The following is a 144,179-nucleotide window of genomic DNA, read 5'->3' as shown; positions in this document are numbered from 1 at the left end:
ATCAGATCTCCTGCATTGCAGGTGGGTTCTGACTGCATTAAATTTTCCATTCTCCTCCACTTTCCACTGCATGAGACCTACTCATTACGAGTGGACAAACATGAACTTTACATTTTCCTCTGCTTTATTTTCTTCATGTATTAAACTACTCTTGTGTCTTCAATGTCCTTCCCTTCTGTCTCTCTTGCTATGAATCTTATTCTAAACCATCTCCTCTTCATTCTTTGGCTTTCTTCATCCATTTTCTCCCCTCAGGATACAAAAATATTCAAGTCACCTCAATCTAAAAAAGTTCCTATAATTATGAAATTGAATCACCTCTCTGACCCTCTCTCCAAGCTGTCTGAAAGGACTGACTATCTTCTTCACTTCCTCACCTCCCATTCATTTCTCAAAACTTTCTGTCTCTACTCTGTTGAAACTGTTCCTGTCAGAGTTGCCAGTAACTTCCTTATGGTCGTTGCTGTTTAGTTGCTAAGTCATGTTTGACTCTTTTGGGACCCCATGAACTCTAGCCTGCCAGGCTCCTCTGTCCATGGGATTTCCCAGGCAAGAAGACTGGAGTGGATTGCCATTTCCTTCTTCAAGAGAACTTCCCAACCCAGGGATCAGACCGTGTCTCCTGTATTGGCAGGCGGATTCTCTACCATTGAACCACCAGGGAAGCCCAACTTCCTAATTAGAAATTTTAATTACAGATTATTTTACACTTTAATATATTTAAACTTGGCACCATTTTAAATTGTTCACCACTCTCTCATCAGTAATAATAGCTGTAATTTATTGAACATTTAAGGCAGGACACCGGGCAATGTACTATGTGATTCATGTGGTTATCTAATTTATTCCTAATACCCTGAGGAAAGTTATTAATACTCCCAATTTACAGTTGTGGAAACAGGCTCAAAGAGCTGAGTTAATTAATTTTAGGTTATCCAAGAGGATGCAGTTAGGATGCACACCCAGGTCTCCTGACTGAAGCCAGTGTTTCTTTCCACTACACTCAGTTGCTGAAGGAACTCCTTGCAATGCTCGTGAACCAATCCTGAGCAGTTGCTTTTGCCTGGAGGATCAGGCCTACCTCAGTTGTCTAATAAAAGCCCATTTTGCCTACTAAGAGTCAGTTCAGGAATCACTTTCTAGGACAGTTCAGTCAGTGGTGTTCGTTAGATCACCACACTTACTCCAGGCAGAGCTTAGGTGGAGAGAACACTAGTTCTTGATTCCGTTGAAAGTGAAAATTAAGGTTGCTCAGTCGTGTCCAACTCTTTGTGATCCCATGGACTATCCAGTCCATGGAATTCTCCAAGCCAGAATCTTGGAGTGAGTAGCTGTTCCCTTCTGCAGGGGATCTTCCCAACCCAGGGATCGAACCCAGTTCTCCTGCATTGCAGGAGGATTCTTTACCAGCTGAGCTACCAGGGAAGCCTTGATTCCACTATTCACGCTTTTACACTACACTTACCGTATTGTTTTGTTGACATGATTTTCAAAAAGTTAAAAATATGATTCTCTTTGATATGAATAGACATATGTCAAAGATCTTTGTCTAACTAACTGAGAAAGCCAATAAGATGGTGAAGCTGGTTTAAAGAGCATTTTGATGAACTGGGTATTTATAGGCATTTTGAGAAAAAAAGTTAAAATGAGATTTCTAGGTTAGATACAAAAGTAGTTAATAGTCTATGGAGCAATAAAATCTTGACATTTTCTTTTCTAAAGGACGTAGAAACATTCCTCTAGTGTTGGTTATTTACATTTGTATTTTAACTAATTAAAATTAAAGTTAAACATTTAGTTTCTCAGTCAGGCTAGTGACATTTCAAGTATTCAATGGTCATATGTAACTAATGACAAATATATTGGACTGCATAGATATAGAATATTTCCATCATCACAAAAAGTCCTTTTGAAAAACAGTTGGGCCTCTTAAATATTGCTATGGCATGATATTGACAGGACATGCCATATTCTCTTTTGCCTTATTTCAAAAGGTAATATAATTTTTTTCGAAAGAGTTTTCTCCACATGACCACTGGCTTTCAAGTATTTCTGAGGCCCACATTAAGAAATACATCTTCGGTCAACTAATATTTGACAAGGAAGCCAAGAATACTCAGTGAGGAAAGGATAGTCTCTTCAATAAATGATGTTGGTAAAATGATATTCTTATGCAAAAAAAATGAAATTGGATTCCTATCTTGCATCATTTGCATTCCATTTTTGCATCACGAAAACTAACTTGAACTAAGGACTTAAGTGTAAGACCTGAAACCATAAAACTCTCAGAAGAAAACATAAGAGGAAAGCTCCTTAACATTGGTCTTGACAATGATTTTTTTTCTATATGACACCCAAAGCACAAATGACCAAAGTAAAAATCAACATGTGGGATTCAGTTCAGCTCAGTTCAGTCGCTTAGTCGCGTCTGACTCCTTGTGACCCCATGAACCACAGCATGCCAGGCTTCCTTGTCCATCACCAACTCTCAAAGTTTACTCAAACTCATGCCCATCCAGTTGGTGATGCCATCCAACCATCTCATCCTCTGTCATCCTTTTCTCCTCCTGCCCTCAATCTTTCCCAGCATCAGGGTCTTTTCAAATGAGTCAGTTCTTGGCATCAGGTGGCCAAAGGATTGGAGTTTCAGCTTCAACATCAGTCCTTCCAGTGAACACCCAGGACTGATCTCCTTTAGGACGGACTGGTTGGATCTCCTTGCAGTCCAAGGGACTCTCAAGAGTCTTCACCAACACCACAGTTCAAAAGCATCAATTCTTCGGCGCTCAGCTTTCCTCACAGTCCAACTCTCACATCCATACATGACTACTGGAAAAACAATAGCCTTGATTAGACAGACCTTTGTTGACAAAGTAATGTCTCTGCTTTTTAATATGCTGTCTAGGTTAGTCATAGCTTTTCTTCTAAGGAGCAAGCGTCTTTTAATTTCATGGCTGCAGTCACCATCTGCAGTGATTTTGGAGCCCCCCAAAATAAAGTCTGCCACCGTTTCCACTGTTTCCTCATCTATTTGCCACGAAGTGATGATACCGGATGCCATGTTCTTAGTTTTCTGAATGTTGAGTTTTAAACCAACTTTTTCAATCTCCTCTTTCACTTTCATCAAGAGCCTCTTTAGTTCTTCACTTTCTGCCATAAGGGTGGTGTCAACTGCATATCTGAGGTTATTGATATTTCTCCTGGCAATCCTATATCAAACTAAAAAGATTTTGCACAACAAAGGAAATGATCCAACCTACAGAATGAAAGAAAATATTTGCCATCTTTCTGATAAGGGGTTAATATACAAAAACATATAAGGAACTCATGCAATACAATAACAAAAAATACCCTAAACAATCTGATTTTAAAATTGCCAGTGGACTTGAAATAGACATTTTTCTAAAGAACATATGCAAATGGGCGATAAGTACATAGAAAGGTGTTCAACCTCATTAATCATAAAGGAAATGCAAATAAAAACCACAGTATCACATCTCACACCTATTAGCATGACTATTATTAAAAATACAACAGGTGAGGCTGTGGAGAAAAGGCAATAGCACTCTCGGTGAGAATGTAAACTAGTATGACTACTCTGGAAAACATTATGGGGGGTTTACAGAAAAATTAAAAATAGAACTATCATATGATATGACAATTCCATTTCTGGATACATACCCAAAGGAAATGAAATGACTTACTTGAAGAGATATCTGCACACCCATGTTCACTGCACCATTATTTACAATGGCAAAGACACAGAAACAACCTAGGAGTCCAGATGATTATAGAAACACATCTCTAAAGTGCTGAAAGAAAACAAAATGCTGTCAACTTGATTCTATATCCAGTGAAAATATTCTCCAGAAATTAGTGACTTTGAAAAAGTGACCCTTAGCCTCATATAGGACTTGAACCCAAACAGCAATAGACATCTTGGAGGAAGAGAGTGACACTCCAACCTCCCTTTCTTTTGCAACTCCAGGGACTGCTAAGGCATCAGGTGATCTGTCCGCACTGCTGCTGCTGCTGCTGCTAAGTCTCTTCAGTAGTGTCCGACTCTGTGCGACCCTATAGACAGCAGCCCACCAGGCTCCCCCATCCCTGGGATTCTCCGGGCAAGAACACGGGAGTGAGTTGCCATTCCCTTCTCCAGCCCGCACTGCTAGAACCATTTTAAAAAATATATCCATTAATTGCTTCCTAAATTGTAGTGTTGGAGAAGACTCTTGAGAGTCCCCTTGGACTGCAAGGAGATCCAACCAGTCCATCCTAAAGGAGATCAGTCCTGGGTGTTCATTGGAAGGACTGATGCTGAACCGGAAACCCCAATACTTGGCCACCTCATGGGAAGAGTTGACTCATTGGAAAAGGCCCTGATGCTGGGAGGGATTGGGGGCAGGAGGAGAAGGGGACAACAGAAGATGAGATGGTCGGATGGCATCACCGACTTGATGCACATGAGTTTGAGTAAACTCCGGAAGTTGGTGATGGACAGGGAGGCCTGGCGTGCTGCGATTCATGGCGTCACAAAGAATCGGACACGACTGAGCAACTGAACTGACTGACTGACTGAAACTGTTCATACCTACAGAGAAAAGAAAAACTGTCCTCTTTCTAAGGAAATTTTATTTTCCTCTCCTTTTATAAAACATTCAATAAATTGCCAATCCTTGAGTTTTGAAACATTGTTTCAGTAATCATCAAAGTATTAAAATTGTTTCAGGTGTGCACATTAGTTCATGGGGCTCTCACAAAGGTTGGTAGGTGCCCAATATGCTACTGGAGATGAGTGGAGAAATAACTTGAGAAAGAATGAAGAGATGAAGACAAAGCAAAAACAACACCCAGTTGTGGATGAGACTGGTGATGGAAGGAAGGTCTGATGCTGTAAAGTGCAATATTGCATACGAATCTGGAATGAGATGGCAAGAGTGAACGTAGACATTTTAGGAATCAGCAAACTAAAATGGACTGGAATGGGTGCATTTAACTCAGATGACCATTATAACACTGTGGACAAGAATCCCTTAGAAGAAATGGAGTAGCCCTCATAGTCAACAAAAGAGTCCGAAATGCAGTACTTGGATGCAGTCTCAAAAACGACAGAATGATGTCTGTTCGTTTTCAAGGAAAACCATTCAATATCAGAGTAATCCAAGTCTAAGCCCCAACCAGTAATGCTGAAGAAGCTGAAGTTGAACGGATCTATGAAGGCCTACAAGAGATTCTAGAACTAACACCCAAAAAGATGTTGTCTTCATTATAGGGGACTGGAATGCAAAAGTGGGAAGTCAAGAAACACCTGGAGTAACAGGCAAATTTGACCTTGGAGTACAGAATGAAGCAGGTCAAAGGCTAATAAAGAGTTTTGCCAAGGGAACACACTGATCATAGCAAACACTCTCTTCCAACAACACAAGAGAAAACTCTACACATGGACATCACCAGATGGTCAACACCAAAATCAGATTGATTATATTCTTTGCAGTCAAAGATGGAGAACTTCTATACAGTCAGCAAAAGCAAAACTGGGAGCTGACTGTGGCTCAGATCATGAACTCCTTATTGCCAAATTCAGATTTAAATTGAAGAAAGTAGGGAAAACCACTAGACCATTTAGATATGACCTAAATCAAATCCCTAACAATTATACAGTGGAAGTGACAAATAGATTTAAGGGACTAGATCTTATAGACAGAGTGTCTGATGAACTATGGATTGAGGTTCTTGACACTGTACAGGAGACAGGGATCAAGACCATCCCCAAGAAAAAGAAATGCAAAAAAGCAAAATGATTGTCTGAGGAGGCCTTACAAGTAGCTGTGAAGATAAGCAAAAAGCACAGGAGAAAAAGGAAGATATACCCATCTGAATGCAGAGTTCCAAGGAATAGCAAGGAGAGATAAGAAAGCTGATCCTCAGCGATCAGTGCAAAGAAACAGAAGAAAACAACAGAATGGGAAAGACTAGAGATCTCTTCAAGAAAACTAGAAAGAAAAAAAAGAGAGAGAGAAAATAAAAGGGAAAAAATGGGAAAGACTAGAGATCTCTTCAAGAAAACTAGAAAAGAAAAAAGAGAGAGAGAGAAAAAAAAGAAAACAAAAAAAGAAAACTAGAGATACCAAGGGAACATTTCTTGCGAAGATGGTCTCAGTAAAGGACAGAAATATTTTGGACTTAACAGAAGCAGAAGATATTAAGAAGAGGTGGCAAGAATATACAGAAGAACTGTACAAAAAAGATCTTAATGACCCAGATAATCACGATGGTTGATCACTCACCTAGAGCCAGACATCCTGGAAGTCAAGTGGTCCTTAGGAAGCATCACTGCAGACAAATCTAGTGGAGGTGATGATGCTCGCTTCGGCAGCACATATACTAAAACTGGAACAATACAGAGAAGATTAGCATGGCCCCTGTGCAAGGATGACACACAAATTAGTGGAGGTGATGGAATTACAGTTGAGCTATTTCAAATCCTGAAAGATGATGCTGAGAAAGTGCTGCACTCAATATGCCAGCAAATTTGGAAAACAGCAGTGGCCACAGGACTGGAAAAGGTCAGTTTTCATTCCAATCCCAAAGAAAGGCAATGCCAAAGAATGCTCAAACTACAGCACAATTGCACTCATCTCACATGCTAGCAAAGTAATGCTCAAAATTCTCCAAGCCAGGCTTCAACAGTATGTGAACTGTGAACTTCCAGTTGTTCAAGCTTGTTTTAGAAAAGGCAGAGGAACCAGAGATCAAATTGCCAACATCCAATGGATTATCAAAAAAGCAAGAAAGTTCCAGAAAAACAACTATTTCTGCTTTATTGGCTATGCCAAAGCCTCTGACTGTGTGGATCACAGTAAACTGTGGAAAATTCTGAAAGAGATGTGAATACCAGACCACCTGATCTGCCTCTTGAGAAACCTGTATGCAGCTCAGGAAACAACAGTTAGAACTGGACATGGAACAACAGACTGGTTCCAAATTGGGAAAGGAGTACGTCAAGGCTGTATATGGTCACCCTGCTTATTTAACTTATATTCAGAGTACATCATGAGAAACGCTGGGCTGGATGAAGCACAAGCCGGAATCAAGATTGCCAGCAGAAATATCAATAACCTCAGATATGCAGATGACACCACCCTTATGGCAGAAAGTGAAAAACTAAAGAGGCTCTTGATGAATGTGAAAGAGGAGAGTGAAAAAGTTGGCTTAAAGGTCAACATTCAGTGAACTAAGATCATGGCATCCGGTCCCATCATTTCATGGCAATAGATGGGGAAACAGTGGAAACAGTGGCAGACTTTATTTTTTCAGGCTCCAAAATCACTGCAGATGGTGACTGCAGCCATGAAATTAAAAGACGCTTGCTCCTTGGAAGAAAAGTTATGACCAACCTAGACAGCATATTAAAAAGCAGAGACAATAGCACTGAAACAAGTACACTATCATGTGTGAAACAGATTGCCAGCCCAGGTTGGATGCATGAGACAAGTGCTCAGGGCTGGTGCACTGGGAAGACCCAGAGAATGGGATGGGGAGAGAAGGGGGAGGGGGGATCAGGATGGGGGACACATGTAAATCCATGGCTGATTCATGTCAATCTATGGCAAAAACCATTACAATATTGTAAAGTAATTAGCCTCCAACTAATAAAAATAAATGAAAATAAATAAATAAATAAAATCCTAAAGTGAAAGGAGCTAAAAAAAAAATAAAAAAAAAAAAGCAGAGACATTACTTTGCCAACAAAGGTCCATCTAATCAAGGCTATGGTTTTTCCAGTAGTTATGTATGGATGTGAGATTTGGACTATAAAGAAAGCTGAGTGCCGAAGGATTGATGCTTTTGAACTGTGCTGTTGGAGAAGGCTCTTGAGAGTCCCTTGGACTGCAAGGAGATCCAATCAGTCCGTCCTGAAGGAGATCAGTCCTGGGTGTTCACTGGAAGGACTGATGTTGAAGCTGAAACTCCAATCCTTTGGCCACCTGATGCCAAGAACTGACTCATTTGAAAAGACCCTGATGCTGGGAAAGATTGAGGGCAGGAGGAGAAAAGGATGACAGAGGATGAGATGGTTGGATGGCATCACCAACTGGATGGGCATGAGTTTGAGTAAACTTTGGGAGTTGGTGATGGACAGGGAGGCCTGGCATGCTGCAGTCCATGGGGTCGCAAACAGTCGGACATGACTGAGCAACTGAACTGAACTGAACTGTGCACATTAGTGACGTTTCCAAGTTTTGTCCTTTGATGTATACAAAACAGAATCAAAGCTTACCGCTCATTTCTCAAGGGATATTAGTTCTTTTCTTTAAAGTCATATTATTTCTAAAATATTGAAAACAGTCCAACTTCAGTTGGAGAAAAGTATTCCACTTCTTTCTCTTACAGCTTAAGATGTTCTATAGGGCGAATTGTGAGTGTATTTTATTCATAAACCTTTTTGTTTTAATTGACTATGTTCTTCAAAGTGTGTGTGAATCCAACAAGGCCTCTCCCCTTCTCTCCACTAGCCCCTCCCCACACAAACACCTTGGAACCTGTATTCACAACCTCACTTACATCAAACTGCCTTCCACAGAGCTTCTAACTGGGCAGGCAAGGATGAAGGAGAGTTTTCAAGAATGACAAGAAAGATGCCTGCCTAACAGATAACTCATCTCTAAATATATATTGTTAAAACTCCATTTTTCCCTTTCAGCAAGGGTTTATTGGGGCCCATGCTGCAGGAGGGGGAGCGAGAAGTAACAGGTTCCCTTGCTTGATGTCTCCCTGAGGCAGGTCAAGCTTGTTCCTTATATGGGGTGAAGGTAGCTGTGTGTCTGGGGTTCTGGCTGGGCGGGTGGCTTAGGTGGTTTGCCCACCCCTCTGGTGGTGTTGCGTTCAGGGGGGCATGCTTAGTACCCTGCTTTTGTTCCCGACACCCTATTTTTGTTCCAGGCTCTTCGAAAGTGGCAGTTGGGATTTTTGGTCTCTTTTTATCTTTTGTCCAGCATTTGCTCCAAGTGTCTATGCATGCATTGATTTTTAGTCCTATATAGTTTCTTTCTTTGGCTGCTCACATGGTGTTATTTTTAGTCCTATATAGTTTCTTTTTGTTGCTCACATGCAGTTATTTTTAGTCCTATATAGTTTCTTTGTATTTTGTTGCTGGAGGAGAGGTGTGTCCAGGTGCAAGCATTATAGCACTGCAGCAAACATCCCAGGCCCTCGCCTGTCCCATTCCCCTCTGAGAGACTCCACACCCTGAGTTTTAAGGGGTAAGGGGCCAAAGGCTCTTCTGAAACTTTTTCCTGTTGGACAGGGGCCACAGACTGTAGCCTATCCTAGAGGTGTAGAAGTCCTTCGCTGACTGAATTGTCCCTACTGAATTGTAGGGACCTGGGCCACTCTCCGTTGGAATGGGCTGAATTCCTTGAGCCATCATGCGTCTTACTTCAAAATATTTGGGTCTAAAAAACACAAACTTAACCAAAAGGTTAAGCTAACAAGGGCTAAAAAGGAGGTAAACTACAATAACCATGAAAAGGTCTAGAAAGAGAAGGAACCAGGTGAACTTTGGGAGGCCTTCCTTGGCTGTTGGCCAGACAGGGAGTGATATTGCCCCTGCCAAGAAGCCATTCTGCTTGGGTGTATATTTTTGTTAATCTCCAGGTTAAAGTTTACCATGTTTCTCTAATTTTAGAATAGAATGTTTCAACCTGTTGGTCCCAGGTCTCCTTCTTGGACCAAAAGGTATTAGACACAGGTTTACAACAGTAAAGAAGACAAAGGAACCCTAGACGAAACATAGCATCAATCAGTATGACTGGAAAGAAAAGGGTTATAAGAAAGTGAAAACCTGTTAGAAAATCTTTTATATCTTGTAGGATCCAAGAGAACAGACTAGAGTCAATTTTCAATTTCCCCACCCATATTGCATAGCAAGGATTGGTTGTTCATTGTTTGCTAAAGTCAAGTGGCCTGTTGTCGAATTTTCTCAATATCGGGTTCTCCCTGGTATGGGCATCAGGGCTACTTTCTTTGCCTCCCAATCTGCCCTGTTGTTCCTGTGGGTAATTTTAGAATTACCTTTTGGTGCCCATGGCAGTGAATGATTGCTACTCGTTTCGGTTTTTGAGTCACTTCTATGAGATGTAAAATCTCAGCCCCATATTTTTTTTTAACTTATTTTGAATTGGAGGATAGTTGCTTTACAATATTGTGTTGGTTTCTGCCATACAACAACGTGAATCCACCATAAGTATATATATGTCCCCTCATTTTTTAACTTCCTCCCACTCCCCCCCAGTTCATCCCACCCTTCTAGGTTGCCACAGAGCACCAGGTTGAACTCCCTGTGTTATACAAGAACTTCTCATTAGCTATCTATTTTTATGTATGGTAATGTATATGTTTCAGTGCTACTCTCTCAATTCATCCCATCCTCTTCTTCCCCTGCTGTGTCCAAAGTCTGTTCTCTACGTCTGGGTCTCTATTCCTTCCCTCCAAATAGGTTCATCAGTACCATTTTTCTAGACTTCATACATACGTGTGTGTTAATATACAAAATCTGTTTTTCTCTTTCTAACTTCACTCTGTATAATAGGCTCTAGGTTCATCCACCTTACTAGAACTGACTCAAACATGTCCCTTTTATGGTTGAGTAATATTGTATATACATAGCACAACTTTTTTATCCATTCATCTATCAACGGACACCTAGGTTGCTTCCATGTCCAAACTATTGTAAATAGTTCAGCCCCATGTTTAACAGGGGAATTTTGCACATTTAAATTTTTTGCATTTAAGGATTGGGATGTATAGGGACCCTGCCTCATTTACTGCTCTATGTCTTATACCATTCAATATTCCCCGTTTGGCCTAATATAATAATTGGCAGAATAGAGGTATTGCATGGAAACTGACAGGGCACTAAGAGGCCATGTTTTAAAAATTTATCTTTGAGGAATTGCAAACCTATTTTTGCTTCCAGCTTTATGGGGTACTGTCTTTTGTTAGGATAAGCAACTTCTGGCTTAAGGCTAATTTTTACAGGTTGGACATTTATAGCCTTCTCAAGGATTCCTTTGTCCCAAACTGCAGGGTTTGCTGTGTGTAGAATATGGCAGGGAATAGGCGCTTGTTCCTCTGGCTGATTTGTTTTTGTCAGAGTCAAGAAAAGAGGCTGCTCAGGGTCTCCTAATCATAGTATGTCTCCAAGGGAGCTCAGAGGGCCTCTTCCCAGTAGTGGGGTAGAACACTCAGGCACACCCGAAAAAGCATGTGAGACTAAATGCTATTCAAGTTGGCAAATGAGAGGCCCAGTGAAGCAACTGATGTGTATGGAGATTCCATCAACACCAGTCACAGTTCAGTTTTTGGAGGAAACAGGCCCAGGGTGAGAGATCAGGATAAAATTAAATGGCTCCTGTATCAGTTTAAAAGTTGATTTTTCTTTCCTGCCATGTCAAGGATCACCCAGGGCTCCTCAACAGAGATAGAAGTCTCTTGCGGGGAGAGCTGCCAGAATCCCCAGGCCGCCCCAGTCATCCAGTGTGGCCATCTCCAGAGTGGGAGCTGTCCCCTCCCCTTCAGGATTGAGGGCAGTCCCACTTCCAATGACCTGTTTGCTTGCAGACTGGACATGGACCAGGGGGTTGCTTTTGACATTCTCAGGCCCAGTGACTGGTTGACTTACATTTGAAGCATTCCTGCTTGCTGGTTTTACCTCCAGGCAGATAGCTCAACTTCCTCGGGATCCCTTGGGTTGTCCTGAGGTTGCAAGGCATGGCTGACATCTGTGGCCTCAGTTTAGCTTGAGCCCTAGGCTGCCTGTTTTCACGTCAGCTTCTCTCTTCCTCCTCAGCTTGATCTCAGTTATCAAGCATCCCAAAGGCCACCTCTAGGAGCTGGGGGATCAGGCTTTGTGGCCCAATTGTGCCTCTACTGGGGAGGACTGACAGAGAAAATGTTGTCCCAGTAGGGACTGGCCCTCGGGAATGGAAGGTTCAATGTTAGTAAATGTTCTAAAAACCCTCACAAGCTGTCCCTCAAAGAGGGCTGGATTTTCTTTTTCTTCTTGGATCACTCCTTTAATGTTTTCATAAAGCCAGTTAACTGGTTTTTTTATATACTTCCTCATCCCTTCTACTCCACGTTGGATCATGTGCTATCTGGCTTCTGTTCCCTCCTGGGAATTATAACTCTAGCAGGGCTCCTGATTTGGGAGAGGCAGTCATATCTCCACCCATAACAAAACATTCAGGTTGGTCCCTGGCAAGGTAGTCAGTACACCCCCTCAGTTCAGTTCAGTTGAGTTGCTCAGTCATGTCCGACTATTTGTGACCCCATGGACTGCAGCACACCAGGCCTCCCTGTCCATCACCAACTGCCGGAGTTTACTCAAACTCATGTCCACTGAATCGGTGATGCCATCCAACCATCTCATCCTCTGTCATCCCCTTCTCCTCCTGCCTTCAATTTTTCCCAGCATCAGGGTCTTTTCAAATGAGTCAGCTCTTTGCATCAGGTGACCAAAGTATTGGAGTTTCATCTTTAACATCAGTCCTTCCAATGAATATTCAGGACTGATTTTCTTTAGGATAGACTGGTTGGATCTCTTTGCAGTCCAAGGGACTCTCAAGAGCCTTTTCTAACACCACAGTTCGAAAGCATCAGTCCTTCAGTGCTCAGCTTTCTTTATAGTTCAATTCTCACATCCATACATGACTACTGGAAAAACCATAGCCTTGACTGGACGGAACTTTGTTGGCAAAGTAATGTCTCTGCTTCTTAATATGCCATCTATGTTGGTCATAACTTTTCTTCCAAGGAGTAAGTGTCTTTTAATTTCATGGCTGCAGTCACCATCTGCAGTGATTTTGGAGCTCAAACAATCAGAGCACCCCTTTCCTGCTGCCCAAATTCTCTGCTTTTCCTCAGGGGTACACAAGTACATAGGACTATTTGGATATCCCTCCAAGTTAAATGAAAGGTCAGAGTCAGGGTCTAAAACCCTGCAACCAACTTATTGGGTTCTTAAGAAAACCATCTCAGTCTCTGTTTGTGGTGGTGTAGTCACTAAGTCGCGTTTGACTCTTGCAATCCAATGGACTGTAACCTGCCAAGCTCCTCTGTCCATGGGATCCTCCAGGCAAGAATACTGGAGTGGGTTGTCATTTCCTTCTCCAGAGAATCTTCCCGACCCAGGAATCGAACCCTGGTCTTCTGAATTGCAGGCGGATTCTTTACCTACTGAGCTATGAGGGAAGCCCTCTGTCTGCATTGGTCCAAGTTGGTTAAAGAGAAGAGCACATGTTCTCTGATTGTCCCTTCACCATTTGCCTCTTCCCTAAAGGGGGCATACTTTTCCTGATCTTAGGTGATAGCAATTTCCACTGCAGGTTACCCCAAAGGGATTAGCCTCTCCTTCCTAGGGTAATGGGATATAAATGAACATAGGGAGGTGGAGTGTGGGATTGGTCAGAGGTATCTGGTAGGTGCCTCTGAGGCAGTAGGGGGCTCTGGAGAAGAACGGGAAATTTGGTTTCACCCTGAGAATTGAGGAAGGTTAAAAGAGAATCATCTAAAATGTCGGGAGTGTTTTCTGATTGCCCAGGCCACATGGAGCAGGGTTTTGGTAAAGGACCATGAAGACTTGACCATGTGGAACTTCAGTCCATTTTCCCGTCTTGTGACGGTAAAGATCCAATTGCAAGGTAGTATTGTAATTTAGAGACCCATTTTCAGGTTGTATTTCTCCATCCCACCAACTTATATAAAGACCAGGCAGTGTTATGGCAGAGTTTAAGTTTTCCCCTCTTCAGCACATTTATTTATTTTTTTTTAACTTCCAGTTTTTTAAGGATATATTCCAGAGGTGTTTCTTCTGGCTTAGAAGAGGATTCTCCCATGCTGAGTAACCTGCAACTGAGAGCACTCCTGGAAATGACATGCAGAGACATTTACTAGGACCTTTCTGTCGAAGGGGGATCAGAGTGTCCTCTGAATTTCCCTCTTACCCAGTGGGATTCTGGGCGTCCTCTGCTCTCCCGCTGATTCCTGTCCAGACGCCTCTGGTTGATCCAGTCCCTCATGCCAAGTGTCCTCACTAGGGGATGTTTGAACCAGTGCCAGAGTGTTGCCAGGGCTTTCCTTGAGGGAGATCTGTTGTCTATAAAGCTTATGTCCGATAACAATTTTCCCTATGTTGGGCTATTTTCCTTGACATTGAGCACTATAAGGCAAAGGACATGCACTGCTTAGAAGTGGCCAGCCCAATAGGTAGTCTGTAACAAAGTATGAGGCTGCCAAGGCGTGGAGTGAAGGGGGTCTTAGAGCTGCAAGACGGAACTCCTGGAGGAGCTGGAGTTGGATGCAATGGAAAATGCCTTGGGGGTCAGGACCTGAGGCCCTAGAGTTGGGAGTATTCCCATAGGGGATTTTTCTGGACATAGAGTAAGGTGAGAGACTAGAGAGCAGAAAATCCCCAAACCCTCTCCCCTATCCGTTTGGTGACTGTGATAGAACTGGGGAGAGCCTGATGATTCTTTCTGACATAGGCAACAGTTTGGACAATGTTCCCATGTCATTTAACATACCAACACACTTAGTTTAGAATCTCTCTTTGGGATGCTCTAGCAGCACTTTGAAGGACCGCCTCAAAATAGCTGGAGATTAAAGGAACTTTAAGTAGAATCTGCTCTTTGGGAAGTCTGTCAAAACTTTCAAAAAGCTTTAAAACACCCAGTCTGATAGACTCAAAGGCCACTGTGGAACAATTATCCCTTGAGTTAGGTGGGAAAAAAAAAAGATTTCAAAAACAATTACAGGACTTCCCTGGTCCAGGGGTTAAGAATCTGCCTGCCAGTGCAGGGAACATGGGTTTGATCCCTGGTTCAGGAAGATCCCACATGCCGTGGAGCAACTGAACCCATGTGCTGCAACTACTGAGCCCATGTGCCTGGAGCCCATGCTACACAAGAGAAGCCATCACAATAAGAAACTTGTGCAGGGCAGCAAAGAGTAGCTCCCACTCACTGCAACTAGAAAAAACCCATGCAGCAGTGAAGATTCAGTGCAGCCAAAAATAAATAAATAAAATTGGGGGAAAAAAAAAAAACAGATCACTTAAAGGCACAGAAACTCACATAATCTGATATCAAAGGCAGCATTCCAGGAAAACTTTGTTCTCTTATGAAAGAGAGAAACCAAATCCAGTCTTGCATCAGCTTGCTCTTAACAAAATCCATTCACCTAATTAAATTTAATCCAAGCTTAGAAAATCCTGAACACATACAAAATTCTTTTCTCAGTGTTTCTCTTCTGCAGACCTTATGCAACTTTCTGTAGTCATACTTTGTCCCTTATTCTTCCCATTTAGAAATAACTGGCTTTAGGACAAAAATCACCGTTTTTCCTTTAACAAAATACATTTCCATTCCTCATACCTTCTTTTCTGAAAACACACATCCTACTTTACTTAAGCAACCATGAACTGTCTTTACATTAGCATTCTATAGATTGGGAGAGAACATCTCATAGTGGCACCAAAGAGCTTTAGTTTCTCTCTCAAAAGAAGACAAAAGTAGGTAAATTTTAGACCTGTTTAGAAACGTAACCTTCCCAATAGTTTATATTTTTTGAAATGGCCTGGATACTCAATTTATTCTTATCATTTAACTTAATTTTAATTTAGCAAGATTTGGAGAGACGGTTTCCGATGGATGTTTCTAAAACATAATTATTTCTGTAGAGTTTGCCAAAAATTTCTTATCCCGGTTATATTTACTTGAAAATTCAATCATATCAGGTTATTTTTCCTGTTGACAAATTTCATAATAAAAACAAATGTACTTATTGACTTCCAGGAACCCTAGGGAAAATTAATGTATTATACTTAATTCTGATGATTCTAAAGACAGGTTTGTATTAATTAAATCCATAAGCTTAAGCTAGTTCCAAAAAAAAAAAAAAGAGCTAGTTCCAAGATCAGATATTAATTAAATATTGAATATTTCCCAGATCACATGAACACAAGTTGTATTCTGGTGAGTCTCCTTTATATTTCCAAGAATGTATGTAAGAACTCAATTTCCTTTAAGCCATTAAATACAGTTCATTTACAAGTTAATTTTTACATAAAGACAGACAGAACCAGAGAGTTCATAGTTTTCCCACTTGATTTTAAAATGGTCCCTTGGGACTTCCCTGGTGGTCCAGTGGCTAAGATTCCATGCTCCGAGAGCAGGGGCTGCCTAGGTTCAATCCCTGTTCAGGAAACTAGATCCCACATGCTGTAACTAAGACCCGGTGCAGCTAAGCAAATAAATATTAAAAAAATAAAATAAAATGGTCCCTCCCCGCCCCCCTCAGTCTGGGGCACCTCAGAAGAGTCAGATAATTCCTGAGAGCCCAGGCAGAATAGTTACATTGCAAAGCCTAGAACAGAGATGCAAGCCCCATTGAGCTCAGGCAAAAAGAATAGTTACATTGCAAAGGCAGAGAGGAGAGAAATGCAAGCTCCTCAGAGCCCACGTAGAACAGTTACATTGCAAAAGCAGAAGAGGGAAAAATACAAACTCCTTTCTTTTCCTTTTGCTCTTTAAAATCCCACAAAGTAACTCAAGGCTGGAGTCTCAGGCAATGAGGCCTGCAGTTATATTTCAAGATTTAAATGCTTCACCATGCCCACAATTTTGGCAGAGACTTGCAGGGGCAGTTGGGCAGACAAAACTACATAAACAGACCAATGACAAAAACTTAAAGATACAAGAAGTTTTCAGGATAGAGGGGATGGGAGTGCAGATATAAGGATCAAGAAAGAGGAAAAGGAAGGAGGGACAGAAAAGACTGAAAAAAGAAAAAGAGACAACAGCAAAATAAAGACGAGACTACTAGAAAGATAGGACTACACAATATGAGATCTAAACCTCTATCACTGCTGTCAGGGAGAGCCTGCTGAACCACGGTCTGTGTAAGACACCCTTCTCCCACTTCTGCTCGTCACCAGTCAAGGTGAGCCATTGCCAGCCAGAAGGGGCAGGTCTCACAAGCTGAAAGTGATGCTGTAGCTGCCCTAAGTCTACTCTCTCAAAAGGATGCAACAGAGAGAGCAGAGGCAGAGAGAAGTAACAGAGGTTCAGAGGTTTCAGAAGAAGGAAAAGGACAAGTTGGAGGGGAAAGCATTGCCTCAATGAGGTTACTAAAGCCCCCAAAGGCCAGGAAGGCAGACTTCCCAACCTTGATGACGCTGAAACAAGATGGTCAGGTGGCCACTTGTCACCCACGGGGAAGCTGCATCCAGTGGTCCAGGAGGTGCCAAGAACCTCTCCCCAGAAGGGGACAACTGTCTTACATTGGGAGCCCTGAAGCTGATAATGGTCAGTGTTCCTGGCCTTCCTCAATCAATAGAAATTGACTAGAGGTCAGACAAGAAATTCAGGCAAGGCTTTATTGGGGCCCTTGCTGCAGCAGGTGGGAAGGAGATAAAACAACAATTTCCCTTGCCCATTTGCTCCCCCAAAACTATTTTTGATGTTGCTTAAAAAGAATGTATCCTTAAAAAAGTGCATCTTGTCATTCTTTTAAAACTGTCAACTCTGTCGGTGGAAAGAGAAAAAGTTTTAATCATACAGACATTCTGTGTTGGTGTAAATGTCTCTTTGCCAACAGTTGTTGAAATATAAGAATAGAGAGGTTATACTGGATCTTATCCAAAAATAGAATGAAATCTGGTTTTTACTCCGTCTCTGTTATCAATGCCACTTTCTAATTTACCCTAAATGATATCAAAATGTTTGCCCCGTCTTCCTAACTTGATCTGTGAACAGGTTTCCTGCTTCCATTCCTGCAGGCACATTCAGCCACATAGACCAGGATAGGACTCTTGCCCCATTCTTTACTGCTCTGTGATTTTAGGAAAGGTATCGGACATGTTCAAGCCTCATCTCCTCATCTGTAAAGTGGGAACAGTAATACCTTCTCAGAATGAAATGAGACCATGTGTGGGAAAGACTGCCCTAGTCAAGTTTCCTTGATTAAGAAATTGTTAGTTTTGTTTGTTTCTAAGAGAATGAATAATTAACAAAACAAAGTAACCTACCCCTATTAATTTTAAAAATGAAGGCAGTGGATTTTTCTGGAAGAATAGTGGGTAATTTATGTCATTAAGCCAAAGAAACACTGAACAACAAGGTTCAGAAAGGATAGATATCGGTGCAGCTTCAGGGACCTCAGCAGCTGTTCCTTTCGCTCAAAAATGTCCTGCCATTAACATGACTCATCTTTAAACTTTTTTAGCCTACACATCACTCAGCACAGATTTTCAAGAAAAAGAAAGCGATCACTTCCCTCTAGCTAACAGATGGGTTTTTCTCAGTCCCCTCTCCTCCAGATCCAATCAGCTGTGGCTAGGGAGGAGGTTCCCGTATCTCAAATAGGTTCGCAGGGCCTAGGAGGAAAGCAAGGTTCATATGTACCCCACAGTGTATGTGGTTCCAGTGCTTGGAAATGCACATAATGAGTGCTTAATGAGTATTGGCAATTTTTGTTGCTACTGAGAGTGCAACCTGTCATTTTCAGACTCCATGTGTTTCATTATATCATTTTTAAGCACTGAAGTATTATTCTTCCTCTATTTGAATGAAAATGAAATCATTTATTTTTTCCTCCAGAAAATATTTATTTCATGCTTCATATGAATCAAATGATGCTCTTGGCAATGGGGATGCAGTGAAGAACAAAGTCCCTGCCTTCAAGGAACTTATATTCTAGTGGGGGTGGGAACTCTGGGAAGAACTATACCTGTAAACCATGAATTAATATAATGTGAGGTAGTGAGAAGTCCCACAGTTTGAGGGAATAAATAATGACAGTGGAGGAAGAAGAAGGGCTAAATGTGAGAGATAAATAGGGTCTGTGGTAAGGAGTTTAATTTTCATTTCTAGAGTGCTGTAAACCTGCTAAAAGGTTGTGAACAGGGAGGTGATTAGATCAGAGTTATATTTATAAAAAGCCATCCTGGCTATTATATGAAGAATGATTGAAGTGGAACAAGATAAAAAGCAAGATAGACAGTAGGCAACTGTGGTCATCCAGGACAACGGGGGCAGAAGCCGTGAAGTAGTTAAGAATGATCAGATTTAGGATGTATTATGTGTTTTGCTTCATTATGAAATATCTCAAGCATGCAAGTATAGAGGATAATAGATTGATATACTTACTTTCCAATTCTATCATATCTTAACATTTTGCCATATTTGCTTCAGATCTTTTTTAAGAGAGAAAGCCTTACAAATATAGTAAAACCCCCAAGACTAGCCTCCAGATCCTAGTCCCTTCTTCTCAGAGGTATCCACTTTCCTGGTTTTGATACTCATCATTCGCATGTATGTTTTTGAACTTCTAGCATGTATTTACATATCCATAACTATACAGCATTATTTTCCCCTTTTGCAGAACTTATATAAAAGGTATATAACTTTTCCAACTTGATTTTTTCACTTAGCATTTTTTAGGGGGCTGTCCATATTCTTATATGCAGTTCTGGCTTATTCATTTCTTTCGTACTCTAAACATAGCATTCTTTTACAGGAAAACACTACAATACATATAGTCACCCTGTCCTTGACGGACAAGTTATTTTTAATTTTTTGCTGTTACAAACAGTGAAGTAATAAATATTCTTGTACATATCTCCTGGTGCACATGTGCATGTATAAAAGTTTCTCTAAGTTAGTGCCTCCTAACCTTTTTCAGGTCATGCACACAAAGATAATAATAATATTTCTGAGGCATGTTCATAAACTGGAGGGGATCTAGGAATGCCTACATGGAGCTTGGTGAAAAAGCTCATTACTTTTTTCTTATTATAAGAAAAATGGAATACTAAAGTATTACAGAAAATGTAAATCTTAAATTTGTTTAAAACTTCCAAATAGAAAACTTCAAGAGTTTTAATGAAAAGCTTGAGAGGACTTCTAAGGTCAGATTTAATGTTTGAATTGTCTGTATTTCCTGGTCAAGACATTTTAATGACAATATCTTCAAATTTTTGCAGACATAATTGATAAGATATTTTGTATTTTTCAATCATTCAAAAGTTGAAATTATATTTAAAAAATCCAGTAGCCAGTCTCTTTCTCTCATTGACAAATTTAATTTTGGAAATTTTTTATGATAAATAAAATAGGTTTTAGATTCCAGTAGTGTAGATAGAACACAATTCCCTCCTATATACTCCAGTTTCCTTTATTATTAACATCTTTTAAAAATTTTAACGTTTATCTTATATTGGAGAATAGTTGGTTTACAATGTTGTGTTAGTTCAGGTGTACACCAAAGTTGATTCAGTTATACACATGCAAATACCCATTCTTTTTCAGATTCTTTGCCCATATAGCTTATTACAGAGTATTGAGTAGCATTTCCTGTACTATACAGTGGTTAACATCTTGATTAATATATGACACAACTGGGCTTCCTGGGTGGTGCTAGTGGTAAATAACCCACCTGCTAATGCAGGAGGCTTAAGAGATAGGCTTTCAACCCCTGGATCGGGAATCCCTTGGAGGAGAGCATGGCAACCCACTCCAGTATTCTTGCCTAGAGAATCCCATGGGCAGAAGAGCCTGGCGGGCTACAGTCCATAGGGTTGCAAAGAATTGGACATGACTGAAACAACTTGGCACACACACATGCATGTCACAACTAATGAACAAATATTGAATCATTATTACTAACTAAAGTTCACACTTTATTCAGATTTCCTTAGCTCTTGTGCTTATCCTTTTTCTATACCAGGATCCAGCCAGAATACCGTATTACAAGGGTCCCCAACACCTGGGACATGGACCAGATGGGCCCATGGCCTGCTAGAAACCAGGCTGCACAGCAGATGAATAGTGGGCAAAGCTCTTTCTTTTGCATTTACAGCCACTTCCCATTGCTCACATTACTGCCTGAGCTCTGCTTCATGTCAGAGCATCATAAAAGTAATGCACTTAAATCATCCCCAAACTACCTCCCCCATCCTATTCATGGAAAAATTATTTTCCATGAAACCAGTCCCTGGTGCCAAAAGGGTTATGGACTGCTTCCACGTCATACTTAGTTGTTGTGTCTCCTCAGACTCTTCTTTGCTGTGACAGTTTCTCTCGCTTCCTTATTTTCAATGACCTTGACACTTTTAAAGAATATGGTCAGATGGTTTGTAGAATGCTCCTTCATTGAGATTTGCCTGATAACTTTTCCCATGATTAAACTGGGGTTGTGTGTGTGTGTGTGTGTTTTATGTGTGGGGGGCTTCCCAGGTGGTGCTACTGGTCAAGAACCCACTTGCCAATACAGGAGACCTAATAGATGTGGGTTCTATCCCTGGGTTGGGAAGATCCCCTGGAGCAGGGCATGGCAACCCACTCCAGTATTCTTGCCTGGAAAATCCCATGGACAGAGGAGCCTGTTGGGCTATAGTTCATAGGGTTGCAAAGAGTTGGACATGACTGAAGTGACTTAGCACTCACACACGTGGGTGTTTTGAGAGGAAGATCATAGAGGTAAACTGCCATTCTCATCACATCCTATCAAGGGTACATACAGTCATTACGGCTTTTTTAAAAAACTATTTATTTGGCTGTGTCCAGCCTTAACTGGGGCACTCAGGATCTTCCTTGAATCATGTGGGATCTCTTGCTGCAGCCCATGGACTCTCTAGTTAAGACCTGCAAGCTCAGTTCTTGTGGCACGTGGGCTCTCCAGTTGTGGTGCTCAGGCTCCAGAGTGCTGGGGCTTAGTTGCTCCATGACATGTGGGCTCTTAGTCCCCCGAACAGGGATCAAATCTGAGTCCCCTGCATTGCAAGGAGGATTCTTAACCCACTAAACCACGAGGTAAGTCCCCATCATGGCTTATTATATCTCATCAGAGCCTGAGAGATGATAAAACACTGTTTCAAGACAATCTCTGCCATAGGGAAGTTAAATGAAAGAGACTTGTAGTAGCTTCCAGTCCTTTAAAATTTTGTTGAAACTCAGAAACAAAAAACCCAAATAACCTGATTTAAAAATGAGTACAGGAATGACTGGCTTCCCAGGTGACGCTAGTAGTAAAGAACACGCCTGCCAATGCAGGAGATGTAAGAGACTGGGTTTGATCCCTGGGTCGGGAAGATCCCCCGGAGGAGGGCATGGCAACTCACTCCAGTATTCTTGCCTGGAGCATCCCATGGACAGAGGAGCCTGGCGGGCTACAGTCCATAGGTCACAAAGAGTTGTACACGACTAAAGCGACTTGGCTTCCACGCACAAAGGACTGAATAGACATTTCTCCAAAGAAGTTATACTGAAGGCTAATAAGCGCATGAAAAGATGCTCAGTATCACTAACCATTAGAGAATTGCAATAAAAACAAGGAGATATCATCTGACACCTATTATTATGGGTACTATTAAACACCAGAAAATAACAAGGGTGGATGAGGATGTGGAGAAGTTGGAACCACTGCACACTGCTGGCAAGAATGTAAAATGGGCATAGCTGCTTTGGAAAATGTGACAGCTCCTCAAAAAATAAAAATAGAATTACCATATGAGCCAGTAATTTCACTTCTGGGTACATACCCCCAATATTGAAAGCAGGATCTAGGAGAGATATTTATTCACACTAGTCACAATAAAAGGTGGAAGCAACCTACTATTGACTCAATGTCTGTGTCCCTCAAAAACCCACTTGTTGATGCTTCAATCCCCATTGTGATGCTATTTGGAGGTGGGGCCTCTGGGAAGTAATTAGGCTTGGTTGAAGTCATGAGGGTGGAAGCCCTAGGATTGGATTAATGCCCTTATAAGATCAAGAAACCAGAGATCTCTCTCCCCATCATGTATGGAAATAGTAAGAAAGTGGTCAAATGGAAACCAGGAAAGGGAGCCTCATCAGACACCAGATGCTAGCACCTTGATCTTATATGTCTCAGCCTGCAGAACTATGAGAAATAAATGTTAACTGTTTGAGCCACACAGTCTGTGGTATGTTGTTTCAGTAACCCAACCTGATTAAGACACAGCCTAATTGTTCATGGACAGATAAACAGATAAACAAACTATGGTATATACATACAATGGAATATTATTCAGCCTTAAAAGAGAAGAAAATTTTGCCATATGCTACATTATGGATGAGCCAGTCACAAAAAGACACATACCATGTAATTCCGTTTATATGAGGTACCTAGAGTAAAGTTACGGAGAAAGCAGAATGGTGGTTGTCAGGGGCTGGGGAGAAGAAGAGAATAGGGAGTTACTATTTAACGAGCATAGAGCTTCAGTTTAGCAAGGTGAAAAGAGTTCAGGAGATGAACTGTGGTGATGGTTGTACAAAATGTGACTATACTTAATGGCACTGTATTGTACACTTGAAAGGGTTTAAGATGGTAAATTTTATGTTGTGCATATTTTATCACAATATTTTAAATTGCTGAGGCTTGCCCTGTCATGATCAACTTTGGTAAATGTTCCATATGTACTTAAAATAATGCATTTTCTGCAAGTCCCATTCTGGGTCTTCTCACAGCTCTACCTCAGACAAACGTGGTTGAGTCTGATCAGAACTGGGACCCGGGGACAAATCAGGGCACCCCACCTGGCAGGGAGCTACTGCAGTATTTGGACAAGGATTTCTCCTGGTGACTTTACAAAAAAAACAGTCACCCGTCTTTTAATCACGTGAAATTCTTCCGATAAAGCTGCACACAAGGCATCTGGCTTACTTGACAGCAAGAAATGCACATTCTTCTCTGAATCCTTCTTCTCTGAAGAGGGAAAGAAGGGTCTCAGTGTGTGTGCTTTAGTCTTGCCTGGAGAATCCCATGGCCAGAGGAGCCGGCGGGTGGGGCGGGGGGCTACAGTCCATGGGGTCGCAGAGACTCAGACACGACTGAAGCGACTGAGCATGCACGCACGTTATTTGTGGTCACTGAGTCAGATTTGCTAATCATGCAGTTCCAAAAATCTGTATCTTTAATGATTTTGTTTGCTTTTTGTATCAATTACTGAGATAGTATGGTAAAATGCTTGACTATACGTGTGGGTTTTGTTTACTTCTCACTGTAGTTCTGAATGATACATTAAGGACATGTCATTTAAGTGATACACATTTACAATTGGTGTATTTTGCTGGTGAACCGAACTCATTAAGTCCCTAATATGGTATCTCCATCAGGTCTATAAATGTAGACCATTTATAGTTCTTCCTGGTCCAGAGGCAATTTACTAATCAGAGGTCATTTTTATCATAATCCTCTATTATGTTTCCAGGTGAAAAGAGCTAGAAAATTAACTTAAGGTCAAGTTTTCATGCGGAAAGGAAAAGGGTTTTATTAACCCTTTACCCACAGTGGTTTTTTTTTTTCACTCAGTGTGAAAATCTCCAATTTTATCTTGTCATATATTGCTTCCGCCTTATTTTGGTTTTTTGCTCTTTGAGGACTCCAATCAAACATTTGGTAGACTTTTTCAACATTATCTTCTCTGCCTCAAATTTATGTCTAACATTTTCTTACACATTTTCCATCTTTTTGTTTCCCTTACTTTCATTCTAGCATTCTAACATGTTCCAGTTATTCTCTTAAATTGTGTGTAATATACTATTAAACCTATCCATTGAGTTTTCAAACGTCTCAATTCTAGAGTATCTATAATATTTTTCAAGGTTTGCTTGTTAATTTACTTACTTGTGTAAGCATGTTTTTATTGCAGTCTTTTTCTGATTTTTGATTACGTGTTGGTCATTTAACTTGGAAAATTATCTGTAGGTTAATTTGAGGTTTGGAGTGATATGCTCTTTACCTGGAGAGAATTTTTGTTTCTGCCCAGTGTCTGTAGAGTACCATTCTGGACCTGTTTTTCAATATTCAAGGAGTGAGATTTCCTGATTAGTATAAAAACTGAATGTAATTTGTGGACATGCTGACATTTCTGGTTTATCTTTACTCCGTGGGGTCTTGTATTAAATATCGGGGTTGTTTATTGGACTTTGCAAATGTTATATTTTAGTTTGTCATTGTTTAGTTGCTAAGTCCTATCTGACTCTGTAATCCCACAGACTGCAGCCCGCCAGGCTCCTCTGTCCATGGGATTTCCCAGGCAAGAAGACAGGAGTGGGAGTTGCCATTTCCGTCTCCGAGGGATCTTCCTGACACAGGGATTTAACCCACTATTCTTGTCTCCTGCATTGGCAGGTGGATTCACCACTGAGCCACCAGGGAAGTCCCAGTTTATAGATTTTACTTTTGATTGTCAAATTCCTCAGGATAAATGTTCAGTTTAAATGCCTGAAATATTGCCTTCTACGATTTTGACCATATAACTCTTTACTCTTGGCACTTGTTAATGATTTTCTAAATCCAGAATTTTGTTCTGTTGTTGAGTTGTACCAAGTTACCAAGTCTCTAACATATATGCTAGGGTAAAACCATCCTTGCATTACTGGGGTAAAATCTACTTATATTTAGATAGGAGAATTAATTTTTGTCTGGTTTTGGCACTGAGGTTATAACAGCATTTTAAAATAAATAAAGAAGTTTGCCTCATTTTAAAATTCTCTCTACAGTATTAGAAATCAGATCATTGATTATTTCTGGTGGGAGGTTTGACTGAGAAGGAGCAGAAGGGAATTTTCTGGGGTGATGAAAGTGCTGTGTTTTGATAAACATTTTTCAAAACTAGATGAAGAGTTCACTTAAGATACAAGGGTTTACCTGTTATTTATACCTTAATAAAAATTGTTCAAATATTACTAATTGCTGAATCTAGTTGGAAAGTATATTTATTGTGTTATGCTTTCAAATTTTGTGTTAAAAATGGGAATATAAAAGATAAATTCATTGTTCATTTTCTTTTGATATTATTCGGTAAAGGCTAAGGCAAAGTGCAAAAGATGTGAAGAAATCTGATTAAAATAGATGTGCACTTGGCAAAGCAACAAAGGTGTCTTGGAACTATCTAGGAGCCTTGAATACGGATACAGAGAAAAAGGAAGAAATCAGTGGAAATAAAATGAGAGATACTGAGATCAAGAGACTGATGGGTCTACAGATAGGCAGGGAAAGGACTAAGAAGACAGGTGCTTGGAAAGTAAATTCAGTATCTCATGCATCATCCAATTAGAAAAGAGAATATTCTTTTCTAAAGTACTGGAATATATCATATAGATATTTAAGTGCTTAATATTTTTTTTGGTGTATGCTTATCAGCTGTTTAAATACAAAAACAATCACCTATCAAAGGTAAGTTTATAAAGTATACTAAAATTCCTGATCTCATTTAATTCTTCAACATCCTGAGATCTGGAATAGATTAGAAAAACTGAGTTGAGACTTTGCCATAGTTAAGACAGCTAATATGTGGAAAAACTACTTGTGAGACTTTTGAGTCTGTGTAGTATAAACTTGAAATGAAGTCGCTCAGTCATGTCTGACTCTTTGCGACCCCATGGACAGTAGCCTACCAGGCTCCGCGGTCCATGGGATTTTCCAGGCAAGAATACTGGAGTGGGCTGCCATTTCCTTCTCCAGGGGATCTTCCCAACCCAGGGATCGAACCCGGGTCTCCTGCATTGCAGACAGATGCTTTACCATCTGAGCCACAGGAAACTTTAATTACAATACTTATGTTTTTAATTGGAGCTAGATAAAGGGGGTGGTTCAGCCAGGTAACTGCCTAGAAGCTCAATCCATAAAGTGTTATCATATTTAATCACTTAAAAATGTAATGAGGAGAAAATTGTTAAATGGAATTCCTCTAGGGGAACAGTTCTACACGTGGCAGGCGTGGTAGTTAGGTATGTGGTCTACAGTAACGGTGAGAGTTTGGTACTTACCTCCTTCCTCAAATCTCATCCAAGGATGTATTATACCACACTATAAAGAAGTTATATCCAACTAAGTGCAGAGATTTCTTTTTGATGAGTAGGATTTACAAACTTGGATCAGAGCTAAATTGTTTATGACAGTAAAAAGACACTTGCTTTTTACCCATTACCATTCAGCCTTTCCTTTATTTTATTTTAATTTTTTTTTTTCAGCCTTTCCTTTAAACAAATATTGAATTAATATTAGGGAGTATAGTTTAGGAAAGATGCCCAATTAGTAATTTGGCCTGCTAAGACCAAGTAGTGGTTTAGGCCAGTCTAAGACAGCATCTAGACTTTGCAGGCAAAGCTACCCAACCCTACAATGAACACTTCAGTAATTGTAGCATGGCTTTTCTTGGTTTTGCGTGTCAGTGCCTCTTGTGGGTTGTAAGTGCCTTGGAGGAAGGGCTGTATTATATTCTACTCATATATTCCCCTAAAACTCCTAGCCCACATAGGCCTTCACTTAAATGTCTGTTGAACAATGTTAAACTCTGAGGTGGAAGTCAAGGCCTAAGACTAATAAGCCAATGTCAAAACTAAGTCAAACTGAGACCACGAAATCAATGGTGGAAAGCCAGAATAAGAAGGTACTCTAGCCTGATACTATTCATTCTTTTACTCACTAAACAAATAGGAGGCCAACACTTTTTCAGGCATCTGTCAGTCATTACAGTCTAGTGGGTTTAAAAACATTTTTAAGGAAAAAAGGTAAACATGAATTATTTATATAATAATTACACAAAGACCTACATAATTACCCTGTAAAAACACCAGGAAGGAAAGGTTCCGGTTCTGTGAGCGGTCAGAGACGGATCTGAAAGAAAATGGCGCCGGCGGCTCAGATGATAAAGAACCCGCCTGCAATGCGCGAGACCAGGGTTCAATCCCTGGGTTGGGAAGATCTCTTGGAGGAGCCCACGGCAAACCACTCTAGTATTTTGGCCTGGAGAATCCCTATGGATAGAGGAGCCTGGCGGGCTACCGTCCATGGGGGTCACAGAATCGGGCACGATTGAACGACTAAACACAGCACAGGCGCCATGTGGGTTTAAGAAGTCTTTCTGAAAGACTGATACTTAAACTGAGATCTGAAGGAGGAACAGGAATTAGGTGAAAAGTCAGACTGGAAAACTATTTTTGGTCCAGGGGTCAACATTAGGTGTCTGAAATGGGCTCCATCCACTTCTTCAAGGAAACCTGAATCCCAGACTTGGTCCAGCTAATTTCTGACCAGCTTGACTCAGCACCTTGTCTCATCCTTGGTCAGCACTTCAGGGGTGAGGTGAAACTTCCATCGTCTCTGCCTCTGGCATTTCATCTTTCCCACCTATCTGATTTCCCTGACCCCTCTATCAGGGCCCTTCTGGGCGCGCTCCTATTGCACTTCTCCAACTTCCCTCCCCCAACCCGCTCAACTCTGCAATCCTTGACATTCAGTCGCCCTTCAAAGTCAGAAAGAACTAACCAGGTTAGCACTTTGAGGCTGTTGGCAACCCAAAGAGGTCTTACCAACCCTGCGTCACGAGATGGGAACAATAGCTTATCCAACATCCACGTTTAGGTTGCTCCGCCGCAACTAACCCAGGGGATGCCTTTATTTTGGGTGGACCCCTCTGTCCACAGCCACCGTGGGGATGGGCCCCGTAAGAATTTTCCCTAAATGTTCCAGTCACGAGTCCCAGGCCACCTCTTCTCCGTCACTCCCTCCGCCCAGGCCCTCCGGTAACGCTGCAGTCGCCCCGGCGCTTCAGGAACTGAGGCCTGGCATCCAGGCCGGGGACCGGAGGCAGAGGGCTGCACGGCTACCGACCCGGGTTGGCCCCAAGGCGTGCGAGAAGGCGGGCAGGCCGCGGGAGAGGGCGGGGACCCGCGGTCGAGGACAGCGCGCGCGGGGAGGGCCGGCGCGCGGGCGGAAGACGCGGGCGGAAGGCTGTGGGCTGGGTGGGCGGGGCCGTGCTCGCCGGGGGGCGGGGCTCCAGCGCCTATCACGTGACAGGCCCGGCGGCGGCGGCAGCGGCGGCGGCGGCCGCGGCGTCTTTAGCGGCCCCCAGTGCAGGATGGTGCTGGAGGCGGCGGCGGCGGCCGTGGTGGCGGCGGCGTTGTTGGCGGCAGCGGGCGGGGGTGCTGTGGCGGCAGCGGCGGCGGCGCCCGCGGGTGGTATAAAATGGCGGATTTCGAGGAGTTGAGGGTAAGCGGGGGCGCGGGAGTGGAGAGCGGAGGCCGCGGGGGAGGGGAGGGGAGGGGAGGCGGGGAAACCGCAACGTCGCCGGCCGCCACCTTCTTGTTTCGCGGGGAGCGGTTGGCGGAGCCCCGAGCTCCGAGCCTGGCCGGCGTCCGAGCAGGCGTCCGCGCGGCCGCGGGGGCAGCGCTCGGCGGCGGAGGACGCCCGGGCCACGCAGGGGTGGCGGGCCCTGGGGCCCAGGGTGAGCCGACCCGTGGGGTCCGTCGGGGGTACGCACACCTGGCGCGAGGGGCCGCGGCCGCTCTCGCCAGGGGCTCCTGGGGACCCAACTTCCTCCATTTATTTTAAGGGATGAAGTCGGGAGTAGGGTTTGCTTTTCCACGTTCGCGAGGGGTGTACGTGTCTGGCGATTCCTCAGTCTCCGGGCCACTGACTTGAGTGGGAGGCTGTTTTCGGAAAACGTGAAGTTGCTTTTAGAATTCTCTCTCCTTGGGGTGATGCTACTACTCTTCAGGACGATCTGTCACGAGGAAGGCCCCTTCCTCCCACCAGTGCTCCCTGCACGTCTTGGAGAGGAGCGTAGTCTTTTGGGAATCCTGCTTTTCATCATCGGCCTTAAACCTTGGTGTTTTTCTTAGTACTATGGGTAAGAACTCCGCAAAGTCCGTGTTGTCATGAGAACAAGGTCATAACTTTATTGTTGATACGCTTGTATTGTAGAGTAGAGGTTTGAAATGGGCTGTGTTGAGGTTAGAACGGAAAAGATATATATTTTTTTTCCCCGGAGCTGGTAACCTTCAAAGCCCTAACTGAGACAGAATTGTGATAAACGAGCCAGATTTTTTTTTTTTTTAATGGACCGCTGAGTTACTGACGGCATAAATAAGATACTTAAGGAGGGAAATCCTGATTAAAAAGTAAATAGTCTTCGAAGAACGGGTGAATAGAAACTTTTAACTGCAATCAGTTTGCACAACATAGACGTATGTTGTTAGCGTTACTTTTTCAGAATAAGAAGAAAGTGGAATCTGGTAAAAGATTCAGTGTGTATGTTTATTACGGATTTTTGGAGTGGGGTGTATTGGGGGGAGGGATGTTGGCTGGTTACCTGGCTGCTTTGGTGAACATCGGCAAAAGAAAGGTAAATTGTTTTGTTTTGAGTAGTGCCTGCCATTTTCTCTCCAGCTGTTTCAAAAATTACTTAATTCCCAGTGAAAACTATATTAATACGTTTTATGCACTATGTTAGTTTATACAGAGAACCTGCTAGTAGGTAAATGATGTTCATATGGTTAAGTGTAAGGGTGAGTCTCAGCTGTAGAGCTAATAACACCTGTAGAGCTTTTGAAACAACAAGGCCTGAGCCTTACCTGTGTAAATTAATGCATCAGATGTAGGGTGGATTGAGGATATGAAGTTTGTGGTTATTTGGTTCTGCAATATTGTCTTAGTTTTTGTGTACTAATGGGTATATGTAACTTGACCTCTTCTAAGCTTTTTTTGTTGTTGATGAAAACTTTCCCAAGACTTGCGTTAGACTTTTTACAAATGTTGGTCACAGCTTAATAAAAAATGGAGAATTTATTGGTGAAAGGTAAAAAAGGGCTTCCCTGTTGGCTCAGTGGTAAAGAACCCATCTTCAATGCAGGAGATGCAGGTTCAATCCCTGGGTCAGGAAGATCCCTTGGAGATGGAAATGGCAACCCACTCCAGTATTCTTGCCTGGGAAATCCCATGAACACAGGAGCCTGGCAGACTCCAGTCCATGGAATCGCAAAAGAGTAGGACAAGACTTATCGACTGAACAACCACGGAGGGCAGAAAAGGCAGTCAGTGCTTATAGGTTGGAGTGGAACCAGGAACTGGAAAGTGGTTGAAAACCAAGATTTTTCTCTCTTTCTGTCTTTGTCTCCCTCTCCCTCCTTCCACTCTCGTCTCTGGCCCTCAGCCCTCTCTTCTCTCCCATTTTATTTTGTGGGTCAGCTTCATCATTTTTTTCTGTAAATTAGCTGTGTTTGCTTCTCCCTGCACTTGCTAGAAGATGGCCCCTCCCCCACAGGTTGCCTTAGGAAACAGGAGAATTTTCAGAAGTGAGGAGGGTATGAGCTATGCAAATGCTGAGTTATCACCCCAGATTTTGCCATACTGCTTAATAGCATCGTTTGCACTTAAAGATGTGCTGTAGCTCTCCCCACTCCTCATTGCAAACCTTGATGATAATGGTGGCAGATATCCATTATAATAAAGTGCTTATTATGTGCCTGGCTCTGGGTTCAGAACTTTACATACATACTTATTTAAATAGTTCTCACAAAAAGTGAGGCCCAGAGTGGTTGAATGACCAGACGGAAGTCACACAGCTTGATACTGGAAGACCTGAGATTTTTAACTCAGAGGTCTAACTTCAGAGTCAGCGCTCCTCAGAGCCTAAGCTATACTGTTCTGCCCGGTTTCCTTCAGGTCCACGAGGTGTCCCCTGCCTGTCCTCCTGCACTCCGTGAACTAAATTGAATGATAAACAATACCCTGCTTATATGACATGATATTGAGGGGAAAACCAGACAACTGGCTAAACATCTAATTAGAAAGGAGGCAAAGAGGAGGACACATTAAGTGTTTTCTAAATGGTTTCTGATTCAGAGTATATTCTGATGATCAGAGGGAGAGTGAAGTAAGTTAAAGGACTGGGAAAAGTCACGGGCATTGGTTTGTTGCCTAAATTCTTGGCTGTAGAGGAAATGGCCAGCAGGTCTGAATGTTACATGTTTGGCTCATAATGCCGCTCCGAGGATTTCCTTTATCTTTGTCCATTATGACTCAGGACCACTTCCTAGGAGCCCATGTCACCAGAGCAGATCACTGCTGGCTAATGCTGGTGTCCCCTGTGCAGAAGGTCTGGAATTGGGGAATGTAGGCCTCACTGCCTCAGTGACTCCTGTGCCTGTGCTTCTCCTGGGGGAGGGGCCTTATTTGATGAGGCCCGTCTGGTAGACCCTGAAGAGGCTGCCTGACCATTTCTGTTTCTGAGACTGCCTTGGGGGCCAGTACTAGGACTCTTGTCCAGTCATAGCAGAGTGCGACATCCCTACATTTTGCCACTCGCAGTTCAGGTGACCAGCAGAATACCAGCACACTCCCTTCAGTTCTTAGGGGAGACAGGATCTGATTGGCCGAGCATTTAAGCCAGGAGATGAGGGTCACATTGGGCTTTCCAGGTGACTCAGTGGTAAAGAAGCCTGCCAATGCATGAGATGCCAGGTCAGTCCCTGGGTTGGGAAGATCCCCTGGAGCAGGAAATGGCTACCCATTCCAGTATTCTTGCCTGGCGAATCTCATGGACAGAGGTGCTTGGCGGGCTATGGTCTCTGTTCACAAGGAGTCAGACAGGACTGAGCAGCTAAACAACAATAACAAATAGTCAGAGATGATTACAATAATGCATCGTGTGTTAGAAGCTTTCAGGGTGCGATTGTTCAGTCGCTCACTGATGTCCGACTCTTTCAACCCCATGGGTTGCAGCACGCCAGGCTTCCCTGTCCTTCATCATCTCCCAGAGTTTGCTCAGATTCATGTTGGTGATGAATTGTTGATGCCATCCAACCATCCACTCCTCTCTTGTCCCCTTGTCCTGCCTTCAGTCTTTCCCAGCAGCAAGATCTTTTCCAATGAGTTGGCTCTTTGCATCAGGTGGCCAGAGTATTGGAGCTTCAGCTTCAGCATCAATCCTTCCAATGAAAATTTAGGATTGATTTTCTTTAGAATTGACTGGTTTGATCTCCTTGCAGTCCAAGGGACGTTCGAGTCTTTCAACATCACAGTTCAAAAGCATCAATTCTTCGGCACTCAGCCTTCTTTCTGGTCCAACTCTCACATCCATACGTGACTATTGGAAAAACTAGCTTTGACTATATGGGCCTTGGTTGGCAAGGTAATGCCTCTGCTATTTAATATGCTGTCTGGGTTTGTTATAGCTTTTCTTCCAAGGAGCAAGAGTCTTTTTAATTTCATGGCTGCAGTCACCATCTGCAGTGATTTTGGAGCCCAGTAAAATAAAGTCTGTCACTTTTTACATTATTTTCCCATCTATTTGCCATGATGTGATGGGACCGGATGCCATGATCTTCATTTTTTGAATGTTGAGTTTTAAGCCAGCTTTTTCACTCTCCTCTTTCACCTTCATGAAGAGGCTCTTTAGTTCCTCTTTGCTTTCTGCCATAAGGGTGGTGTCATCTGCACATCTGAGGTTTTTGATATTTCTTAATTCCAGCTTGTGCTTCATCCAGCCCGGCATTTCGCATGATATACTCTGTATGTAAGTTAAATAAGCAGGGTGACAGTATACAGCCTTGATGTACTCCTTTCCCAATTTGGAACCAGTCTGTTGTTCCATGTCTCGTTCTCACTGTTGCTTCTCAACCTGCATACTGGTTTCGCAGGAGGCAGTAGGTGGTCTGGTAATACTGTCTTTTAAGAGTTTTCCACAATTTCCGTGATCCACACAAAGACTTTAGTGTACTCAATGAAGCAGACATAGATGTGCTTCTGGAATTCGCTTGTATTTCCCATGATCCAATGGACATTGTCAATTTGTTCTCTGGTTCCTCTGCTTTTTCTTAATCCAGTTTGAACATGTGGAAGTTCTCGGTTCACATACTGTTGAAGCCTAGCTTGGAGAATTTTGAGTGTTACTTTGCTAGCGTGTGAAATTGTGTGGTAGTTTGAACATTCTTTGGTGTTGCCCTTCTTTGGGATTGGAATGAACACTGACCTTTTCCAGTCCTGTGGCCACTGCTGAGTTTTCTGAATTTGCTGGCATAATGAGTGCAGCACTTTCACAGCATCATCTTTTAGGATTTGAAATAGCTCAAGTGGAATTCCATCACCTTCACTAGCTTTGTTTGTAGTGATGCTTCCTAAGGCCCACTTGACTTCACACTCCAGGGTGTCTGGCTGTAGGTGAGTGATCACACCATTGTGATTATCTGGGTCATTAAGGTCAGTTCTGTGTATTCTTGTCACCTCTTCTTAATCTCTTTGGCTTTTGTTAGGTCCATACCATTTCTGTCCTTTATTGTGCCCATCTTTGCATGAAATGTTCCCTTGGTATCTCTAATTTTCTTGAAGAGAGCTCTAGTCTTTCCCATTTTATTTTTTTCCTCTATTTCTGTGCATTGATTGCTGAGGAAGGCTTACTTATCTCTCCTTGTTATTCTTTGGAACTCTGCATTTAGATGGGTACATTTTTCCTTTTTTCCTTTGCTTTTCACTTTTCTTCTTTTCTCAGCTATTTGTAAGGCTTCCTCAGACAAACATTTTGCCTTTTTGCATTTCTTTTTTCTTGGGGATGGTTTTGATCACCGCCTCCTCTACAGTATCACGAACTTCCGTCCATAGTTCTTCTGGCACTCTATCAGATCTAATCCCTTGAATCTATTTGTCACTTCCACTGTATAATTGTAAGGGATTTGATTTAGGTCATACCTGAATGGCCTAGTGGTTTTCTGTACTTTCTTCAATTTAAGTCTGAATTTTGCAATAAGGAGTTCATGATGTGAACCACAGTCAGCTCCCGGTCTTGTTTTTGCTGACTGTATAGAGCTTCTCCATTTTGGGCTGCAAAGAATATAATCAGTCTGATTTCGATGTTGACCATCTGGTGATGTCCATGGTAGAGTCTTCTCTTGTGTTGTTGGAAGAGGGTGTTTGCTATGACCAGTGTCTTCTCTTGGCAAAACTCTGTTAACCCTTGCCCTTCATTTTGTACTCCAAAGCCAAACTTGCCTGTTACACCAGGTATCTCCTGACTTCCTACTTTTGCATTCCATTCGCCTGTGATGAAAAGGATATCTTTTTTGGGTGTTTTAGGTCTTGCAGGTCTTCGTAGAACCTTTCAACTTCAGCTTCTTCGGCATTAGTGGTTGGGGCATAGTCTTGGATTACTGTGATGTTGAATGGTTTGCCTTGGAAACAAACAGAGATCGTTCTGTCGTTTTTGAGGTTGCTCCCAAGTACTGCATTTCGTACTCTTTTGTTGACTATGAGGGCTACTTCATTTCTTCTAAGGGATTCTTGAATACAGTAGTAGGTATGATGGTCATCTGAATTAAAATCGCCAATTACAGTCCATTTTAGTTCACCGATTACTATAATGTTATGTTCACTCTTGCCATCTCCTGCTTGACCACTTACAATTTGCCTTGCCAACAAAGGTCAATCTAGTCAAAGCTATGGTTTTGCAGTAGTCATGTACAGATGTGAGAGTTGGACTGTAAAGAAAGCTGAGCGCTGAAGAATTGATGCTTTTGAACTGTGATGTTGGAGAAGACTCTTCAGAGTCTCTTGGATAGCAGGGAGGTCCAATCAGTCCATCCTAAAGGAGATCAGTCCTGAATATTCATTGGAAGGACTGATGGTGCAGCTGAAACTCCCAATACTTTGGCCACCTGATGCAAAGAACTGACTCATTTGAAAAGACCTTGATGCTGGGAAAGATTGAAGGTGGGAGGAAAAGGGGACTACCAAGGATGAGATGGTTGGATGGCATCACTGACTCGATGGACATGAGTTTGAGTAAGCTCTGGGAGTTGGTGATGGACAGGGAAGACTGCCTGCTGCAGTCCATGGTGTTGCAAAGAGTTGGATGCAACTGAGCGACTGAACTGAGTTTACCTTGATCATCGACCTAACATTCCATGTTCCTATGCAATGATGTTCTTTACAGCATTGGACTTTCCTTTCACCACCAGACACAGCCACAACTGGGCGTTGTTTCCACTTTGGCTCAGCCTCTTCATTCCTTCTGGAGCTGTTTCTTTGCTCTTCTCCAGTGGTATACTGGGCACCTACCAACCTGGGGAGTTCATCTTTCAGTGTCCTACTATCTTTTTGCCTTTTTATACTGTTCATGGGGTTCTCAAGGCAAGAATGCTGAAGTAGTTTACTGTTCCCTTCTCCAGCAGAGCACGTTTTGTCAGAACTCTCCATCGTGACCTGCCCATCTTGGGTGGCCCTAATGGCATGGTTTATAGTTTCATGTGATCAGTTTGATTCGTTTTCTGTGATTGTGGTTTTCATTCTGCCCCCTGATGGATGAGAATAAAAGGCTTGTGCAAGCTTCTGATGGAAAGGACTGGCTGTCGGGGAAATTGGGTCTTGCTCTGGTGGGCAAGGCCATGCTCAGTATATCTTTAATCCAATTTTCTGTTAATGGGTGGGGCTGTGTTCCCTCCCTATAGTTTGGCCTGAGGCCAAACTATGGTAGGGATAATGGTGATAATGGCCACCTCCTTCAAAAAAACCTATGCCAGCACAGGCTGTGGCTCCCAGGACTGTTGTAGTCGGTGCCCCTGCCCCTATGGCAGGTCGCTGTCGACCCACGACTCTGCTGGAGACTCCCGGACACTCATAGGGAAGTCTGGCTCAGTCTCTTGTGGGGTCACTGCTCCTTTCTCCTGGGTCCTGGTGGGCATGAGGTTTTATTGTGTCATCCAGGAATCTGTTTCCCCAGTCCTGTGGAAATTCTGCAATCAAATCCCACTGGCTTTCAGATTCAAATTCCCTGGGGATTCTCAGTCCTTTTGCCTGATCCCCAGGCTGGGAAATCTGTTGTGGGCCCTAGAACTTTTGCAACAGTGCGAGGACTTCCTTGTTATCATGGTTCTCCAGTTTGTGGGTTGTCTGCGGCTGGGCTCTTGGTGACCTCCTCCAAGAGGACTTACGCCACTTGCCGCGCCTCCCAGGTCTGCAGTCAGAGCCCCTGTCCCTGCGGCAGGTCGCTGCGGGCCCGGGCCTCCACGGGAGACACTCACACTCAGGCAGGTCTGGCCCAGTCTCCTGTCGGGGTCACTGCTCCTTCCCCTCCGTTCCCGTGTGCACAGGGTTTTGTTAGCACCCTCCCAGCATCTCTGGTGGGTCTGAGATTTTATTTTAAATGTGTCAGAGAAGAATGTATTCAGTTCAACTTGTTCCAGTTGCTTGTGATTTATTAGGTTGGTGCAAAAGTAATTGTGGTTTTTCTTTGTTGAACTTTGACGTTTGATACTGGAATACGTTCTTGAATGTGGTTGTGTTATACATCATTTAAATGTGTGTTTCTTGCTGTATTTTTTTTGCTAATGATTTATTACTTGCTGTTTATTTTGACTATACAAATCATTGATGTTAGACAAAAAGCAAATTCGAGCAGTTTTTGTTATTTGAGTTCAAAATGCGTCATAAAGCGTCAGAGGCCACTTGCAACATCAGCAGCACGTTGGGTCTAGCAATGCCCAGTGAGCGTACAGTGCAGTGCTGGTTTCAAGAAGTTTTGCAAAGGAGAGCCTTGAAAATGAGGAGGGCGGTGGTCAGCCGCCAGAGTTGATGGCGACCAACTGAGAGCAATCCTCTAAGCTGATCCTCCTACAAGTATGCAAGAAGTTGCTGAAGAACTCAGCATCGACCACTCTATGGTCGTTCAGCATTTGAAGCAAATTGGAGAGGTGATAAAGCTCCATTAGCGGGTGCCACATGAGCTGACCACAAATAAAAAAAAATCATTGTTTTGAAAAATGTTGTCATCTGTTATTCTACTCAAGAGCAACAAACCATTTCTTGATTGGATTGTGATGTGCAATGACAAGTGGATTTTATACAACAGTTGGCAACCAACGCAGTGGTTGGACCGAAAAGAAGCTCCACAGCACTTCCTAAAGTCAAACTTGCACCAAAAGAAGGTCAGGGTCTGTGTCTGGAGGTCTGCTGCCTGTCTGATCGACTGCAGCTTTCTCGGTCCCAGCGAAACCATTACATCTGAGAAGTATGCTCAGCAGATCAATGAGATGCACTGAAAACTGCAGCGTCTGCAGCCGGCATTGGTCAACAGAATGGGCCCAGTTCTCCACGACGACGCCCAACTGCGTGTCGTACAACCAACGTTTCAAAAGTTGAACGGATTGGGCTACAAAGTTTTGCCTTATCTGCCGTATTCACCTGACCACCTCTTGCCAACCGACTACCACTTCTTCAAGCATCTTGACAACTTTTTGCAGGGAGAATGGTTCCACAACCAGCAGGAGGCAGAAAATGCTTTCCAAGAGTTCATCAAATCCTGGAGCATGGATATTTATGGTGCAGGAATAAACAGACTTATTTCTCATTGGCAAAAATGTGTTGTTGTGACGATTCCTCTGGTGAATAATAAAGCTGTGTTTGAGCCTAGTTAAAATGATTTAAAATTCACGGTCCAAAACCAAAGCTACTTTTGTGCCAGCCTAATAGTTTGTGAATTAACTAACTAGTTGTGAATTAATCTGGAACAAGCTCATACAGTCTGGTGGCCTGGACTTTCGTCACTGCTGCTGCCCTGCTTTCTTCCTCCAGAATAGCCTCTGGCAGGGCAAGCACAGCGGTGGAGGAGAGGCAGAGTAGTTGTCATCTGAAGTCCCTCCTCTTCTTCAGCCAGAGCACCTTTCTACCCTTATCTTCTCCAGTTGTGTAATTTCAATACGCTACTGGTGCGTTCCATAAAAAGGTCCCTGCTACAATTTAACCTGGTTAACCCACTCTTCCTACTTCTCCCAAGGGTGCGGGTGGAGGGGGATCTATTGTAACTTTTTTTTTTTAAGGTTGTTTCGTGTATTCCTCACCCCCTTCCTTTTGTGCACTGAGAGTTATCTTTTGTGTTCAGAGAAGGAGAGTGAATGTGTTTGCAAGAATCTAGTGTAAGAGCCAGTGATTATAACCTAATAGATTCTAGTACACCAGACACAGAAGATCTACTCAGAGGCTTAAGTAATTCTGTAACAGAAGATTTTCTACCTAAAAGATTTTGAGTATTTGGTTTCTTACTTGCCATCCTGGTACCTTTGGGTGCTGTTGGGATACAGAGGGAAAATGGGAAGTTAGTGGGGAAGGAGGGTGTTGAGCTTAGAGGTCCTCATCCCTCCAAGTTCCCATCTATTGGGCCAAGAAGTAGACTAATACATATGATAGATGTAACAGAATCCACCATGTAACTCAAAGCTGTTATTAGTGGACATAACTCAATTTCCAGGAGGGCTTCCGTTTGAGATCATGTCTATGAAAGCAGATTCAAAACCAGGTATTTAATTTAAAGTGAAATAGATAATTTTTCATAGTAAACCAAGGTATTCTTAGCTGTAGTAGACCATTTTGTGTGTGTTTGCTCCTTAGGTCCGCACCATCCCTCTGGTTTACAAGAATATTTATTCTGATAAAGGTGACATTTTTCTAACCATTAGATCCTCCAGATGTTTGTCTTTTGTCAATATTTGTGCCTTTGTTTTTCTGAATTGGATCTTAGCTATTTAAAACATTTTTTTCTTGCAATATAATTCTTTTTTTTTTTTTTTATGACTCCTGCTTTCTTTTGTGTGTGTGTGTGTGTAATAAAGTTTTATTAAAGTATAAAGGAGATAGAGAAAGCTTCTGACATAGGCATCAGAAGGGGGCAAAAGAGTACCCCCGCAATATAATTCTCATACCATAAAATTCAGCCTTTTAATGGTTGTGGTCAATTTAGAGTTGTGCAGCCATCACCACTATTGAATTTCAGGACATTTTCATCACCCACAAATAACCCATGTCATTGTCAGTCCCTTCCTATGTTCTCTTTCTCCCAGCCCTCAGCATCTACTGGTCTGCTTTGGCTCTATGGATTGGCCTATTCTGGACATTTCATAGTAACACAATGTCACATGTGGCCTTTCTTGGAAAGAATCGTGTGATTTCTTTGATTTAACATATAATCTTTCCAGGTTTGTTATTGTAGCATGTATCAGTACTTCTTTCTTCTTTATGGTCGAATAATATTCCATTGTATAAAATACACCACATTTTGTTTATCCTTTCATGAGTTTATGTACATTTGGGTGATTTCCACATTTTGATTAGTGTGAGCATTCATCTCTAAGTGTATAAGTCTTGTGTGGACATATGTTTTTGATTTTCTTGGATAGACACCTAGGAACATAATTTCCGGGTCATGTGGTAACTCTTAAGTTCTTAAGAAACAGCCCAACTCTTTTTCCAACTGCTACACCAGTTTTCATTCCTCCCAGAAATGTATGTGTTATGACTTCTCCACATACTTGACCTCATGGATGTGAAGTGGTATCTTCTTGTGGCTTTGGTTAGCATTTTCCTGGTGACTCGATGTTGAGCGTGTTTTCATGTGCTTATTGGCTATTTGTATATCTTCTTTGGAAAAATGTCTATCCAAGCCTTTTGCCCATTTTTTAAATTGGTTTTTTTTTTAAATTATTGTTTATATTCTTTATATATTTGAGACATAAATTCTTTGTCAGATACATGGTTTTCAAGTATCTTTTTCCTTTTTGTGGACTGTACTTCATTTTCTTTGCTCTGTACTTTGATGCACAAATGTTTTGAATTTTATCTGTGTTTTCTTTGTGGCTTGTGCTTTTGATGTCAAATCTAAGAAACCATTGCCATACGGAGTGTCAAAGATTTATTCCTGTTTTCATCTAGAGTTTATACTTTTAATTTTTACATTTAGATTGTTTATCCATTTTGAGGTAATTTTTGTTTATGGTGTGAGGTGGAGATAAAATTTCCTTTGCATGTGGATATCCAGTTTTCCCAGGACGATTTGTTAAAGATTCTTTCCCTATTGAGTTATCATGACAGCTAGACTTTTTATTCAGGAATCTGAATTTAAGAAATTCACAGTTGAAGTAAAAGTGATATGAAATCAATTGATGTCATAGTCTAAACTATTGTATATGAATGTTCATTTTAAATCCACTAGTGGCATGCCAATTTCCCTTTGAAACAAAGGTTTTTTTTGTGTGTGACTTTTCAGAGAACAATATAAACAACATAGACATTCAGAGCTCTCCATATGATTATTCATACAAGTTGGTAAAAAGCAGATCTAGATTAAGAGCTTTTTTTTTTGGGGGATCATGAATTTCAACTGTATGACCTTAGACATTGTTTGACTTTCTCCCCCCAATTGGAAATGGTTTTAATATTTTAAGATTTCTTATTTCTTTTCTTCATCTTTTTATTTCATTCTTTTTTTAAGTGAAAGGGCAGAAGATTTTTTTTGTTAAATTTCTTTCATAAATCCTGATATTACTGCCTTTAATAAAGGTAGTTCTCTTTATTTTTTTAGGTTAATTCCAAAAGTCAAAAATAAAGCATATCTATGTTTTGACTTTTCTTTCAACTCTATAAACAGTATCTGTTGCTTGACTCAGTAGGTAAGAGATTCAGGTCATTGTATTTTCTACCTGCCTCAGCACTTTGATTAGAAATGAGGTACATTTTTGTTCCTAAAATATACTGTTGATTCTTTTATTATTATTATTTTAAATTTTCCATAATAAATTCCTGTTTCTTTTGTTCTTTGCTTTTTTTAAAACTAATTTTATTTATTTATTTATTTTTTGGTTGTCAAATGATCCTTTATTTTTCTTTTTCCTTTGCAGTTCTTAACTATCTGGGCACTCCACTGCACCACTGTTGATATCATCTATGATGTCATGAGGGTGGCAGCCATCAACATTGCAGCCCACAGACTGGGCGGTCCCCAGGATCTCTTTAATGGTTCCAGAAAGTTCTCTAGCTAGAGACCGGTGCCGCATCTGCTGGGCAATGTTGACGATCTCATCAAAAGTGATGTTTCCACTGTGCTTAATGTTTTTCTGCTTCTTTCTGTCCCTTGGTGGTTCCTTGAGGGCTTTGATGATCAGGGCAGAAGCAGAAGGTACCACCTCAATCTGGGCTTGTCTGTTCTGAATGGTCAGTTTCACTGTAATCCTCAGACCCTTCCAATCACCAGTTGCCTTGGCTATGTCATCACTGACCTTTTTTGGAGACAGGCCCAAGGGGCTGATCTTGGGGGCCAGGGCAGACGTGGCACCGACTTCCCCACCGGTGCACCTCAGGTACACGACTTTGATCTCGTTGGGGTCGAGCTTAGGTGGCATGGTGGAGGCGGCTGGTATCGGATGAACCCGGATTCGGGACGACTGAAGAAAGTTGCACCTTCGCCGCCGCCTAGCCGAAAGCCGAAAGTAAAACTAATTTTAATCATGCGAATGAAGTTTGCATTTCTTTAGTTGCATTTGTTTTGTTACTGTTTTTGGCTAAGCTGGGTCCTAGTTGCTGTGCACGAGCTTTCCCTTGTTGCAGGGAGTGGGGGCACTCTTGTTGCGGTGCCTGCTCTTCTCCTTGCAGTGGCTTCTTGTGGATCACAGGCCCTAGAGCGTGGGCTTCAGTAGTAACAACCTGTGGGCTCAGGAGTTGTGGCATTCGGGCTTAGTTGTGTGGGATCTTCCTGGACCAGGGATTGAACTGGTGCCCCTGCATTGGATGGAGGGTTCTGAGCGACTAGACCACCAGGGAAGTCCCAGATTTCTGTTTTATGACCCGTCAGTTTTAGACACCGCTTTCATTTCCAGTCTTAGAGAGGATTTCGCACCCACCATTTTCCTTTTGTTCTCCTTGCTTCCACCCTTCTTGTCATGTATGGATGTGAGAGTTGGACCATAAAGAAGGCTGAGCGCAGAACAATTGATGCTTTCGAACTGTGGTGTTGGAGAAGACTCTTGAGAGTCCCTTGGACAGCAGAGATCCAACCAGTCCATCCTAGGGGAGATCAGTCCTGAATGTTTGTTGGAAGGACTGATGTTGAAGCTGAAACTCCAATACTTTGGCCACCTGATGCAAAGAACCGACTCATTAGAAAAGACCCTGAAGCTGGGAAATATTGAAGGCGGGAGGAGAAGGGGACCATAGAGGATAAGACGGCATGGCATCACTGACTCAATAGACATGAGTTTGAGCCAGTTACGGGAGATGGTGAAGGACAGGGAAGCCTGGCGTGTTGCAGTCTATGGGGTCACAAAGAGTTGGACACGACTGTGTGACTGTACAACAACTATCCTTCTTTCCCATTCTAGCCTTCATTTTCTAATACGTTGTCAAGATTTGTAACTTTTATATTATGGCTTATAACTTTTCTAAACTTCTCTGTGCTTCTACAGAAAGACTCTACAAATTGAATACTAATAACCAGCCTTTGTGGTATGTGTGCGGATGTAAGTAAGAAGTTACTGTAGAACCAAGTAGTGTGGAGCTGTAGAGGAGCTCTTCTGTGTTGTTAAACCCTGGCTCCTTAAATTAGCAATATTACAAAGCCCTGCTTTATTGTGGATAGCTCCTAGAAATCATTGTTAAAACTTTAATATTGCAGTGTGTTTTCATCCTGTAACCATTCAACTTTTCTTGAAGATGGGTTTTCTGGAGCTCTCAGCCTTTTATAATTTGGGCAGCTTGCTTTCTAGATCTGCTATACATCTGTTATCCTGAGATTACATTGCACTCCTGGGTTTGGTTTGTTGTTTGGATCTCATGTCTTTCTCTTTTTTTTTTTAAACTCCTTTTTGATTTTACTGGAATATAATCTTGAATAGTTGTTTTATTTTTTTAATTTTATTGACGTATAGTTGGTTTATAATGTGTTAGCTTCTGCTCTACAGCAAGTGACTCAGTTACACCTGTTTATATTTTCATGTTCTTTTCCATTTGGGTTTATCATAGGGTATTGAATATAGTTCCCTGGGCTATACAGTAGGACCTAATTGTCCATGCTGTATATACTGCTAATCCCACGATCCCAATCCCTATCCCTGACCCAAGTATTTGTTTTAGAAATGATATGCTGGTGATAAACTTTCTGATTTCTTGAACATTTAAAAAATGACTTGCTTTTGTTCCTAGTTGAAATTTAGATACAGAATTATAAGTTGGTAATACAGTTTTTCCTTCTGAATTTTGAAAGCTTTGTTTTTGGAATTTAAAACACCCAGCTGATAGAGATCTGTTGCAAATCTGATGGTTATCCTTTCATGGAAACCTTGTTTACAGTCTTTATGGTTATCTCCTTATCTTTGGATTGTGAACTGTGTCTAGTTGTGGGCCTTTTTCATTCCTTCTGGTGGAACCTTTTCAGTGGTAAGGCTCTTCAGGTCTGGGGAATTATTTTTTGTTTTTTTGATAATTTCTTTCCTATTTTCTCTGAGACTCTTGACAGGTGAATGCTAGATTTCCTAAATTGACATTTTGTTTGTTTATATTCTGGAAGATTTCCTTGACTTGTCTTGAGAACTAACTTGTCCATAAAATTTATTTTAGTGATTATATTTTTGATTTAGAAGAGCTTTATCCTGTCCCCCCCCCCCCTTTTTTTAAAATAGCAACCTGTCCTTGATTTATGGGGGGAAAATATCTTGAACTCTCTTAGGATACTAATTCCTTTAAAAAAGTCCTCTTGATTGTTTTCTGAATTGATAATGGTTATTAGTGATGTATGTATTGGTGTATGTCATGCTAATTAATAAACTTAAATATTTAAGTTATTTAATAGATACAAAAAATTGTTTATACCAGGTAAAGTGAAGTTGCTCAGTCCCGACTCTTTGTGACCCCATGGACTGTAGCCCACCAGGCTCCTCCGTCCATGGGATTCTCCAGGCAAGAATACTGGAGTGGGTTGCCATTTCCTTCTCCAGAGGATCTTCCTGACCAAGGGATTGAACCCAGGTCTCCCGCATTGTAAGGTATAGGTAAATAAACATTTGTGTGCCCACCATCCTAGTTAAGAAATTGTTCATTAGATCAGCAGTGCCCTTCTCTGATTACATCCACATTATATAGATATAAAATTATATATATATATATACAAATCACAAATTTTATATATGCAAATTTTTTTGTAATTGTGTGTGTGTTTAAAAATTTTATACAAATTGAATAATGCTGTATGTATTTGGGATGTTTCGGTTTATCATTGTCTTTGAGTTTTCATTGTGTAAATGTAAATGCTAGTTTATTGATTCTTGTTGGAAGAATTTCCTTTTTTCCCCTCCTACAACAGGTCTCTCTTCTGTATGTCTGAAATCCAAAAAGCTCTGAAAATGCGTGTGCGCACGCATGCACACGCAAACACAAGTAACTTACTTTGGTAACAGAGTTACTTGCGTGATACAGCGCTGTCTGTAATCTTTATTGATCTCATTTGATGTGAATATTTAACACAGTGTGTTTTACTGTAGAAATTCTAACAGTAGCATTGCTGGGAATTAAAGATGCATCTTCAACAATACTGGATAATGGTAGATTATTTTCCAAAGAGGATTGTATCAGTATTTGCTCCCTCTAGTAATGCAGAGGTTTTCATTACTTAGCACTTTTTTTTTTTTTTTAACTTAGCACTTTTATCAGACAAACAATTTTATCAGATATAAAATATCCCCTTTTAATTTTCAATTTTTTGATTTTTGCTAATGAGTTTGAGCATCTTTTACTGTGCTGATATACATGTTCTTCCCTCATCTGAGATTCTGTTCTTGTCTTTTGCCCATGTTTGTACTAGGTTTTTTTTTAATATATATTTTTTTATTGGGGTATAGTTGTTTTACAGTGTCGTGTTGGTTTCTGCTGTATAGCGCTATGAATTGGCTGTGGGTACACATATATTCCCTCCCTCTTCAGCCTCCCTCTCAGTCCCCCATCCCACCCCTCTAAGTTGTCACAGACACAGGACCGAGTTCCTTGTGTTATAGAACTTCCTACAAGTTACCTATTTTACACATGCTAATGTGTATTTTTCAATGCCACTCTCTCAATTTGTCCCACCCTCTCCTTCCTCTGTTGTGACCACAAGTCCGTTCTCTACATTGGTAGTGTGTATTTTTCAATGCTACGCTCTCAGTTCATCAGACCCTCTCCTTTCCAGACTGTGTCCACAAGTCTTTTCTATACGTCTGTGTCTCTCTTTCTGCCCTGGAAATAGGTTCATCCATATCGTTTTTTTTAGATCCCATTTATATGCATTGATATACAGTGTTTGTTTTTCTCCTTCTGACTTTCTTCATTCTGTATAATAGGCTCAAGGTTCATCCACATCAGTTCAGCTGACTCAAGTTCGTTCGCTTTTATGGCTCAGTTTTTTAAAAAAATTTCCTCCTGATTTGTAGTGGTTCCCCAATTGAACCTATTTATATTTCCTAGACTAGTTTCTAAGTCTGATAGCACCATCACGTAGTTTTAATTACTGTAACTTTTTAACAGCTTCCATAAAAACAAACTTCTACTGCTGTAGGGCATATGTAAGTAAGCAGACCATGAGAGTACAGCAAGAAATAGAACATGACTGGCATCCATTCCCGTGAGTCCTTTCCCAGTGACTAACCTCCTCCTCCTTAGAAGATACCTACTGGCCAGACTTGAACATCTTACATTAGTTTTGCCTGCTTTTTGAATCTTATTTAAATGGACCTATATACTATAGTGTATATTTTTTGTGTCTGATTTTTTTTTATCAGTTTTGTTTGCGAGATTCATCCATGTTGTTGTATGTAGTTGTGGTTTTTTGTTAATTCCCTTCCACTAAAGTAATAGAGTTCTAGTTGCTTCTTCTCCTTTCTCATCCATCCTTTTAATTTTAGACATTTTGGTGGATGTTAAGTGGTTTTCATTTGAATTCTGTAATGATTAATGATGTTAAGCCCTTTTTAGTATACTTATTGGTCTTTTGTGAGGTGGCTTGCTAAGTCTTTTTCCAATTTTGTATTGGGCCATCTGTCTTTTTCATACTGATTTGTAGGAGTTTATTAACGTATCCCAGATACCAGGGCTTGTATGTTGTATTTTGCAAATATCTTTTCAGTTTTCCCAGCCCTGTAAGTATATGCAAAGTTCTGTTTGATTTCTTAACTTCTCCATTGCCCCCTTTCCATTGGCAGGTATCTCCAGGGGAAAGGCATCAAATATTAGATACCATATTCTAGGCTTACCTTCTTTCCACAGTCTTGGCCTTCCAGGTTCTTACTGCCTTTGTTGTGCTTCTTGCCTTTCAACAATTTTTTTTTCTTAAATTATGTTCAGTTTTAAAGTTTTCATAGAGTTGGTGCGAAACCATCTAGTCAGTCATTGAGGGACACAGAAATAGGCCAAGTCCTCCTGCCTTGTAGCTCCTCAAGGAACTTCTTGGTGGCTTTCTCCTCCATATAATTTTAGAGTCAGTTTTTAAAGTTCTGTAGATACATGCCCAGCTGTTGGGATTTTGATGGGAAATGCATTGAATTTGTAAACCAATTTGAAGGGAACTGACGTTTTGTTATTGTTTCTTAAGCATGAACATGGCAACATTCATTCACTTAGATCTTTTACAATCTCTTTCAAATGAAGTTTTTATAATTTTCTTCTAATAGTTTCAAAAAACTTTTGCAAGTATTTTGTTAGATATATTTCTAGGTACCTTATTTTTGTGTCAAATCAGTAACGGTATCTTTAAAAATTATGTTTTCTACCTTGCTGGTGTAAAGAGGTACAATTTGACCTTGTATAATGGCCTTGGTATTATTCTAATTGTGATAAATTATATGTAGAATTCTTCTGGATTTTCTGCATAGACAGATCTGTGAATAATGACCTCTTTGTTTCCTCCTTTCCAATTCTTATGCTTTTTTTTTCTTTCTTTTTCTTGTCTTAATGTGCTGGCTAGGATCTCCAGTACAATGTTGAATAGAAGCGGTGATGGGGGCATCCTGATCTTGTTCCTGATTTTAAAGGGAATGCTTTCAGAGTTTCACAGTTAAGTATGATGCTTGCTGTAGGTTTATTGTAGATAATCTTTTCAGGTTAAGGATGTTCCTTTCTATTGCTAGTTTGCTAATTGAAAAGAGAAATGAATGGATGTTGAAGTTTATCAAAAACTTTTTCTGCATCTTTTGAGAGGGTCGTATGTTTTTCTTCTGTTAACTTAACGTGATGAAATACACTGATTTGTTTTCTAATGTTTAAACCAACCTTGTGTTTCGAATATTAAGTCAACCCTGTCTGTCCCTTTTTTCCATTATTGGACTCAGTTTAAATATAGTTAATGTACAATTTTGTCTTTAATAATGAGTAATATTTCCTTATAATTTGGAGGAGTTTATGTGAGATTAGAAAGATTTGTTTCTTGAGTGGTTGGTAGAACTTCCTTGTAGAATTGGGACACATCTTAATCACTGATTCAATTGCTTTGGTTATAGGATTGCTCATATTTTCAATTTTCAAACTGATTTTGGTAGGTTATACTTTAATAGGAAGTTGTCCATTTCATCCACATTCTTGAGTTTATGGCAATAAATTGTTAGTTTCTTATTTTGTAGTTAATGTCCTTTTAATCTTTTTTTTAGTGCTGCCTTTTTCTTGCTTAGTTTTAAAAGCTAAAAATGCCAATTTTTTTTTTTCAAAAAAACCTTTTCAAATAATCAAGTTTCTGTCTTTTATATGCTCTTTAACGTATCCTTTCCCTACTTAATTTCTGTTCTTTTTTCTGTTTCTTTTCTTTATACTTCCTTTGGGTTTATTTCTATTTTTCTAATTTCTTTAGTTGGATGACTTGCTTATTCATTTTCGGCATTTTAAGACATTTAAGGTCATGAATGTCTATGTATTTGCTTTCCCTGAATCACACACGGGATGAATTCTTAATTTATGAGTTCTTTAAAAGTTTTACTTCCAGAGGACTTCCCTGGTGGTCCTGTGGCTAAGACTCCAAGCTCCCAATGCGGAGGGCCCTGGGTCTCCCCCTGGTCAGGTCACTAGATCCTGCGTGCCACAGGTAAAGATCCCAGGTCCTGCAGCTAAGACTTGGTGCAAATAAATAAATAAAAATATTTTAAAAGTTTTATTTCTAAACAGCTGGCATTCTCTTAGTTAATTTGGTTGTTGATTTGTAATTGTGGTTGGGCAACGTGATCTATGTGGATACAGTCCTTGGAAATCTGTTGAGACTTTTTGTATTTGGAGAATTTTTTTGTATTTGAAAAGAGTGTATTTTCTAGTTGTTGGTGCAAAATTTTGTATGTCTACTATTAGTCTTGTTAATTCTGTTGTTAGAATCTTGTATCTTTGTTTTTTAAGAGTAGATATTGTTCTTCTGCTAGAATTATTTTTTCAATTTTCTTTGTAGTTTATATCAGCTTTTAAAATTGTTACTAGTACATAAAAGTTTAAATTTATATTGCTGTTGAATTGAAACTTTTACTCTCTGTAGTTCCTCTTTATATCTAATGATGCTTTTTGTGTTACATACTGTTGTTTGATATTAACATACCTATTATTTATTTATTTATTTTTGGGTCAGCTGATTCTGCCTGACTTTGAAAATTTCCCCTCCCCCTACATTTTTGTTCTTTTATTTTAGTTTTATCTCTTATGAGTGTCATGGTATTGGATTAAAAAATGACTCTGCTGTAATAATGTTGGTCTTTGTACTTTATAATTAATTTTTTTATTAAGATAATTGTTAATTCACTGACAGTTGTCAGAAGGAATACAGGGGCATCAGAGACATCCATGTCCTCTTTATCCAGGTACCCCGTTGATAATGTCTTGCAAAACTGTAGTACAATATCACAGTCAGGCTGTTGACATTGACACAAGGTATAGACCATTTCCATCACCACAAGCATCCTTCATATTATTGTCTTTATAGCCACACCTATTTCCTTTACATCCCCTTAATCTCTGGGATCCACTCATTTTTTTCTTCATTTCTGTGATTTTGTCTTTTCAAGAATGTTATATAAATGGACTCATACACAAAGGTGGACCATCTTTTGAATTTTTTTTTTTTTTTTCACTTAACGTATTGTCTGGAAGCTAATCTATGTTGTTAAGTGTATCAGTAGGTTATCCTTTTTTCTTGCTGAATTATAGTCTGTGGTATGGATTTGTTTAACCATGTACCTGTAGAAAAAGTTCTGGGTTGTTTATACAGTTTTTGCCAATATGAATGAAAGTGCAATGAAGATTTATGCATAGTTTTTTTCTTTTTTTGATGTAAGTTTTCATTTCTCTGGGGTAAATGCCCAGGAGTGCAGTTGTTGAGTTGTGTGATTGTTGTGTATATGGGTTTTTTTAAGAACTTACCAAGCTGTTTTCCAGAGGGGCTGTTCCATTTTACATCCCTTCAAGCAATGTATGGAATGATCCAGCTTCTCGAGAGCCTCCTTGCCAGCATTTGGTATATCACTGCTTTTGATTTTGGCCATTCTGGTGTGTATCTTAGGTGGTACCTTAGGTTTTAATTTGCACTCCCCTAATGGCTTGCCTGGAGAATCCCACAGACAGAGGAGCCTGGTTGGCTGCAGTCCACGGGGTCACACAGAGTTGGACACGACTGAGCGACTTCACTTGGTGGCTAATGATACTGATAGTTTCGTTCGCTTATTTTCCATCTCTGTATCCTGTTGGTGCAATGTCTCTTCATGTCTTTTGTCCTTTTTTCTAATTGGATTTTTTTAAATTAATTAATTTGTTATTTATTTATTTTTGGCCATGCTGGATCATTGTCATTGCACTCGGGCTTTCTCTGATTGCTGTGAGGGGGCTCCTCTCTAGCTGTGCCGCTGCGGGCTTCTCAAACTGCAGTGGCCTCTCTCATTGTGGAGCAAGGGCTCTAGAGCGCGGGCTCAGGAGTTGTGGTGCCTCGGCTTAGTTACCCTCTGGCATGTGGAATCTTCTTGGACCAGGGATTGAACTTGTGTCACATGCAATTGGCAGGTGAATTCTCAACCACTGGACCACCAGGGAATCCCTCCTATTGGGTTTTGAGAGTTCTAGATATATTCTAGATACTAGTTCTTTTTGGATACAGATATTTTCTCCAAGCCTGTTGGTTGTTTTCATCCTTTTAACAGGATCGTGGAAGAGCACAAGTTTTTAATTTTGATGAAGTTCAGTATATTATTTTTATTCCTTTTGTGATTCTTCCTCAGTGTCAAGTCTAAGAACTGTTTGCTTATCTCTAGATCTTGATTATTTTCTTCTAAGTTTTTTCCCCCATAAGTTTTATAGCTGTGTCCTAATACTTATGTGTATGACCCATTTGGAGTTTTTTTTTGTATAAAATGTGAGACTTAGGTAGAAGTTCATTTTTTGGTCTATGGTGATGCAGTTGCTCCAGCATCATTTGTTGAGAGGCTGTCTTTTCTCCATTGAGTTACTTTTGCACCAGCATCAAAAGCTATTTGGGTGTATTTGTGCAGCTCTATTCCTGCGTTCTCTGTTCTGTACCACTGACCTCTACTTCTCCCTCTCTGCCCATCCTACAGTCCTGAATACTAAGCTGAATTATGAAATGGGATAGACAGATTCCTCTCTCTCTGATTTTCTGATTTTCAAAACTGTTTTAACTCTTCTAGTTCCTTTGCCTTTCCATACACATTTTAGAATAGCCTCATGTATATCTATAAAACGTTTTGGTGAGATTTGGGTAGGAATTGTGTTAAATCTGTGTCTTGACAGAGGGAAAATTGATTTTGTTGTTTTGTTGCCTGTTCCAGTGCACAAGGGATCCATTTATTTAGCACTTTTTAGACTTCTTTCATTATTAGTGTTTTGTAGTTTACAGCATACAAGACCTGTATGTGTTTTGTTATATTTTTGAATATACATATTTTCATTTTCTTTGGAGTGAATAAATAATATTGTGTGTTTTACTTATTTCCACATGTTCTTTGTTAGTATATAGAGATGTGATTGTATTTGTGTGTTGGCTTTTGTATCCTGTGACCTTGCTGGACTCAGTTATTAAATATCTCTCTCTCTCTTTTTTAACAGTTCAAAAAATTTTTTTCTCACTTATTTGTTTGGCTGTGTCCAGTCTCAGCAGTGGCACTCGGGGCCTTTCGCAGCGGCCCACAGGCTCTCTAGTTGCAGCTAGTGTACGTGGGCTTAGCAGTTGTCACATGCGGGCTTGGTTGCTCCATGTCGTGTGGGATCTTAGTTCCGTGACCAGGGATTGAACCTGTGTCCCTGCATTGTAGGGGGGATTCTTAACCACTGGAACCACGAGAGAAATCCCCAGTTATTAATTCTAGTAATTGTTTTGCAAACTCCTTGGGATCTGCCAGTACAGGCAGCTTTATTTTTTTCTTTTGATCACTCTGTCTTTTCTTTTGTCATCTTATTCCACTTGCTAGGATTTTCAGCACATCCTTGCCTCATTCCCAGTCTTTGGGAGAAGCAAGCATTCTTTTTTTTCACCATGAACTATAGTTGTTTTTGTAGGTGCTTTTTGTCAAGGTGAGGTGGTTCTCCTATATTCCTCTTTTTCTGAGAATTTTTATCATGAGTGGTTGTTGAATTTGCCACATGCTTTTTTTCTTCATTGATGCATGTATATATACATACATACACACACACACATAATCATATGATTTTACTTAAGTGTTAACATGGCATACTTCAGTGATTTCAGACATTGAGCCAACTTTATATGGCTGGAGTAGACACTTGACTTGGTCTTGGTATTCTTTTTACATATTGCTGAAGTCTGCTAATACTTGAAGATTTTAGCATCTACAGTTGTGAAGGATGTTGGTTTTACTTTCATTTTTTGTACTGATTTTGTTTGGTTTTGGTATCAGGCTATTACTAGCTTCATAAAATAAATTTGGGTATCTTTCATATTCTGTTTTCCAGAAGATATGTTGAATTGGTACTGATTCTTATTTAAATGTTGAGTGGAATTCTCTGGTAAAATGATATGGGTGTGGTAATTTTTTTTTTTTTTTTAGTTTTAAAATTAAGAGCTAAATTTCCTAATTAAAGGGAGTATTCAAATTATCTATTTCGTATTGGGTGAATTTTGGTAGTTTGATTTTTCAAGGAATTGATCCACTTCAACTCAGTTGACAAATTCATGTGTGTTGCGTTGTTCTTAGTATTCCCATATTTTTGATGCTGTGATTTCTGTAGTGATATCCCTAATGGCTATTTTAATTGGAAAATATTTCATTTTTATTTGTTGGGATTATTGATATTTATTTCTACACTTTGATTTTGAGCATCTTACTTTTTCTGCATTTTTGTTTTCTCATCTATTTTCTTGCTGTCTTTTGGTTTTTTTTCCCTCCCATGTTTTTCATGTTTTCTCCATTTTACTAGCTGTGGAATTCGTATTTTTTTTTTTTTTTTTTTTGCTTTCTCACAAACTCTTGAAGTGTAATTAAATTTTCTCTTGAAACTTTAATATATATATATATATATAAATCTAAAATTATTGTATTTTTCTTCCTTTGCTGTAGAATGCTTTAAACTGCTTACCACCTCTACCAACTTTCAGGCATGCCATTTTGCCCAGCACTTTCGTCTTTTCTTAGCCTCACAAATTTCATATTATCATTTTTTCCAGTAAATGTTTGTTTAGGCTATTTCCCTTCCTCCCCAGGTTTGTCAGTTTCTCTGCTCCTTATTCTGCTCTCGTAATACTCATTCTCTTAGATTACTCTGGTTCAGCCTTGGTGGGCTTTTACTTTCTGTTCAATATGTTAGGTATGCTCTTCTCAGGATTTTGGCATCTGCTGTGTTCTGTGCCTTGTAATACTTTTCATCTGATATCCATTGGTTGCTTTATTACTTGTTCAGTCACTTTCTCAGGCACATCTTCCTTTAAAATGGCAAATTCTCTACCTCTTCACTTCATTTCCTTTTTCCTCTGTATTATTCATCACCACATGTCATATTTGTATTTTATTTCTTTGTTGTAAGTTTGATCTGTCAAAATTTGCTGAAATTTTACTATATTTATAACTGAAGTTGGGGGGAATTGACATCTTTTCAGCATTTTCTGGTTTTATCTAGTTGTTATTCCGTCGCTCAGTCGTGTCTGACTCTTTGCAGCCTCCATGGACTGCAGCTTGCCAGGCTTCCTTGTCCTTCACTGTCTCCCAGAGTTTGCTCACACTCGTGTCCATTGAGTCATTGATGCCATCCAACCACCTCATCCTCTGTCACCCCCTTTCCTTCTGCCTTTAATCTTTCCCAGCATCAGGGTCTTTTCCAATCAGTCTGCTCTTCATGTCAGGTGGCCAGAATATTGCAGCTTCAGCATCTGTCCTTCCAGTGTATATTCAGGGTTGATTTCCTTTAGGAATGACTGGTTTCACCTCCTTGCTGTCCAAGGGACTCTCACGAGTCTTCTCCAGAACCACAGTTCAAAAGCGTCAATTCCTCAGGACTTAACTTTCTTTATGGCCCAGCTCACATCTGTACACGACTAGTGTGTCATGTCAAACCATGGCTTCAACTATATGGACCTTTGTTGGCAGAGTGATGTCACTGTTTTTTAATATGCTGTCTAGGTTTGTCATAGCTTTTCTTCCAAGCAGCATGCTTCTTGTAACTTCATGGCTGCAGTCACCGTCCACAGTGACTTTAGAGCTCAGGAAAATAGTCTGTCACTGTTTCCATTGTTTCCCCACCTATTTGCCGTGAAGTGATGGGACCGGATGCCATGATTTTAGTGTTTTGAATGTTGAGTCTTAAGCCCGCTTTTTCACTCTCCTCTTTCACTTTCATCAAGAGGCTCTTTAGTTCCTCTTGGCTCCTGCAATAAGGGTGGGTTGTAAAGCAGCAGAGACAACTCACAGCATCAACAGTGCATTTGACCCAAGAACTGCTAATGAATGTATGGTGCAGTGATAATTCAGCAAGTTTCACAAAGGAAACAAGAGCCTTGAAGTTGAGGACTGCAGTGGCCAGCCATTATAAGTTGACAGTGACCAGCTGAGAGCAATCCTCGAAGCTGATCCTCTTACAACTACGCAAGAAGTTGCCGAAGAACTCAGCATTGACCATTCTGTGGTGGTTCAGCATTTGAAGCAAACCGGAAAGGTGGAAAAGCTCATTAAGTGGGTGCCTCATGGGCTGACCACAAATCAGAAGAAGTCATCATTTTGAAGTGTCATCTTCTGTTATTCTACTGAGCAACAATGAACCATTTCTCAGTTGGACTGTGACGTGCAATGAAAAGTGGATTTTGTACAACAACTGGTGATGTCCAGCTCAGTGGTTGGACGAAGTAGAAGCCCAAAGCACTTCCCGAAACCAAACTTGTACCAAAAAAAGGTCCTGGTCACTGTCTGGTGGTCTGCTGCCAGTCTGATCCTCCACAGCTTTCTGAATCCCAGTGAAACCATTACATCTGAGAAGTGTGCTCAGCAAATTGATGAGATGTGCCGAAAACTGCAGCTCCTGCAGCCGGCATTGGTGAACAGAATGGGCCCAGTTCTTCTCCAGGGCAGTGCACAGCCAGCACTGTAGAAGCTTCACGAGCTGGGGACCAAGTTTTGTGTCATTCCCTGTATTCACCCCATCTCTCACCAATCTACTATCACTTCTTCAAGCATCTCGACCACTTTTTGCAGGCAAAATGTTTCCACAACCAGCAGGAGGCAGAAAATGCTTTCCAAGAGTTCGTCGAATCCTGAAGAATGGATTTTTATGCTACAAGAATAAACATTTCTCGTTGGCAAAAATGTGTTGGTTGTAACAGTTCCTATTTTGGTTAATAAAGATGTGTTTGAGCCTGGTTATAATGATTTAAAATTCACAGTCCAAACAATTTACTTTTGTATCAACCTAATAGCATTTATCTAGCTAATCATATGCATTTTTTTGAGCCAGTAAATCTTTTTGTGTTGTTTTCCTTCTTACCTTATCCATTTTCAGAGTACTAATGAGTTGGCTTCCCAGTGTTTTCCAAAGGAGATCAGCGAGTTTTTTTAAGTATCATTATTTAGAAATGATTTTTCATATATTTGATGTTTGAATCTGATGCAGTGTTAGTCTTTTTGCTGCTCACATCAGCTTGTCCTGGGCTGTGAGTTGTTTTCTGTGTCCTGACAAGATTTTCAGTAGTCTTTGATAATTTGTTTTCTGGATAAGATGTTCTAGGCATGTCTTGTGCATTTTCTGCTTCAGACTTGCAGTTAGACATTTCCTCAAGGAGGCTGAGCTTTTTTTTTTTTTTTTGGAAATGGTATTTAGACCGCAATCTCTTTATCCTACATTCAAACAAATGACTTTTTTTTTTTTTTTTGGTCTAACTGAATATAGAACACTTTCAGACTAATAGAAAACTTGAATAGATAGTGCCATATACTCCACAACCAGTTTCCCCTTGTCAAGCAGACTTTTTATTATGGAAATATTCTAGGTGACAAAGGTAGAGAATTCTCTGTGTATCCCATACCTTGCAGTTATCAACTCGGGTCTTTTTTCATGTTGCCCAGTCGTGTCTGTTTGTGACCTCATGGACTGCAGCTTGCCAGGCCTCCCTGTCCCTCACTATCTCCCGGAGTTTGCCCAAGTTCATGTCCAATGCATGGGTGATGTCATCCAGCCATCTGATTCTCTGATGCCCTCTTCTCCTGCCCCCAGTCTTTCCCAGCATCAGAGACTTTTCCAGTGAGTCGACTGTTCATGTCAGGTGACCAAAATACTGGAGCTTTCATCATCAGTCCTTCCAATGAATATTCAGGGTTGATTTTCTTTTAAGATTAACTGGTTTGATCTCCTTGCTGTCCAAGGGACTCTGAGGTGTCTTCTCCAGCACCACAGTTCGAAGACATCAATTCTTTGGTGCTCTGCCTTCTTTATGGTCCAGCTCTCACAACTGTATGTGACCACTGGGAAGACCAGAGCCTTAACTATACGGACCTTTGTAGGCAGTGTGATGTCTCTGCTTTTCAACACACTGTCTAGGTTTGTCATAGCTTTCCTGCCAAAAGCAATTGTGTATGTCCTCATCTACTCTCCCCAAATGATTTTAACAGAAATTCCATGTACTTTATAGAAGTTCTGTCCATAAATATTTCAGTATGTGACTGTAAGGACAGAAATCATTTTAACCAAGTAATTTGTTGAATTTATCTTAAACCATTTTTATTTTCCTAGATTAAATTATATTTGGGTACTTTGAGGCTTTTGTGTCTGTACTCATAGGAAACATTAGTGTGTTACCAAAAGATTCCTTCTCATCTGTCTTGGGAAATGACAGAATAGGTGGTATACTGGGTCCCTGTTTCATCAGGCTTTTCTCTGAAATTTTGGTTGGATGAGCAGACTCACCAGATGAAGTTTGAAATACAGTAATATTTTAAAAGTTTGTGTTTTGTGTTCAATAGTTTTTTCCTTGTTTTTTTATTAGCGTGTATTTGATTTTCTGACTCTTAAGCTCTTGAATAGTTTAAGGAACAAAATTCCATTTTTCCCTTGAAGAGGTAGAGGAATTTATTTACTAAGCTATCTTTTCTGGGCAGATAATTTTGGAAGTAGAGCAGGACAAAGATAATACTCCTTGAATCAGATTGAGTAACATATTTTTCTAGGAAATAACTTTGTCTTTATATAACAGCATGTGCTGTTCTCTTAAAGAAATTTGCTTAGTATTTGTAGTCTTTATATTTCTCTTCTCATTCTTAGGACTATATTTGTTTTCTTCCCCCCTTTTCCAGACTGAATTTATAGACTTTTTGCATTTTGCTTTCTAAGTCATGTTTTCTTGTATCCTTTGTCACTCTCTTTTTTTTTTTTTTTATTAGTTGGAGGTGTCACTCTTTTCAAGGGTGTGTTTGTTAACTTTTTTTGCTTCTTGAACTGACTTCTTTATTTTAAATCTTGTACAAAAGGAAGGTATTTAGGAGATGATCCCCCAAGCTTAGACTTATTTCATAGGTTTTTAAAATGTAGTGTTCTCTTTACTGTTTCTTTTAATAGTTGATTTTCAGTTTTGATTTTTTTAGGTAAGTAGTTATTTTTTATCAGTGTGTTGTAAAGAAGAGGTCCACATCAAATATCTCAAGTAAAATGGGATTTAATCATAGGGATTACATGATCTGACAGGAACTGAGGCCTCCTATTGACTTCTGGAATTGCATCTATCTTTCTAATTTGCCATAGTAGTTTTTCTTACGGCATCAGCTCAATCATGCCTTTGATGGATTGGTGATGTATCTGATTTTTTTAATGCATCCTTACTTACAAATGCAGGTGTAGATTGTTTTAATACTGTAGCTGGAAAAAGTGATACTAATGATGTGATTTGTTAGTTTGCCTCAGCAGCTCTTCTCCTTTCCCTATGTCGTAGCAGATGGAGACTCTACAGAGCTGTATTGATATTTACCATGACGTCTAACCCACTAGAGCTTCCCCCAATTCTGTGCTTTTTTGGGCTCACATAGCACCGTCAACTTGCCTTCACTCCTATATGTAATGTTTCAGTTGTATAAAGTTCCAGCTTTACAGTTTTTTAATAATTTTGACAATGAAAAAGCTTGTTTTACGTTTCTAATCTTAATTGAACGTCAGTTAACCTAGATTAGCTTTATTCAATCAAATTAGCTCTTCTTAGCAATCATGTTATCTTTTTTAAAAATCAGTCATGCCAGCATAGTTCATAAATTTTCTTAAAGTCAGTCCACAAACACTGAGAAATTTCTCTGTCACGCACACAGCAGTTGTAACTGAAGTATTAAGAGGGCAGACTTGGAAGCTGGCAGGATGAACTGGGTAAAATCCCCTTGAAAAGGAGTGTTATTAAAAAGACTGACATCAGAGGTTGGTGGAAAGCAGTAGCTGAAACCCATTTTTGGTAGTATTCATAGCAGGCTCACTCTACCTGGTGACTGCTGAAATTGGTTGAAGACAGATATTTTTTTGAAAAGGCATAACTTGAAGAAGAAGTGGGATCCAGCGGTGTTTGCCAAGAAACACATATACATAGGAGTTGACTGGTTAAGCTTCTTAGGGGATATCTTAATAGTAAATGCTAAATAAAGGGAGAGTTTTGTTGTTTTAAACTAGAAATTGATTACCAGAAAGATGGCGTGACTGCCGGTGTCCTGTCTTGGTGCCGGGACCTTCAGCTACTGATGGCTGGTGTAAAGCTTTCCACAGGACACTGTGGACTCTCAAAGCCCTCGTCTTTGAGCAAAGGCCTGCAGTACGTTATCTTGGCAGCATTTTGCAGGGCAAAGGCTGCCCTGCCTCCTGTGGTTGTTTCCTTGCCCCTCTCCAAACCTGGGGATTTCTGTTTTGCTTCACAATACTGTAATTCTGCATTCTATCTCTTTATTCATTTTCATTTGTGTATTTACAATAGATGTTAGACCAAGTACATTAGCATTCTTTGCCAAATAAAGTTCCCATTGAAAATGAGTGTTGTGAGACCTCCCAGGAATTCCTTTTTGAGAGTCAAGCTTTAGAATGCCTTGTGGTCTATTTTATCATTTCTGTAAAACAAAGTTTCCTTAAAATGAAGAATTACCTGAAAATAAGGGTAAGGAGAGACACCATGAGTTCTGAGTTAGCTTGATTTCTTTATAAAGAATCACAGATATCTTTTATCTGTAGGACTGTCATTGTTGACTGTTTGTGGTGTTCGTGTTCTCCTCACAACTCGTTCAGCTCTCACTAGTGTTAGTTGTTAGATTTACTGTTTGTGCTACTGTAGTATAAGCAGATTTCAGTTGACGAATTTTTTAAGATTGAGGACTTTGGGAAAGAGGCATTGCATTTCTTGCTTGGGAGGAAACTTCCTGAAAAGCTGTCATAGTCTTTATATGCTTGAAACTGTGACTCTTAACTGGTGTGCCATGAGATAGGCCAGAAATTCTTGTTTTCCATCTTTGTTGTCCTGAGCATAGGAGTTCAGTTCAATTCAGTCGCTTAATGGTGTCCAACTCTTTGTTTGACCCCATGGACTGCAGCAGCCAGGCTTCCCTGTCCATCACCAGCTCCCAGAGCTTACTCAAACTCATGTCCATCGCATTGGTGATGCCATCCAACCATCTCATCCTCTGTTGCCCCCTTCTCCTTCTGCCTTCAATTTTCCCCAGCATCAGGGTCTTTTCCAATGAGTCGGTTCTTCGCATCAGGTGGCCAAAGCATACGGGTAGGGTAAGATAAATAAAATCTTCCTTTTACCCATGGGGGAAGTGAAGCAAATTAAAATATAATGATCGTGGTACTTGTGATATATGTTGCTGTTAGAGTATGACTTAGATCCATACTGTCCAGGGTGGTTGCTCCTCCACCGTGGCTCCCTACGCCCCCTCAGTTAGTCCAAACTGAGATGTACTCAAGTGTGAGATCACACTGGGTATTGAAAACTTTGTATGAAAAAAGATCTTGTTGACACTTAAAAAATGAACTATGTTTCAATTGCAACCACTTTTTACATGTTGAAATAATGCTTTTGATATATTGGATTAAATAAAGTATATTATCAAAGTAAATTTAAAATGTATTTTAATGTGGTCACCAGATAGTTTCGAATTATATATGTGGTTCCTATTTCTATTGAATTGTACTGATCAAGAATATAAAGTGCTTGCTGGGATTACAATGTAATATTCTCTGACTTGTACAATTTGAAATTTGGAGACAGAGTATTTGAAGTAGAATTATGATACAGCATATACATTCAGATTACTTTGATATATTTAAATTTATTTGCAGTTTGGAAAACTGGCAAGTATTCCTAACAACTGTTTTAAATACCAAGAAGAGTTTAGCAATTGTTCTTGGGTTATCAGTGACACTTAAAAGTGCAAAACAGAGGCATTATTATGAGTCACTGCCAACCGTAGTATGGCCCCTGCATACTCACCAGATTGAATAGGCATCCCAGGCAGCTATAGAGTGTGTATTGCCGAGGAGGAGGGCTGGTTGGTTTCAGAAAGGGCTTTTGGACAACTCAGGTCTTACTCCTCTTTCCGGGCAGATGATGCTTGTGCGGCACAGGTGGAACTGACCCCATTGTGGTTTTCCTCTGAGTTCAGAATTGACTGAAAATGACGTAAGTGGGTGGGTTTATGACGCAGTAAATGATAGGAAAAATTTACTAGGTTTGTTGAATAAATAAGGTGAAATGTGGAACAGAGCTATTTATAGCCTTCATTTTACACCATAGAGTTCTTGTTTTACACGTGACAATTTCAGTCATTTCAGGAGTTCGACTGCTGAATAAAGATGATGTGATTTTTATCTTTAGTATTAAAAAAAAAAAATCCTTATTTTCTTGGTGATTAAGTGAAGTCGCTCAGTCGTGTCCGACTCTTTGCGACACCATGGACTGTAGCCTACCACGCTCCTCCATCCATAGAATTTTCCAGGAAATAGTACTGGAGTGGGTTGCCATTTCCTTCTCCAGGGAATCTTCTCAACCCAGGGATCGAACGCAGGTCTTCCGCCTTGCAGGCAGACGCTTTACTGTCTGAACCACCAGGGAAACCCTGTTGTCCCTTAATATTGGAGTTGGGGTGAAAAATTTATAGGATTTTGGATTATAGTTCTGTCTTGATTTTGTAGATTTTTCCTGCTTAGCATCAGAAACTTTAGACGTACATTGTTGTAGAAACTTAAATTTTTTTGTTTAATTGGTGATAATACTGTAATAAATATTACACTGTGTATTGTACACTGTGAAAAGGAGTATTTTCATTGGTTATAGATTTCATAGTCAGACAGTGAAGTGGTCAACAGAAACCAACAGACCATAGATTTCCAAAACGGAGAACAGCAAAACATAATTAAAACCATAATGTGAATGTGATGGCGGGGAAGGGTGGTGATGGTAGAAACAGTTAACAATTGTAAGTGATATGTGAAAATGCTGATTACTAGCACATGCCAGTTGATATTAACAGAATGTTGGAAAAATCTGATTTTACAGTATATCTTAGATAGGGTTTTCATATGTTTGGGGCTGACTATTGGCTTACATCCTTTTTTTTTTTTCCTTTTAGAATATGGTATCTAGTTTTAGGGTTTCTGAACTCCAAGTGTTACTAGGCTTTGCCGGACGGAATAAAAGTGGACGTAAGCATGACCTCCTGATGAGGGCGTTGCATTTGTTGAAGAGTGGCTGCAGCCCTGCGGTTCAGATTAAAATCCGAGAATTGTATAGACGCCGATACCCGCGGACTCTCGAAGGCCTTTCTGATTTATCCGCAATCAAATCACCGGTTTTCAGTTTGGATGGTGGCTCCTCACCTGTAGAGCCTGACTTGGCTGTGGCTGGGATCCACGCGTTGCCTTCCACTTCAGTCACACCTCACTCCCCGTCCTCTCCTGTTGGTTCTGTGCTGCTTCAAGATACTAAACCCGCGTTTGAGATGCAGCAGCCATCTCCCCCAATCCCTCCTGTCCATCCTGATGTGCAGTTAAAAAACTTACCCTTTTACGATGTCCTTGATGTTCTCATCAAGCCCACGAGTTTAGGTAAGTGTTAGAGAAATCCGTTTCTTCTGGACAAGAGAGTAAATAAAGCAAGAGGGCTTCGACTGTTAAGTAATGAATTGCTGTTGGTATTATAAAATTCAAATGCCAAATGCTTAAATGTACAGGTAAAAAGAAATACGGGCAACCATGACAAATCTGGCATAAAACTTAATTCGTTGATCAAATTTCCTTTTTACAGCTTAGAACTCAAATTGCTTCAGTGTGTATACAAACAGACACAAATCGTATTTATTGCCTGGGATTCTGCCTTTTGATATTTTTGCTGTTTTTACAGAGACTTAGTTTCTGTTCAACATGGCTTTTAAAACTGTTTTTTTCAAGAAATAAATCTTTTTTACTTAAATTTTTCCTAAAGTGACAGAGTTTGCCACATTTTTTAGCTTTTTGTTTAATAACCGGTGACTGTGCAGAAATGGTAGTAAATTTTATATTGTTAGACATTGATACATGTGACTCCAACAAATTTTTACGTCAGTTGATGACTTCTGTGCTGTAATGGCATAATTTCCTGCTGGTTAATGAAATTATTTACAGAGGTATTTGAATTTGTTGATAAATTGTTTGGGAAATGACATTTCATAGTTAGGCTGGGAGATCATTTTCCTGTCCATCCTAGGAAAAACACTTTTTTTGTTTCAAGTCATTTGAAAACTCTCTTAAATATATTAATATGCTTTTTTCATTTTGTATAGGATTACACTTGTACATCTTGGTTGGGCTAGAAGGGAGTTTTGAGGTTAATGGGGAGGTAAATGGGGTCAGTATGGCTCCTTATGTTGTTTTGTTTAGCACAGCTGAACCAGGCAGGTAGAATAATGTATTTTATCTCTTCATTACATTCATTCTGAAATAAGGACTCTGTATTTGTTCATGTTTTATTGTTTGTACAGTCCTGTGAGCAGAATTATTGCATCATAGAGTGAGGACTCCTGATAACATTGTGCTAGGTTAGTTTCCAGTACAACTGTGCCAGTGTGAATTCCACGAAGTGAGAGACTGTCTCTCATTGCAGTTTTTCTTCCAACTTTTATCTTGTTTAGATTTTTCATTTGTATAATTAATAGCAGGAACAAACATCTAAAATGTGTATTACCTGTGTTTCTTTTATGGTTTTACTTTCATTTTTAAACCAGGTTCGTTTATCTGGTTAAAATGTTTCCATAATTTATTTCTCCTTTTTTCATGGTTTTTGATTTGTATCAGTGCATATGTAGTATCATTCACATGTTTCTTAGCAATCACTATAAAATTATTTGTGTTTGGAGAAGGATTCAGATTAGTAGTGTGTGTAGGTGACCCTGCCTCCAGGGACTCCTCAGGAATATGGCTAAAGGCAGGACTGAGAAGAGGCGGCTGTCTGGGGTCCTGGTTCCACTGGAAGGTTGAGTGCCTGGAAGGAAGACGGCTGGAGATGGAGAGAAGATGCAGCAAGGTGTCTTCGCTGCCCCTGGCATCCGTGGGGCACCAGGCAGCGAACTCTGAAGAGGCTTCATGGAGTGCTTCGCGTTTCATGCTTTCCCTGTGTTCAGAAACAGAAATAGGAATTTGGTTCCTTTTCCATGTTCTTCATAGGTTTTTCTTTCATTAACCTCAGTAAGGTTAAAGGAAGGTAATAGGCTTTTTATAAATTTACTACAATTTTTGTATCTTGTGTGATTTAATAATGATGTTAATAATACTGGAGGCATTTTGTGTTGAAGAGTGATTAAGAAGCAAACCTGCCTTTTGCTCATAATTTACATTAGAATGTAAGAGATACATATAACCTCGGGACTTATAAAATAATCTTTTGCTCCTGAGCTAAAAAATTGTCGATGTGTGTATTTTTCAAGAGTCCTGCTTATCGTTGTTTCTGTAAACTTTATAAACTGATTTCTTGTTTTAAAACAAGGCTTAAACATTTCCTTATCCTGCTTTCCTTAAGAAAGAAAAGAAAACAATTTTCTTAATGTATATATTCTTAGATTCATAAAACAGTGATCTAAAAAAGGCTAGTGTCATACTGTCTAAAGCAATGCAGTGACATTCAGGAATTGCTTTTAAGTTTTAATGATTTGGTTATATCATGTTGAAAATACTTGTAAAAATAAAAATTTTGGGTAAATCCATTTATTTGGAGCACTATTATGGAGACCCCTACTTACATTTGGGAAATGAGAAGTAGAAAGCGTTATGAATTGAAAGAGATCCAAAACCATATTTCAGAGCACATATTCTTGACATCCATATTCTTGATTTAATATATAGTTGATTAGATGATTTCTAAGCCATCAACATATTGTTGAGCAGGAATTAATTAACAACATGGGAAAGACTGGAAGAGCCCTCATAGGAAAAAAAAAAACAACCGAAAAGTCAAAAAATGTTACAAAACCTCTTGGGAACATTGAAACCAATAGCCTCTTAGTATTGAGGGATTTGCTGTTACAGCAAGGTGCATCTGTAGATGCTAAACAAAACTGTCATGACAAATACATTCTACTTAAGAAGATACATTATTATATAGTTTTGCAATTTGGTATTATTTCTATTAAAAGTAAAAAAATTATTTTAGCATTTAAAATGATAGACTATTGCATCTAAAAAGTGTGAGTGTATACAATAATACTATATGAATTTCCCTATAGCTGAGGTTTTACTGTAACAAATGAATTATCCCCTAATCTGAAAACAAGTTAATAAAATTTCTCTTCTCCCTTAAATAGCTATTCTCATTTGCTTTTGCTTTCACTGGCAGTATTTTTGTCTTTTTGTTTTTTTTTTTCCTATTTTCTGTTTCTTCTTTTTTTTTATTCTTTTGATGATGAAATCCTTTCTCGTTAAAAAATTTGTGTATATTCAGTCTGTATAAAAGAATATATTAAAGACATTATTATAAAGAATATCTATGAATGAAAACCTGTGAAACCACTACCCATTTTTTAGGAAAGGAACATTGCCAGTATCTTTGAAACCTTCTTGCCTTTTCCTCTTTGAGTTAAATCACTGTTCTGGATTTCTGTTTCCTCTTGCTTGTTTTACCATATATGTGTGAGAAAAAGTAATGTTCAGTTAACTTGCTTTTGAAATGTATATGTGGTATACTGTGTATATATTCTTCTGTGACTAGCTCTTTTTGTTCATTCTCTTTTTAAGCATCTATATGTTGATGTGTCAAACTGTTTAATATTATGAAATACCTTCAAAATATTGAGTCTTTGATTCCTTAAAGTTTCTTTACTTTGTTTTTCAGTTTACAAAAGTAATTTATGCTAGTAATTGATAACTTCAGACATGGAAGCATAACAGAAAGGAAAAGTCCCTCATAGCCACAGTTATTACACAGCTAGAGTCATTATCAGTAATTAACTGTTTCTCTGGCATGTTATGTCATCTTTTTTCTCATTTAAAACAATTCTCATTTTTCTGTATTAAAAATGCCCTTTCTTACCGCAGAGCCACTGTGCCACTTTTCTGGTGGAGGGGCAAGGGCATTACTCTGCTTGACTCTCCTGTGACGAGCACCTTCTGGAGTTCTGTGCTGTGACCGTCTTCAGTGTGTCTCTTAGAAATAAATGATGCATCTGTAGACGATAGTAGGTCTGTTATCTTGTAGATGTACCACAGCTGAACCAGTGTTCTGTTGATGTACGTTTTCAGTTGTTATTTATTCAGAAGTATTTTTGTGTATAGCATGTCTTGGGGCACTGTCTTACAGCCGTTGCTGCTCTGAGCATTTTTGCGTGTGTTTCTGAATACTCGCACTGCATATTCACAAAGTGTAAATGCCTTGATGGGAATTTGTTGGGTCAGAGAGTATGATTATGTAATATTTTGATATTCAGTTTTTGCAGAGAAGTTTGGCAGTTGCTTCAAAAGCATTGTACCAGTTTCTACTTCCAATAATGTATGAATGTGTTATTTTCCTTATACCTTATCAGCATTGTATTGTTGGTCTTTTAATCTTTGTAATCTGGTAGGTGACAGAGTAATAAATAAAGGTCAGTATCTTTTCATAGTATTAAATTTCTGAATATTAGGAAATACTCATTAAGCCTCTGGGTACAGTTAACAGTTAATGGACTTCCCTGATGGCTCAGTGGTAAAGAATCTGCCTACAATGCAGGAGACGTGGCAGGAGCCGTTGGTTTGATCCCTGGATCTGGACGATACCCTGGCGAAGGGAATGAAAACCCACTCTAGTATTCTTGCTTGGGAAATCCTGTGGGCAGAGAAGCCTCATAGACTACAGTCCATGAGGTTGCAAAACAGTTGGACACAACTTGGCAACTAAACAACAACAATAACAAAGTGATATGCACATTAATGTAAAGCCATTAAAATATAATCTCATAACAAGTTCTTAATGAGGGTTTAATTGGATATGGTCATGTAGCCTAATTGTAGAGAAGTCAGAAGTATGGCGTGGGCTTTAGGAATTTTACTATTTAATTGGAGAGAATGTTAAGGTCACGGAAAAGCAGCAAGCAGTTATATGCTTGTATGATGAAACCCTATAATTTGTGAACCTAAAGCTTAAATATTGTATTGGCCTAATGAATGGGAAAGTTAATCTAGACTTCTTGGGAAAGTTAATCAAGACTTCTTGGAGTAAGAGTGGTAACTTGAGGGAGCTTTGAAGGATGAATGTGCCTGCTCTGAATCAGTCAAGTTTATGGGAGAGTAGACATCAAGAAAAGACAGATCTAAGTAGTCAAAGGAGTAGAAATAAAAATGGCACAGTTCTGAGACCTGATAGTGAAGAAACTGCTTTGAATAGAGCAGGACTTAGGGAGACATTGCAAATGTAGATTTGCTAGGAACGACATTGTCATGGAGGTCCTTATAAATAAGGCACTGTGAATGTGGTTCGTTCAGAGATAAGATGATCTTAGCATTTTTCAGCGGGGGAACGATGATGAAAAAGTTTTACGAAGGATGACGAGCTCTGCATTGATGTTCTGATGAGGGACCAGCAGGGAGGCGGGGCTGCCCCTTCATTTGTACAAAGTGATTCTAGGTTTTGGGGAGGATGGTGGTGGTGAAAATAGGAGGCAGTTGATAAGAAAATTAAAAAAGCAAATCAAAACAACAGAACTTAATGAGGCACTGTCTACAGGGGTGAAGATGAAGGACTAAAGGGAAGGAAAGGAGTGATTTCTGTGATTGAACAATTGGTAACAAGTCTCCTCACTCAATTCTGAATTAAAGCCACTGTTTTACAGGAAGCATGAATACTAGCACTCTGCCCTCCCCAAATGATCTTTGTAGCTGATGTATTTATAGAGTGAAAAGTATTTTAGTATTAAACATCACTGATGATAATTAATATGACTATTTTTGTAAAGATAAAATTCAGGTGATTCAAGTTTGCTGTATTCTGTTTAAATCTCATAAAATTTGAAAAATTTTGGTGTGTGCATAGGAGGATTATTTTAAAATGTTCTCATAAAGCAATCTTTAGTGATAATTGTAACCGATCGGTTATTGGAATTTAGATGCGTATTCAGTCAAGTGTTCATTGAAGGCATTCATTGTTTAAATGAGTACTAGAACATAATTGAATAATGGGTCAGTGTAAAACTGTGAAAAGTTCTTTGTGAAGAAAATACATGTCAATTTTTAAAAATGCACTTCTGAAGAATGACTTCATTAGATAATCTTTTTTAACTACATAATCTTCTGTATGCTGAAAATTATTTATGTCTTAATAACTCTCCCAACTTAGAAGTTTCAGAGTTTTAAATTTTCTCTTAAATGAGTGCTCTGTGTATGTAATTGAGTACAAAGTGTTGAAAACAAAACACAACAAAGAAAGAAACAAAACAAACAAAAACTCCTGAATCTTGACTAGAGTTCTCCTGGAGAGAGTTTTTTTTACTTCCTCAGACTTTTCATTGGAAGATACTGTAGTCAAGGATGAAATGTAATAATTTTGAAGGGTTGTGTTATATTTTGATTATGATTAGAATATTACAATAAAGAATGGTAAATGTTTAAAATTGAACCTGCTTTAGAGTGATCTTCCTTTCATGATTCCAAGATGCATGTAACTCAGTACTTTATTTTGGTGTATTTTAACAATAAAAATTTCAAAATTTGGCAGTCTTTATCAGAAGTGCCTGGTTGTTGTAGGTTCTTCTATTATTGAATTTGTTATTGGAATACTACCTTTCTTTTTTTTTCCTCTTCAGTTCAAAGCAGTATTCAGCGGTTTCAAGAGAAGTTTTTTATTTTTGCTCTGACACCTCAGCAAGTTAGAGAGATATGCATATCCAGGTAAGAGGAGTTTGGAATGTGTTTTCTGGGATGTTGGTGTCTTAGTCTGCTCTGCTTGCTATAGTAGAGTACCACAGATGGAGTGGCTTAAACAACAGAAATTTTTCTTCTCACATTTCAGGGGACTTGAAGTCCAAAAGTAATTGACAGATTTCATTTCTTCTGAGGCCTCTCTCCTTGGCTTGCGTTGCAAGTGGCTGCCTTCTTGCTGTGGCCTTCTTCACATGGCCTTCCCTCTGTGTGCCTGTGTATTCCTGGTGTGTCTTCCTCTTCTTATGAGGACAGTAGTCCTGGTGGATTAAGGCTCCACCCTTGGGACCTCATTTAACCTTAATGACCTCTTTAAAGCCCCGACTTCATAGTCACATTGGGAGTTAGGGCTTTAGCATATGAATTTTGGGGGGACACAATTCCGTCCATAACAATTGAGCCATTTCTCCTTAAGTAAGCATAGTATACTTTGACTAAGGTTAGACAGATATTTAATAGATACTCTGGAACCAGACATCTTGGAGTGTGAAGTCAAGTGGGCCTTCGGAAGCATCGCTACTAACAAAGCTAGTGGAGGTGATGAAATTCCAGTGAGCTATTTCAAATCCTAAAAGGTGATGCTGTTAACGTGCCACACTCAGTATGCCAGCAAATTTGGAAAACTCAGAAGTAGCCACAGAATTGGAAAAAGTCAGTTTTCATTCCAGTCCCAAAGAAGGGCAGTGCCGAATGTACAAACTGCCGCACAGTTGCACTCATTTCACATACTCAACATCCTTCAAGTAAGGCTTCAGCAGTGTATGAAATGAGAACTTCCAGATGTACAAGCTGGATTTACAAAAAGCAGAGGAACCAAAGATCAAATTCTGTGATCTGTTGGATCATAGAAAAAGCAGGAGAATTCTGGAAAAACATCTGCTTCATTGACTGCACTAAAGCTTTTGAATGTGTAGATCACAACAAACTGGAAAATTGTTAAAAGAGACGGGGATACCAGGCCACCTTACCTGCCTCTGGAGAAACCTGTATGCAGCTCAAGAAGCAACAGTTAGAACCAGACGTGGGACAACAGATTTGTTCCAAATTGGGAAAGGAATATGTCAAGGCTGTATATAGTCATCCTGGTTATTTAACTTATATTCATACATCATGTGAAATTTCAGGCTGGATGAAGCACAAGCTAAAATCAAGATTGCCAGGAGAAATATCAATAACCTCAGATATGCAAATGACACCACCCTTATGGCAGAAAGTGTAGAGGAATTAAAGAGCCTCTTGATGAAAGTGAAAGAGGAGAGTGAAAAAGCTGGCTTAAAACTCAGCATTCGGAAAATGAAGATCATGGCATGCGGTCCCATCACTTCATGGCAAACAGATGGGGAAACAATGGAAACAGTGACAGACTTTATTTTCTTGGGCTCCAAAATCACTGCAGATGGTGACTGCAGCCATGACATTAAAAGTTGCTTGCTCCTTGGAAGAAAAGCAATGACAAACCTAGACAGCATATTAAATTGCAGAAACATTACTTTGCTGACAAAGGTCTGTCTAGTCAAAGGTATGGTTTTTCCAGTAGTTACGTACATATGTGAGAGCTGGACAATAAAATAGGCTGAGCACCAAAGAATTGATGCTTTCGAACTGTGGTCATGGAGAAGATTCTTGAGAGTCCCTTGGACTGCAAGGAGATCCAACCAGTCCATGCTAAAGGGAATCAGCCCGGAATATTCATTGGAAGGACTGATGCTGAAGCTGAAGCTCCAATACTTTGGCGACCTGATGTGAAGAGCCGATACATTGGAAAAGACCCTGATGCTGGGAAAGATTGAAGGTAGGAGGAGAAAGGGATGACAGAGGATGAGATGGTTGGATGGCATCACCGACTTAGTGAACATGAATTTGAGCAAACTCTGGGAGATGGTGAAGGACAGGGAAGTCTGGTGTGCTGCTGTCCATGGGGTCACAAAGAGGTGGACATGACTGAATGACTGAACAACAATTAGAAAAACATTTTAATTTTTGAATAAAACCCCTTTGAATTACTTTCTGTCACTTCTGGCAGTAATTTTTTTTTTTAATGAAAATTTAATTCCAAATATAGTAACATAAAAAAGAATTGTGTTAACAGCCCCAAAGATAGAATGACATAAAGTTCATCACCCAGACGCTTTTTTATAGTGAATGTGGACATTAATAATTTTTCTGGGATAAGAACATAAACTAGAGGACCATTCTGAGCTATGTGGTTACCTGGGCCAGAAAAATTAGCAGAAATCTGAAAACATTTATGAAAAGTACTCTGAGCTTTGCCATTTCAAAAAATAGGATAAACTTAAACACCTTTATTAAGAGCAATGAACTAAAAAGAGATAGGAAAGAAAAGGAAATCTGTACTATATACTTTTCCAATTAAATAAGTCATCTTTGGTGTTAATACATTATTTATAAGACTTTAAAAAGATTTAAATGATATTCTGGAATTGTAGAGTTAAAATTTGGAACCCAGAATTGAGCAAATTAGAGATCTTTTTGCATCCTTTCAGCTCTTCTTACCTTCTGTGAGATGTTAATACAAGTTTTTAAAAAATAAAGGTCCTGCAGTTAAGTTTTGGAAATTCTATATTCAAGGTAGTTTCAAAAGTTCTTCAAGTCAGACTTTTCAGTCTTTCTTATGTTAATGTGCATCAGAATTTATGGATTTCTCTTAAACACCCTAACATCTTGAAGATGAACACAATGTTGTCAGGTGGAATAGTATGGGATACAACTTTAGATTTTTTCACTGATCACATCACTGCTCTCAACAAAGCCTCAGAATAATTTTATACCTTGACTTGGTAAAATTTGAGCTCCCTAGAAGGGAAAAAGACCAAACATTGGACAGTAAAAGAGAAAAAGGGGACAGTACTAAGGATTAGTCCAAAAGACCCAATATTCAAATAATAGGGGTTTTGGAAAATTTAGAGAAGGAAATTATCAAAGAAGTAAAATGAATGCACATGTTCACTGGTGGCAAGAGATTGCAGGACATTTTTATATAGGAAGTACTTTCAAACTTGGGAGTACTAATAAACCAACTGAGAAATGAATAGGGTAAATTAAAAGTTATATTTTATATCCCAAGCCACATCATTATTATTTAGTATTGTTTGTTATTCACTGATGATGCCTTGCTTGAGAACATTTCCTAAGGGTTCATTAGCTACAAAGCATTATATTATATGGCATGTCTCCTTTCCACAAGTTGCAATCCAGTTAATGAACTGGCTTATATACATAAAATGATTGTTGGCATTACAGTGTGTCACATGGAAAACACCAATGTAGTAATGACAAATAAGAGCTGATTTATAGATGGAGGAGATTACTACAAGCTTCTTTAGGGTGTTGGGTTGGCCTTTGCTGGAGGGAGATTATTTAATCACTGGGTTTCAAAATACATTTTTAAGTGAACAAAGCATGGAATTTGAATAATATGTACCATTAATTAGCCTTAAAAAGGGCCTCCCTGGTTGCTCAGCTGGTAAAGAATCCGCCTGCAATGCAGGAAAGTGAAAGTGAAGTCGCTCAGTCGTGTCCGACTCTTTGTGATCCCATAGATCCTCCATCCGTGGAACTTTCCAGACAAGAATACTGGAGTGGGCTGCCATTTCCTTCTCCAGGGGATATTCCCAACCCAGGGATCCAACCAGGGTCTCCAGCATTGCAAGCAGACAATTTTACCGTCTGAGCCACCAGGGAAGCCCTACCTCAGTTCAATTCCTGGGTGGGGAAGAGCCCCTGGAGAAGGAAATGGGAACCCACTCCGTATTCTTGCGTGGAGAATCCCATGGACAGAGGAACCTGGTGGGCTGCAGTCCATGGGGTCGCAAGGAGTCAGACACAACTGAGTGACTAAGCACACACACTGTCTTAAAAAGGCGTGTGTGTAATTTGCTTAAGTGTATAGCATATGTCTGGACAAATATGGTAAGTTGCCTCTGGAGGAGGGAATCAGGTGGCCGTGGTCCAAGCTGAGGGAATTTTTTCACTTTATATCTTTTTTAGTATCTTTTTGAAGTTTGAACTGTGTGAATGTTATTAGTCAAAAAATGAATGACTAAATAATTAATTTCAATAAAAATTTTTAATCATGGTTGTCTCTGGGATGGATGGTAGTGATGGTATAGTATAAATGTACTTAAAGCCACAAAACTACACTTCAAGATGGTTAACATGATAAATCTTACCTTAGGAATATTTATCCACAAAAAATTTTTAAAAATACTAACCATAATAGGCTATTAGTGATCCTCCCAACAAAAAAGACAAAAGACACCCATGTTGTCCCTGCAAGCTCCAACCTTTACAGAGTTGGCTAATCAAATAGTAAAAAAAAATTTCCTTAGAAGTGGAAGTAACAGCTTGGTACTCATTACCTGGCTTTAATAATTATCAACATTTTGGAATCTGTATGTGACTACTCCTCAACTTTTTTTCCTGAAATATTTTAAAACCCACCTCAGACATCATGTAGTTTCACCCAAAAATACCTCAAGATACATCTCTTAATTTTTAACATAATCACACTAAAAATGATTCTTTCACATAAAACAATGTCTAACCTGTATTAAAATTTTCAGGGTTGTTTTCAGTATTCAAATATGGCCTGTGTATTATTTTGATTTTTATGTCTCCCACAATTAAAAAACTTTTTACTTTAAGCTAACTATAGGTTTATAGAAGAGTTGTGAAAGTAGTAGAAAATACTCTTCATCAAGTTCCCTTAATATTAACATGTTTCATAGTTATAAATGGCAGTTATCAAAACCAAGAAATTAACCTTGGTGCAATACTGTTAACTATAGACCTTACTCAGATTTTATCAGTTTTTCTGCTAATTAATTTCTATTCCCGGGTTCATTCCAGAATCCCAAATCACATAGAATAGATGTATCACTGATTTCTTTCAATCTGTGATGGTTTCTTAGATTTTCCCTCGTGTTTCATAACTTTTGATACTTTTATTGAGTCTGGTCAGAAATTTTGTAGAATATTTCTTGGTTTGGTTTTATCTGGTGTCTTTTCATGATTAGATTCAGATTATGCATTTTTGGCAAGAGTTACTAATATATGCCCTTCTCAGTGTATTGTAACAGGGGATTCATAATAGTGATGCATACTATATTTGGTCATGTTAATTTTGATCACTTGGGTAAGGTACTGTTCACCAGATTTCTGCACTGTGAAGTTGCTGGGTTTTTTTTTTTTTTTCCTCCCTTTGTTAATAAATATCTGGGGGAGATATTTTGAGATTAAGCACATATTCTGTTTATCTTCAGCTTTTTGCCACCAATTTAGCATTCACTCATGAATCTTGGGAGAAGGCAGTGGCACCCCACTCCAGTACTCTTGCCTGGAAAATCCCATGGATGGAGGAGCCTGGTGGGCTACAGTCTGTGGGGTCCTGAAGAGTTGAGTCGGACACGACTGAACGACTTCACTTTCACTTTTCACTTTTATGCATTGGAGAAGGAAATGGCAACCCACTCCAGTATTCTTGCCTGGAGAATCCCAGGGATGGGGTTGCACAGAGTTGGACACGACCGAAGTGACACAAGCCCCAGTTGTGGGAAGGATAAATTCTCTAAGGAGCTCTGATTCTACCCTTATCGTACTTTCTACCACTTAATTTGAAAAAGAGTGGTTTATTTGACTCTGTTAGCATATTACACATTCTGGATTTGAATAATTACGCTTCTTGTGGTATCATATAACTTCTATCCCTATGGTTCTCAAATTTTGCTGTGTATTAGAATCAACTGGAGAGCTTTTAAGATTCCAGATACCCAGATATCGTTCATACCAATTAAATTTGAATCTCTGAAAATAGAACCCAACAGCAGTAGTTTTTAAAGCTCCCCACGCATTTCCAGTTTGCAGCAAATTTGAAAACTGCTGTGCATCCATCCCCTCCCCTTTGCCTATAATGGCGATAAGGTCTAAGCCAGAGGCTTGAATGCATTCAGGTTTGGGTGGTTTTTTCTGTTCCCTCTTGTGAAGATGGATCTTGCTACCATTGGGTACCACTGCCTCTGCAATCATGCTGTCTCAGTTCTTCGTACTCCCGTCTCTTGCATGTTCCCAAAATCAAGGTGTGATTCTCTCCTCGCTGCTCTGTGATAGTATCCATGAATGTGCTTTTTTCTTTTCTTTCTTAAATTAGCTGGCTTCAAAGAGGTTTTTGCTTAGTATGTTTCCTCCTGTTGCCTGTTCCATTAATGGTGTGGGCTCTGCCTGAACAGAGGCCTCTTTATATTATCCCACATTTCATCTGCCAGGTCCTTGCAGTTTGCTACTCTGTTCATCCTTTTGTGTCTCTTTCAGGATTTAAAACTTGAAGCAACTCTACCCTTCGGAAGCTAGCGTGGTCTTTAGAGTTCATACTGACTGAAATGTGAATTCTGGCTTAACCACTTAAGTCTGTATACCCCTGGGTAGGTTACTAAAGCCTACTGAATCTTAATTTACCTAGCATGTGAAGTTGAAGAAATAATCACCTCACTCAGTGATTGGTGACTGAACGCCATAACCGGCTCTACCTCTGTTGATCCTGGTGCGTAGCATCACTGTCTGTCCAGTTGCACCATTCTGAAACCTGGGCACCATGCTTGGTGTTCCCTGCTCCTTATCCTACCTCCTTGTATCCAGTCAGTCATTTAGTCCTATTAGTTTTGTCCCTAAATGTCATATTCTTTGATATTTATGTTTAAGTAACTTTCAAGCATTCATTTTCTGCCTATGCAAGTGTAATGATCTCCTAACTCTCCCAGATGACCCAACTGATCTTTCTAAAGCCCATTCAGTTTTTTCTTCCTTGTGCTTAAAAACCCTGTGTAAGCGTGTGTTAAATAGTCGCTCAGTCGTGTCTGACTCTGTGACCCCATGGACTGTAGCCCGCCAGGCTCTTCTGTCCGTGGAATTCTCCAGGCAAGAGTACTGGAGTGGGTAGCCATTTCTTTCCCCAGGGAATCGTCCCGTCCCAGCAGTCAAACCCAGGTCTCCTGCATTGCAGGCAGATTCTTTACCGTCTGAGCCAACAGGGAAGCCCTTAGTGATAGCATCTGAAGTCCGCACTCCATCGCTTGACAGTTCTCTGCCACACCTGCTCTGCTCACCTTCGTTTTCAGGTTGAAGTACAGTGGATTTACAGTGTTGGGTTTCAAGTGTGCAGCTAAGTGACTCAGATATGCAGATACCTTTTTCAGATTCTTTTCCATTGTAGGGTGTTATAAAATACCGAGTATAGTTCCTTGTGCTATACTTTAAGTCTTTGTTGTTTATCTATTTTATATATATGGTGGTATATTTAATCCCATACTCCTGATGCATCCTTTCCCCTAGCTCCCTTTCCCTTTTGGTAACCATAAGTTTTTCTTTTCCTATGTCTGTGTTTTCTGTTTTGTAAACAGGTTCATTTATATCACTTTTTAGATTCCACATATAAGTGATATTTGTCTTTCTAATTTACTTCACTTAGAAGTAAATGTTTCTTTACTTGGTCCACCCAGTGTTGCCGTAAATGGCATTATTTTATTCTTATTTTTATATAATAATATAATAATGGCATTATTATATTATTATAGACTAATATTCTATTGTGTGTGTGTGTTTTTTATCCATTCATCTGTTAATGGACACTTATTTCCATGTCTTACTGTTGATGCTGTGAATATTGGGGTGCATGTATTTTTTTGAATTACAGCTTTTGTCTCTTCTGGATATATACTTGAGGGTGTAATTGCTGGATCATATGGTAACTCTGATTTTTTAAGGAACTTCCATAGTGTTCCCCATAGTGGTTGCACGAGTTTGCATTCCCGCCAACAGTGTAGGAGGGTTCCTTTTCCTCCATACCCTCTCCAGCATATATTATTTGTGTACTCTTTGATTGTGGCCATTCTGAACCATGTGAGGTGATTAACTTGTAGTGTTGGTTTGCATTTCTCTGATGATTAACAATGTTGAACATCTTTTCATGTGCCTGTTGGTCACTTGCATTTCTGTTTTGGGGAAAATGGCTATTCAGTTCTGTTAATTGGATTGTTTATTTTCTTGATGTCACATGAGCTGTTTATATATGTTGGATGTTGATCCCTTATCAGATACATTATCTGCAAATCTTTTCTGCGATTCCATGGATTGTCTTTTTGTTTTGTAGATGGTTTCCTTTGCTGTGCAAAAGCCTTTACATTTGATGAAGTCCCATTTGTTTATTTTTGCTTCCTTTTCCATGTTAGGAAAATATTCAGCTGTTATGTCTTCAAATATGTTCCCAGGTCCTTTCTCTCTTCTCCTTCTGGGGGCCCCTGTGAATTATTAGTGCATTTGATGTCCTAGAGGTCTCTTAAACTGTCCTCATTTCTTTTCATTCTTTTTTCTTTGTTCAGCAGCAGTGATTTCCACTACTTTCTTTCAGCTCACTGATTCATTCTTTTGTATCATTTAATCTGTTGTTGATTCCTTCTAATGTATTTTTCATTTCAGTTTTTATAGTCTTCATCTCTGGTTGTTCTTTATATTTCCTAACTCTTAAAACTTCTAACTTTTCACTTTGTGCAGAAATTAACTTCTCCCAAGTTCTTAGGTCATCTTACGATCATTACTCCAGACTCTTTCTTGGGTAGATTTGCCTATCTCTGCAGTTTTTTTCTGAAGTTTTATCTAGCTCCTTCATGTGGAAAATGTTCCTCTGCTGCTCATTTGGCCTGAATTGCTACTTGTATTTGTATGTTTGTGGTAGGTTAGTTTTGTTTCTTGACTTGGGAGAAGTGGCCTCAGCAGGGTATACTCATTCATGTTTTTTTAAATCATCTCATCTCCCATCACTCTTCTCTATCAGCCTGTACTCCAAGTAGGCTTTCCCAGCTCTCCGTCTTTGCGTATCCTCTTCCTCCTTACTCTGCTTGGCAGACCTGAATCACGTTTTAAGGGCCAGTTCAAGTCTGACCTTTTCTATGATGCCTTTCCATGTTTCCCCAAATATATCCTTTGTCTCTCACTGTACTACTTTCATGAACTTATTTTCTATTAAACATTTATTTGACTGCTTGAATTTACAAACTTCTTAATGAAACCAACATCACTTACTCATTTTTATATTCTCAAGGCCTGTCATATAGTGTCTGGCATGTAGTAAATGCCTTTATATCTAATAAATGAATTCAACATGTAAAAGTTCCTAGAACAGTTACTGTCAGAAAATGTCAGAAGATGCTTAGTCATTACATGTCATATTTGTGAAGATACATAACACATTGTATTTCGCAGTTTATGTTAATCTTCCTTACTGGAATGAAGCATGAATCCTTAGTGAACTATCCAAAATCCTTTATAAACGTTCTCCCATCTGTCTTTCTAGGTTAGTCTTTTAAAAATTGTGTTCCCAACCTAACAAGCATTTGCTATGCTTTCCTTTTGTTGAGTATGACATCACTAGTGAAGCCGCTGTTACTGATGGAAGTATGTCTCTCTTAAGTGTAAATAGAACCACAGCTGTCCAAACTCTTTTCTAATTTGTTCAGACTAATTACGGAAATTGCTTTGAACTTTCAAGAGAAAATAGAATTTCCCTCTTTTCTGTAATACTTAGTTTACATAGTATACTATAATACCATATTATTTTAGTTGTATATATTTGTTACCTACTAGCATACGTGACTTTTGAAAGCAAATATCATGTTTTATTTATCTTTGATGCTCCAGCACCCAGACTTTGCAGTGTTGTTTGATTTTAATGAGCAGAATGATACGAGTTACTCACAAGAGGTCAGTGTTGTCTACGATTTTGTGAATAGACATTTGAGAAATGTGGATTACTACTGGCAGGAGAAGCAGAGTTAACAATAATAGCAACCAGCTGCTCACACGTGTTGAGCACTTCTTATATTGAGGCACTTCACATGTATTAACACGTTTGTCACCACAACTTCATGAAGTAGGTGCAGTCATTTTCCATCTTTAACAGGTATAGCCAAGCACAAGGGTTGAGTCATTTGCCCAAGGTCCTGCAGTTTGGAACTGTAGGACTCAAGCTGGTCATTCCTCTGCATTACTGCCTTCCGGGGAACATAGAGAACTGGAAGCAGTAAGAAGGCTAGCCCCTTGGGAGCAAGGTGGAGGGCGGTATGTACTCTTGACAGGACTTAGCTCTAATGACCTTCTCTTTGATACAGTCCAAGATTTATGACAGTGGCTGAGGGCAAGATTTCTTAAACTATAAAGCGAATACATATCGCTTTGGGAATCTTGTTGAAATTCAGATTCTAATTCTGTAGGTCTGAGGTGGGACCTGAGATTCTGCATTTCTAACTAGGACACTCCCAAATAGTTAGAGTGCTGCTTCACTGTGGACTCCATTTTGATGGCAAGGATTTAGGAGTTTCAGTGTCAGAGATGTTTTATATGGGACTCTGTTAGGTTCTCATCTAGAAATTCTCAGATACTCTGTGTCCTTAATTGGGTGCATAGTTAGGAAGTTGCTGTGGTATAGAGGGTCTGAGACTCTGGACACCAGTTATTTATCCTAGTTCTTATATTAGAATCCCCTGAGTAGTTGTAAAGACTGTTAATGCTCTGACTGTGCTTCAGAGCCAATAAGGATACCTGATGAGTGGGCCTTTATATTTAAAAATGCTTTCAAGTGACTGGAATACTCAGCAAAGGTTTCAAAACCACTGTGAGCAAATTAATTCATCAGTCTTAGAACCTAATGTGCTCCTTTTCATGTTAACCAAATCTGTTGTCTATTGATAAAAATTGTATTGTGAAAGTTCCCATGAATTGCAAATACTTTAAAATTGCTGTAAAGTCAAGACTAAATGTTAGGCATATGAGAACTATCACTAGTGTTTTGTTTTGATTAAACTTCTGCCATTGTTTAGGCTAATGTTCATTTTTTAAGGACTACAAATAAAAATACCAATAATGCTTTTTTTTTCTGTTGGGCATATTTCTGTGAATTCTGGTTGTGTTTTCCTAACCCACTTGTTCTTCTCTTTCCACCAGGGATTTTTTGCCAGGTGGTAGAAGAGATTATACAGTACAAGTTCAGCTGAGGTGAGTTTGAAATTCTTCTGTTACTTTTATACTTGCTAACTATGTGCATATAGTCCTGAATTGGTAAAGTGTAAATTTGAGTACAATATTTAAGAGTTTTTTTTTTTTTTCTTTAATGCAGACTTTGCCTGGCAGAGACAAGTTGCCCTCAAGAAGATAACTATCCCAATAGTCTGTGTATAAAAGTAAATGGGAAGCTGTTTCCTTTGCCTGTAAGTTGGTTTTTATACATCAGGCTTTTGCTTGTGAGTTTATTATAAATGCTAACAAGGCTTAAAAATCGTGACTGCTTAGTGCCAGTGAACAGTCCCAGCATTAAATACTGTTTTCCATTAGAGAGATTCATGGCTCCTTGCGGAAGTGGCAGATTCCAGGTCTGGGGGAGATGGAAAAGATGAGCTTGAAGCATCTTGTGCCAGGAAGTAAGGAAGCTGTGAGAGATTCTTAAGATGATTTCAAAAGGCATAGCAACAGGGCAGGACCTGTAGGGAAGGACATTAGGGCAGCACGTTGCAGTGGATGTCTGAATGAGATGGTGAAAGTTAGAGGCTGCTGAGGACAACTGGACATGCTGATTGAGGATTCCAAGCTTGAGCCTTGATGGTGCACACCCTTGAGAGATGGATGCAGTGGTGTTTGATTGACAGCCTGTTGAGAGAGAGGGAGAGACACTCTCTCTGTCTCCCTCTCTGTCTCTGTCTGTATAGCCTGTTTCTGACCTGATAGATGTCAAATCTTAAAATAACAATTGTTGAACAGGAGTATGTATCTGGCTCCACTGAGGTTTGAACTAAACTTCAAATTTGCTACAGCTGTGTGGCAGTAGAGCTGTAATCTCAATAGTAGAGCATGGCCTGTTTTTCAGAGTGGTTATGTATCTTAACTGAAGAAGTGCTGTGAGAACAGTGATTCTCCCATGATGCTAAGCTGCCGTATTCGGCAAAGCAGGCACCATTTGACATGGAGATGAGGTGACTGTTTAGCATTCCTGCCGAGTGCAGGATTTGGCTCTGAAATAAGTATATGAGCAACAGCTGTGAGCAGCTGAGCAAGCCAGACAACAAAGTCTAGAAATCTCAGCTCTACCAGGGCCAAGTGATTGTAGTTGAACCCCAAAGTGACAATGGCCCGTGGCCAAGGCTGACCCCTGTACTCGAAGATCTGACTTATTGGTTGTCCGGAGTCTCATTTCTGTCATATATAGCCTGTGGATTTATATGATTTACATGGTCTTGTGCATGTTCAAAACCCAGGGGGAACATTTTGCATCTTGGGTTTCTGGCTGTAAGCAACAGGGACCTCAGGAGCTGTCTTTTATCTGGATGAATCATATAAAGATCTAAACCAGGGGAAGAAGCAGGCTTACTTGGAACTGAAGGATGCCACTGGGTGGCCAGATGTGTGGCAGAGGAAACCTAAGATTTTGGAATGATAGCACGTTTTCCATGGCTTTTCATTTCCAGTTTTCTTTCTCTTGGATGGGCTAAGATTTCTTTTGACCTTTGACTTTTATTGCTGTTTAACTCTGTCACTCTCCTTAAAGAAATATCTGACTATGATAATCTTCTTGGTGTCTATAGACCCACCTGGAAGATCTGTCCAGTATTAAATGATTGTGCTAGTTTTCAGATTGTGTCTCTGAAATATGTGAGGCTGTACTTAAACTCTGGTGTTGCTGCCGAAAATACGATGGTTACAGAAGTGTACACACATGTTCCACAGAATATTCCAAGGGGACCAGTCAGTGGCATGCTTTGGTATAATAATTCTATCTACCACTGTGGATAGCTCTGAATTTGTCACTCTTTCAGGACTGATGAGAGAGAAAAACTTAGGTAGTTGAGCACGTTCTCTGGGACACTGTTGCTCATCACTGCTGGTTTCTCTCCAAAAACACTAATCAGCTCTTGAATACTTACACTAGGGATGTTGGTGAACATACTGACTACTATATGGTGAGTCCCACACTCACCTCTGGAGCCAGGGTCCTGCGGTGGCTCCAGGGGCACTTGTGAGGGAGATGAAGAAATGGAGCATAGAACAAAGGATGTCAAAAAGGATTTCAGAAACAGAAGGCAATGGAGAGGTGGTGGGGGCAAGGGGGAGCTTGCCTGACACTGATAGGGTGGTCCCAAAGATCAGATGCCAGCCTTTCCCAAAGACATTCTTCATCTTTAGCCTTGTGAATTCCTGTGGGACAGCGGACATAAAGGTACATGGAACTGCTGGAGAACTGCTGAGACCTTCCCTTGATCCGTGATTGAGATATTGTAATATCCCAATATTGGGATATAGATTGGGGTAATGTAATATGGGCATTGACTGGTGTGTTATCAGGTGAGTATACTGCCACCTTAGGAGAAGAATTGAGCTCTTTACCACCATGGAGATCTTCAGGGACTTTATTCCAATTGTAAGAAGCATCAGCAGGCCACAGAGAAGTTTGACATGTGGTCTTTGCCCATGATCCTGGTTTATTACACAACAGATCTTGGAGGAATGAGCTTTGACAGTCAGGGGATTTCCCATTAGGGCTCTGAATATATTTGAATTTGTGTCCTGGAACAAGTCCCTGTCTGTATGACCTTATTGCAGTATGCAGTCATGGATCCATAATGGTTGGAAACTACTGCATGAACAGAGAGTGAAATGAATGGAAAATGGTGTTCCCTTGATAATAGCAGTGTGTCCCTGGATAATAAGGGTCAAATAGTGATGAAAGCAGTTTATGTGCTTTTTTTTACCCAGATCAAGATGATGACTTTTAAATTTAAAAGGTACTTTTATCCATTGATTTTCCAGTCTCTTGATAACAGGGATGACAGTAAGCAGCTCATAGCAGGGCTTGTAGAATGACATGTGCAGTGAGGGCAGACACAAGTGAAACCGCCTCCAGGAATATTCCCCATGCCTCCATCTTTGACCCAAATGCTGCCGTTGTACAGACTGACCACCCAATGAGGAAATTTTGTTTTTGAGGGCAAGAGAGAGGGGAAAAAAAAGACCCTCTTTGCCTGGAGAGTTTTGAAAGGCTAAATTATTTTTCCTTTTAGACAGATTTTGAGAAATGGATGTAAACCTGTGGAGCTGTGAGGTTGGGGGTGTGTCGGGGGGGTTGACGTGGGGGAGTATTTCATTTAGAGATTCCAAAGAATGGAGAGGATGTGTGCTACAGTGCAGCCGGCAAAAATCTCCTAAGTGTTTCCTCTCATTGCAGTGGGAGACATGTCAGTACCAGCGCCATCATCTTAATGTATTCTCTTCCTGAGTTTGTGGATTTCTTTTTCCTGATACATAATTTTTTTCCTGCATATATTAATTATGCCAATGGTCTGCCTCACAGTAAATCTGGTGTAAAGTAGAATCAGTATTTTCTTTTGTTAAAACGAACACACACATGCTCCAGTGTGAAGAGATTTCCTTGGCCTAAGATGGGATAATATTGGCATCTAAAATATAATACTTAAGTAGACTCAAAATTTTCAAACATAAGTGAGTTCATAATTATGCCAAAATAAACCATTGGAGTTTGCATCAACTCATTGCTCTAAAAATTGATAAAAGAGAGAATTACTGATTTCGGAGTAACCAAATGTTGATGTGGTCAAATTGTTTATGGAAAGGTTTAATACAAGCAAAAGGAAGAATGGATTTAAAAAACCTTTTTTTTGGTAATCCCTGAATCATATAATGGATCTAGGTAACCATGATCAGTGGATACTGAAACCACTAGGTCACAGCTAGATGGGAGGGATCAGGCTGACATAAGCTGAACTGATCGACCTTGCCATCCCTGAAAATGGAGCAGACAAACATTACGCACCTCATGACGTGGTACAATAGGAAGTCCGTAGCTTCTCTGTGAAGTTTTTGTCTCTGAAAATTTGAACCTGAATCTAGTCAAGTCTGTGCAACTAATTACCAGCTTAAAACATGGAGTGTCACATCTTCAAACTGTGAGGAAGCAGTCAACTAAATCCAGAAGATGAGAATATTCTTCAGATCAAGGGCCCTGGGGTCCCCAACAGAACAATAGCATCAGAGACAGAGTAGGAGTTGGGGCAGAGGGTGAGAGAGTATAAAAATTATTCTTTAATGTAGAGTAAAGGAGACTTCAGAGACAGCTGAGCACATTGTGAAGCTCTAGTTTGGATTCTGATTTAGACTCTTAAAGGGACATCTTATATGTCAAACTGTGTATGGATAAAATAATGTGTCTGGGATACTTCATATAAGTACTCTGAGATGGGCGAAGACTACGTGTAAGTACCCTATTGAATTGGGTGATAGTTTGTTTAGACTTTTTTCTCTAGTTTAGTATACATTTGAAAGTTTCAGTAAAAGAATAAAAGACATCTTCGAGGCAGATGAGAAGTTACAATATAAACTAGATATTAGACAATTTTTAAAATCATGGTTGGTTTTGTAAGGTTACCATACTGTTTTTATTTCCTGAGGTCTTTTAAAGATGCATATAAAAGTATGGGTCCAGTCACATGTCTAGAAGTTGCATTTAAAGAATACTTGGGCAAAAATAAAGGTGTATATGTGTGGAGTACCCTTCATAGATCATAGCCTTGTCGTGGCAAAGGGGTTTGTGTAACTCAGTGAAGCTGTGAGCCATAGCAGGCAGGGCTGCCCAAGAGGGGCAGTTCATAGTGGAGAGTTCTGACAAAATGTGATCTATTGGAGAAGGGAATGGCAAAAAACTTAAGTATTCTTACCACAAGAACCCCATGTACAATACAAAAAGGTGAAAGATAACCGCTCCAGAAGATGAGTCCCCCTCCCAAGTCTAGGTGTCCAGTATGCTACTGGGAAAGAGCAGAAGACAGTTACTAACAGCTCAAGAAAGAATAAAGAAGCTGGGCCAAAGTGGAAACGACGCCCAGTTGTGGATGTGTTTGGTGGTGAAAGTAAAGCCCGATGCTGTGAAGAACAGTATTGCAAAGAACCTGGAATGTTAGGTCCATGAATCAAGGTAAATCGGATGTGGTCAAGCAGGAGATGGCAAGAGTGAACATCAGCATCTCAGGATTCAGTGAACTGAGATGGACAGGAGTGAGCGAATTTAGTTCAGGTGACCATTATGTCTATTACTGTGGGCAAGAATCCCTTAGAAGAAATGGAGCAGCAATGTTTTGTGCAATGATGGGCACAATAAAGGGCAGAAGTGGTCAGGACCTAATAGAGACAGAAGAGATTAAGAAGAGGTGGCAAGAATACACAGAACTATACAAAAAAATGTCTTAACAACCTAGATAACCACGATGGTGTCACTCATCCAGCGCCAGACATCCTGGAGTGTGAAGTCAAGTGGGCCTTAGGAAGCATCACTTCGAAGAAAGCTAGTGGAGGTGAGGGAATTCCAGCTGAGCTGTTTCAAATGCTGAAAGATGATGATCTTCAAATGCTGCACTCAGTATGTCAACAAATTTGGAAAACTCAGCATTGGTCACAAAAAAAGATCAGTTTTCATTCCAGTCCATAAGAAGGGCAGTGCCAAAGAATGCTCAGACTACTGGACAGTTGTACTCATTTTGCATGCTGGTAAAAATTATTCTCAAAATTCTTCAAGCTAGACTTCAGCAGTATGTGAACTGAGAACTTCCAGATGTACAGCTGGGTTTAGAAAAGGCAGAGGAACTAGACGTCAAACCCAGTGTTTGTTGGATCATAGAGAAAGCAAGGGAATTCCAGGAAAACATCTGCTTCATTGATTATGCAAAAACCTTTGATTGTGTGGATCACAACAAACTGGAAAATTCTTAAAGAGATGGTAATACCATACCACTTTCACCTGAGCAGCTTGGATGCAGGTCAAGAGAGCATTTTTATCCCTCACAAGATTTTAATAATTCCTTTGAAATTCCCCAACTTGCTCTTTTTTAAAAATTTTCAGAGTTCGTTTTCCCTCTTTGTCACCCCTGGTATTGAATGAATTCGCATGAGTTCAAAATGAGTTCCTAAAATGAATCAGTATAAAAAGATTCAACTTTATTGTTTAAAAAAGGAAAAAAAAAATCATAGCCAATATGGCAAGATCTCAGCACCTTTGATTTTAATGGAACATGGAATTTTTGTTCATGTATTTTTCTGGATTTGTAAAATATTCAATGTTTTTAAAAGGTTATTTTCCTCTTCTGGGTTTTGTGTGATTTCCGGGATAAACTGAAAGAATTTAGTGTGACTGAAATTAGGCAAGATACTGTATTTGGAGAAAATGTTTGCTCCTCTTCAGAGAATTTTAAATTGCTTTTCTTTTTTATGGTTATAGGGCTATGCACCACCACCTAAAAATGGGATTGAACAGAAGCGCCCTGGACGCCCTTTGAATATTACATCTTTAGTTAGGTTATCCTCAGCTGTGCCAAACCAGATTTCCATTTCTTGGGCATCAGAAATTGGAAAGGTAAAGATTCTTTTCTCTGAGGAGCATGAAAGTGATTCCTCTAGGTGGTATTGATTTACTTTGCTTTTTCTTAGGCTACTAGTGAAATCTCGTTCACTTTTCTGTTTTTAACCCCCAAAAGCCATAATTTTCAATTCAGGGTAGAGATGTGAGATTCTTAAAGGTTAAAACTTCAAGGTTTCTTCAGTAGCATCTCTCTGTTATCTTCCAAAGGAGATAAGTACCTTAACAGTATTTCTTAAGTTAATGGTTAATCATACTTGTGTTTATGTGTGTGTTTTAAGTGGTATTTTAAGAAAGTGGGAGTTTGGGCTACTGTTATATATTTATGAAGAGGGGCGAAGAAAGCTTTATGAGGCTTTGGGGGAAATGGTTAAATGTACTCCTGTTGTGATTAGACATAAGCTGTTCCCGCCTTTATATGCACTGCTGATACTTAAATGAGCATCTTATAATATTTACTTATATTTATATTTAGTAGAAAATATTTACTTAGATTTGTATTAATTCCTCCATACTTTTAGATTGATGAACCTGGGTTTCTGCAGATTCTTAGTCTTAAAAAGCTTTTTGTCAATTATGAAATACTGATTAATACAACAAGGGATTTCCATTTTAGAACTGCTTATTTACATAACTGAAGTAATAGAAATGGAAGAGATTTCAATTAATTTTTGATCATCAGCTTTAATGTTGGAATTTCATAGAAATAAAGGATAGCTTTCCTATTTATGGATGGAGAAGTTGAGTCATGTTTGTAGCCAGAATTAATTTGGTTTTATCACTGAGGTAATTGCTGAGCTGGACATGATGAATATTTTGTATTAATCTTTGGCCTGTACAGATACTAGGACCTCGTTAATGATTGTTCTCTTTAGCTCTCATTTCTGAATTTTTACTATAACTTGTTTATCTAAGACACTGATCCCTAATATTTTTTATTTGCATGAACGTAAATGAACAGTGATATAGCACTGGATAAGGATTCAGGAAATCTTGGCTTAGTCTCAAGTTGGCAAATTGTTTGATTTTTGCAAAATTGCTTAATTCTGTGGAGCCTGCTTATTATGAACAATAAGTAAAATCTTGAGAATGGGCATTATGTACAAATATAAGGGACATTATTAACTGAGCAAGTACTAATGCTTTAATGTTTAGTGAGATAATAAAGTTTTTTGAGAGAAATTTGAGCAGGAAAGCAGTATATCTTTTTGAAATGATTATGACCTTACAGATTTTGTTTTTGAGTAAATAATTGCATATATTGAAGGCTTAGCAGTTTTTTGCTTTTTAAATCCCATATTATGGCTGCCCTGGTAGCTCAGCTGGTAAAGAATCTGCATTCAATGCAGGAGACCATGATTTGATTCCTGGGTCGGGAAGATCCTCTGGAGAAGGGTTAAACTACCCACTCCAGTATTCTTGGGCTTCTCTGATGGCCTAAGTGGTAAAGAATCTGCCTGAAGTGTAGGAGACAGACATGGGTTGGGAAGATCCTCTTCTTGGGAGAGGGGAAAGGCTACCCACTCCAGTATTTTGACTTGGAGATTTCCAAGGACAGAGAAGCCTGGCAGGCTACAGGCTATGGGGTCTGAAAGAGTCAGACATGACTGAGTGACTATCACTTAATGGAAATAATATTCTTTCCTTGCAATTGTAATGATTAAATTTGTATACTCTTTTGGGTAGTCAGATATGTGAAAGGACTGTGGCAGGATGTTAAAAATGATATTTAAAGTATTTGGTCTGTAAATGATATTTAAAGTATCATTTAATAAAAATTATATTAAAGTATTTAATAAAGTATTAAAAGTATTGTAGAATCAATTGAATGAATATGTGTAGTGAACTGGTAAGATGGGTTTTAAGTATTTAAGTAAAATTATATATCATCTCTTCATTGCTTTATAAATACCTCATGAAAGTTCCTTTGTGCCAAGTCTAAGAGGGTATGGAATTGGATGCTATTATTTTCTCACCTTGTATTTTTTATTTTTATTATTTCTTCATGTGTCTTATATACTACAGTAGCTGCCCCTTCTCTAGTAAAATGCCCATTTGGAAATAGCAATTAATTTGTCAAATTTTTTCTCAAAAGAAAGCTGATTTGGGGTTCATGTGAATAATTTGCCTAAGGTCATGTAGCAGGTGTCTGCCAAAATTAGAACTGTGGAACTCTGGATTAGAAATATTAATTTAGACCACAGGTGTTTGAACTTTGTTTCTGTAGTGGAACTCACTTTTCATTGAATGTATTTTCCCTATTACGTAAAAAGCAGAAAATTCTAGTTAGAAGTGTTCATAGGAGGGTGTATTCTCATTTATACTAAGGTGGCTCCTAAGGTACCAGTTTTGCTAAGTTAGAAACACAGTTTGAAAACCATTGATCTGAGCATTTTATTTTTCACATAGATGTTTTAAAGTGGTAAGTCATTGAGAAATAGCTTTAATAGGGTGAAGCATTCATCTTCCCTAAAGTAACTGAGTTGATTTTGTTCCCTTCCCAGTCACTGACTTTCCTGTATAAGTTATTTTGAATGTTGTTTTTAGAAACCAGAGTTTCTTAGACAAGTGTTTTATGTAAATAACTGTTATCTCTCATCTTTAACACAGATTATCTTTCTTTGTAGAATTACTCCATGTCTGTATATCTTGTACGACAGCTCACATCAGCCATGTTATTACAGAGATTAAAAATGAAAGGTATTAGAAACCCTGATCATTCCAGAGCACTAAGTAAGTATTGTTTGTAAGACTGACCATATGAGATGGCTTTAAATGGAAATTTTAAAAGCTTCACATCTATATCCATACAGAAACAATTTGGGAATAATTATTAAAAACCAAAAATAAATTATAAGTTAAAAATACTCTTAAGAATGGAGCTGTATAAATTGAAAAATCCTTGTCTTAGAAACTGCTCCCAAGAGGATGAAGTTTGAATCTCAACTAATATTGATATTTTGCCTTTTCATAAGAAGTTACTTTGATAAATGTCTGTTGGCAGTTTTGATGCCTGTGTTGGGAATAGGAATGCAAGTATTCAAGTCCTCCAGTGTGTAGTGTGCTATACTTTTAACTTAAAAGGTCTTTTTGCAAAAGAAATGTTGATATCCATCAGAAATAATATTTGCCTTCTGAGATGTTTTATTTTGTACTTTGAAACTTTCATGCTGTATTATAATAGAGGAAAAAATGTGTAACCCAAGCTGTAAATAATTTAGTAACTGATGTTAATTGAACAAGACTTTTTTTTCTGGGAAAGAGAATATTTTTCCCCCCATTACCTCCCATATCACTGAATGAACCAGAAAGGAGAGAGAATCTGTGGGTTGGAAAGGGAGCCAAGTAGGGCTGTTGAAATGGTATTTTGTTTCTTATACTCAGATCATTTCTCATCTCACACAACACAGCGTTGATCTTCCTGTCTAGAACTGAAAGCCAGGAAAATCTCCCACAATTCTTCTTACTGACGAAGGTTCCACTCTTTCTAGTTCCAGTCCTGTTCTCCCTATCATGGTGTTGAGAATTAGGCATCTGAAGGCAGTTTATGTATTTATTAGTTTGTGTCAACAGTAACTTGTATGTATTATGTGGTGAAGAAGATAGCAGATAATCCTGCATCCATAGTGGTTTTCTGTAGTCAAAGTATAAAAATATTTTACCTTTTCTTAAAAAGCATAAGAATATTTTATTTGTAAAATTATTTACAGATTTAACAACTATTGGAAATTACATGTACTCCCTAATTAAAATAGTCATACATGTGTTTTAGAAAAGTACTGAAGCTCGGAGTAGAGCTGTCTTCCCTAATTGTATTGTTCTTAAGTCTGAAACAGCTCTCTGTTTTAAAAACTCTTCCTTACCCACAATTTTACTTTTAAAAAGAGATCTTAAAAATTTGATTAAACATGTCATTTAGAGTTTGTAATTCTTTAACCTAATACTGGAAGTGTGGCTGTGTGTTCAGTACATTAATACTTAACATTTTGTTTTTGTAGTTTCTTGATCTATTGAAGTATTTGGGAAATTTTAAATAAGATGGCATATATTTCTGTAATTCTGTTCATAAGTCACAATTTTTTAAGCGTTGTGTTTATTGTTGATTTTCCCTCAAGTTAAAGAAAAACTTACTGCGGATCCTGACAGTGAGATTGCTACCACTAGCCTTCGGGTGTCCTTGATGTGCCCTGTAAGTAAAGCAGCGAAACATGCTGAGGCATTTTGCTTTTTTATAAATTACTAATTTTCCTATAAAAGTAAGTATGGGAATGAATGATACAGTATAAAATTTTGAACTTTTTTGGTTTCCCATTCAAGAATCTTCATGGATAAGGATTATAATTCCAAAGAAAGCAAGCATTCTTCAGGCAGTGACTAAGCAAAAAGAGATGTAAAAGGATATTGTATCGAAGAGGAAAGAGAGCTTTAGGTTCACAGTAATCTGTCACTGCTAATTATAGATAATCCACAGCTGATACTGAACATAGAGGGTTGGCTCCTTTTATCAGCATATAAACTGTGTTGAAAAATAGCAACAAAATTTTTAGGACCTAGTGCTAATTGATGGGAGAAACCAGGAATAGTGGATGAAGGCTTCTTTAAAATCACTATTGGGAAGGACCCTTTCTAGATGAGAGGAACTTTATGAGAAAAGTCCTGGAATTAGAAATTTATGATATGGTTGGGGGGGAGGGTTGGGTTTGGCAACCAGCTACCATTGTGTACAGTTTTTTAAATGGAAAGAGGATTGTGTCAGAGAAAGGGATAATTTGTTAAGCTCGTATTACGTGCTTCTTAGACTGTCTTAACTAGCAAACCTGTATGGAGTTGTTCCCATTTTGCTGATGAGGACCCTGAGACCGAGAGGGGTTGCTAACCCAGATCACACATTTAGGTTATAGTAGAACAAGGATAGGAGAAGGCAGTGGCACCCCACTCTGGTACTCTTGCCTGGAAAATCCCATGGACGGAGGAGCCTGGTAGGCTGCAGTCCATGGGGTCGCGAAGAGTCGGACACGACTGAGCGACTTCACTTTCACTTTTCACTTTCATGCATTGGAGAAGGAAATGGCAACCCATTCCAGTGTTCTTGCCTGGAGAATCCCAGGGACGGGAGCCTGGTGGGCTGCGTCTATGGGGTCGCACAGAGTCAAACATGACTGAAGCGACTTAGCAGCAGCAGCAGCAGAACAAGAATAAAGAGTTTGGTCTTCTGACATTATTCCAGTTTTCTTGACGAGGTAACATATTGCCACATGGGGCCAAAAATATAAATATTCTGATTATAAATCTACCTCTCTGTTATTCTGGAAAGCAGTATTTGCAGGTATCTTTCTAAAGCTTTATTATGTATTATCATTTACTTGAACTTACCTTTACTGAAAAGGGATAGAATTACATGAGATTGGGATTGCTTCCAAATTGGGAATCTGTGGTTATGAGCAGAGAGAAGGCCTGCAGGAGGACTTTAAGGCCCTGAGGGGGCAGTAGAGGCCCTCTCTAGGCACTGAGCATCAGTTCACTCGAGTGTCCTCACAGTGCCTTTTTCTCCTTCCCATGTTAAAATTGACACTAAATTGAAACACATGAAATTTCCATTTTGTTAGTCAGAAACAGTTTGGATATTAGAAATTTCTTAATGGTTTAACCCTAGTGTATCTGGCAGATACTGATTGCTGGCTATATTTTAAGCGCAGCCACTGTTTGGGAATGGAACTTGTGTTACTTCATGTTTTAGTATGTCAGCCTGTTGTCAGGAAGAAAGCACTTCTCTCTACTTCTCTTTACAACTAAGAAGTTGTACAGTTACAGAGTGCCATATTCTGTAAGTTTTTTTTTTTTTTTGAAGCATTTTTGTTTGTGTGTGTTTTTCCTCTTTTCCTTCAAACACTGTGCTATTCTACATGACAACAACCAAAACAATAACCAAATTGTTGGATTCTGGGACATTCAAAATAGTGAAAGTGGCGTATTGAAGTGGTTGGCGTTTCTCCTGTATAAGAATAGGTTCCTTTCAGATGTGTCAGTTTTAAGAAAACCAACAGTTTTAAGAAAATTATCAGTTCTGTTATTTGAAGAAATAACAAGATCTTGTTTAAAGTTCATTAAATGTTTTCTTTCTCTGCTTACAAGTGAGAACAGATCTGTTTTGAGACTGTCTTTTGAGCTTTTCCTCAATATTCATTCTACCTGATGTTTTTCAGAACATTTTCTAAGAAAACAGTGAATGGTACTCTTCAGACTGTCCTACTGTTAACATACGTTGGGTTGATAACTGTAGGATGTGGTATATGTTATTAGAAAAGCAAGCATAGGTGTTTTGAACAAACTTAGAAGATAGATGATGGATCTTAGATTATGAAAGTAGTTTCAGAGGTAGAGACACGGTAGCGAATGGAAATAAGACAGGAACTAGGATGGTGATGGGAACTGGAGAGGAAAGAAAGGATTATAGGCAGTTGGGAGGATAAGCCTAAAAAACCTTGGGTTTATTAGGCAAAAATTAGGGAAAATGATAGCTTAAGGTGGTGGGAGAAATGTTCTGTTTTCATGATATGTGAAATGTTCTGTTTTGTAAAGTGATTTAGAGTAGACATGAATGTGGAAAGTGAGAGTGTAGTCTATGATATCTGTCCTTGGGACCTAAGGGAGCTATGTTTTCAGCAGTAGTTGTTAAAGAGGGATCTGATTGAGTGTGTATAATTAACTTTTTGAACACAGTATCGTAATTTTACACAGAATTGAGATTGAACTGAAAACTGACCTTTTCTAGTCCTGTGGCCACTGCTGAGTTTTTCAAATATGCTGACATGTTGAGTGCAGCACTTTAATAGCATCTTTTAGCATTTTAAATAGCTCAGCTGGAATTCCCTCACCTCCACTAGCTTAGTTCATAGTAATGCTTCCTAAGGCCCACTTGACTTCACACTGCAGGATATCTGGTTCTAGGTGAGTGACCACACCATCGTGGTTATACCTGTCACTAAGACCTTTTTTGTATAGTTCTTCTGTGTATTCTTGCCACCTCCTCTTAATCTCTTCTGCCTCTGCTAGGTCTTTACCCTTTCTGTCCTTTATCATGCCCATCCTTGCGTGAAATGTTCTCTTGATCTCCCCAGTTTTCTTGAAGAGATCTCCAGTCTTTCCCATTCTGTTGTTTTCCTCTACTTCTTTGCATTGTTTATTGAAGAAAGTCTTCTTATCTCTCCTTGCTATTCTCTGGAACTCTGTGTTCAGTTTGGTGTACATCCCTTGCCTTTGGCTTCTCTTCTTTCCTCAGCTATTTGAAAAGCCTCCTTGTATAACTACTTTGCCTTCTTGGATTTCTTTTTCTTGGGGATGGTTTTGGTCACCACTGCCTGTACAGAGTTATGAACCTCCGTCCATACTTCTTCAGGCACTCTGTCTACCAGATCTAATCCCTTGAATCTATTCATCACGTCCACTGTCTAATCATAATTAATTATTATTTGGGTCATATCTGAATGGCCTAGTGGCTTCCCCTACTTTCTTCAATTTAAACCTGAATTTTTCAGTAAGGAACTCATGATCAGAGCCACACTCAGATCCAGTCTTGTTTTTGCTGACTGTATAGAGCTGCTCCATCTTCAGCTGCAAAGAACATAACCAGTCTGATTTTGGTATTGACTATCTGGTGATGCCCACGTGTAGAGTCTCTGTTGTTGAAAAGGGTGTTTGCTATGACCAATGCGTTTGCTTGGCAGAATTCTGTTAGCCTTTGCCTTGCTTCATTTTGTATTCCAAGGCCAAACTTGCATATTACTCCAGGTATCTCTTGACTTGCTGCTTTTTCAATTCAATCCTCTGTGATGAAAGGACATCTTTTTTGGATCACTGCCTTGTTGGGGTGAAGGGTCTTCTGTAACTCAGTGAAGCTATAAGCCGTGCTGTGTAGGGCCACCCCAGACGGTTGGGTCATAGTAGAGAGTTGTGACAAAACGCGATTCACTGGAGGAGGGAATGACAAACCAGTCCCTCAGATAGATTTTCTATAAGAATAAGAGAACTGGTTATAAACTGAGATTTTTTTGTAAAGGGAATATACAGGGAAGTTTGAAAGGCTTTACAGAATAACTTGGTCTGATCTAATCTGAATGTTATGTATGTCTTGATGTTCGTATTCCTCTACCAATTGGAATAAGAATTGAATAGAGAACTAGGTTAACCAGTATACTGACACTTCAACATATGTGATTATATGAAAGTAAAAAGTTTTCTTTCTTAAGTGAAAAATACATTTGCAGTTCATATCACATATATGAGACTGACTAGTATAGGTAACCAAAGATTAATAACCAAGAAAATCAGAAGGTTTTGAATAGACAGTTCTTGGAAGCACAAATGACGCTTAGAAGCTATAAAAAGCTCAGCTTCATTTAGAAATGTATTACAAAGCTATAATGGGGTGTTTTTCACCTATCAGATTGGCAGAGGTTAAAGGATTCAAAAACTGCTATGTTGATAAGGTTGAGGGGAGCCAAGCACATTAATACATGTATATGTGTAAATCACTAGGTAGTTTCTGTGAAAGTTAGTTTGTCACTGGGACAAAAATCACAGATATGCTTGGACTCAAAATTTCTCCTTCTAGGAATTTATCCCATAGCTATTTATTGCAGCATCATCTGTAGTGATAAAGGATTAGAAACAGTTTAAATATAAGTACAGAATTGTGTGAATTGCATGCCACCATTTCTGTGAAAATATTTTTTAAAAGACATGCTTGATTATGCATAGAACCATCTGTGAAAGAACATGCAAGAGGTGGATGGCAGAGGTTCCCTTTAAACAGGAGAAGAGGTGAAACAGAGACATGTTTTCATTTTTTAAAAAAATTATTTATTTGTAATTGAAGGATAATGCTTTAAATGTTTTCATTTTATATGTATCTTTGTCTACCTGTGATTTTACAAGTTTTACTTACTTTCAGAAAGTGAAATGGTCTTTTAAAAATTATAGCTCAAGCAGTGAATACAAATACAGTATATTGGAGTCTTGATGGAAATAAATTCTGGCTTGAATTTCTTTTTCATTTTGTTAGTCTTGTATGACTTCTTCAGATTTTTATGACTTGAGGCTTTGTTCTCCTTTCTGAAATGACTTTCCATGTTGTCTTCTAGTTAGGGAAAATGAGGCTGACAATCCCATGCCGTGCTGTGACTTGTACACACCTACAGTGTTTTGATGCTGCCCTTTATCTGCAAATGAATGAGAAGAAACCCACCTGGATTTGTCCTGTGTGTGACAAAAAAGCTGCCTATGAAAGTCTAATTTTAGATGGGTAAGTATATCCCAACATAATACTTAATTATACTCAATCTTATTTTTAAACTGTAGTTAGTGGCCCTTCTGTCTCTACAGTATTATAGTGTTGGGGGCAAGAGGGTGAGTAGTTTCCTTTTCTTTTTCTTTCCATGATCATATTTCATTACCTATAGGAAAGAGGGTAAAATCCCCTTAGTGATGTCATTTTGCTTTTCTAGAACTAGAAGAGCAATGAAGTCTCTGCAAAAACATACTAATTAAGTGGTAGGGTAAATAGAGTTGTGTTATGCAGCGGGTAAGTTTAAAGTGGGAATTCACTTCTAGGTTTTTCTGACTCTGGAGCCCAAACTCTCAAGCAGAATTGCTCATATTGTGTATGTTGAAATTAGGAAAATAATACAACCTAATTGTTAGTAAGTAGTGTGTGTATACATTATTATTTTCATTCAATATAGAGTGAAAAATAACCTAGATCTTTAAAGATAATTCTGCAGCAGGTTTTTTTGAAGTTTGAAAAGAGTATTACTATAGAGAGGAATGAGACAGTAAAGAGTGGTGGGACTTTTTCTGTCTGTAAACTTTTACTTTTTAACTTGCTTTGAAATAATTTAAAACTTACCAAGAAATTGTTAACAGTAGCATAATGTGTCAGTTGTTAACATTCTGCCGTATTGTTTTACCACATTGCCTCCTAATTTGTATGTATTTTTGTGTGTGTGTGTCTGTGTATGGAGAGAAGAAGACAATTATCACTGTTCTCAGGAACCTTTGAACCATTTGAGAAGTTGCATGTTTCATGCCCTCTTGCCTATTCATATTTTAGGGTGTGCTTCTGGATACTCGACACTGTGTCGTGGGTACACTGCTTATCGTTAATGTGTTTTAGAGAGTTTCGGAGGTTTCATTTGAACAAACACTTGTTTTTTTGTCAGAAACTTCAAGATTTCATTTTTCCCCCCTTTCATTCATGCAGTTCTTTATTCTATTATGCATTCTTTCATGAATTCTTTCAACATAATACGTATTAATTACTTGCCTTGTGTCAGGTCTAAAATTGAGACAATAAAGAATTGTGTAGTAAATGTTAAGTGCTGTAAGGTAAAGAGTGGAACTCTGTGAAGAGAACTGGGGATGGGGAAGAAACTGCCGGTGGGGAGTATGCGATCACATTACTACACCTCACCTGGTTGTTGGTCAGTCGGCTCACCAGCACTTAATGAATATTCTCTCTTCATAGGTTTAGGACACTGCCTCCATCATTTAAAAATTTGTATACACAAGTGTCATTTCTGCGCTGTTATTTGTGCCATTGATCAAAGTATTGTTCAGTATAAAACTGTTTTAATTATTGGATTTCTGTTATGCATTAATATCTCTTAGGCCTTATGAATCAGAATTTTCTTGACCATCATTGCAGTTGGCCATATTCACCTGAATGAAAGCATTCTTAAATTACACAAATCTTGTTTTGATTTTGATTGGAATTTTGTTTTTCATATAATTGGGGAAAATACATATTTAAAGTTTTACATCTTCTAAGGAAGGTAGCGTTTTTCCTCATTCATTTTTATCAGTTTTATTGTGGTAGAAGAACTATCCCTGTTTAAAGTGTACAATTTGATACATTTTGACCCCATATATACCTGAAATATCATTAAAATATGACAACAAATATGTCTATCACACTTGAAGTTTTCTCAGTTCTTTTGGGACTCCATGGACTGTAGCTCACCAGGCTCCTCTGTCCATGGGTTTCTCGGGAAGATACTGGGATGAGTTGCCGTTTCCTTCTCAGGAGGGCTTCCTCACCCAGGGACCAGACCCGTGGCTCCTGCATTTGCAGGTGGATTCTTTAGCTCTGAGCCACCTGGGAAGCAAGGTGGCTGGAGAAGAAAATGGCAACCCACTCCAGTATCCTTGCCTGGAGAACCCCATGGACAGTATGAAAAGGCTAAAAGATAGGATGCTGGAAGATGAGCCCCCCACAGGTCAGAAGATGTCCAGTATGTTACTGGGGAAGAGTGGAGGGCAGTTAATAATAGCTCCAGAGAGAATGAAGCAGCTGGGCCAAAGCAGAAATGACATTCAGCTGCAGAAGTGTCTGGTGGTAAAAGCAAAGTCCGATGCTATAAAGAACAATATTGCCTAAGAACCTGGAATGTTAGCTCCAGGAATCAAGGTAAATTGTATGTGGTCCAGGAGAAGATGGTAAGATTGAACATTGACATTTTAGGAATTTGAACTTTCAGATGACTTATTATATCTACTACTGTGTGCAAGAATCTGTAGAAGTGGAGTAGCCCTCGTAGTCAACAAGAGAGTCTGAAATGCAATATTTGGGGTATAGTCTCAAAAAGGACAGAATGGTCTCGGTTCATTTCCAAGGCAGACCCTTCATCATCACAGTAATCCAAGTCTGTGCCCCAAATACTAACACCAAAGAAACTGAAGTTGACCAGTTCTGTGAAGACCTACAATACTTTCTAGAACTAATAGCAGAAAAAGATATGCTTTTCATTGTAAGGAATTGGAATGCAGAAATGGAAAGTCAAGAGCTATCCGAACTAGCAGGCAGCTTTGGCCTTGGAGTACAAAATGAAGTATGTCCGTGGAATTCTCCAGGCAAGAAATTCTGGGGTGGGTAGCCATTCTCTTCTCCAGGGGATCTTCCCTACCCAAGGATCAAAGCCAGGTCTCCTGCATTGTGGGCAGATTCTTCACCACTTGAGCCACCAGGGAAGCCCCAAATGAAGCAGGACAAAGGCCAGCAAAGTTTTGTTAAGAGAACACACTGGTCACAGCAGACACCCTCTTCCAGCAACCCAAGAGATGACTCTGCACATGGACATCACCAGATGGTCAATACCAAGATCATATTGATTTTTCTTTGCAGTCAGAGATGAAGAAGCTCAATATAGAAAGCAAAAACAAGACCTGAAGTGGACTGGCTCAGATTATGAGCTCTTTATTGAAAAATTCAGGCTTAAATTGAAGTAGGGAAAAACTACTAGGCCATTCAGGTATGACCTAAATCAAATCCCTTATGATTATGCAGTGGATGTGACAAATAGATTCGAGGGATTAGATCTGGTAGACAGAATGCCTGAAGAACTATGGATGGAAGTTCATAACACTGTATAGGAAGCAGTGACCAAAGCCATCCCCAAGAGAAGTAAAGAAGGCAAAGTGGTTGTCCAAGGAGGCTTTACAGATAACCTCAGGAAAGAAGAGAAGTTAAAGGCAAGGGAGAAAGGGAGAGATATACCCAGCTGACCACCGAGTTCCGGAGAAGAGCAAAGAGCGATCAGAAGGCCTTCTTAAATGAACAGTGCAGAAAAATAGAGGAAAACAACAGAATGGGAAAGACTAGAGATCTCTTCAAGAAAATTGGAGAAATCAAGAGAACATTTCATGCAAGTATGGGCACGAGAAAGGATATAAAGGGTAAGCACCTCACAGAGGCAGAAGATATTAAGAGGAGGTGGCAAGAATACACAGAACTATGCAAAAAAGGTCCCAATGACCCAGATAACCATGATGGTGTAGTCACTCACCTAGAGCTGGACATCTTGGAGTGTACAGTCAAGTGGGCCTTAAGAAGCATTACTATGAAGAAAGCTACTGGAGGTGAGGGAATTCCAGTTGAGCTATTTAAAATGCTAAAAGATGATGCTAGTAAATCATCTACACTAGTATGTCAGCAAACTTGGAAAATTCAGCAGTGGCCACAGGATTGAAAGTTTTAATTTTCATTCCAATTCCAAAAATGAACAATGCTGAAGAATGTTCAAACTACTATACAGTTGTTCTCATTTCACATGCTAGCAAGGTTATGCTCAAAACCCTTCAATCTAGGCTTCAGCTGTCCTTGAACTGAGAACTTCCAGATGTACACTCTGGCTTTCTAAGAGGCAGAGGAACTAGAGATCAAAATGCCAACATTTGTTGGATCATGGAGAAAGCCAACATGTTTAGTTCTTGATAAACATCCACTACTTCACTGACTATGCTAAAGCCTTTGTGTGGATCACAAAAAAACTATGGAAAATTCTTAAAGAGGTGGGAGTACCAGACCGCTTTACTTGTCTGCTGAGAAACTTGTGTGTGGGTCAAGAAGCAACAGTTAAAACAACATATTGGTTCAAAATTGGGAAAGGAGTATAACAAAACTGTATGTTGTTATCCATTTTATTTAACTTATACACATAGTACATCATGTGAAATGCCAGGCTGGAATCAGGATTACTGGGAGAAATATCAGTAACCTCAGATATGCAGATGATAGCACTCTAAGAGTAGTAAGTGAACAGTAACTAAAGAGCCTCTTGATGAAGGTGAAAGAGGAGTGTGAAAAAGCTGGTTTGAAACTTAGCATTCAAAAAACTAAGATCATGGTATCTGGTCTCATCACTTCATGGCACATAGAAGGGGGAAGAGTGGAAGCAGTGACAAATTTTGTTTTCTTGAGCTCCAAAATCACTCTGGATGTTGACTGTAACCATGAAATTAAAAGAGGCTTGCTCCTTGGAAGGAAAACTGTGACAGACCTAGCCAGCATATTATTAATAAAAAGCAGAGACATGACTTTGCTGACAAAGGTCTGTACAATCAAAGGTGTGGTTTTTCCAGTAACTACCTGCAGATGTGAAAGTTGGACCATAATGTAGGCTGAACACCGAAGAATTGATGCTTTTGAGTTGTGGTGTTGGAGAAGACTTTTGAGAGTCCTTTGCACTGCAAGGAGATCAATCCAGTCAATCTTGAAGGAAATCAACCCTGAATATTCATTGAAAGGACTGTTGCTGAGGCTTCAGTATTCACTGTTGAAGAACAGACTTCAATTCTTTGGTCACCTGATGCAAAGCACCAACTCACTGGAAAAGACTCTGATGCTGGGAAAGATTGAAGGGGAAAGGAATAGGGGGCGGCAGAGAATGAGATGGTTAGATAGCATCACCAACTCAGTCACGAATTTGAGCAAACTCCTGGAAATAGTTGAGGACAGAAGAGCCTGATGTGCTACATACAGTCCTTGTGGTCACAAAGAGTCAGACTCAACTTAGCGACTGAACAATAACAACAGTTTTCTCATGTATCTTTCTAACCTCTCATTATTTCCTCAGTCAAATACTATATGCTTACTGTTTCTATAGATAGTTCTGGATTTTCTAGAATTGTGTATGAATGGCATCATAAAGTGTATTTCCTTTGTCTAACTTACTTTTATTCAGTACACTTACTTTGAGGTTTGTCCACATTGCTGTATGTACCAATAGTTTGTTCATTTTTATTGCTGAGTAGCATTCCATTGTACAGATAGCCCACAGTTTATCAATTCATTGTAGATGTGTTGTTTCTGATTTGGGGTCTTGCAAATAAATCTGCTAACAACATTCATGTCCAAGTCTTTGTTCTGATGTTTTAATTTTTCTTGGGTAAGTACTCAGGAGTGGAATCCCTGGTCACATGCTAGGCGTATGCTTAATTTTTCAGTAAATTACCAAGCTGTTTTCCAATGTGATTGTACTATTTTATATTCCCATTAGCAGTGTATGAGAGTTCTAGTTACTCCACAGTCTCATCAACATTTGGTATTGTTAGTTTTTTAAACTTTAGACATTCTACTGATATGTGGTTGTACCTCATTGTGGATTTAATTTAATGCAAATAAGGGATTTGCATTTCCCTTATTTCTATACTGAACATCTTTTTGTGTGTTTATTTGCCATCTCTGTATCTTTGGTGAAGTGACTGCTTAAATTTTCACTCATTTTTCATTTGGGTTTTTCGTTTTCATGTTACTGAGTTTTGGTAACTCTGTACATACTGTGGATGTACGTCCTATTGTCAGATAATGTAATTTGTAAATGTTTTGTGCCACATCCTCTTTTTAGGCTCTTAACAGTGTCTTTCAAAGAGCAGTGGTTCTTGGATTAAGGCCAGTTTATCAGGGTTTTCTTTTATGTCCTGTGCCTTTGATATCATACTGAAGATATTTTCCCCTAACCTAGGGTCACAAAGATTTTCTCCTTGCTTTCTTTAGAAGTCTTTTCATTGCATTTTACACTTAGCTGTCTTGTCTGTTTCAAGTTAATTTTTATATATGGTGTGAGATAAAAATCAAGGTTTTAGCTTCATTTTTGTTTCTGGCATATGGTCATGTGGTTGTTCTGCCACGCTTGTTGAAGAGATTGGCTTTTACTCACTGCATTGCCTTTGCGTCAGTTTTTCAAAAATCAGTTTGCCGTATGTGTGTGGGTTCATCTTTGAACTTTATTCTGTTGATTTGTATATGTTTATGTCAGTATTGCACTGTCTGGAAATCAGAGTAATATGAGACTTCTAATTTCTTTCTTTCTTAAAATTATTTTGGCAATTATAGATCTTTTGCATTTCATTGCACATTTTAGAGTCAGCTGGTCAATTAGAAGAAAACCCTGTTTGTTTTACTTGTATAATGTTGACTCTGTAGATCAGTTAAGGGTGACTGCACAATAATAAGTCTTTTAATCTATGAACATGATATATATAGCTATTGATTAATTAGGTTTCAGTAATATTTGGTAGCTTAATATTGGTCTTGTGTGCCTTATGTCAGATTTTTCCCATTATTTCATGTCTTTGATGTGGTATTGGTTTTTATATTAATTTCTCTTTGTTATATTATATGGAAATGTAGTTGATTTTTGTTTATCTTGAAACTCTGCTAAATGCATTTTGTAGTTCTAGTTGCATTACATAGAACATAGAATGTTCTGTATAGAAAAGTTAATACTTTATGAATAAAGACAGTTTTACTTTTTCCTTTTTAATTTAGATGCCTTTTATATTTTTATCTTGCTCTCTTGAACTGACTAGTCTGTTTACATGATTATTTGCATTAATTGATTTTCAAATATTAGACTAACCTTTCATTCTGAAGATAAACCCCACTTGGTCATGATTTGCTATGCTCTATATTGTTGGGTTTGTTTTGCTAAGTTCATGAGAGAGAGTGGTCTGTGTTCCTGTAATGTCTGTTTTTACTGTCAGAGTAGTGCTGGCCTTATGGGGTTTCCCAGGTGGTGCAGTGGTAAAGAACCCTCCTGCCAGTGCAGGGGACACAAGAGACATGGGTTTGATCCCTGGGTGGGGACGATGCCCTGGAGGAGGAAATGGCAGCCCACTCCAGCATTCTTGCCTGGAGAACCCCATGGACAGAGCAGCCTGGTGGGCCCAGGTCATGGGGTTGCAGAGTCAGACTCGACTGTGCAGCTGAGCACCCACACAGTGCTGGCATTATAGGTGAGCTGGAAAGTCATGGTACTGTGTCTCCTCAGATATTTGGTAGAATTTCATACTGAAGACATTTGGGCCTGGAATTTTCTTTGTGGTAAAGTTTTTACAAATTCAGTTTCTTTAACGGACACAGGGTTCCTTGGGTTATTTATTGCTTTTTGAGTAAGTCTAAGTCTGACTAGAAGTTTGTCAGTTTTATTGATCTTAAAGTACCTGCTTTTGGTTTCTTTGTTTTTCCTCTATTTTATTTTTTCCCTTTTTTTTTAATGCTCTTTGTTATTTTCCTTCTCTGGTCACTTTAGTTTACTTTTTTCTAGTTCTGTTTCGGTAGAAGGTGGGGTTCTTGATTTGCATCCTTTTGTAATGTTGGAAGATTGTATGGCTTTAACTACCTTCTACAGATTTTAGTATATTTTCATTTCCATTCAGTTCAAAATACTTGGAGTGTTTTAATATTATCTTTGTGTCATGAGTTGTTTTGTTTAATTTCCATATATTTTTCTGAAGTTGTTTTCCAATTTCATTTCATTTTGATCCTGTAACATAATTTATATGCTGAGTTATTTTAAATTTATTGAGACTTTGATGTCCCTATTTCTGCCTCCTTTCCCCATCCCTGTGATCCTTTTTTCTTGATAATAAGCCTATAAATTATTTCTTGTACAGTAATTTTTGTGTTTGGTTTATACGTTATGTTGAGGGTTGTTTCCTTATTGCAAGTCCCAGCAAGAATGTTCCAGGTGTCTATTTTTGGTTAATCACTGATTTTTAAGGTGATACTCAGTAAGTCATTTAACTCTTTTGTTGCCTGTTGAGGAGCTAAAGCCTGGGAGGAGGGAGGTGCTAATAGTTGTTATAAAGTGTGAAGTATTAAAACACCAAACAAACAAAAAAAGCATTAGTTTTTGTCTCCAAGGTAAAAGATATTACTTTGTTATTTCACCTTTGAGCAAAGCCATGCAATTACGTTTCTGTTCTTCTCACTTGGTTTATAGGCTTTTTATGGAAATTCTCAATGACTGTACTGATGTGGACGAGATCAAATTCCAAGAAGATGGTTCTTGGTGTCCAATGAGACCGAAGAAAGAAGCTATGAAAGTATCCAGCCAACCATGTCCAAAAATAGAAAGTATGTGCAGAGTGGCCGCAGAGAGCAAAGCAGTGAGACTCGTGTGTTGTTATCTGTAGCATTAACCTTGGCCAGTAGAACTACTGTTAGGAGTTCAGTGTGCTCAGTTTACCTTTTGATCATTACACATCTTATTTCTCCCGAATGGTTTTTCTTCTTAAGACATGTGCAGAGGTTTATACCACATTATAATCAGTCTTTTCATAGTATATTTTCCATATATAAAGTAAATAACCATCTAAATTGTCTTATTATTTTTTACTGAAGTATAATCACTGTACAATATTATCAAAGTTAAAGGGGTACAGTATAGTGACTGACGGTTTTTAAAGGTTATACTGCATTTATAGTTAATTGTAAAATATTGGCTGTATTCCCTGTGTTGTACCACATATCCTAGTAGCTTATCCTGAACCTAACGGCTGTACCTCCTGCTTCCCACCCCTCTAAGGCCCCTCTTCTCTTCCTTCTTCCCACTTGTAGCCACTAACCTGTTCTCTGTATCTGTGAGTGTGCTGCTTTTTTGTTATATGCATCAGTTGCATTTTTTAGATTCCACATATAAGTGATTTCATATAGTATTTGTCTCTGTCTGATTTTTTTTCACTTTAGCATCATGCCGTTCAAGTTCATCCATGTTGGTGCAAGTGGCAAAATTTTTTTCTGTTTTTAATGTCCGTGTGTGTGTGTTTGTGTGTATGTGTGTAGGTACACACCGTACCTTCTTTATCCATTTATCTGTTGATGGACACTTAGGTTGCTTCCATATCTTGGCAGTTGTAAATAATGCTATTATGAGCTTTGGGGTGCATGTATCTTTTTGAATTAGTGTTTTTGTTTTTCAGTATATACCCCGGAGTGGAATTGCTGGGTCATGTGGTAGTTCTGTTTTTAGTGTTTTGATAAACTGCTGTATTGTTTCCCATTGTGACTGCACCAATACATTCCTACCAACAGTAATCAAGAGTTACCTTTTCTCCATATCCTCACCAATATATTGCCTGTAGTCCTTAGACTCATCTTAATATGTGGTGCTTGTTACAACATGAAAATTTATAAGTGACATTTCTGTGGATAGTTTTCCAGAATTGTTTTTAGAGTGTCTGTAGGAGGAACCCCAAGTAGACATGTGGTTAGAGAAGCTGCATTTTCCATTAATGGAGAGTAGGGAAAGATGATCACAGGTTAGTTGGTTTAAAAAAAAAAGGTGAGTTTAAAGCTCATTGCTTTGTGGGAAGAAATATGACCCTGAGTTACTTAGCTCTGCCTTCAGCTCCCTGTGATGTCCATGCTGAGTGGGGAGATTTAGGGCCATCTGAGAAATTGAAACCTGTAGGTGAACCTAGTTTCTTTTTATCTGACATAGTCCACTCACTGAATTTTGTGCTGACTGTGTTTCACATTCTGACAATGTAATGAATAACAGGTATTCAGAGTAGGAAGAGAGGAAAAAGTGAAGGATTTATGTCAGTATTAATCATTCTCCTGTGTTGTTACTGAACCTGTGGGAATGATCAAGTTTTCCCTCATATGTGAGAAAAATAGTGATTTAATTAGTTGCTACTGCTTTTCCATTATCAAGTAGCATGCATTTTCTACTAAGTAGATTGTAGAGCATAATATATTTTCTTTGAAATAGTGAGTTACATATCGTGTAAGACTATGGAAGTGGGCAGAAAGGAGAACCTAAGTAGGTAATTGGTAAGAAAAACTTTGAATGTCTGAGTAACTTGTTAAAGTGAGATAGTTGGGGTTTTTTTCAACTGATATTATCAAGGTGAACATTTTATCCAGTTCTGGCTTGTGGTGAAGAGCTTATGTATTCTTTGATGTAAGCACCAGTGCTTTGTTAGAATGGAAGTGTATGATTGTGACTTAGTACTACCACGTCTGTGAGAATACACAGCCAGTAAAGCCACATACTCTTGTCCATGGCCAGAGACCAGCCCCTTAACTCCAGATGTCTGTCTATAATGTGAGTCCTCACCGGGGGAGATAGTGTGAGGAGCAGGATCTACACAGATCTACTGGCAGTCCTGGGGAGATAACTCGGCAGGTGCTCTCTGAAAGAGGTTTTGGTCTTCTCACAAGGCATAGTGCTCCCTGTCTCCTAGGTAAGCAGTCGTTTTATAGATGGATGTCTGAAGTTAGAGAGCTCGTCTCTGTCCATGGGACAGAGTATGGGCTTTATGGGCTGTGTATTCTCCAGGACATGCTACACAGTTTAAAACTTTCTGGCTGGAGCTTGTGTTACACCTCTCACTTTTTTCCCCCCCTCTGTTCTCTCCATGTAGCTGCAGCTGTCCTCAGTAAGCCTTGTGCAGTGACTGTAGCCAATGAGGCAAGCAAGAAGAAAGTGGATGTCATTGACCTAACAGTAGAAAGCTCTTCTGATGAAGAGGAAGGCCCTCCTGCCAAAAGGAAATGCATCTTTATGTCAGAAACACAAAGCAGCCCAACCAAAGGGTTTGTGAATTTATAGTTCACTATTGTTTATTACACTTGGAACTAACTGTTCTTGGGTTAGATTTGTAAATGGCTCTTGGAGAGTGGCATAACTATAGAGGGCCACTTTAATTTGTGTTCTGTTCAGTTGAAATATTTTCAAATGAGCATGTTGTTCATGGGAAAGCAAATTTTGATGAAGAAGATATTCCCATCTTTGGGAAGTGAAGATTGATATCTTCTCATGTCTAAATATTTCATATTGAACACTTTCTGTTATTTTCTTGACTCTCTTTGTAAGGAGTAAATTTGGCATCACAGACCACCGTGAGGAAGTGGAGTGTGTGGAGTGTGTAATTGGCAATCTGACCAATGTGGATTCTAATTTTGACACCATTGCTTACTTGTTCTGTGATCTTGGATGAAATATTTAACTTGTTTGAGCCTCCTTTTCCTGTTCTGTAAAATGGGGTTAAATAATGCCTACCTCATAAGATTATATTCAGGTTTCAATAAGATAATGCAAGAGTTCAGCCTGATTCAGGCCCATGGTAATTTTCTTAGTAAAAAATGATTGCCTTCCCTTCTTACCCTCTCCAAGGCACAGTGTGGGCAAGTAAATGTGGTCTAGCATTTATTTGTAAGGCATCTGGCAGAAGCTGTTGCTGACGTAGTAAGTGACAGGTTTAAGTAATTCGCAATAGATACTTCTGAGAGATTTTGGAACCTGTAGCAAAGTAGCAGAGGGTTCTGTCGACTGACATCCCATGAGCATATTATTTCAAAGTTGAGTGTGCCAGTCTTATCTTTTGACCTCTCATTGCACTTCTTTTCTCTAATGGCTTTTTGGGGTATAATTTACATATCATAAAATCCCACATCTGAAGTCTTGAGTTGCACAGTTCAGTGGTTTTAGTAAATTCATAGATATGCAGTTATCACAACTCAGTTGTGGAATATTCTCAACACCCAGTAAACATCTCTCATGTTCGTTTGAGTTAATCCCCATGCACACTCCAGTAGGCAACCGTTGATCTTCTTTTTATTGCTATAAATTTGCCTCCTCTAGGCATTTTATACAAGTGGAGTTATATTCTCGGTGCACTTTTGAAACATTCCTTTTTTACAGTTAACTTTTGAAACCAGGAGAATTAAAGCTTTCTGTGCTGCTTCTTCACTGTTAAAATACTTGTATTTCCAGATGTGGTTTCCACATCACAGTGAGAGTGCATTTTTTTTCTTAGTGGAACTGAAAATGAAATAAGTATTTCAACTGGGATTTTTTTCTGGGATGCTGATCATTTATGGTTTCTTTCAGACAATTTGGTTGGCACTTCTAGAATTTAAAGACTTCCCTGGTGGCTCAAAAGCATCTGCCTACAATGCGGGAGACCCGGGTTCAATCCCTGGATAGGGAAGATCCCCTGGAGAAGGAAATGGCAACCCACTCCAGTACTCTTGCCTGGAAAATTCCATGGACAGAGGAGCCTGGTGGGCTACAGTCAAGGGGGTCGCAAAGAGTCGGACACGACTGAGTGACTTCAGTGTCAGTGTCTAGAATTTAAATGATAAAAAATGAAAATAGAGTTTTGAAATGTTTACTGGCTTATATGTGATATTTCCAGAGTTTACTCTCCAATGAAATGCTTTAGAACACACTGGGGAAACGTAGGTTGCACAGTATTACATATATAGTTAGATGGATTCACACCAGGTTGAAGGGTAACTGTCCTCTTGGAGGGTATCTCTGGTGGCTCACAGTAAGGGTCATCTGAGATGACCTCACCTCGCTGAGGAATCAGGACAGTTCACACCTGTGATCAGCTACCACAGAGAGAGATGTTGAGTCTCATCTAGGTTAAAAAGGAAAAACCTAACATTTAGAGTATAAGGTGGAAATTTGTGACTAAATCAGCAACACGTGAAAATTTTGGTTTAAATTGTTTGTAAAGTGCAGCTACCCCGCTCATTCCACGAAGCTGGCATAATTCTTAATACCCAAACTTGACTTATACATTAACAACCAAACAGGAAAACTGTTATGAAACAGGCTTACATTAGGAAGATCGATGAAAATTCTGAATTCAGTCTTAGTAAATTATTTAATAATATATTAAAATGGCATCCTTTAATACCAAGTAGAGTTTATCCAAGAATGCTTTATAATTAGGAAATACATTGATTAAAATGGATCTTGTCATAGACAACTAAGCCCTCCACATCTGTGGATTCTGGCAACTGTGGATCGTCACAGATAGCTAGAGGAAAATATTTTGTTTTTAAGTTTCCAAAAGCAGGAACTATTTCACATAGCATTTGCATTGTATTAGATATTATAAGGTATAAAGTAATCTAGAGATGAATTAACTTATGGAGGATGTGCAAACACTACAGTATTTTAGGTAAGGGCTTCAGGATCTGTAAATTTTGGTATCCTTTTGGGGAGAGGGTCCTTGCACCCAGTCTGCTGTGAATACTGAGGGACGACTGTATATCATCATGTTAAGAGATGATGGCCTTCTGTAAATTAACACACACTTAGATAGACGCTCTCTGAAGTGTCAGAATTCACTTAATGGTTTACCACTTGAGCTGATTTGTTCTTAGATTGCATTAATAAAAGAAGCAGTATCCAGGATACATACCCATGCCAGTTCTGTTCCGTTTTAGGCTAAATGACTTTCACTTAGACCATTTCAGTCAGGGCTTTCATCAAGAACAGTATTAATGAGAGCAGCCAGAGGAGGGAAAGAGGATGGTGAATGGTGGAAACTAGCCTGGTGGATGAGTGGGTCTAAGGACTGAAGCTGTGAAGCCAGGAGAAGAGAAAATGTGATATTTACCTTGTAGGTCTTGAACAGGAGTCACTGATGAACTGGGTTAAGTTTATTCTTTGTTACAGCATTTGGCAGATACAAGGCCTGTAGAGGAATGATACATGAAAACTTTCCATTGGAGTTTTCTGAACGCTAAGAACGGTGATATTTTGTGTTAAAATCACATTTTCTGTGTTAAGGTAGAGTAGATGCCACTTGTGCAGGGGTCACAGTGGAGACCATACTGTGGTTATTTCATCTGTGTAATCCCTTCCAACTCTTAAGATTTTTTCTTTTTTTTCTGGTTTTGTATCTGGTCATTCTTTTCATGTCCTCCCTTTTTTGTCAGCATCTGGAAATTTTCCCTAAGTTGTAAATTTATCATAGGGCTTCTCAGTGTTAGTAAGCAAATGGGGAATAGAGGGAAAATAAGACTTTTAGAAAACCTCTGGTGTTTTTCTAAATTAATAGATAATTTAAAAATATTATGTCCCTACCCCATGCATTGGAAATTGAGTGATTGCTTTGTCATTAATAAAGAGGTATTCTCAAGACAGGAAACAAAGATTAGAGATAGATTAAGAATCATTGCATCCATGAAATTAAAAGATGCCTTGGAAGAAAAGTTATGACCAACCTAGATAGCATATTAAAAAGCAGAGACATTACTTGGCCAACAAAGGTCCATCTAGTCAAGGCTATAGTTTTTCCAGTGGTCATGTATGGATGTGAGAGTTGGACTGTAAGGAAAGCTGAGCGCCAAAGAATTGATGCTTTTGAACTGTGGTGTTGGAGAAGACTCTTGAGAGTCCCTTGGACTGCAAGGAGATCCAACCAGTCCATCATAAAGGAGATCAGTCCTGGGTGTTCGTTGGAAGGACTGACGCTGAAGCTGAAGCTCTAATACTTTGGCCACCTCATGTGAAGAGTTGACTCATTGGAAAAGACCCTGATGCTGGGAGGGATTGGGGGCAGGAGGAGAAGGGGACGACAGAGGATGAGATGGCTGGATGGCATCACCGACTCAATGGACATGAATTTGAATAAACTCTGGGAGTTGGTGATGGACAGGGAGGCCTGGCATGCTGTGATTCATGGGGTCGCAGAGTTGGACAGATGGAGCAACTGAACTGAACTGAAGAATCATTCGGAATTGGTAGCAGAATTGAATCTTTTAAAATATTTTTATGATCATAAAATGGGAACACCTGGTGAATTTCAGGTTTATAGATAAAAATTCAAGTTATTGAAATTTCAGACATCTAAGTCTGGGCCAAGTATGATGAATTTAGTGATCTAGTACTCTAGAATACTAATATTTACTATCTAGCAGTATGCCAGCAATTTCCTTTTGTGCTGTGAAATTATGTTGTTGTTCAGTCACTAATTCATGTCTGACTCTTTGAAACCCCGTGGACTGCAGCATGCTAGGCTTCCTTGACCTTTAGTATCTCCTGGAGTTTGCTCAAACTCATGTCCATTGAGTAGATAATACTCTTCACATCAGGTGCCCCAAATACTGGAGCTTCAGCATCAGTCCTTCCAATGAATATTCGGGGTTGATCTTGTTTAGGATGGACTGGCTTGATCTCCTTGCAGTCCAAGGGACTCCCAAGAGTCTTCTCCAGCACCACAGTTCTTAAGCATCAATTCTTTGGCACTCAGCCTTCTTTATGGTCCAACAGTCACCTCCGTACATGACTACTGGAAAAACTGTAGCTTTGACTGTACTGACCTATGATAGCAAAATGATGTCTCTTCTTTTTTATTAATAATGTGCTGTCTGGTATCACTGACAGAAATAGAGCTGACTTGAGGACAAGGATAATGACTTTCTATTTAAATATGATGAACTGAAGGTGACAGTAAACAACCTCTAACATTTTCAGCTATGTATTAACTGTGTGACTTTGGGAATTCTCTAAGCTCAGTTTTCTCATCTGTAAAATAAAAATAATAATAACGTGCAACTCATTAAGTTATTGTGATGATTGAATGAAATAATGGCAATGACAGTACTCACTAAAGCATTGGAAAAGTGACATATTTTGGCCGTTGTTATTATTCATCTTATATATGACAAACTGCCCAATAAATCCTTTTTGTTACATGAAAACAAAAAACAGACAAAAAATAATATGCTGTCTAGGTTTGTCATAGCTTTCCTTCCAAGGAGCAAACATCTTTTAATTTCATGGCTACAGTCACTGTCTGCAGTGATTTTGGAACTCAAGAAAAGAAAATCTTTCACTGTTTCCACGTCTGTTTGCCATGAAGTGATGGCACCAGGTGCCACGATCTTAGTTTTTTGAAAGTAGAGTTTTAAGCCAACCTTTTCACTGATACTATGCATAAAGCTATAAAAATTTATACGTGTACATAATACATAGTGTACATATAGGCCTGTGTGTGTATTTGCCAGTCCTATGAGAAGGGAGTAACAAAAGCTTTAAAAAAGTGTTTTTATTATTTTATAGCATCACATACTTAAACCCACAATTCCACCAGACATAGCCATTTGGATTTCACCATGGTTCCTATTATTCCATATCTATAAATACATCTATTTTTGCACAGGCATTAAAGTTGTTTACCTTTCCGAATGTGATCTTTGTGATGATTCTGATTGAGACAAAACTCTGCTACCAGTAGGTAATTTGATAATCCTAACAAATGGTGAATTTTACCCATTCTATATAAAGTTGAATTTGTGTTAATGTTACAAAGTTCAGGCAATCGGATTTAACTTACACTAAATTGTTTAATTTTTCAGATGTTTGCTGAGATTGTAGATGTTGATTTAATACTTTGTACTGTCACTGGATTGTGACATTTTCACCTGTTGTGGTAGCACTTTATATTGGTGAAACAAGGAATAGCTAATCACTCAGAGTTTTATGTTCGGAGAGCTGAAGATGTGCAGTAGTTAAGGGTTACTATGGTGACGAGTACATTGGGATATTGACCTCACTTCTGTGCAGGTTTAAGAGCCAGGGTGGGAGAGTGAGTGTTGTTGTTTTCTGTGAATCTGATCCAGATTGAAAGGTCAGTTGAGGATCAAGAGAAAGGACAGTCTCCAGTGTGAGATAATCAGCCACTTTTTATGCCCCCTTGTGAGTACTAATATATGCCAGTCTCTATTTCCTTCTTACTCCCATGACCCCATGCCCCAGTTTCTGATACACATTCCTGTGTGGGAGGTAGGATCATGTGTAATTTGGAAACACTTCTGGTGATTTCCTATTCTACTTTTATCCTTGTAGAGGACCAGTGTCTTCAGACTTCCAGAAGAAGATGTGCTTTAATGTAACATACATACTTGAGCTATCTCAGGTTTTCTCCTTCCCCCTCCAGAGCCCACCTTTGTGGTTTTAGATTGCCAGGTAACACTGGCATCCAAGAAGCCTCCTGGTTCTGACTGAGGCAGGTTGCTCTTTTTGTCCGTCTTCACCTATGTCTGGAAAATGTGTTTTGAAATACTTAGCTTATGTTATTATCTCAAGCATACTATATTTCCTGTAATTCCCAAATAGATGAGTCTAAGTTCACTTGCTTTTCTGGGTCTAGCAGTTGCCAACACAGCCACGTAAATCCTCTCAAGATGACTTCGTTTTCCTCCTTTCCAATTACATCTGTAGTTTTGAAAAATAGTACAGAATAACAGGGCTTCCCAGGTGGCTCAGTGGTGAAGAATCTTCCTGCTGATGCAGAAGCTGCCGGAGACACCAGTTTGATCCCTGGGTGGGAACGATCCCCTGGAAGAGGAAATGGCAACCCACTCCAGAATTCATGCCTGGGAAATCCCATGGACCAGAGGAGCTTGGTGGGCTACAGTCCATGGGGTCTCAGAGTCAGACGTGACCTAGCGACTGATCACACACATGCACGCGCTGTTTGTATCAGATGTGCGTCACCTTTGTAGTGGTCCCTTCAGCTGTGGAGATTGTGCCCCTCTCATTGGGCTCACAGTAGTTTACTGGTGGTGCTTTGGAATGCTGACCTTAATGTCCTAATGACCTCATGTCCATGTGTCCCCGTCCCCTACTCTTCTCTTTTTTCCCCTCAAATTTAAAGTTTTATTTTTCAAAATGTACAGTGGTGGGACCTGTCTGTGCCTCTTTATTGGAAGCTGGGGCATCTTCACCTTTGGTGTTTCTGGTTTAAATTACTTGTACTCTGTGCTTTGAAACCACTTTCATGGATGCTTTACTAAGTAGCTCTTGAAGGGCTACCCTGGCCAAGGAGCTGTGAGTCTTCAGTTTCTCGGAGACGATAGCTGAGGTTTTAAGCTTGTAGTCAGGAACTGACTCATTTGAAAAGACCCTGATGCTGGGAAAGTTTGAGGGCAGGAGGAGAAAGGGACGACAGAGGATAAGATGGTTGGATGGCATCACTGACTCGATGGATGTGGGTTTGGGTGGACTCTGGGCGTTGGTGATGGACAGGGAGGCCTGGCGTGCTGCAGTCCATGGGGTCGCACAGAGTCAGACACGACTGAGCGACTGGACTGAACTGAGTCAGGAACTCCCTTAGTCTGGCGTATGTGGCTTTGTCAGGCAAGACTAGGTTATTGAGCTTGTCCCATATTTTGCCGTTGGCCTTGCCCCCAGACTTGTTCCCTGGGTGTCTTTCTTGGCTGGCTTTCTGGCATCGACTTTTTCTTGTCATCCTTGGGTGGCATCTCAGAGACTGGAGAGCAGCTGCTATCCCTGCAGCCTCACTGAGATGTTGGACAAAAAGATAATCATCAGCCGGAGGGTCCGTGACGTTGCTTAGTTTCTCTGTACCAAGATGTAATGAATATTAAGTGGCAAGAATGCAAAATCATTTCTCTTTTTTCCTGAACTTCTTCAAAAATATGCTTAACCATATTGCTTCTTAAAATTATAAAGTAATTATAGTATATATATACAGTGTGTATACATATATGTATAAAGACCAATAATAAAGTGTATCTTAAGTATATTTAATTTGTGTTTTTAGTGGCATGAACAGTGAATTTCAAAGTCATAGCCCTTGTAAAAGAGTAGATGGTATCATGGTAGCTAGTGTGTCTTAAATCCTGAATGTTTTATTCTTAATATACTTTCTTTTCTGATTGCTACCAGTTTTTATCAGACTGTCTGGCTTTAGGACTGTCTTTACTCAGGTGATTCCCAGATAAGAGTGCTAATAATTAACATGATTCATGTTACAATGGAAGGAATTATGGTTGAGCTATAGTAAGTAAGTAGCTTTACTCATAAAGGTACCCTGATTTAAAACAAATTTTAGGAGTCTTCTATTTTATTTCTAAATTTCTTTATATATAACTTACTAATATCACATGCATGTTACACATACATTAATAAGAGCGGTGTGTAGTGTATCTTCCTATTTGTGGTTCAGAGTTCTATGTTTTGCTCCAGCCATGTTCTTTATGTTTTAGTGCCACCTTGCTCTTATGTCACAGATATTATTGAGAGGCAACATATGTTCATGTTAAAGTGAAGACTGTTATGAAAGGAGAGTGAGTGGAGTTCTGTGTAGTGAGTAGCTGCCATATAGTTGTTTTGAAGCTTAGTGAACTTACAATTGAGAATGCCCGGTAGTACAGCCCTTCTCTCCTGTGAACTAACAGCCAGATTGTTTGTAATTTCCCATGCTATTTAAAACAGGGTTCTCATGTATCAGCCATCTTCTGTAAGGGTGCCCAGTGTGACTTCGGTTGATCCAGCTGCTATTCCGCCTTCATTAACAGACTACTCAGTACCATTCCACCACACGCCAATCTCAAGCATGTCCTCAGATCTGCCAGGTATGTGAAGAGTTGTTTTGTTTTTTACCAAGTTTTTTTTTTTTTTTTACCATTTATTTTTTTAATCTTAATCTGTGAAGCAAATATAATTTAAGTATCTTAAATAAAAATGCAAAGGAAATTGCTAAGAAAAGAGTTCCTGTGAAGGTGATGCCTGTTTTAAATAGTAATCACGTTCAGTTGCTCTCATTTTAACTACTGAGCAATCTGTAGATTTTGTTGGGAGGAAATAGGGTAGGATAGTGGGAAAATTGTACAGAATTTATTCTCCCGCATAGAGAATGTACCACAGAGAGACTTTTTCTTGGTTTATTTTTCATGGATGCTTCACAGGTTAGGGAGAATTCTCATACTCTTCTTTTCTAAAAGCGCATCACTTCTTGGTAGCCCATCACAACTACAGAATATACTTGTGTACTGTGAGGTCAGGTTGCCTACCAGCTTTACCCTGTAAAAGTAGGATCTGCCTGTTCTTTTCCCACAATACTCTCCTCTGAGTATTTAGGGTTATCCTTTAAATAAAAATTTTTTTTAATTGGAGGATAATTGCTTTACAATGTTGTGTTGGTTTAGGGATATCTTTTATATATATATTAACAGTTAAAAACTTCATGGCTACCTGAGTTACCTTAGTATCAAGTTTTTTCATAGATCACATTGGCACAAGTTTAGAACCAGTGACAACTAGACGTCCCTTCTCTCTGAAGGGCCCTTTTATTGAAATTCAGTTACCTCCTCCTGTTATTAGTTTCCTTTTCTGGATTCAGGAAGTTAATTTTGACCTGTGATTTATTCTTCTTGGCCCTCTTAGTACGGTCTTTATTTTAAGCACAATATATATATTATTGGGTAAAATTTGTGTTGTTGGAACAGTTGATAGTTGTGTAATCTGGTCCAGTGTAATTTTGTCACTTGAAACTTGTTCAGAGTTTATTCAGTTTGAATATAATTTATTGGAAAAGAGTAGACTAAAAATAGTGTCCATCAAAAAAAAATGTTAAAAGCTTTTTGGTTCTTTCAAATATCTCCTCCACATGTTCTTTGGGAATTGGTTATTTTTAAAAAAAACTGTTTGTAAACCCAGACAGTACCAGTTACAGAGTCATTGTTGATACAAAGCTTGATCTTGAGTTACAGGTGAAGTTTCATGGTCCGTAAGAAAGAGGGAAAGTCAGAGTCTTAATTCCTAACTGCCATGTTTGTTTTAACTGTGGCTAGTTTTAAATGAAGTTGAAAGGTTTCCACATGTCATCTTAGTATGTGTTACAAATAAGCATTCCCAAAGCATTCATTTCCTGAAGATCTTGAATTAAAAATTAATCCTGAGAAAAAGGATAATGAACATTCTCTGTTTACTAAGTGACTCTGGCCATTTAGCAATAGAATAGATACATTGTACAAATCACTTGTTCTGTTAGTTTTTGAATTGTGTGATTTTGGATGAATTTTTAATTTCAGAGAATTTGTATTTCAAAATTTGGGCATAAAGTCAGACTATTTACTTTATAAAATGTACAGATTTGAGAAAAATGCAATAAAGTATGTTAATTGTGTATTTCATAAAATACATTTCAAGCTGGTAAGATCTAAGACTATTATCCAAGACTGATATTTAGCCATTATAAGCTAGTATAGTGATACTGATTATTAAAATGTTAAAAGACTTTATTAGTTGATAAACAGAATAGAATAGGATCTATTGTACTTTAGAGAGTTACCAGTTTACTGTCATTTATGAATTACGTAGTAGTATCTTGATCTAAATAGTTTAGTTTTTATTTGGGTTTTACTGTTAATATGCTCTTTTGTAATTAGTAATTACTTTGGAGATTTTTTGTGCATAATTTTATGTAATTAGTCATACTGTACAGAGTTTTGATATTTATAAGTTTAATAATTTATAATAAAATATTAAATAGAATACCAAGAATTGAGAGATGACAAACTCTTAATACATTTCTTAACATTCCTTTTAAACATCATAAACATGAATCTTCTGAATCTGCAGGAGAACAAAGAAGAAATGATATTAATAATGAACTGCAGCTTGGAACATCTTCTGATACTGTGCAACAGTGAATGCAAAAATAAAACATAATTTGTATTTGTGGAATGGAAAGCAGCTTGATTATTTCACGAAAAAATATGACTGCCTTATTATTGCTAGTGCCATATTGTCAGGTGTGAATGGTGCTCAAAAGTTGTATCATTAAAATTTGAAAGTGCTAAACATTTACATATTTAATCATGTAGCAGTTATGTTTTGTTAAACTTCATGGCTCAAGTAAGTAAAATGTGTTGTTATTAATAAGACATATAGAGTCAGTTTCACATGAAGAAGCATTTAAAATCTAAAAACTACAGATTTATCAGTATTGAGAAAAGCATTTAGAATGTACTATCATAATTTTTAAAACTACCTGCTTTTTTAGTTAAAGATAATTATGAAATACTTAAGAGTGAAAACACAGTACAACATATCATTGCAGTTCAAACTTATGGTGAAATAAGAACAGCATTTTACTGAACTTTTATAAAATATTAAGGCAATAATGTTTTAATCACTATTCATGAAGCTTCTTCGTTTCATGTAAGAGTTTTCATAGTCTATACTTACAAAGTAGAATTATAAGACATTGTTGATAATAGTTTTTTAATAGAAGGAATAACATCTGAAATACTGTGTCAAGCTTCAGTGTTACTGTCGGAGAGAAAATGGTTTCAGTGAGAAATATTTACATTGAAACATTACTGAATTTTGTTTAGACAGCATCTGTATAATACAGCTAGGGAGATACAGTGGGTTTCAACCAAAATTTCAGAAAAATTTCTAGATACTTTTATTATGGCGTTGTATAAGTTATCATATTCAATTATCCCTGGATGAGATATCAAAAGATATAGATCAGTTAAATCTCTTAAAGTATTTTATCAATAGGCTGTTAGCACACATGAAATGATCATCCAATAATAGAAATGCTGAATATATAAAACTTTCAGACGATATTATAAGGGCTGGACAGATTTTGAATTACTGTTCAGCTGCAGGAGAGAGAGGATTTACTCAGCAATATTATTACTGTGAAGAGAAACTCTCTTATCGAAGTACATCACCTCCTTAGTATCACTTTAATGGGGAACTCTTTGGAAAAGTTGGTTATGATTCCCTTTGTTCAGTGGTGGCTCAAATCTTGTATCTTATAGCTAGTGATAGGCATAAGAAATGACAAGTCAGGTCAGCAGTTTTCAAAAATCATTTAGAAATTGAATGACTTCTTTCAAATTATTGGTGCTACAGCTTGTATTATTCAATAAGTATTATCATTATACCCTTATTTAGAGATTATAAGGGAATAAACTTACTTAAACATCTGATTTATCAGTTATATTCACACAGGTTATTAAATATTTTAAATATCATTTCCCACTAATATTCTCTATTTAGAGTAACAGTCCAGTATCATAGTATACTCTGTTACGATTGCTGTACTTGAGGTGATGTTGAATACCAGGATATAAAAATTCATAGAATAAATAGAAATTGGCCTTAGTAATCTTATACCTAATATATAATTTTTTTTTTTTAATGTTTTAGAATTTAGTCAAACAGAGGCCTAGGGGAACTGACCTTGAAGTTTATTGTTAGACTTTTCAGATGTGAAGATTTTATTATTTATTGTTATAACTTTAATATTTCAAGACAGTATTACTGGGCAACCTTTTGTCACTTTCCTATTTCTAAAGTATAATTGGAGGATCCCAAATCTTTAGAAAACTGCATTAGCTTATAACCCAGTACACGCTGGCAAGATTTAGCTTGTTAGTAAGCAGCAGCTATGAAGTGCTTGCTTTATGCAGCATGTTGAACTGTGTACTACTCCTTTTTGTTGTGGGAACTGGGGGACAGAGAGCTGTCCGTGAAATAGACATTTATTTGTTTAAGAAGTGATATTTTAGATGAAGCTTAATGTGTATTTCTAAAAAATAAATGTGAAGTGTCTTAAGAGGCTAAGCATGTTTTTTTTAATGTCTCAATCCAGATGATCATCTCTTCATTTTTTTGCTTCTCATTCTGCTAAGTGAAAATTTGCTTTGACTAGTTCTATTTAAATTTTGGACTCCTCTACCCCTTTTAAGCCTTTGGGGATGGTTTTTCCAGTTGTTTTGTCAAGACATATGTACATTTTTGGGTTTTATGCACATAAATATCCTGAAATATCCTGATTGTGGTAGACCTTCCCTACAGCAGAATGGTAAGGACTTAACCCAGATGTTCTATGACTTAAATAAAAAATGATTTGGGGAAATAATTCTTGTCTCCAAAATATGAGACAACTATTAACAGAACATTTTTGTTTTAGGTTTGGATTTTCTTTCCCTTATTCCAGTTGATCCCCAGGTATGTATCCTGAATTTAAGCAACTAATTTGTATTGGATTGTTGGTTGTGTCACTAACTAAAAATGACCAGTTGCATAAAATCAGGACAGTCAACTCTCAGTTACTTAAATTGATGGAAAGAAAGTACTTCTATAAATATTTCACAATTTTACTTGGAGGCATGACGTTGTTTTTGTTTATGATATTTTGACCTTTACTACTAGCATTTTAAATTATTTTTTGTTTAGTTTAATATAATCATTTGGCATTTCTTAACAAGCATTTGAGTGATTAAAATGAGGGGAAGCAGTGCTGGACGACTGGAAATGTTGAAACTTTATAGAGAAAATTTGTGAAACACTTGTTCTGTACATAGACGATGGCTGAAGCTGATTAAACAGATTGAATCATTAGCTTGATTCTTCGTAGTTTTTAAAGGCAGTCAAATTCAGACCTTGAAGAAGCCCTCACCTAAAATCGCTATAAACCAGCCATCCGTGTTTTCTCTGTTGGAGATAAGAAACTAGTATTCCAGTGTCCCACCATGAAGAGCTTGCAATGAGCACAGACAGACTCCACTGATAGGCTAATAGCAGAGGAGGAAAAGGCGCAAGGAGAGCTGATGGGAAAAGCAGACAGAGAAAGAGACTTTGAGAGAAGCGTTGAGACTAGGGGCGGAGAGAGGAAGAACCACGGATCACTGCTTTTGTAGGCCTTTCAGAGTCAGCTGACCACAGGTGGTGTATCAGCTTCCTGGCTTAATACTCTGATCACACAAACAGTACTGGAAGTTTGGGCCCAAGGTGACAGGCACAAAAAGAGAAGTTTCTTTTCACCCTAAATTGACTTTGTTACATCAGTATATTCTATAGCAAAATATCTAGGTATTTTTCTAGGAGATAGATTCTTCAGGATTAAAGTATTAACTGATTTTTATGTGAACCATCCTTTTTTAAAAAATCATCTTGGAACCTTGAGGGTTTTGATTTTATAGGGCTATTCAGCATGCTTGGTGTCAGGCTAACTTGCTGATAAAAAAATACCTGGAATTGATTATATTGATAAGCTGTCCTTACTGATCTTCTTTCGTGTGGTCAATCTAAACACAAACTTAGGACCGCTCCTCTTGTAGTGTATACTGGACCTCACTTACCATACTAAAGTTAGTGCAGTTGTATCTCATATAAAACAGTCTATGGCAATATAAAATAAAGCTTTTAGTGCTTGTCTCTGTTCCTCCTGGTCAGTATCAGAGTACTTAAACTCAGGTTGAAATTTGTTTGGGGATCAGCAACTAAGATTTAAACCAAAAATTATAAACACTTGGAGGTGGCTGTCAAGCTGCCATCTCAGAGGCAATTAGATTTCCTTTAAGATTTATTCCAAAATTTTGTTTGTTTTTTATTTCAAAATACATGCGATAGTTCTCATTCTGAGCATCCCGGAGTAGTTAGCTACGTGTAGTCTCTACATTAGAGTGTATGCTATCTTCTAATTACACAAGTACTGTTACATGTATGTAGATAGGAGTCAGATGTTGTTTTTCCACTGATCAGTCTTAACATTGTTCCTTAAGGGTCTAATTAATACTAACTTTTGAAAGAATTATTGAATTTTGCGTTAGCACTTTTGCTTAAAGCCATTAAAGATAAGTTTACTAGCCTTTTACAGTGTGCTTTAAATTTGGTATAAATCCATTCATTTAGTGAGCAGATTCTTTTCAAGATTAAGTATGAGTCATAATTGTGGGGCCAGTATTCAGTATTAAATAACTGTAGTTATTGTTGACATTTTTGTACTACTACCTACATATTTGGTCAACAGATTCTGTTTTGAGACAGTCAAGAATATGCTGCACTCATCAAATAATGTAAAATGTTAAATTCGTGCCACCTTCTATCCAAAGATGTGAAGTTTTGAGAAATTTTTAAATCCCACCGAGATTTAAATATGTGGCTGTCACTTGTGCATATCTAACAGTGTGTAGTCTCTTTACTTACGATCAATGAAGCCTCTTCCTCATCCGCATCATTGTTTGTTTCAAGCAGTACTGTCCTCCTATGTTTTTGGATAGTCTCACCTCACCCTTAACAGCAAGCAGCACGTCTGTCACCACCACCAGCCCCCATGAAAGCAGTACTCATGTTAGCTCATCCAGCGGCAGGAGTGAGACAGGGGTCATAGCCAGCAGTGGGAGTAACATTCCTGACGTCATCTCACTGGACTGAAGAAGGACTCGCTCGATTCTAGGAATCATTCATCAGAACTGCTCTTTCTTGGATCTCTGGTCCGTGGAAGCTATTTTTTTGCTAATTACTTTGATATTTATTGAAATGTCAGATGGATTCGTTTGCCTTCTGAGAGATGAACACAGATGACCGCAACAAGAACCACATGACATGCAAGGATTTTTCTTACTCTTGGTGTACTCTTTGAGCATCAGATACATTCAGCTGTAACTATATCCTCCTGAGAGATGGATTTCAATTTCATAATACTGGATAGATTCTACAAATCAGTTAAATTTTTTTTGTTGTAATACACAGCAATAAAATTATGTAAATATTCAAGTACACTTTTTTTCTAATTAAGAAAAGATGTAATCAGTGATTCTAAAATGACAACTTCTCGTTTAACCTGATGTGAAGGAAAAATAATGCGGAAAGAAGTTACGTTTGCCAAATGAGTCCTTTCCATGGATTTGTTCTGTTTTTGTTGAAGTAATGAAGTCTAGATAAGTGGCCAAAGCTTGGGTTCCACTTTTCTCCGTTTCCATCAAAGAAGAATGGCCCATGTGCTAAGCATTTCCCCTGTTGGTTGTTTCCACTCTGGTATTGTGTGCCCGTGAGTGCGGAGTGGAGTTCTGGGATTTGGCTGCTCCTTATTAGTGATTATGTTGAAGAACACTATGCAGAGTCTGCCCTGACATAATGTGTGCTGTTTTTGGTAATTGAACTTTCTCATTCTAGAGATGTCTGTAAATTAGGGGCTTACCTTCTCAAAAGAAATTCTCTGCGACTGTTGACTGTAATGTTTTTTTGGATTGAGGTGTGGCTGGAATGTTTGTTAAGATTTTGTTCACACTGTCCAGAAATATTGAGAGCATGGAGGCAGTGGAAGAACAGATTTAGGGGCAGTGGGAATAGTAAAGTTTAATTTCTTCCTAAGAACTTCTTTTACTTGTTTGTTTTATAGGATAATGTTCAAATCTGCGATGAATAATACTGACAAAGTATGTCATAATCTCGTTTCTCTCATAGCAGTGATTTTTAAATTTAAAGAATAAACAATAGCAAAGGGATGGAGGTGGAATCAGATTTCCTGTTTTTTAAAAAAAGAAATGTTTCCTGAAACCACAGAAGATTAAAAACAGAATTAGAAGTGTTTGAGTATAAGAAAAGTTTGAAGAGAGGATGGGCCTGAAACCCACATTGAAAACCACTCTTACTATGTGTTTGATTTTAAATCTCTAAGGAAGCTGAATTTTACCCTGAGAAACATTTTTATCCAAATTTTATACTTTGCTTTCATTTGGCTGCACAATTTTGATTTCTCAAGGAGTTATTACTTTCCTAATGTTTTGCTTTCTCTCCCTAAGCTGTGTCTAAGTAAACCTTTGTTTAAAAATCATTAATCTAGCTGATTTCTCAGACTGAAATGCCCAGATGCAGAGTCGCCAGTTTCATACAGGACAGGGGACAGTCGGGGTTGGTACAGCTCCAGGGAGCTGCCTTCTCACGGCTTGGTTTCCACACCTTCTCGCGTTCTCACGCCCTTTTGCTGTTTTTGTACTCATTTAATTTCCTGTGATTTTCTACATCATCCCTTCTTTGGCTGTATTATCCCTTTTGGAGAGTTAAAAACATGGAAAACAAACCTGAATCTTGCAGTCGTTACATCATAGTTGCCAGTTTTAAATTCTTAGGACATGTTGCAGTCCTTTGGTCCATACACAGAATTTATTCCTGGTAAAATTTTACATTGCTGCTCTAAATGTGGATGCAAGTTCTGTTAACTCTGTAATCAGACAGAAAAAGTAACCTGGTTTGTGTGGTATAATTTGTTAATAAAGAAATGCTGTATATTTGTTATCATTTTGTTATCCATTAGATTCTCAGAGACGCTCCCTTCCCCAGCTTAACCCACAGAGTTTTACAAGGTCAATGAAAAAAAAAAAAGAAATTAGTTCATTTACTTGATTCTTGTAACTGATAACTGCTGTGCTGTTATAGTTGTACTTTGTTTTCTTTTCACTATTTTATGTGAACAGTTTTATTGTTCATTTTTGGTGCTTTACACTAAATTACATAAATTTTTAATTTATCTCATACAGGCAACTCACATTTTTTAAAATATACTTTTAAGTTTATAATCTTAAAATTGAGACTTTTATGTGTGTATCTTTGAAGGTGAGTACCTTTTATTATGCTTTTGGCTCTATGACAACAGCATGCTTACTAAGCCATTGTCCTTTTTTTAGTATGGTCACCAAATACTTTTACTGGGACCCTGCCTTTGTAGTAGTGTCTTTTACTAGCCAAGATACCTGCTCAACCAAGTATAATTCCGTTTCAGAGGAGGTCTTCTCTAGCTGTTATGTAGATGGCAGCCAACCATCTGCCATCTGACGATGTTTAAGAAAAGGAACTGCAGTTACCAACCTCTTACAAACACTTAGCCAGCCTGTGTTTTTATGTTTCCTTGTTTTGGTAACTCATGACAATATAATTGGTACTGAATGTAGCTTCACGCCTAAGGTCTGCTTATATCGACTAACTTTTTGATTCTTAGGTAAGCTGCTTTAGGAGTTTGTTTCCATTTCTGCCCAGAAGGTATAAATTCTTTCAGCATCTGTTGTGGGATGATTATAAAGGCCAAACGAAACCGTAGAGTCCAAAAAGCTAGAATGGAAATACCATGGTTAAGTGAAAGATTGTGAATATAAATAAGGAGATCCATAACTGGGTATAAAGCAAATTTCCCTAGGGTAGAATTTTAAAAGGATGTGAAGAAAGGTTGGATTTTAGAGGAAAGATAGCTCAACAGACTGTTTTGAAACAGACTGTTTCAGCCATTCTGCCTTCAGAGCAGTCCTGAACATCTGTCATCTAGTAACCAAGTTGTCTGCTTTTCTTCTGTCAAAAAAGTATTTATTAGTTACATTTTGGCTTTTTAAGTAAAGTTGAATTTTATAAAATATTAGTTCTCAACTCTTTCATTTCTCTCTGGCCCCCAATGGGTGTGAAAAAAGTCTCCGCCTGCCCCAAGTAAACACTTTTTATTTTCCTAATCTTTTTCATCGTGGAAAATGTAGGGCAGCGTGCCATTTAAAACTTGAGCCTGACGTTGTATTTTGTGACCCTGGGTCTATGTGTTGTGGGAGCATGGAGGTGTCATTTAGATTGGTAATTCATGACAGAACCTGATTCACCATCTTTTCTGCTACATTTCTGCATGAATATGGTGAAACTTACAGGAAAGAAATTTAATAATTTCTCTGCTTTTTAAAGAATGACTGGTTTATAAGCCCCCACTTTTTTGTTAGGAACTACACTCCAGTTCCTAGCAGAAATCAATAAGGCTATATAAAAATGCCCATTCTGCTTTAATGCTTACCTGATTCAGTATTTTTTTTTTTTCTGTTTGTGTTGGTAATACATGCTTGTAGAAAGGGCACTTAAATAGTTTTGAATGTTTCTTGCCGGTCACTTTGCTACATGTTTGTGATCTTACATAGTTTTATTCATTCTGTGTGTAATTTGTATCTTGATTTTTTTTTCTCAGTCTACAGGCATTATTCATGTCACTAAAAACTACATTGTATGGATGTGCCATGCTTTCTGTTGCCTTTCCCTGTTGGACATTTTAGGTTGTATCTCATGATGCTCTTGCAGTGCGTGTCTTTGTGCATAAATTATTTCCTTAGGATAAATTCCTAGAGGTGAACTTCTGAGTCAAGGATGTAAATACTTCTGTAGTTTTTGGTGCACAGCACTTCTCCAAGTGGTTTTGCTAACCATTTGGTATGAGAAGAACTATCTAACCATATTTTCCAAGAATATGTACCATTAACTGTATGCAGGCATCTGCATTAAGGCCTTCCACCTCTGACCTTGGTGAGCTGGGGTAACTGATTTGGAGATAATTGGCAGAGATTTTCCTGGGATGTTTCAGTTTCAAATATATCTATATGATATGTTCCAGAAACACCTGCTTATAAGGGTATCCAAATGATTTTTCACACATTTTTACTTGCATTATGAAGTAGCCCGTTGTTACACTACGTTTTCCATTTTTAGTTAGAAAGTCTTGACTTTCTGAAACCACCTTTCACTGGGGCCAGCCCTTAGTAGCCAGCTCTCTCTTTTTTTCCTCTTCCCTTAGGCTCCATTTTGGCCTTTCTGAGTTCCCCAAAGCCAGTAGGATCTTCTGAGCCAAAGGCAGTCCAACTCAAACTGGAAAAGTGGTAAGGCTAAAGCAACAACAAAAGCAGAGCTAAGCTTTGCTTTTTCATTTTTTTTCGTGTGTGTTTCCCACCCCATCTTGGTGTTCTCAGGGTAGCTCTAGGAAAAGAAAAAGCAGATTGCTGTCTTCATTTGCTCAAGGTATTACTTTCTTGATTGGCATACCATGTTGTTTCCTGAACTGTTTCTTTTTGAATGGATTTTAAAGCTGCTTTTATGTTTTCATAGCTCAAATCTTTTACATGAAGAGTGTTGTGTTATAAAATATCCCACTTATTTTGGCCTTCACAAACCATTCAACAAGATTTCGCTGTGTTTTGAAAGTGTATGTGGACTAGACTGGTATAACAGATCTGGTCCCATTGTTCAAAGGGCTTACAACAAGTTTTCAAAAATCAGGAATTCTTAGCTACTAAGAGATGTGCTAAGAAACTTAGAAAATGTCACATTCCTTACTGCAGTCTTTCAAAGGAAAGTAGTGTTGTCTTTATGTTGCAAATGAAGAAACAAATTTTGCAGTTGGACTTGGGTGTCTGAAACAGACCTATTAATTCAAAAGCCTTATGACTCAACTGAAGTGACACTAATTAGGTAGGCTATTTGGGAGACTGGCGTGGTAATCTAGACATAAAATGACGAGAACTGATTTCAGGTGATGGCTGCAGGAATAAGGAAGGAGTGGATGATGGAGCCATTTCAAAGGAAGACTCAAGATTTTAAGTGGACGTAGGAATAAGAGCTGAGTCCATTTCTCAAGGTAGAATGGACAATAGTCATTAAGGGGAGACAATGGTGAGTTTGATGATTAAGATGAGATTTCAGAAAGGCAGTTTTCAAGAAGCTTATTTTTGTTGTGCAGCCTTAAGAAGTGCAAGCTGCTCTGCCTCCATTTTTACTCTCACTTGTCTCCCTTCTGTATGTGTCCTGGTCTCTCCCAGTTGCCTCCCCCTCTTGCGCTTGTGCATGCCCAGTCGCTCAGTCATGACCGACTCTTTGCTCCCGTTGGACTGTAGCCCGTGTCACCTGCGTCACAGGTGGAGTCTTTACCTGCTGAGCCGCGGGGAAGCCCCCTGTCCACCCTCTCTTCTCCCTTAAACGCGCTTGGCTGCAAGTTGATGTTTTTTTTGAATTTGCACTTAACTGCCTTGTCATAACCAATTTGGCTGTCTCCTAAAGGCCTGCCATAGCCTGCAGCTCTCACCAGTGTGGGCTGTGTCCACATGCCACCTATCTCAGGAGGTGGTGGTGGCTGCCTTTCCTCTGTCCTGTAATTTCTAAATAATTTCCCAAGGCTTCTGACAAAAATCTGCCCTTTTGTTGCCCGTGTCAAGAAGTTGTACTGTCAGTTACCTCTGCTCCTACCATCGATCATTCCCATTGATTTGCTGAAGGCCTCACTTCCTAACAGTGTACTTGGCCATCTCTGATTCTGTCGTATTCTCAGTGACTTCATGTTCTGACAGATGATCCATCCAACACTGGCTGGTGAGATTTTTGGTTATCTTGCCTCCAACATTTTCTTCCATTGAAACTCCCTATTTAACCCTCTCTATTTTCTTTGTACTTATCCAACTTCATTATCACATCCTTCAGCATGTCCTCAGACCCCTTTCTCAGTCACCTACCAGTCCTTTGACTTGACACTGCATGGTTCTTTCCCCATTCTCATCAATTAATGCAAATATTCCTTTTTTCTTTTTTAATTGAAGTATAGTTGATGTACAAAATTATGTTAAGTTTAGATGGACTACATGATTTGATGTTTGCATGTATTATGATCGCCGTGATAAGTGTAGTAACCATTTGTTTCCATGTGAAGTTATAGTAATGTATTATGCTGTATGTTTTCATTCCTGTGGCTTATTTTATAACTGGAGGTTTATGTGTCTTAATTACCTTTACCCATTTCTTCTCCTCTCCAGCCCCTCCCTCCTGGCAACCACCCATTTATTCTCTGTATGAGTATTTTCATTTCATTTGATTAGATTCCACATAGGAGCAAGATTATATGATATTTGTCTTTCTCTGGTTTATCTCACCTAGCATAATACCCTCTAGATCCATGCATGTTGTTGGAAATGGCAAGATTTCTTTTTTGTTGTTAATGGCTGTGTTATGTATGTATGCACTTTACCCATTCATCTGTGGGCACTTAAGGTGCTTCCATATACATTGGCTATTGTAAAATAATGTTGCAGTGAGTATTGATGTGCATATATCTCTTTGAAGTCACTTGACTTACAATACCCAGAAGTGGAATTGCCAGATCAAATGGTAATTCTACTTCTTAATTTTTTGAGAATCCCTCATACTCTTTTCCATTCTAGCTGCACCAGTTTACTCCAGCCAGCAGTGCACAAGGGTTTCCTTTTTTCCACATCCTCGCTAACACTGACTTCTTGTCTTTTGTGTGTGTGTTTGATGACAGCCTACCACTCCTGTTCAGAACACACCTTTCTTAGCAGGTGATCTTGTTTCCAAATTCAATCAGAAGATTCAGGACTTCAGCATGATTTCTTTTCCTCCGTGCTTACCTTCATCTTTTATTCCAGCCTCAGAGAATGAGTTGGGCCAAAGGCCAGTTCAACCTTGTGAACCTTCGACTCCTATGTCCTCTGTTGTCCTCAGGACCTTCCTCCATGAGAATTTCCCTCTATCCTCTATGTCTTCCACCTTTTGGCTGCCGCTTTTGGCTTATAAAAGTCTCATATCATTAAATATTTGAGAGGCTATTATATGCCAGTATATATAGAGACTTACCTTCACCAAAGTTGTCACCCAGTAGATGGGGCTTCCCTGGTGGCTCAGATGATAAAAGAATCCACCTGCAGTGCAGGAGACCTGGGTTCAATCCCTGAGTTGGAAAGATCCCCTGGAGAAGGGAGTGTCTACCCACTCCAGTATTCTGGCCTGGAGAATTCCATGGACTGTATAGTCCATGGGGTCACAGAGTCAGACACGACTGAGCGGGTAATACTAACTAACTAAAGCCATATAGATAAGTGAATAGGGAGATCATAGTGCAGTGGTTAAAGGTGGAGTCAGGGTGCTACAGGAGCACACAGATAGAGAGATGGCTGAAAATGTCCAAAATAGCCAGAAGTTTGCTAAGGATTGTTAAAGAGAACTATGTTAGAAATCATGAAAAACCTTGTAAAATAGCAATAGCAAGAAGTTATTGAAGATTTTTCATGGTGATTCATAATAAGGAGCATTGGTCAAGTTTTATGTGATAATTTCCATTCTACAAATGTGGAAACAGATTCTGAGAGGGTAAGTGACTTGTAGCATATAAGCAGGGAGTCAGACTTCATGTGCAGTTTTTAACCATCTTCTCATAGAGGCCGTCCTTGACTATTCTATCTAAAAAGTGTTTCCTAAATATCCTAACCATATCACTGTTTGTATCCCTTGTGGCAGATAGCACAACCTGTGTTTATTTTATGTTTTAGTTCACTGTGTATTTGTTTCCTCTGCTAGATTGTAAGCTCCATGAGGGCAGGGGTGATATTTCAATTGCATCCCAGAGCCAAACACCGTGTGGCATATAGTAGGTGCTCAATAAATGCTTGTGAATGAAGAAATGGTGGGTTGTCATTTGTGTTTGACTTATGCTGACTGTAGAAATCACTTGACATCTGAGCAACAGGTATTCACAAAGGAGGGAAAGAAGAGAAGGCAGATGGCTGAAAGGAGCTGGGGATTTTTGGAGGAAGTGAGCTCACTAACCTAATAGACTCCAAACTCTTCCAGGGGTGAGGACCAGGAATGGGAGATGGGTAGGGAAATGCACAGTAGGGACAAGAATGTGCCAGTAGGTGTTTATTAAACCTGAAGGCCTAGGACCCGTTGTAGACTCAGCCTACTGTATATGTAAGGCTGGGGAAATTCTGCCTGTAATCTCTATGTCCAAGGGGCCAAGTACCTGGGTCAGCCATGCTGCTCTGAGTATTGCAGTAAAGTTGTATTGGTATTTCAGAATACCAGACACCTTACCTGCCTCCTGTGAAACCTGTATGCAGGTCAAGAAGCAACTGTTAGATCCGGACTTGGAGCTATGGACTGGTTCCAAATTGGGAAAGGAATACGTCAAGGCTGTATTTTTTCATCCTGCTTATTTAACTTATATGTAGAGTACATCATGGGAAATGCCAGGCTGGATGAAGCACAAGCTGGAATCAAGATTGCTGGGAGAAATATCAATAACCTCAGACTATATTAAAAAGCAGAAACATTGCCGACAAAGGTCTGTATAATCAGAGCTATGGTTTTTCCAGTAGTCATGTTTGGATGTGAGAGCTGGACCATAAAGAAGGCTGCGTGCCAAAGAATTGATGCCTCTGTACTGTGGTGTTGGAGAAGACTCTTAAGAGTCCCTTGGACTGCAAGGAGATCAAACCAGTCAATCCTAAAGGAAATCAGTTCTAAATATTCATTGGAAGGACTGACGTTTAAGCTGAGGTTCCAAATACTTTGACCACCTGATGTGAAAAGCCGATTCATTAGAAAAAACCCTGATGCTGGAGAAGGTTGAAGGCAGGAGGAGACAGGACGGCAGCATGAGGTGGTTGGATGGCATCACCGACTCGGTGGATATGGAGTTTGAGCCAGCTCTGGGAGATGGTGAAGGACAGAAGCTTGGCTTGCTGCAGTTATGGGGTCGCAAGGAATCGGACACGACTGAGTAACTGAACAACAGCAAAGTTGAAAGAGAGCTTTAGTTTTTTAAAACGTGGAATGTGAAGTAGTACTGGTGTCTTGATGGTTTATATAATGATTTGGGGAAACCACATTTTCAGAGCTGATTAGCTGTCTCTTCATAGCATTTCCATGTTGGGGATACAAAAGCCCAGCGTTTTAATTCTTGAGGAAAACCTTGTTTTGTCTCAGCAGTTTATGACGTAGTTTGGCCACATGGGCAGTCATGCTACTGCGTGTCTTCTCTCACTTGAACTACTGTAACGGTAGGAAGCATCTTACTGTTTTCATCCCTGTCTCTCTATACCTATTTCTCGCAGTAACAAGTTTTTTTTTTTTTTTTTCTAATTTATTTTTGGCTGTGCTGGGTTTGTTGCTCCATGGGCTTTTCTCTGGTGAAGGGGAGCTGGGGCTGCTCTTTGATAGCGATGCATGGGCCTTTCATTGCAGCGGCTTCTGTTGCAGAGCACGGGCAGCAGGGCACACAGGCTTCAGTAGTTGCAGCATAGTTGCAGTTCCCAGACTCGAGAGCACAGGCTCAGTACTTGTGGCACTGGGGCTAAGTTGCTCCACAGCTTGTGGGGTCTTCTCAGACCAGGGGTCGAACCCTTGCTCCTGTAGTGGCAGGCAGATTCTTTACCACTGAACCACCAGGGAGGCCCCACAAGTTCATTTTCTTAAGACACAATTCAGATCATGTAACCGCGCTGCTCAAAATCCTCAATGTTTTCCCTGGCTCGCTCTGGGTAAATCTAATGTTTTTACCATGACCTACAAGGCCCTACGTCAGTGATTCTAAAACTTTCAAATGTGACCATAGTAAGAAATATGTTCTAAGTTATGTCTCAATATACACACTATATTTTAAAAACGAAATTTTAGGAATCAGTGTTGGTCCTTACATATTTAAAAAGCATATATGACTTCATTAACATTTAAGTAAAGTATGATTAATGAATTATCTGGTAATTTCATTCAGTATATTTTTCATTTCTAGAAATTCACTTAGGGTCTATAGTATATTCCAAGTTGCTAATTGAGTCTTTGAATATATGGAATAAAATTATAACAACTGGTCTACTGTCCTTGTTGGCAAATTCTAACATCTGGGTCCATTCTGGTTTGATTTTGGTTGGTTGGTATGTTTCCTCATTATGGATTGTGTTTTTCTACTACTTATATGCCTGGTAATCTTTGTTTAGATGCCAAGCATTGTAAATTTTATGTTGTGCTGAATATATTTGTGTTTGTATGAATGAATTGAGCATTGTTTTGAGATGCAGTTATATTACTTGGAAATACTTGATTCTTTCATGTCTTGGTTTTATGATTTTTTTAGGAGCCTCCAGAACAGTGATCTCTCCAAGGCTAGCTATTCCACAATAATGAGGCAAGACCCTCCTGGTTATTATATGCAGTGCTTCTTGAATTGTGAGGTCTTAGACTGTGGCTGTTGGGAATAGGCACCATTTCTGGTCCTATGTGCTTGACATTATTCCCTCTTAATTCTTTTGTATTTTTTCCCCCATCATATAATTTACTTACCTGCATTTATTGATAGCGACTGTGATGAATTCTAGAAGGAATCCCTCTCTGTTTAGCTCCTTGTCTCTGTTTTCTGTCCTGCAAATTCTCACCACCCTTGTCTCTGGATTCTCAGCTCCATTTCCTAAATTCAGAGGATCTGCTGGCCTTTGCCTGGGTTTCTCTACTGTGCTACAGCTTGGAAACTCGCGAGGTAATGAGCTGGGGCAGTGGTAGGGCTCCGCTCTCAAGAATCACTGTCCTTTGTTGCCTGATATCCAGCATCTAAGAAGCAGTTGTTCCATATACTTTCAGGATATTTTGATTGTTGCAGGCAGAAGGATAAAGCCAATCTCTTCTTGGATGGAAGGGAAGTCACTAACTTTTTATGTTTCAAATTTCTCTCCTGGAATGTAGTGATTAAAAGTCTGTGATGGAAAAATGATGTATAACACTCTGATTTTGTTTTGTTTAAGCCACTGTCATAAATACATTCACATTGCTAACAGTGTTAAGAAATATGATACAGTAATATCTTTCAAGTCTTATTTTCCACTTAAAAATATTGTTGATGATCTTTCTGAAAAACAAACTTACCATAATTGAAACTCATAGTAATGACATGTTTACCAACAGAAGATTATAAATCTGTGCATTTAGCTTGATAAACTACAAACTGTGTTAATATAAAACTCAGATAATATAGCAGGAACCCTTCTAATAGAAGTTGACCTTCATATGCTAGAAAATCAAATGGAATAACATTCTACAAAAGATTAAATGACCTATTCCTTCCATTTATATATTCATCACATGCTCTTTACTGTTTTTCCTGTGCTGTTTGTCACAGTTGGCTGTAGTGTTTATTGAGACATATCTAGTTCTTGCAGAATGTTCATGGGTCTGCTCACTTAGGTATCTATTTTGCTAGTTATTTATAATATCTTTATTTTTGAAAATACTGATTGTGACCCTCTACATTGCTTTCCTGACACATTAAATTGAAGTGTCTAGTTCTTGCAGAGTCCATAGCTATTTTTCTATTCTAATATTTATTTCTGTTTTGAAATTCTGAGTGTGACCCGTTAGTTACATTGGTTTCCTAACACATTAAGTTGTGTCAACCAGCAGTTTGAAAAATTGCCTGATAACAATGGATTTTGTCCAACTGGCTGGGATCAAACAGGCACCTATTTGAACCTAGTCAGTCTCCTGCTGGAACAGCTAAGAGTCTTAGATATTTAAAAAAAAAAAAAAATGTTTTAAAAGAAGCTTTGAAGCATTGATTAGCTAGTATAAAATCAAGGAATTCTCAAGGAAGAAGTAAAATGGGGTATCTAGAGAGTAAGACAAAACTCTGCTGTAGTTGGCTTCACCAATTATTTGTTGACCAGAGCAACCTGACTTTGGTCTTCACAGGCTCTGGGGCATGATTATAGCAAGCAAATCTCAAAGGTCCTAAGTTATCTACTATGTGATCTTCTCCCCATAGAACCAGAGCCCAAAGGACTGTACCTTTAGTATAAAGATGAAGTAGCAGTAATCCTAGTCTACGAGGGAATCACAAGGAATCTGAGCTTTTAGCTAAGGAGGAAAATTACCACAAGGCTTCATATTCACACAGTCTTGTAGCTTGAATGCATAGTGTTAGATATTTTGACTAAAACTTCAGCCTGAAAATTTAGTTAGTGACCCTCCATAATGGTTGTGCCCCATGGTACCTGGCAGATATAAATACAGAGTCACTCTGGAAGAACGTACATTCACCCCAGAAGAAAATTCCAAACCAAATGAGCTGCTTGAAGTAAAACAAAAAACTTCAGTTTACAGTGATCAAGAGGAAGAAACAATGAAACAACAAAAACCTTCAGGGACTTTAGGTAATGAAATTATCAGGGACAGGCTGTAAAATGATCATCTTAGCTTGTTCAATGAAGTGAAAGACAAGACTGAAAAATACATGCAAGGAATGAATTTATAAAGTATATCCAATTTAATACTAAAAGATACCATATAGAACTTGAAGAAGTAAAAATGATGGAAAACTGTACAGATTAGACACATCTGAAAGAAAATGAAAAGTATAAATGTTTTTCAAACTTTAATGTGCGTGCAAATCATATGGTTCAGTTCAGTTTGCTTGATCAGTTGTGTCCGACTCTTTGCAACCCCATGGACTGCAGCATGCCAGGCTTCCCTGTCCTTCACTTATCTTCTGGAGTTTGTTGAAACTCATGTCCATTGAGTCAGTGATGGCCTCCAGCCATCTCATCATCTGTCCCCCCCTTCTGCCTTCAATCTTTACAGCATCAGGATCTTTTCCAGTGAGTTGGCTCTTCGCATCAGGTGGCCAAAGTATTGGAATTTCAGCTTCAGCATCAGTCCTTCTAGTGAATATTCAGGACTGATTTCCTTTAGCATTGACTGGTTTGATCTTTTTGCTCTCTAAGGGACTCTCAGGAGTCTTCTCCAGGTCCACAGTCTGGAAGCATCAGTTCTTCAGCACTCAGTCTTTTTTATGGTCCAAGTTTCACATCTGTCCATGACTACTGGAAAAACCACTTGGGGATGATGATGTTAAAAAGCAGGTTCTGATTCTGTATGTTTAAAGTGGTTATTGAAATTCTGCATTCCTAAACAGCTCAGAGGTGAGAAGGCTCCAGATTCAAGGACCACACTTCGAATATCAAGACATTTCAGGATATGTCAGAAGAAGTCAATAAAAATGCAGCTCAGAAGTATAATGAGATGAAAAATACGAAGAGTTGAGTGTTGGCAGGCGCTCAGTGTTAAAGCATGGAATTAAGAGATTGGGTCTGGGAAGAGGACCACTGTTGGCTGTGTGGATACATCAGGGGAGACGTCATCGAGGGGCTCTGTGGCCAGGAATGCCCCTAGAGGAAGTGTCATCTGCCTCGGAATTGAGGCACCAGTGTTGAGTGGCATGCAAGTGGTGGGCGGCCTCCACGGGCACAGGGAGGGACTTGCACCAGAGTGAGCACGCCACAGGCGCTCAGCACACACTCCAGCTGTGGGCGCCTCACCCCACTCCAGCCTGAGTGAGTGGGTGTGCCCCAATCGACCATTGCTTTTGCTCCCTCTTGCCCAGGTGGGGAACAGACCCCTGAGGGTGCCACACAAGCTAAGTTGGGGCCAAAATCCAAGCTGAGCCCAAGGGCAGTGTGACAGAGGAAGGGGAGCTAGAATCTCCATGCAGCTGCGCAAGCCATGGATTAAATCCCTGCAATCGGCTTGGTAAATCTTGCATCTTTGGAATATCTGAATAGCCAGTGAGTGTTCCTACAACTGAAACCCGTCTAGCTTTAGCAGCAGTGGACTTTGGAGGCAGGTACATGTGGGAGTTGGGCCAGGTCAGAGTGATCTGGCCCCACAGTGCCCCCAGCAGGTCTAGAAACCTACCTAGAGATATCGAAAAGCCACCTAGGAAGGCAGGGGTTGACTGTGGCTCACTGTGGAAGTAAGACACTGATAGAGTGTCCTTAGGAAGCCCCAGGAAGATATTAATGTATATTTTTTATGTGTTTCATTCTGTTTGGTGGTTGGTGGTGGTTTTGTTATTTTTAACCTTTTCTATGTTCAAATATATATATTTTTTCTGTTTTTACTTTTTGTTTTTTTCGTTTGCTTGATAATTTTTATGTGTTTTATATTTTAATTGTTTTTCTTAGTCTCCTTTCTGTTTTTGTTTTTCTTAATCTTTATAATTTTTTTTTTTTTTTTTGGTAAATTTAGTCCTTATTGATTGTTTTCATTTCTGAGTTGAACCATAAAGAAAGCTGAGCACCGAAGAATTGATGCTTTTGAGCTGTGGTGTTGGAAAAGACTCTTGAGAGCCCCTTGGACTACAAGGAGACCCAACCAGTCCATCCTAAAGGAAGTCAGTCTTGAATATTCATTGAAAGGACTGATGGTGAAGCTGAAACTCCAATACTTTGGGCACCTGATTCGAAGAACTGACTCATTTGAAAAGACCCTGATGCTGGCAAAGATTGAAGGCAGGAGGAGAAGGGGATGACAGGATGAGATGGTTGGATGGCATCACCGACTCAATGGATGGGAGTAATCTCCGGGAGTTGGCGAACAGGAAGGCCTGGCGTGCCGCAGTCCATGGGGTCTCAAAGAGTCGGACACGACTGAGCAACTGAACTGAAGACACCATATTAAAAAGCAGAGACATTACTTTGCCAACAAAGGCCTGTCTAGTCAAAGCTATGATTTTCCAGTAGTCATATTTGGATATGAGAGTTGGACCATAAAGAAAGCTGAGTGCCAAAGAACTGATGCTTTTGAACTGTAGTGTTGGAGAAGACTCTTGAGAGTCCCTTGGACTGCAAGGAGATCAAACCAGTCCATCCTAAAGGAAATCAACCCTAAATATCCATTGGAAGGACGGATGCTGAAGCTGAAACTCCCAATACTTTGGTCACCTGATGGGAAGAGCTGACTCATTTGAAAAGACCCTGATGCTGGGCAAGGTTGAAGGCAACAGAAGAAGGGGATGACAGGACGAGATGGTGGGATGGCATCACTGACTTGATGGACATGAGTTTGAGCAAGCTCCGGGAGTTGGTGATGGATAGGGAAGCCTGGTGTACTGCAGTTCATGGGGTCACAAAGAGTTGGACATGGCTGAGCAACTGAATTAACTGACTGATAAAAAGAAATAAAATTCTGTTGTTTGCAGTGATGTGGATGGATCTAGAAACTGTCATACAAAGTAAGTCAGAGAAAACGTCATATATTGATGCATACATGTGGAGTCTAGAAAAATGGTATAGATGATATTATTTTCAAAACAGAAATAGACAGATGTAGAGAACAAATCTGTGGAAACCCAGGTGGAAAGGGGGAAAGGTGGGATGAATTGGGAGGTTGGATTGACGTACACTATTATGTATGAAATAGATAACCTAGACAACCCACTGTATGCGTACAGTGCTCTGTGGTGACCTAAATGGGAAGGGAATCTTAAGAAGAGTGGATATGTGTATACATATGGCTGATGCACTGTGGTACAGCAGAGACTGACATAGCAGTGTAAAGCAACTATACTCCAATTTTTAAAAAAATGCAAAGGGAATAAGATATTAGAGACTGAGAGTCACTTCAAGAGCCAAGGCAAGTTATATATTAATGTAAGGTGTTGCATACTTTCATACCTAACATTTTTCTCTTAGATCTGTATATGTTCTATTCTCCCATTTTACAAGACCCAGAGTATCTGTTGGCAGAATGTTGTGTACAGTGGTGGTACTTGTTCTTTCAGAAAGACTTAATAATGTTTGGGACAGTCCCCCAAAGGGCACGGGCCAGCAGAGATTGCTGTGCAGTTACAGACTATAAATATCAGGGTTGTTTTGCCTTGAAATATTAGGTTGAGAAGAAGTAGGCACAAAATCTGAAGGGATTTGAAGAGTGTAAACAGTTTTATTCATCAAAACCCAACATCCTCCTCTCAGGCTCCTCCTGAAGCTTGAGAGATGGCACATTTAAGGCAAATAAAATAGTACTTTTCTTTGGCATGACACTTTCTGTTTCCAAATGTTTGTTTATTTTACTTTTTTCTCAGATAATCCACACACCATCTGTATGATGAATGTAATTATTCCTGTTCTATAAGTTGGGAATATCAAGACTCTGCGAGGTGGTTTGCCTGGATCTCTTCAGGGAATGAACCATGTGTGATTCATCCTCTTAGTGTCATTTCTAAAGTTTTTTAAAAATGGAAAGAAAGATCATCAATAAATGTGTATAAAATTGAAAAAAAAAAAGATGAGGTTATGAGGCACGGATGGTAGAGAAGGTCTATATATTTCTAATTGATGTCCCAAAAGAAAGGAAGAGAAGCAGTGGGAAAGAGACAATATTCAAAGAAATCATGGCTGAGAATTTTTCAAAACTGATGAAAGATATCCTACAGATTCCGGGGGGAATAAATCCCAAAGAGAAATAAAAATTCACACCTTGGCATATCAGAGTAAGACTTTAAAACACCAAAAATAAAGAGGAAACTTATTAAAATCAAAGAGAAAGTGGATATTTCTCTTTGACAGTTTTCAAACCTTTGATATCTCTCAAAGGTTTGACAGTTAAGCTGATAATGATCTCTCATCAGCAATGATGCAAGCCAGACATGGACACTTCAGTGTAGACTGAAAGAAAAATAACCTGGAACTCAGTACCAAGTGGAAATATCTTTCAAGTATGAGAGAATAATATATTTTCACTTGAAGACAAATTTGTCCCCAGTAAACCTTCACTAGAAGAGGATATAAACCAGGATAGAAGGAAGAAATCCCATATGGAAGAGCTCAGATGTGAAATAAAGGCCACAGAAAGTGACTGGTTAGCAGATACTGTCTAATAAATTAACAACTCAATGTATAATTTTAAAAAAGGCAAAAAAGAATGAAAAATCACACGGACTTTCCTAGTGGTCCAGTGGTTAAGAATCCACTTTGCCATGCAGGCAACATGGGTTTGACCCCTGGTTAGAAAACTAAAATCCCATGTGATGGAGAACGACTAAGCGCACACCCCACACCTGGAGAGTCCGTACACTGCAGTAAAAGATTCTGTGAGCTGCTGCTAAGACCCAAAACAGCCAAACAAACAAACAAACCGGGAGTGGCATATGAATGAGAATGAAATGATCAGTAGTCTTTATCGGTAAAGACGAGGGTAAAGGTACTAATTTACTTTAGATTGCATGTTGTCATTATTGGAGTACCTGCCTAAAAAAGATAGAGTCAACAATTTTCAAACTGGTTGGGGAATAAATGGGATGTAAAAAATAATCAAATGATAGAAACATCAAAATTGTGGGATAAATGGAAAGTAAAAAAGAGTTGCTATAAATCCATATAGCTCAAAAATTACAGGAAGTGAAAATGGACTAACTGCTTCAGGTGTATGACAGAGATGGTCAGATATAATATGCTGTTTACAAAAGACATTTGGAACACGAGGACAAAAATGCTGGACTTTAAAAGAGCAAACTTTGAGCTGGGGAATTTTGAGGTAGTTAATACCAAACAAAACAGCTACAAAATTATTAGATAAAGCAATTTTAAATGTACCTAGTGACATAGCTGAAATACGTTGTGTAGAAAATGTAAGAACTGCTTGGAGAGTAAAAAAAAAAATCCAGTCATTACGGGAAATAGTAACATCTCTCTTTATAAGGAATAGAACAAACACTTAAAAAATTAGAAATGTACAGAATTAAACATTAACAAACATGATTTAATGAACATATATAGACTACTATATCAAACAACTGCAGAATATACCTTTTTTTATAGCACAGATAGGACATCTCATAACAATTTCAAACAGTTCAAATATAGAAGTATGTTCTCTAGTGTTAGTCGCTCAGCCATGTCCAACTGTTTGTGACCTCATGGACAGTAGCCCATCAGGTTCCTCTGTCCATGGAATTCTCCAGGCAAGAATACAGGAGTGGGTTTCCATTCCCTTCACCAGGGGATCTTCCTGACCCAGGGATGGAATCTGCCTCTCCTGCATTGCAGGCAGATTCTTTACCAACTGAGCCACCAGGGAAGCCCATTGTCTAAGCACAATACAATCAAGCTAGAAATCAGTGCAAAAAATTGCATGTCTTGAAATTTGTGACCCCGTGGAATTCTCCAGCCCAGAATACTGGAGTGGGTAGCCATTCCCTTCTCTAGGAGATCTTCCCAACCCAGAGATCGAACTCGTGTCTCCCGCATTGCAGGCAGATTATTTACTGAGCCACAAGGGAAGCCCAAATAACTCCTGAGTTGAAGAAGGAATTGTATGACTTTGTATACAAAACAGAAACAAGACTTGCAGACATAGAAAACCTACGGTTTCCAAAGGGGGCAGAGAAGGGAGGAGGGACAAATTAGGAATACAGGATTAATAGATACAAGCTGTTATATGTAAAATAGATAAGCAATACAGATTTACTGTATAGCATAGGGAATTATATCCAAAACCTATAGTGAAATATAATCTGCAAAAAACTAAATCATTGTGTTGTATGCCTGAAACTAACTACTGTAAATCAACTATACTTCCATTTTTTTTTTTAAAGAAACTTTGAAGTAAGCCAGAAAGATAAAGACCAATACAGTATACTAACGCATATATATGGAATTTAAGAAGATGGTAACGATAACCCTATATGCAAAACAGAAAAAGAGACACAGATGTACAGAACAGACTTTTGGACTCTGTGGGATAAGGCGAGGGTGGGATGTTTAGAGAGAACAGCATCACCAGCCCAGGTTGGATGCATGAGACAAGTGCTCGGGGCTTGCCCTGGGAAGACCCAGAGGGATTGGGTGGAGAGGGAGGTGGGAGGTGGGATCAGGATGGGGAACACATGTAAATCCATGGCTGATTCATGTCAATGTATGGCAAAAACCACTACCATATTGTAATTAGCCTCCAACTAATAAAAATAAATGGAAAAAAAAGAAAAAAAACTTTGATTAGAAAGTATTTAGAATTGAATGCCAATGAAAAATACAATATATCTAAACTTTGGGGATACAGCCAGAGTAATACTTAGAAGTTTATAGCCTTAAATATGTATATTAGGAAAGTCAGGGTGAAAAGGGATGAGGCAAACATTCTTACTGAGTTAGAACAAGACTGGCATAAGTCAAAAAATAGGAAAAAATAAATAAGAGTAGAAATAAATAGAAGGTTACAATGGAAAGATCGGTATGTTTTCCTCCTACTCCCCACAGCCTTCTTCACCTTACTATTACCCTTCAGATTGCAGTTTCGCCATCTTCTCCTCTAAAGCAATGGTTCTCCAAGTGTGCATTCTGGGAACTTGTCAGAAATGCAGATTTTTTTTATTCAGACTCACTGCGGGTGGAGCATAGCCATCTGGGTCATAAGGCTCTGTGAACTGGACCAGGAGCCCTCCAGGGCATTCTGATACCTGTTTGAGAACCACGGTTCAAACCACTGCTGAAAACTTGAGTTTGTATCAGAATCCCCTCTGGGCTGATTGAGTGGAAAGTCTTAACAAGTTCCCGGGGGATGTTAATTCTCTTCTTTTAGAAACCACTGTTTTAGGGGCTTTATAAACAGGCCCAAGAGATTCTGGTTGGCTTGGGTTTGGCAATCTGACAAATTTCTCTGTGTTCCTAATATGCAGCCACTTCTCCAGGAAAACTTACCCAACAATCTCTGCCCTCCCAAGCTTGGGTTCATCTCTCCAGGGTGATCTCCTAGTCCCCAGTGCTCCGCTCCACTGTAGCAATTATTTTGTGGCCCAGCACTATCTACTTGTGGGGCTCTCTCACCAGAAGACAAAACTCTTGTAGGCAAAGACCTTACCTCCTTTGCTCTTTGACCCTTAATGTTTTGATGGGTATTCAGGAAATATTTGTTGATTAATTGATACTTGAAGTACCTCTGACTGTTAGTAGTACTTACCAGCTGGGCTTCCCTTATAGCTCAGTTGTTAAAGAACCCACCTGCAATGCAGGAGACCCTGGTTCGATTCCTGGGTCAGAAAGAAGGGATAGGCTACCCACTCCAGTATTTTGGGGCTTCCCTGGTGGCTCAACTGGTAAAGAATCCGCCTGTAATGCGGGAAACCTGGGTTTGATCCCTGGGCTGGGAAGATCCCCTGGAGAAGGGAAAGACTACCCACTCCAGTATTCTGGCCTGGAGAAGTCCGGGTACTGTGTAGTCCATGAGCTCACGAAGAGTTGGACATGACAGAGCGACTTTGACTTCACTTCCCCAGCTGGACAGTGCTATTCTTCTTTGACCCTCCCAGAAGCAACGAGAAAGGCATTTGTTCTGTAGTTTGGGATGAGGTTTCTGGATAGAAGAATCAGTAGGGGAGCTAAATCAGACATTCCCTTTCACCTGGACTTGAGCAGTCCCGTAGGCCCCTTTCGAAGTGGCTGTGTGGACTGCCTGAATTTGAGTCCTGCCTCCTCTCTCTCTGATTTACTGGTGTGATCTTGGTGAAGTTACTTAAGTACTGTATATTCCGGTTTTCTCCTGTGTAACATGAGGATAATAAAAGTACTTTCCTTTGGACTTTGTCGTTTTTGAGAATTAAAACATATGTGAAGCTATCAGAGCAGTATCTAGCACTTATTAAGCTCTATTACTATACTCCCTTTTAATTTATGGAAGTGACTAAAAATGTTCTGATTATTAAATCTCTTGGGGCTTACATGGTGGCTCAGTGATACAGAATCCACCTGCAATGAAGGAGACTTGGGTTCAATCCTTGGGTCACGAAGATCCCCTGGAGAAGGAAATGGCAGCCCACTCTAGTATTCTTATGTGGGAAATCCCATGGACTGAGGAACCTGGTGGGCTAGAGTCCATGGGGTCACAAAAGAGTTGGACACAACTTGGCAACTAAACAACAACTAAATCTCAGCTTAGAATAGATGACTCTCATTTGCCAAGCTCCTAATTAAGCCCAAACATTATTTTCATCCCTAGGGATGACCATAGATGGAACCTAAGTAAAAAAACTATAGTAGTGAAGCAATGCAAACTGATAAAATTATTACACCAAACGCATTAAATTATTTGCCAACATGAACTCATATTTTTCACTCAGTGTATTTTCTGATTTTACATATATATTTTACATATAATAAGGTTATTATACTTTTCTTACTTTGTAGCTAGTGCCTAGCTTACATTTTATTTGCCTTATTGATTAGGCAATCCCCTCCCCGTCCCCAACTTGCTATTCTCTATTAGGATTAGAGGTAAAACTGCTGTGAGCTTGGCAGAGAGGTAAAGATTTTAAAACATATTGCCTGCACTGGGGTACTGACTTTATTAGGGATATTAAAAAATAGCCTTTTCTATAACTTTTTTCTTCAGCTATATCCCGTAATCCCATGAGGAATATATATGGGGGAAGTTTCTCTCTCTCATTCCCCCTTTCAAAGGGAAACCAAGCTGCAGACTGTTTGTTCACCAAAGGTCAAACAGGACTCCACATTGATTTCCAATTCAAGACCTTTCCCATCAGGAAATGCCCCTGGAGCATCAGTAACCATCTTACATTAGGCTCAGGAGGTAACAGCAGGGAGGCGTCAAAGGACACTGCGGATTCACCCATTTCATCCCAAATGCACAAGCTCTTAACCCAGGGGTTTCCAGCCCTGCCTGCACACCACAGTCACCTGAGGAGCTTTCCCAAATTAGCCTGTAGCTGGGCCCCACCACAGATCAATTCAGTCAACTTCTGGAAAGTGGGGGTCACGCATGGACATTTTGTAAAAGTCAGGGGCAGGGGACAGGGGGAGGGGCGAGTCTAAGGTGCAGAGCCACAGTGCCTGGAAGTGGGATAAATGCCAAGAATGAACGAGCAGGAGAAGGAACCCGCAGGACTGCAGGAAGCTACAACACGCTGAAACTTGGTCATTTGCCCACAGAGAGGGTGAATTTATTCCAGGGCCGCCTATCTAAAGGAGAGAACGCTAGCCCTGCTGTTTTCAAGTATACAGGTAGCAGGAAAAATAAATATTGAAACTCTGGTTCCTTTTCCTTCTCTGCCCTGCCCCCATCCCCTCACCCCTGCCGACTCCCTCTCCCCCTTACACCCAGACTAGCCGTCCACTCCAGTGGACTCCAGCCCCCGACCTGCCTGCTAAGTTAGAAAGTCGCCTGGCCCTTCTGACTGCCCCACACCCACCCTTTGAGGGAGTATTGCTGCCGGTTTTGCAGGGTTTGGGGAGATTGGGTTCTCCCCCCCTAGACTGAGACAGTCTTCCAAGCCTGGGAGGGAGATGGTGAATTTCTAGTGGTGACCCAGTTGAGACTCTGTCCAAGGGGTTGAGTGGGACTGCCAGGGTCAGCCAAAGGTGTGTCAGGAACACTTCCTACTTGGATCCGGAAAGAACCACACTCCAGAGTGTCCACGGGAAACGGTGATCTATTCCTGTGATCTCTCAGACCTCAGCTCCTCTTGAGTATGGGGGTGGGGAGAGCTTTGCATATACTTGAGGCTGAATTTCCTGCCTCCCCTGAGGGTGGGGGTGGGGTGGAGTTGTAAGGAGGATTATATTTATTTAAAGGAATGCACACAAATGCTGCAGTCTATGAGCAGATCCACTCCTGCTATGCATGCCAGAAAACAGAAAGGAATTAGCCTTCATTGACTGTCTAGTAATACAACAGCTAACATTTATGGAGCCCTCACTCCGTGCCAGGCCCTGGTTATCTCACCCAGTCAAGCACAGTGACCCTGCCAGGGTGAGACACTCACCCAGAGTCACACAGCTACTAGGTGCGGAAAATGAGATTTGAATTGAAGTTGCCTCATTCCACACTCTTACTCAAATCACTGGCTATGTCTCTTCACTTGCATCTTCTTGCTTAGTCCTCAAACTGTTGTTCAG

General features: G+C 39.3%; 2 protein-coding genes, 1 non-coding gene and 1 pseudogene across 11 annotated transcripts; 2 read left to right on the top strand and 2 right to left on the bottom strand.

The window, feature by feature from the left end:
* The first annotated feature begins 6,360 nt into the window (after positions 1–6,360).
* Positions 6,361–6,467, top strand: LOC122425960. Its single transcript, XR_006265101.1, has one exon. It is a non-coding gene; the product is annotated as a U6 spliceosomal RNA (small nuclear RNA).
* Positions 6,468–28,873: 22,406 nt separating this feature from the next.
* Positions 28,874–129,128, top strand: PIAS2 (protein inhibitor of activated STAT 2). 9 transcript variants are annotated; one of them, XM_043443699.1, is made up of 15 exons: positions 28,874–29,079; positions 47,609–47,697; positions 61,695–62,169; positions 68,364–68,448; positions 79,486–79,536; positions 79,658–79,748; positions 85,814–85,948; positions 88,579–88,684; positions 90,067–90,140; positions 95,092–95,252; positions 103,510–103,643; positions 105,938–106,109; positions 114,562–114,701; positions 119,063–119,100; positions 121,126–123,174. In XM_043443699.1, exons 3-15 carry the CDS (start codon positions 61,698–61,700, stop codon positions 121,306–121,308), a joined length of 1,842 nt encoding a protein of 613 aa, XP_043299634.1. In that variant the 5' UTR covers positions 28,874–29,079; positions 47,609–47,697; positions 61,695–61,697; the 3' UTR covers positions 121,309–123,174. The 9 variants fall into 9 exon arrangements, with proteins under 9 accessions (XP_043299634.1, XP_043299631.1, XP_043299636.1 ...); XM_043443696.1 differs by lacking the exon at positions 47,609–47,697; XM_043443701.1 differs by lacking the exon at positions 47,609–47,697 and having other exon boundaries at positions 121,155–121,344.
* Positions 41,468–42,041, bottom strand: LOC122425386 (60S ribosomal protein L12-like). Its single transcript, XM_043443705.1, has one exon. It carries the CDS (start codon positions 42,024–42,026, stop codon positions 41,529–41,531), a length of 498 nt encoding a protein of 165 aa, XP_043299640.1. The 5' UTR covers positions 42,027–42,041; the 3' UTR covers positions 41,468–41,528.
* On the bottom strand, positions 112,981–113,585 carry LOC122425358 (annotated as a pseudogene).
* Positions 129,129–144,179: the final 15,051 nt, after the last annotated feature.

Source organism: Cervus canadensis, chromosome 23 (assembly GCF_019320065.1).
Source record: "Cervus canadensis isolate Bull #8, Minnesota chromosome 23, ASM1932006v1, whole genome shotgun sequence".
NCBI classification, from domain to species: domain Eukaryota; kingdom Metazoa; phylum Chordata; class Mammalia; order Artiodactyla; family Cervidae; genus Cervus; species Cervus canadensis.
This window is presented reverse-complemented; position numbering and strand designations above follow the sequence as displayed.

What these genes read in the sequence shown, in the direction of transcription:
- LOC122425386 (XM_043443705.1), bottom strand. Translation starts at nt 42,026, where the DNA reads ATGCCACCTAAGCTCGACCCCAACGAGATCAAAGTCGTGTACCTGAGG.
- PIAS2 (XM_043443696.1), top strand. Translation starts at nt 29,056, where the DNA reads ATGGCGGATTTCGAGGAGTTGAGG. An exon ending in GGAAGCTGTTTCCTTTGCCT is followed by an intron (nt 79,749 to 85,813) that starts GTAAGTTGGTTT and finishes TTATGGTTATAG; the next exon opens with GGCTATGCACCACCACCTAA. An exon ending in GGGTGTCCTTGATGTGCCCT is followed by an intron (nt 90,141 to 95,091) that starts GTAAGTAAAGCA and finishes GTTGTCTTCTAG; the next exon opens with TTAGGGAAAATGAGGCTGAC.